At 49.2% G+C, this 141,943-nt stretch overlaps 2 protein-coding genes and 1 long non-coding RNA gene across 7 annotated transcripts; 2 read left to right on the top strand and 1 right to left on the bottom strand.

The window, feature by feature from the left end:
- The first annotated feature begins 455 nt into the window (after positions 1-455).
- Positions 456-25,693, top strand: LOC123288976 (uncharacterized). The gene is made up of 4 exons (XR_006532635.2): positions 456-987; positions 7,145-7,310; positions 18,455-18,532; positions 25,487-25,693. It is a non-coding gene; the product is annotated as an uncharacterized lncRNA (long non-coding RNA).
- A 4,852-nt stretch (positions 25,694-30,545) lies between these two features.
- On the top strand, positions 30,546-84,635 carry CCNJL (cyclin J like). Of its 5 annotated transcripts, none has more exons than XM_070517134.1 (7): positions 30,712-30,865; positions 31,621-31,735; positions 59,536-59,749; positions 63,772-63,996; positions 78,530-78,832; positions 80,379-80,538; positions 82,500-84,635. In XM_070517134.1, the coding sequence occupies exons 2-7, from the start codon at positions 31,673-31,675 to the stop codon at positions 82,921-82,923; spliced, it is 1,389 nt and encodes a 462-aa protein (XP_070373235.1). In that variant the 5' UTR covers positions 30,712-30,865; positions 31,621-31,672; the 3' UTR covers positions 82,924-84,635. The 5 variants fall into 5 exon arrangements, with proteins under 5 accessions (XP_070373237.1, XP_070373235.1, XP_070373236.1 ...); XM_070517133.1 differs by lacking the exon at positions 30,712-30,865 and adding an exon at positions 30,893-31,240; XM_070517136.1 differs by lacking the exon at positions 63,772-63,996 and having other exon boundaries at positions 30,546-30,865.
- Positions 84,636-91,162: 6,527 nt separating this feature from the next.
- On the bottom strand, positions 91,163-96,762 carry FABP6 (fatty acid binding protein 6). Its single transcript, XM_014842733.3, has 4 exons — positions 96,603-96,762; positions 95,076-95,251; positions 93,728-93,817; positions 91,163-91,306 (listed from the first exon to the last, which is right to left on the bottom strand). The coding sequence occupies exons 1-4, from the start codon at positions 96,667-96,669 to the stop codon at positions 91,253-91,255; spliced, it is 387 nt and encodes a 128-aa protein (XP_014698219.1). The 5' UTR covers positions 96,670-96,762; the 3' UTR covers positions 91,163-91,252.
- Positions 96,763-141,943: the final 45,181 nt, after the last annotated feature.

Genomic DNA, 141,943 nt, shown 5'->3' on the forward strand with positions numbered 1-141,943 from the left:
GCTTGGCAGAATTGTGTGGGCAAATCACTCTTGAAAAGCTCCCCATCTGTGGGGTGAGTCCCGTACCAGGCACATACAGCCAGAAACTGTCCCAGGGAGGATGTGGGGCTCTGGAAGAACCGCCTTCTATAAGGACCTCCTGCAGGCTGGTCCTGGGGGCAAGGGCGACAACTGCTTTGAGGAGCCCTAGAGGGCAGAACTTGAACAGCTGGTGAACTTCATCAAGCAGCCAATTTTGGCCAGTTTACTTATTCAACAAATATTTATTGAACCTCAACTACGTGCCAAGCACTGAGTTAGGCGTTGGGGATACTGGGATGAGCAAAATGCAGATACAGTCTCTGTCCTGGAGCTTAGCATCTAGCACAGGCAACAGACATTGGACAAATGACCATCAAAGAAATGTAAAACGTCAGCTGTGAGATGGTGCCATGAGAACGGTAAAGTGAGGATTTGTCTCGGTAAGACTGTGTCAAGGAAAACTCGACCGGCTGAGTAACAGCAGAACTGAGAGCTGACAGGCGAGCTGACCTTGGCAAGCAGGGTGAGGAAAACATTCCAGGGGCAGGAGCATCTCATGCCAAGGCCCTGTGGTGTGACAAAGCGTGGCAGGTTGGGGGAATCAAAGAAGTCCCCTCCCCCAGGTCATGGGGAACAGGCACAAGGTGAGAAGACGAGGGGGCAGAGCCCAGACCTAGCAGGCGGGTAGGACCAACTAAAGACTTCTGTCTTGACCCTGAGAATAACGGAAAACCACAGAACGATGTTAAGTGGGCGGGTGACATAAGCAAACTTGGGTTATGAGAAGATCACTCGTACAGCCATAAGACCATTTCAACTTACCCTAAAGAAGAGCTTTCTAATGGAGTGCTTGCCCTTGGGAAAGTAACAACAGTGAACACGTTTCTTGGGCTTTACCGGGAGCAAAGCACTGTGCCACGTGCTTTTCATGGACTGGTACACTCGGCCTTGAGAACAACATATAAGGTACGTGAACTTCTATGATGTACTTTTTTCAGATGAGGAAATAGAGGCTCAGAGAGGATCAGAGAGTCGGTTGAGGTCACTCAGTTGGAGAAGTAGCAGAGTAAGAGGTCAAATCCAAGTTTGTTTGACCCCAGAGGCCCCGCTCGTAATGACTGCAGCGCCAGAAAGCTGTGCGGGGCCACAGCCCTGGTCCTCGACCTTGGTTGGCACATTGGAATCGCCTGGGTGGGGTGTTAAACATTCAAATCCTCCCTCCAAAGAGCCTCTGATGCAGCCCACGTGGAGTGCAGCCTGGGCAGTGGGAATGTGTGTAAACTCCCCAGTCTGCTGTGCAGCCAGGTTGGGACCCGCTGGCCTCCTGCCTTTGCAAACTCTTGGGAGGGCTTTTGGAGCAGAGAGGCAGCTCTCTGGCTGGACTCCGTGACCTCCGAGCTCCCTTCCAGCTCAGATATTCTGTGATTTTATGATTCACCAGTTCTGCTGCCAGAAGCCTTTCCCCCAAGGTGATTGGGTTTCTGGAACTGACAGATGGAGGCTGAGGGACCTTGCTAACACCACGTCGGCTCCAACGGCTGGGCAGGGAGAGCCAAGTTCTCAAGGCTTTGTCTCAGCCCTGCCAGCCACTGTCCCTCTGGCCCAGACTCAACCCACAGATAAGCTGAGAGGAGGAAGGGAAATGGTCAGCTGACCCCAGGTGGGCCCTGCCAGAGCTGGTTGCTGGCCCCACTAGAGGGACTGATCCGCTCCTTTGAGAACACCTGGAGACTTGGAAGGTGGGAGGACTCCTCCCAAGACGGAGGCCCCCCAGAGGTCTGGGGTGACCATGCCTGAGGGCTAGGTGGTGAAAAGAACCAGGGAACGTCTCTCACCTGCCCCCTTGGGGCCCATTGGCTTCTCAGGCGTTCTGCTGCCTGGGCAGGTCATGTCTGACCTCTTCCCTTCCTCTCTCCAGCCAGGCTGGTCTGCTGCTGCTTGAACTTGCCAAGTTCATTCCTCCTCTAGGTCTTGAAACTGCCAAGTTCATTGCCCCCTCTAGGCCTTGAAACTGCCAAGTTCATTCCCCGCTCTAGGCCTTGTATTTGCCAAGGTCATTCTTGCCTCTAGGCCTTGGACTTGCTGGTCCCTGGGCTTGGGATGCCCTCCCCCAGCCATTTTCTTGGCAACTCTGAGCCTGGAACCCAGGCCTGGCATCTTGGCAGGTGGAGCCCAGACAGAGCTCTGAGTTGAAGGGCCTGGAGGCAGGCTGTGCCCAAGCTCCTGCTCCCCCCAGATGCCTCCTCCCTGGCTTTGGAGGTGAGGCTTCATCTGCACCCAGGGAGACCAGCACTGTCTGATCTGCCATCACTGCTACAGTGCAAAGACTCAGGTCATAAATGCTTCCATGACCCTCTCTGAGACCAGTGACCACACAACCACAGGCAGTTGGAAAGAAATGGGGCCGCAGAGAGTGAAAAACAATACCTCACATCTGTGGACTGCTTTCTGCCTTTTCCAGGCCCTTCTGGAGCTATTTTCTCATTTGTAGCCTCAGAATCTGACAGCCTCATCGTGATCTCATGTGGCCCCCTCATAATATAAATAAGAAACTTGGGAGGCCAGAGATTCTATGGCTGGTACAAAGCCATGTAGCTTGTGAGTGACAAGTCCTAAAGTACAACTCTAGCCAATTTTGATGCACCTTTGAGTCTCAGGATAACTCTCTGCAAGATGCAGAGCAGTGCCATCAACCCATTTTACAGATGAGGAAACAGAGGAACCGAGATGAACCATCTGCCCAAGGTCACCTTGTACCTCACTGGCAAACAGAGACCAGAAATCTGCACCCCTGGCCATTCCCACTGTTACATCGCAGAGTCCTGCTTCTTAGAGGGGCCCAGGGAAGGCGGGGGTTGCAGATAATGCCAGTTAACATGAGTGGAAAAGTTGCTTTTATGACTATGAGTTCTCAACTCCTCAGAAATAGAATTTTGCAGACAAGCTCAATCCCAGCCCAGCTTTTTGCCTTGACCTCTGAGCCTTGGTTTTCTCACTTATTAAATGAGGATAGCAATAGTCCTTACTTCGTGGGATCATCGTGAGGGTTAAATGAGACAAAAAGCCCCAAAATTGCAGGATCTGAACTTGACAGGCAATAAAGAGTAGTTGCTATTTTTATTTGAATTACCATTTTTATAATTTCCGTTATGATCATAACCATCCTGGAAAACGAATGATCAAAACAGCTTCCTCCAGCAATGAGGCCTCATTTCCAGCCTCCTGGGCTCCCAGCTGGTGAAATCAACCCGGAGGAATCTCTCCCTCTTTGTCCTTCCTTTTTTCTTCCTCGAAATATATTTGTGTGCTGGAGCCAAGTTTTACTGGCTTCAGAGGGTCTATTGTTAAATTCTCAGGAATTTTGTGAACTGGTTGTTAAACACAGTCATCATTAAAAATTAAATTATAGGGCCAACCCGGTGGCATGGTAGTTAAGTTCTTCTGCTCTGCTTTAGTGGCCCAGGGTTTGTGAGTTTGGATACCAGGTGTGGACCTATACACTACTCATCAAGCCACACTGTGGCAGCTCTCACACACAAATAGAGGAAGATTGGCACAGATGTTAGCCCAGTGACAATCTTCCTCAAGCAAAATGAGGAAGATTGGCAACACATGTTAGCTCAGGGTCAATCTTCCTCACCAAAAAAAAAAAAAATTATATAAACTGTTGGGAGCCAATTCTCCATGAATGTCTCTCGTTTCAGCTGGTCTCACTGTCTTTGTTCCAGGCTATCTTTTCAAACTTGTTTGTATAGTAGTTCCCTCCAGAAAAAAAGAATAGCTTTGCTCTTTGTCCAGAATAATAAAGATAATGTCTACCCCTGAGCATTATAAAAGGTGATAACTTATCCTTATGAAAGATTCAGGTCCCTAAGCTCAGGAGTTCTCTCCTACATGCAACTCACTGCATGTGCCAGCAATGCCAACTGGTCCACTTTGCATCACCCTATGGGAACTGGGGCTCAGGGAACTGGTGCAAGATAACGCTGACACTGATTACTCCAACTGCTCTAAGCAACAAAGTCCTTTGTCTCTGACCCAGGAGTCTCGTGTCTTCTGCCGGCATCCATGAAACTGATGGGTCAATTTGTTAGCTTGTAAGTAGGGTAAACTCTTAGAACCTCCAAAGTTCCTGACATAAACTTAAAATCAAATAAATGATGTTAAGAACAAAGATAATAAATACTCAAAACTCATCACTTCCTACTAGATTTGATAATTATCTATGCTTCTGAAGTTATTTGCGTCTATCATAAATGTGGAGATGCTACATAATGGTGTGCTTCTGTACATCTCTTCCGACTCAGTGTCCATTGGCATCATATTAGTAGCTTGAAATCAGCTATGAGGGTTGTATTTATACCAGAGAAATTGCCCCTCCCTGCCAAGAGCCAGTTGTGAAACATTTACCATCACATGATTGTCTAAATCCACAAATCCCTTAGCAGTTCTCAGATCTTGATGCTCCCGAGGAGTTTGTTGAAATACAGGCTCCAAATTGGACATCCATAGGTTAAAAAAAAGAATAAATCTCAAGCTAATCTCACACCTTATATAAAAATTAATTCAAAATGGATCATAGATTTAAATGTAAAATATTACCCTATAAAACTTTTAGGAAAAAACAGAAGAGGACATCTTTAAGATCTGGCTAGGCAAAGAGTTCTTAGACTTGACACCAAATGGAAAAGTTGGATTTCCTCAACACTAAAAACTTTTATTCTATGAAAGGCCCTGTTAAGAGGATGAGAAGACAGCCTACAGAGTGAAAGAGAATATTTGCAAACCACATACTTGACAAAGGACTAGTATCTAGAATATATCTTAAAAACTCTCAAAACTCAGTAGTAAAAAAACAAGCAATCCAATTAGACCATGGGCAAAAGACACAAAGAGACATTTCACTGAAGCAGATATACAGATGGCAAATAAGCACAAAAAAAGATGATCAAGATCGTTAGCTATTAGAGAAATGCAAATTAAACCCACAACATCACTATACACCTATTAAAATGGCTAAAATAAAAAATAATGACAATACCAAATGCTGGCAAGGATGCAGAGAAACTGGATCACTCTTACGTTGCTGGTGGAGATGTAAAATGGTACAGTCCCTCTGGAAAACAATTTGGTGGTTTCTTTAAAAAAGTAAATAGGTCACTACCACACAACCCAGCAATTGCATTCATAGGCATTCATCCCAGTGAAATGACTTAATGTTCACACGAAAACCTGTACACGATTGTTTATATCAGCTTTATTCATATTAGCCTCAAACTATAAACAGCCAGATGTCCTTCACCGGGTGAATGGTTAAACACACTGTAGTACGTCTATACTATGAAATACTACTCAGCAACAAAAAGGAACAAACCATTGATACATGCAACAACCGAGGTGAAGAACTGTGAAAAAATACTCATCCTTTTGGCCCAACAGTCCAACCTTGAAGAAGGGACATGATAAATGCGGAAATACTGTTTAAATCAATAATTACTGAACACCTGTGTGTGCCAGGCTCTGTTCTGGACACTGCGGATAAAGCAGCAAACACAATAGAGAAAGATTCCTGCCTTCATGAAGCTTACACTCGAATAGAGAGTTAGGCGATAAACCAGGTAAACAGGTAAAATGGTATGTTGGATGGTCCCATGAACCATGGAGAGAAAATACAGTAGGGGAGAGAATTGGGGGCTGGTTGGGGTGGGTCACAGCTTTAGCGAGGTGTTGAGAAAAGGTGTGACTGCAAAGGTGACACTTGAGTAAGGACCTTTTAGAAGGTGAGATGAGGATATCTGAGGGGGTTGCGGGGGAGGGGGAGCATTTTAGGCAGAGGGAACAACAGTGTGAAGGCCTGAGACACAGTGTGCATGGTGTGCAGAGCCAAGAGGCCACCGTGGCCAGAGAAGACGGTCAGAGAAATGATGGTGGGGGAGATCATGTAAGGTATTATGGACCACTGACCTGACCTGGCGTTTACATGGAGATGGAGAGCCCCTGGAGCATTTTGAACAAAGGCTTTACATAAATGATGTACCTGTAAACAAGAAATCAATGCAGGCTCCAGGTCCGCCCACAGAGGTGGTAACTGGGTCGCTAAATCTGACAGTGTTCTGAAGTAGGTTCCACAGTGAATAACAAAACAAAGGGAGTAGGATAGGAAACAGCTCCAGAGAAATGCACGTCCTTGAACCTAGTTGCAACAAATTATAGGTAAGAAATAACCCCGCAGAACAGGGTAGGGATGTTTTCCCTCTCCTTTTTCTGCCATTTTCTGCCCCGCTTTAGCTCTGATGACCTGACATGGAAACCCGACTGCGAAGCGGGACATCAGCAGACTGGGGCTGCCCCTCCCCCCACCCCACTTCAACCGCAGGTCCGGATGCTCTCCTAATGCCTTACACACAACATCTCATTGCCACTAACTCAATCCTCACGGCAACCTTATGAGCTGGGTCCTAGCTGCTTCATTACATTTTACATCAACACTGAGAAAAAGAATTACCTTCCCTTTCATACTTTTTCTGTTCAAAGATAAGCACTGCGTCTTCAAATAGGTTAATTTTAAGACACATTCTCAATACTAGAAATGTTAAAAATCGAATGATACAACTGAGGAAATTCGGAGTCATCACATCCGTTTCACAGATGAGGAAATTGAGGCTCCTGCAATTAGAAGTGTAAAATCAGAGACTTGGACCCACAACCATTCGTTCCAGCCCCAGCTCCCTCGTTTTAGTAACCGGCAACCCCATTCACCTTGGTGCTTAGCTCAAAAATGTCAGGATCCTTCCCTCTGCCACAGTGTTGACACAGAGGGTTCATCTTCCTCCTAAATTAGCGGGACCTTGCGCTGGCAGATGGACCCTCCTACCAGAACTCCCATCTGTTGATTTTGTGCTCCATGCCCCAGCTCCTGAATGGTGCCGATATGTTTTAATCTTTAAAATATATGTGACTTTGACATTCTACTCATTAACATCTCTATTTGTATGAACAGAGAAATAAAATGTTTTTCTTAGCCAAATCTTTGAATAATATAGAAGCTTGAAGGAAATGAGCCGTGGCCTTGAGCACCCAGAACACACTGATAAAGCTGATGCATTTGGTTGTGTGTTTCCAGTTAGTCAACCCCAGCTTGCCTCTTGGCAGACGACAGTAACAGATGAGAAGGCGCTTTCTGTGTCAGCATTAATGTATCATTGAAAGCAAATCACTGCCAATTTGTAAGATGAGACCACCGTCTAAGAGAAAAACCACCGTATTATCAGGCTGAAATATTTGCAGGGGTAAGTAAGGCTTTATGTATTTAAATCGACGGATGTGTTGGGATGTATTTTTTGCATCTCACTCATTATGAATTCTTAGAGTTGAAAGCAATGATGACTTCTCACTCTGGTGGTGGTGAACTCAAAAATATACTTTTTATTTATTTATACCTAAGATACATATGTAACTGTTAAGTGTTATCTTTGTCTTGGATTTTATTGCTCTGTCTTCAAAGCCATCTCTTATTTATAGGGACAGAGATTTAATCACAAGAGCTGGGAGAGAGTGCAGTTCTGCAGTTAATTTTGCCAGGTCTTTTTTAGGTTTAAGAATACTTTTAGGACACTTAGGGTGAATGCTTGTGGTAATAATAGCTCTTGCTTATTGAGCTTTCACCATGTGCCAGGCCCTGTAGTAAGTGCTTTGTATGCACTACTTAACTTAATTCCTTCTTATCCACTTAGATTTCATGGTCCAACATTATAATCATTCCCTTATACAAATGGCCTTAACATCCTTGCTCTTCTCTTCCCATCATCCTTCCTTAGCTAAACCTTAATCTGGCCAAACCCAACCCTCCTCTTTCCCTAGTCACTCGTTCCAACTGAATGGCAAAGAGAACACACAACTGTGCTAATTGGTCTCACTTTAAACTCACGTCTACCAATCTCAAATAGGACAAAATGTGTCCTGGTAGTCCTACCAGCTCCCCTCCCAAACGGCCAGCATTCTCAGTGAAAAGTTGGGAACCAACATGGTTGGTTCAAGGAGCCAAGTGATGAAAGACAAGAGTAGTGGGAGATGACATCAGAGAGGTTACAAGTGTCCAGATCACAGAGGCCCTTGTAAGACATTGTAAGGTCTTGGCTTTTATGCTGAGTGAGATGAAGAACCACGGAGCGTTTTGAGCAGAGGAGTGTAAAGGTCTGACTTCGATTTTAACAGCATCACTCCAGCTACTATTTTGAGAATAGACTGTAAGGAGCAAGGACAAAATCAAGGAGACAGGAGATGATTGCAATAATCCAAGCAAGAGATGCTGGTGGCTTGGACCCAGGTGGTTACAGGAAGGAGATTAGAAGTGATCTGATTGTGCTGTCTTTGAAGGTAGAGCCAACCAGGTTTGCTGATGGTTTGGATGTGAGGTGTGATAGAAAGTGAAGGGTCAATGAAGACAGCAAGGTTTTGGCCTGAGTGACTTTAAGGCTGAAATTGCTCTTTGCTGAGAAGGGAAAGACGGTGGGAGGAGAGGGTTCCGTGAGTGGGAGCGAGAGGTAAGTAGATGGAGAGTTTGGTTTTGGACGGTTGAGCTGGAGATGTCTGTGAGCCATCTCTGTTAGTTTCCTAGGGCTGCTGTAACAAATTACCACAAACTTCGTGGCGTAAAACAGCAGAAATTGATTCTCTCACAGTTCTGGAGGCTGAAGTCAGAACTCTGAGTGTCGGCAGGGCCAGGCTGCCCTGAAGGCTCCTGGCGAGAATCTGTTCTTCGCCTTTTCTAGCTTCTGGTGGCTCTTGGCATTCTTTGACTTGTGGCCACACTGCTCCAGCCTCTCCTCCTTGGTCACAGTGCCTCTCCCCTACAGAGGTTGAGAGAACCAAGGGACTGTGGTGCTGGACTCCATGTGTCTTAGTCCATTCGGGCTGCTATAATGAAGTACTATAAATTGGGTGTCGTATAAACAACAGAAATTTATTTCTTAGTTCTGGAAGCTGGAAATTCCAAGATCAAGGTGCCGGCAGATTCAGTGTCTGGTGAGAGCCCACTTCCTGGTTCATAGAAGGCCGTCTTCCTGCTGTGTCCTCACATGGTGGAAGGGGCAAAAGCTCTCTGGGGCCTCTGTTATAATCCCGAATCCACGAGGGCTCCACCCTCATGACCTAACCACCTCCCAAAGGTCCCACCTCCTAACACCATCACATTAGGGATTAGCTTTCAACATGAGAGTTTGGGGAGGACAGAAACACTCAGTCTATAGCACCAAGTGAGGACACTGATACAAAAAGGAAGAAATGACCAACCATATCAGATGATGCAGGAACAAAAATAAGATGAAGACTGAAAGGCGACCATTGGCTTTAGGAAGATGGAGCTCAGAGGAGTGTTTGGAAAGAGCAGTTTGGGAATAGGAATGGAGGCAAAACATGGTTGGAGAAGATTCAAGAGACAATAGGAGGATGCAACTTTGCTGAACTTATTTATTAGCTCTAGTTGCTTTCTTGTGGATTCTTTGGGATTTCTTATATACAGAAAAAAATTGGGAAATGGTAGTAATGGTTGCACAACAGTGAGAATGTAACTTTTTTTTTTTTTTTTTGGTGAGGAAGATCTGTTGCCAATTTTCCCCTTCTTACTTGAGGAATATTGTCCCTGAGCTAACATCTGTGCCCATCTTCCTCTATTTTGTATGTGGGCTGCTGCCACAGCGTGGCTTGAGGAGTGATGTAGGTCCACACCAGGGATCCAAACCCACGAACTCTGGGCCAGCGATGCGGAGCGCGTGAACTTAACCAGTACGCCATGGGGCTGGCCCCACTGTGAATGTAACTAATGCCACTGAATTATACACTTAAAAATGGTTGAAAGGGAATATTTTATGTTATACATATTTTATCACAATAAAATGTTTAAAAATAAAAAGAGACACTAGGTGAATAACGGGAGGCAGTGAGCATAGACAACTGTTTTGAGAAGTTTTATTGTAAAGCAGAGAGAGGTAATGAAGAGGGGGTTTTGAAATTATTTTTTCTAAGATGGGAGAAGTTGTAGCATGTTTCTCTACTGATGGAAAGAGCCAGGGGAGAGACAGTTCGCCCATAATGACAGGAGGGATGGCAGCAGGAGAGTGAGGAAAAATGATGAGGGAGCTTGTGGAAGCTCTCTTCTGATGACTCCTGTTTTCTCAGTGAGGTCAGAAGCAAGGTCATCTGTCAAGAGTGAGGATGAGGGGCCGGCCCGGTGGCGCAGTGGTTAAGTTTGCACGTTCCGCTTCAGCAGCCCGGGCTTTGCCAGTTCGGATCCCAGGTGCGGACATGGCACCGCTTGGCAAAAGCCATGCTGTGGTAGGCAGCCCACATATAAAGTAGAGGGAGATGGGCATGGATGGTAGCTCACGGCCAGCCTTCCTCAGCAAAAGAGGAGGATTGGCAGCAGTTAGCTCAGGGCTAATTTTCCTCAAAAAAAAAAAAAAATCTAGAAAAATGATTAAAAGAAAAAAAAGGAGTGAGGATGAGGACAAGGCGTTGGAGGTTGAGAGAAAGTGTGAAATGGTCGCCTATGGGGGGTGGGGTGAATGGACAAGGGCCGTGGTCCTCTGCTCAGGTCCTCAGACCAGCACAGCAGCATCACTTGGGCATTGTTGTCAGGCCCAACATATCACGGATTCAGAAACCCAGGGAGTGGATCCAGCTCTCTGTGCTTAACAAGCCCTCCTGGCAGATCTGAGGCCTGCTCTGGTCTGAGAAGGCTGGCCTACTTAAATGTGGTGTAACTCGTGGGCATTAGAGGCTGCGTGAAGTTAGCGGACCTGAGAGGCTGGTGGAATGTTTCTGAGTGTGGATTCTGGAGCCAAGCTGCTGCCTGGGCTCCGTTCTAATTCTTCCACTTCGTTGTGCGATCTCGACCTTTCTGTGCCTCCGTTTTCTCATCGTGAAAATGAGGATGATAATAATAGTACCTCTTGGGGGTCTTGTGAGGATTAAGAGGGCTATGCAGGTAGCTGTTATCATTCACTTAAAGGGGCGCCTTCAGTATGGTGTCATATTTTTTTTTATTGTGACATCTAGTCGCACAGGGTAAAGGAGATGGAGAGTTGCATTCAACAAGGGCTGGGGTTAGCCAGATGAAGGTCGTGAAGTGAGAAAGGGCAGCAGAGTTGAGGGTGTGGGCAATGGAAGGATTTAAGGATAAGCTGTGGGATCTGTGCTGTGTAAAGAAGCAAGTATGGGCATGACAGCGGTTGGGTGGGACAGTAATAGGCAGAAGGATCAATGGATGAAAGACCCAGTGGGGTGGAATGCTTGTTGGAGCTGGAGGGACAGAGGGGTGAGCTGGAAAGACAGGTGGGTGGTCATAGCGTGTGATCCCGGAAATGGATGGTTTGCAGTTATTAGTAATAGCAAAGTCTGGGTTTGGGCTAAGGTCACGTGGAGGACAAGATTATTATTATTTTTTTTTTTGAGGAAGATCAGCCCTGAGCTAACTGCCAGCAATCCTCCTCTTTTTGCTGGGGAAGACTGGCCCTGAGCTAATATCCGTGCCCATCTTCCTCTACTGTATATGTGGGACGCCTACCACAGCATGGCTTGACAAATGGTGCCATGTCTGCACCCAGGATGCGAACTGGTGAACCCCAGGCCACCGAAGCGGAATGTGCGCACTTAACCGCTGTGCCACCGGGCTGGCACAGAGACAAGATTATTGAGAAGACCTCAAGGAACTGAGAGACCAGGGTCTTGGGTGAGTCATCTACCAAGATAATGAAGTCACCAAGAATTATGATGAGATAATGGTGGCGATAGTGACAGTGAGGCACAGGCTCATCCTCCAGTAATGAGAGGGATGTCCTGGGGGTCCATCTGAGGCTGTAACAAGAGAGTCTAGCCTGATGATGTGCCTTTCTAAAGGGCGAGGGCTTCTGGAGGCAGGAGGGAGAATGGTTGGGGGGTGACAATGAAGAGCAAGGAGGTCACCCACCTCCCCTTCAGGCCCCTTGGTACAAGGGTAGTGGGACAGAAAACAAACCCAACCCAAGACGGCTACAGTGGAAGCTTGCTCTCAGAAAGGAGCCAGGTTTTGGTTAAAGGGAGAATAGGAAAGGAATATTTAAAGAAGCTGATGATATTTACTTTCTATGCCCAGCACTCAGCTGGACACTGAGACAGTGAACAAAAGAGTGAAATATCCTCCCTCCTGGGCCTTATGTTCCACCTGGTGAGACAGAGTAAACAAGATTGAAAAAGTCAAATATATAGTCTACTAGATAGTGCTAAATATTAGGGGAAAAAATAAAGCAGTGAAGAAAGATCGAAGTGTCAGTAATTGGGAGTTAAAACTATAATAGTTAGCTAAGACAGGCTCCCTGAGAAGAAGACATTGAGTAAAGGCCTGAAGGAAATTGGAGAGCTGACCAGAGACCTGGGGGTAAGAAGAACAGCAACTGCAAAGGCCCTGAGGTGACAGCATGCCCACAATGTCTGAGGAAGAGCGAGGAGGTCAGCATGGTGGTAGTGGTGGAGGGAAGGGAGATTGTGGGGGTGAGAGGAGGTCGAAGTGGCAAACAGAGGGGTGGACAGATCATGTAGGGCCCTGTGGGCATAGGAAGGACTTGGCCTGTATACTGAATGAAATGGGGAGCCCCTGAAAGGTTTTGGGCAAAGGAGAAATGTGAATTGCATTTCGATGGATTCATGCTGACTGCTGTGAGGACAAAATAGGGGGCAAAGGCTGATGTAAGGAGACTAGTTAGGAAGCTTTTGCCATAATCCCACTGAGAACTGGTGGTGGCTTGGACCAGGGCAGTAGTGGGGGCATGGCCTTAGGAGCCCGAACGGCTGATGAATGGGTGCATCTTACTAAGGAGAGACCAGGTAGGGTGTGAGGGCAGAGGTGGAGTAAGAAGGGGCATAGTGTGTTGTGGGCAGTTCTTCTGGTTTCTTAGTGAATAAGGAAGCAAGCTGAATGTGAGGTGGGGGGCGGAGGAGACGTATTGGACCTTTGCAGGAAGACGACAACGTTTAGATAGTCACCTAGGAGAGTGAGAGAGGAAATGGGTCTTAAACTTAAGCACGCACAGCAGGCTCACCTGGAGTGCTCGAGAAAGCAGAGTGCTGGGCCCCACGCCCAGAGTTTCTGACTCAGTAAGTCTGGGATGCGGCTTGAAAATTTGCATTTCTGACACATTCCCAGGTGACACTGATGCTAATGCTGCTGGTCGGGGACCAGTTTTGAGAACCACAGGAGAAGTGCATTACAGTCAGTTTGCCCCGCAGAATGGAGCACCCATTTGTGCCTCATGATGGTGAATTCACTGAAGGCCGCCAGCACGGCTGTGTTTTTGTCTCTGTCATGCTCAGCTGCACTGGAACCGGCACAGAGCAGGCAGGTAGGTTTAACTTGGGTTGAATTTTAGCCAAGTGAATGCTACAAATCCTGGGAAAGGCAAGTAGGTTAAGGGGAGAGGCACTGGAATGACTGGGCTGATTGACCTTGGATGTGAATCTGGGCAAGGTGAGAGGAGAGGTGAGTCGTTGGTGGAGACATGTCAGGATCCAGGATGTCCAGGGTTGTTGTGGTCTGGGTCCTTAGAGGGAGTGAGCTAGAATTGAGGTTATGGATGGGGTGAGACCATAGCAAGGAGTGGCCAAGGTTGGGTGGAAGACAGGGTGCTTGTAGGACAGGAGGTCCAGGAATGAGAGGCCAGAGTCTTGGAAGGTGCATCTATCTGTTTGGATATTGAAAACACTAAGAATTGAAGCAGGAGCCACTTAGAGAGAGTGACAGTGAGCCAGGAGCTAAAATCCTCAAGCAATGAGGTGGTGACCTGGTGGCCCAGAGGCGACGGCGACAAGGAGAGGTGGCGGGAGCTGCATTCTAATGACAAGAGGTTCAAAGCCAGAAGGTTTAACAGGAACGACCATGGAGAGAGGTCTGGCAAGACAAGGGGAACAAGGAGGAGCCCACCCCACCTCCAGGCCTGGAGCAGAGAAGCAGGAGTGAGCAGAGCCATCACTTAGGGAGCCGCTGGGAAGCTGAGCTCTCAGGGAGAGCCAGGGTCCGTTCCCTCTGTAGTTCTCCACCCTAGCCTCAAATGAGAAACACCTGGGGAATTTGGAGACCACACGGGAGCCTGGACCCCACTATCTGAGGTTTGAATTTCATAAGTCTGGTGAGGAGCCTGGACTTGGGTGTGTTCTTAAGCCCCGGACGTGATTTGACTGTGCAGCTCGGGAGGGAGAGGAAGACGGTGAAGGGGACACTGACAGGAGTCCAAGGATGTGGGGGACTTTGCCAGTGATTGGCCTGGGGTCCAGAGGGAAAATGGCAGGCTTCAGGACATGGGACCAGACTAGGGGAGGATGGTGGGCGTGAGGATGAAGTCTGGGGGAGTGGGGAGACCTGGCAGACCTGGGCTGAAAGAGGGGTCAAGTGCCTGCCTGTGGTCTCAAGGCACATCGTGGTGGTGAGGCTCGGAGTGTTGAGTGTTGGGGAGAGGGAGGGATGGGGTCTCGCCTGGAGCACAGAGAGGGCAGTGGCCCCTCTTTACCTGGCAGTGGCAGAGGCTGGAAGAGGGGGAGGGGATCCGAGTGGAACACCTTGAATTTGGGGCTCCGCCCTGGCTCCTAGCTTCCTCTTCTCCGCGTCCGATCCGTCAGCAAGTCAGTAGGCTCTAGTGAGGCAGGGTCATGTGGTGGTTAGAGCTGAAACCCTGGAGCCAGATGGACTTGGGTCAAATCTCTGCTCTGGATGACCTTAGGCAAGTTACTCAATCTTCCTGTGCCTTGGTTTCCCTATCTGTAAAATGAGGCTAAGAATTTTACCCACCTCCAGGGGATTTTGTGAAGAGTGAGTGAGTTAATTTACCAAGGGTGCTAGAAGAGCGCCTGGCATGTAGTAGACCCTATTTGAGTTTGCCATTATGCTGTGTAAAACATTTCCCCAATCCTCTGCTTCTCTCTGTCCCTATTATTACGACACTCATCCAAGCCACCACCTTCACTGGCAGGGACCCTGCAGGAGGCTCCTTCATAGGAGTCCTGTTTCCGCTCCCCAGTCTTCCCAACTCTCGCACTGCAGCCAGGGTGATATTTTGAAACTGCAGATCAATCCATCTTACTCCTTTGCTTAAAATTGTCCCACGACCTCTCATCCATGGCATTTAGAATAAAGTCCCAAATCACTATTCCTGGATTACAACATCCCTCACCATTTGGCCTTCCTTTCCACGTCATTTCCTCACCACTAAATTCCAGATTCCCTGACCTTCCTCTTCTTTAACATGCCAAGCACACTCCTGCTGTGGGCCTTTGCACCAGCTGTTCCCTCCGCCTGGATTAATCTTTCCCCTAGTCCATGCGTGACTAGATTCTTCTTGTCCCTCAGGTCTCAGCTGAGGCCACCCAATGTCATGTGGGCTCTGCTCACTCACGTTGTTCATGCCTATTTTAATTCTCTGCATGGTACTCACTACCCTCTTGTATTGTCTTGGTTTTGTTTATATCTGTTCTACTTTGGATTTCCCTAAAAGCAGAGACTGAGACAAAGGTCTGGGTGCAGGTAGCTTATTTGGAAGGTGTTGCCAGAAGGTGGGGGTGAGGAGGCACCGAGAGTGAGATGAGGAGGGCACAAAGTCCATGTAAGGGTGTTGTCAGCCTCACTGCTGTAGGGGAGGGGCTGCATCCCACAGGACCTCTGGGAAGCATTCAGAATACCTGGCGGGGTTGTCCTGCCAAAGATGGGAGGCCGAAGCCTTTATCCACTGGCTCCCATCCCCACTGGTGGCGGCTGCTTCCGGGGTGTCGGTTCCCTGACTACCAGCCTGTGCTTGCCTGAGGGCCAAGGTAGTTCCAGATGCAAGGCTGCACTGGAGAAGGCTCTGGAGCCAGAGGCAAGTCAGCACTTTTCAAGACAGCCGTGGCTAAACTCAGAGGTGGGCGACAGGCTCCATGGTGTCTGCTGCCTGACCCATTGCCCCACTAGAGTGCAAGTTCTTAGCAAGCGGAGACTGTCATTTCTGTTCACAGATGTGTCCCAAGAGCCCAGCACAGGGCCTGACAGACAGCAGGGAGCAATGAATATTAATTGAAGGAAGTTAATCCTTTCATCAATCCAGTAGTAGGTACTACTGTTATCCTCATTTTTAGACGAGGAAATTAAGACTCAGTCTTGCTTACAGGGGTCACCCGGCTCACTGGTGATGCAGCTGGAATATCAACCCAGGCAATCTGACTTTAGACTCCAAGCTTCGACCTACAAGAACTTACTTCATCAGGAGCTAGGGTTACTGAGGAATATTATCAGACCTGATCCTCAAATTTAGTATTGGCAGTGTAATGCTTTTAGGTATTTTTTAGAAGATTGCCTCGCTTCTATGGCATAATGGCTTTCATGTTGTATTAGGCTGTGATTTAGAGGATTCATAAGAATGGAAAATGCAAATGGCTCAAATGCCTTGCAGGGGAAGATAAATACTTGGCAGCTGGCCAGGGTCAATCCAAGAGCAGGTGGGGAGGCTCCTGGCAGAAACTGGAGAGTGCATGCTTCATTTAAAGTGAGCCTCGGTGGTGGCCTATACTTGGTGCCTTACAGCAAGGGTCAGCAAACCTTTCCTGTAAAGGGCTGGATAGTAAACAGGCTTTGTGAGCCATACAGTCTCTGTGGCGGCTGCTCACCTCTCCCATTGCAGCATGAAGGTAGCCACTGAGAATACATAAACAAATGAGTGTGACTGTGTACCAATAAAACTTTATTTGCAAAAATGGGTGACAGGGCAAATTTGGCCCAAGGGCTATAGTTTGTTGACCTCTGCCTTATAGAAATGTAGTCCAGATCTTCTGATTTTTCGAGAGAAGATGAAAGTTGGGATTTTTTGTGAAATTTCCCAATTCTGAAAATATCATATAGGCTGCCAGTTTGCACTCACTAATTTAGTGGCTTGCCATATTGCCTCAGAGGTTGGTATATTTCTGTTCAGGAAACAAGACATAAATATCAACAACCATAATACACGTAGTATGTGAATAATACTGCAGTTCAAAAGAGAACATTTCCTCTGGACTGAGAAATAGTTACCAAAGGCTTTGGGAGGAGGTGGTGCTTAGCTGTGGTTAAAAGTTAGGTAATGTTTTTCCATGTAAAATGTACAGTGTGGGAGCATTCCCAGCAAAGGCAATGGTATGAGCAAAAATATTTGGGGAACCACAAATATTTATTCTGACAGGGAGCAGCAGGCGATAAGGCTGGGAAGGCAAAGAAGATCAAGGACTGCCGAGGGGGCGGGGTCCCGTCTGCAGTCCTTGAGCCCCGTGCTCAGAACTGCCTGTTAGGAAGGTTGATGTTAGCAATGCCCGTTAAAGATTGGAGCATAGAGGGATCAAAATGGGGAGGCCAGTTAAGAGAGCGCAAAAGACTGAATGTTTGTGTTCCCCCCCCAGATTCGTATGTTGAAGTTCTAATCCCCAGCGTGATGGTATTTGGAGGTGGGGCCTTTGGGAAGAAATCTGGTTTGAATGAGGTCATGGGGTGGAGCCCCCATGGTAGGACTGGTGCCCTTACAAGGGGACAAAGGGACTAGAGCTTTCTGTTCCTGCCCTGTGAGGATACTGCAAGAAAGCTGCTGTTTGTAAACCAGCAAAAGGGCTCTCCCCAAGAACCCACGCATGCTGGCTCCCTGATCTCAGACATCCAGGCTCCAGAACTGTGAGAGGGAAATGCGTGTTGTCTAAGTCAGCCAGTTATGGTAATTTGTTATAGCAGCCCGAGCTACCAGGGAGGCTGTTGTAATAGGCGGTAAGAGCTTCTTGAAATGAGCTCTGAGCTTGAAATCAAATTTCTAGCTTTAGAATATAAACATAGGATGCCAGAACTGAGAGGAAGCTCAGAGATCTAACGAGGACTGCACCCCATTGACAGATGGGGAGGCTGTGATCCGAGAAGAGATGTCAAACAGCAAACCAGGGTAGGGGTAGGCCTGCAGCCTGGATTCCCAGGCGCATTTGAGCACGCACGCCAAAGTGCTTTGGAAGCATAGACTCTGGGGAAGGAAAAAGAGTTTTCACTGCATGTATCCTATAGTGAAATGTGGCAGCTGCTCACCTCTGCCACTGTAGCATGAAAGTAGCCACGAAGAATACATAAACAGTGTATTTCACTACATGCAAAGTCCCAGCATAAAATTTAAAAACAGCAGCAAAAACACTTGCAACCAATTCAATAGACGGAGGCTTGTTAGTTTTAGTATATAACTAGTTCTTCCTTTTGCAAAACGCTGATATGCCAACAGAAAGATGGGTGAAGGACAGTTTGTAGAAGAAATATAAACAACAGAGAATCACATTTTTAAAACTTGCTGGAAAGCAAAGAAATGTGAAGTAAAACAATGTATTCAAGTTCATAATCAATTGGGGAGAAATTTTAATATTTTTTCCTTTTTTTTTTTTTTAATAGTGACTTAGCGAAGGTCCAGGGAAGCAGGCGCCTTATTTTTTCCAGCTTTATTGAGATAGAATTGACTTTCGATATTGGGTAAGCATAAGGTGTACAACGTGATGACTTGATACATATATATGTTGTGAAATGTTTATCACAATGAGTTAACACCTCCTTCACCTCACGTAATTGCCATTTTGTTGCTATGGTGAGAATATTAAAAGTCTACTCTGGTAGCAACTTTTCAGTACTGTTAATAGTAGTCCCCAAGTGTACATTAATCCCAAGAACTTATTCATCTTCTAACTGGAAGTTTGTACTCTTTGACCAACATCTCCCATTTCCCCCACTCCTCAGCCCATGGCAACCACCATTCTACTGTTTCTGTGAGTTTGATGTTTTAGATTCCACATGTAAATAAGATCATACAGTATTTGTCTTTCTCTGATTCATTTCCCTTAGCATAATTCCCTCAAGGTCCATCCATGTTGTCACAAATGGCAGGATTTCCTTCTTTTTTATGGCTGAATAATATTCGTGTGTGTGTGTGTGTGTGTGTGTGTTTCTGTTTGTATCTGTTTGTGTGTATCACCTTTTCTTTGCCCATTCATCCATTGATGGCCACTTTCGATGGATTTAGGTTGCTTCCATGTCTTCTTTTTTTTAAGGTTTTATTTTTTCCTTTTTCTCCCCAAAGCCCCCCAGTACATAGTTGTATATTTTAGTTGTGGGTCCTTCTAGTTGTGGCATGTGGGACCCTGCCTCAGCATGGCCTGATAAGCAATGCCATGTCCACGCCCAGGATCTGAACCTGCGAAACCCTGGGCCGCCGAAGCGGAGTGCACGAACTTAACCACTCGGCCACAGGGCTGGCCCCTGGTTGTTTCCATGTCTTGGTTCTCTATTTTGAATGAAGCTACAATGAACATGGGGGTGCAGATATCTCTTCAGTATCTTGTTTTCATTTCCTTTGGATAAATACCCAGAAATGCGATTGCTGGATCATATGGCAGTTCTATTTTTAATTTTTTGAGGAACCTCCATACTGTTTTCCATAGTGGTTGTACCAGTCTACATTCCGACCAACAGTGAACCAGGGTTCCTTTTTCTCCACATCCTCGCCAGCATTTGTTATCTCTTGTCTTTTTTATAATAACCATTCTAACAGGTATGAGGTGATATTTTACTGTGGTTTTGACTTTCATTTCCTTGATGATGAGTGATGTTGAGCACCTTCTCACGTTTTTGTTGTTAGTGCTGTCAAGTCAATTCCGAATCCTAGTGACCCTGCGTACAGCAGAGTGGAATCCGGGCCAGTCTTTGTGCACCATCCTCTCACCTTCCACTGCTCTATCAGACAATGCTCCACTGCTATCCACAGGGTTTTTATGGCCAACTTTTTCAGAAGTGGGTGGCCAGGTCCTTCTTCCTAGTCTGTCATAGTCTGGAAGCTCCACTGAAACCTGTCTACCATGAGTGATCCTGCTAGTATTTGAAATACCAGTGGCATAGCTTTTAGCATCACAGCAACATGCAGCTGCTACAGTATGATAACCGACAGATGAGTAGTGTGCTTCACTGACCAGGAAATGAACCCGGGCTGTGGCAGTGAGACTGCTGAATCATGACTACCAGGGCTGGCTCCTTTTCATGTACTTCTTGGCTATTTGTATGTCTTCTTTGGGGAAAATGTGTTCAAGTCATCTGCTCATTTTAAAATCAGATTTTTTTTTGCTATTAAGTTGTATGAGTTCCTTATATATTTTGGTTATTAACCCCTTATCAGATACATGATTTACAAGTATTTCCTCCTACAGAATAGGCTGCCTTTTCATTGTGTTGAGGGTTTCTTTTGCTTTGCAGAAGCTTTTAGTCTGATGTCGTCCCACTTGTTGATTTTAAAGCAGGCGCCTTCTAACGTTGTGCGGACAGGAATGTGTCTTGGTAGAACCACCTGGAGGTCAATTTCTCATCGATTTCAGAAGCCTTAAAACTGTTCAAACCTTTATCATGGCAATTTCACTTCTAGGAGTGTATCCTCAGGATATAATTGGAGAGGCATGAAGAAAATATGTTTTTAGGATTTTCATCTCAGTGTTCTTTATAACACACAGAGAAAAAACAGAATCAATGTAAATGTTACCAATGGCTCCTAGCGATATTTTAAAATATCCAACAATAAAAGTCTGGTTAAATAAATGATGATTTAGCTATATAATAGAATATCACGCAGCCATTTGAAAGACTTTTTTTTTTTTGATGAGGAAGACTGTCCCTGAGCTAATGTTCATGCCAATCTTCCTCTATCTTGTATGTGGGGTACCTCCACAGCATGACTTGATGAGTGACTGGTAGGTCCACACCTGGGATTCGAACCCCTGAACCCTGGGCCACCGAAACAGAGCATGCGAACTTAACTACTCCGTCATGGGGCCAGGCCCTGAAAGATATTTTTAAGGTACTCATGAAAAAATGCTCATAAGATAATTTTGGGCTTAGAAGCAGCAGGATACAAAACTATGTACATATACGATTATAACTGAACGATGATATAGTAATTTTGGCTCACCCTTATTCAGTGCCCTCTACATACCAGGCATTATATCATTTGATCTTTATATAACTTTCTAAAGGAAGTATTATTATCCTCGTTTTGCAAATGAGGAATCTGGGGTTAAATAACTTGCCTGAGATCATCAACTAGAAAGAAGCAAGGTCAAGCTTGAAGTCGGAGCTCTTAGAGCCCCGATGAACCACTGAGCTGGCGGGAGGTACAGTGGCCAGGGGAGGGGAGGGAAATACATCAAAAATGTCCTGTGTGAGGGCCTGGCCCCATGGCCGAGCGGTTAACTTCACGCGCTCCGCTGCAGGCGGCCCGGTGTATCGTTGGTTCGAATCCTGGGCGCGGACATGACACTGCTCGTCAAACCACGCTGAGGCAGCGTCCCACATGCCACAACTAGAAGGACCCACAACAAAGAATATACAACTACGTACCGGGGGGCTTTGGGGAGAAAAAGGAAAAAATAAAAAAATCTTTAAAAAAAAAAAATGTCCTGGGTGATGGAATTAAGGTCCCCATCTCAGTAAAGGGGAACTTCTGCCTTCAGGTGCTGAGGACTAAAAGCTTGAGGTCATTCTGATTCCCTCTTTCACACCCCACATCTGGTCCATCAGCAGATCCTATCAGCTCCAACTTCAAAAGACAGTCAGAATCCGGTCCCTTCCCACCTCCTCCACCGCTTGCACCTGGAGCCTCCCAGCTGGTCTCCCTTGCCCCTCACCGTCCATGTGTGCAGCCCGGGACACCATCGCATTGGTATTGCATGGTTGCCCGGTGGTGGGAGGAGGGTGGAGTCCTTCAGGATCTTGAACATATTGTAATCATGTTTTAATAGTGTTACAAAGAGAGTGACACTTATATGATCAAAACATTTTAAAACAGAAGATGGAGCAGCACCTCCCCACCCCCCAGCCTCAAGGCCCCCGGCTGAGTGGCTGCCACCCTAATCCTCAGCTCCTCAACCCTGGGTTTCTGAACCCCCTGGGCTCTCTGGAAGCCCCTCAGAGAAGGTGACCTGGTGGCGTCTCGTGGCCTGAGGAAAGCAGTGCCCAGCGGCTAGCAGGCAGGACTGCCTCTGCCTGAGAGTCCCACGGCAGGCCCCGACAGGATTGTCTGGTGGCTTTTTACTGTCCAGTCTCAGTTTCCTTCCTGTTCATTGTCTGTCAGAGGAGGGGGGTCTGGCAGGCTCAGGGGCTTTGAAGTTAATGGCTGCTTTTATTTCCTCCTCCTGGAGTCTGGGGAGTTCCTAGGGTCTCGTTCCATTGTTCCCCACAGAGTCCTAGGCAGACTGGAAGGCTCCTTACCACACACCTATCGCAGAGCTCTGAAACGAGGGCTGATGCTGTGGGTGGCCACATGGCAAAAAAAAAAAAAAAAGAAAAGAAAGAAAGAAAGAAAAAAAGAGAAGCCAGTATTTTAAAAATCAGGAGATATCTCAATTTCTTCTTGCTTTGAAAAATCTTACCATCTGGCAACAATGGGCCCACATCCAGAGCCAGAACAATCCCAGGGCTGCAGAAGGGGCTCCTCGCTTTGGATGCACCGTGAGCTGTCCTGCTCACCACAGTCCTCCCCACTCCCAGTGCTTCCCTGGCCCCTCAACTGGGGTGGCCATTGACCATCAAATTGTGCTGTTGTTTTTCTGAGAAAGAAAAGCACTTCTCTCTCCTCTTGTCTCTTTCAAAGTGGGGGGTGAGGGGTGGGGGAGTTGGGCCAGGAAGGCTGTGAGAATTTTCTTCCACCCAGCGAGCTTCTTTCTCTTATGTTGTCTTCTTGATCCTCTTATCCCCCTGGGTTGTATCCCCCCTGGTCTAATCCCATCCCCTCCTCTTTTTTTCTTTTTTTAAGATTTTATTTTTCCTTTTTCTCCCCAAAGCTCCCCGGTACATAGTTGTGTATTTTCAGTTGTGGGTCTTTCCACTTGTGGCATGTGGGACGCCGCCTCAGCATGGCTTAATGAGTGGTGCCATGTCCGTGCCCAGGATTCAAACTGGTGAAACCCTGGGCTGCCGAAGCGGAGCGTGTGAACTTAACTACTCGGCCACGGGGCCGGCCCCCCATCCCCTTCTTTGACAGAAGGAGAAACTGAGGTCCACGGAAAGAGGGCTACCTGCCAAGTCCCCACAGTGAATTTACACAGTGCTTGCTTCAGGCTGTAAAGAACAATGTCCTAGGAAGGTTCTAGAATGTTTTGTTATTATTACAAGTGGCAAGTATTAGAGAGCAGGATGTACTTCCACTCAAGTTTCTTCTTTTCACAGTCACAACAGTCTTTTAAAGAAAGAGTAGTTCCTCCATTTTACTAATATGAACAATGAGGCCCAAAGAGCATCAGTGTCCAGGGTCACACAACTTTCTGGGTCTCATTTGAAAAATGGGGATTAAAAACCACTTACCAACCTGAAGTCTGGGCCAGTGATTGCTTCAGGCCCCCATGGGCTCTGCTACCCACGTGTCCATCATTTATCAATTCAGTAAACCTATAGTGACCATCTCCTCTACCTCAGGCACTGTACTTGTCTTCAAGGAGCCTAAACTGTGTGAGGGCAAATAGTAATGGCGGGCAGAAATGCAGAAAACCTCATCCCCAAAGTGCCCCTGGAGGGGGATGGGTGAGTTCCCATGAAGAGTGGTGTGGCACACGAGGTCTGTGAAAGGAAACAGAAGTGCATGTCTAGTCTGTTTGGGCTGCTATACCAACATACCACAGGCCGGGTGGCTTATAAACAAGAGGAAATTATTTCTCACAAGTTCTAGGGGCTGGAACTCCCAAGATCAAGGCACCAGCAGGGTCACATTCTGGTGGGGGCCCTGTTCCTGCTTCATAGCCAGCACCTTCTGGCTGCGTCCTCACATGGTGGGCAGGCCAGGGATGTCTATGGGGTCTCTTTTATAAAGCACTAATCTGATTCATGAGGGCTCCACCCCATGACCTAGTCATCTCCCCTGGGCCCCACCTCCTCATACCATCACCTTTAGGGGTTAGGATTTCAACATAGGAATTTGAGAGAAACACAAACATTCAGACCATAGCAATGGGTTTCCTCTGGGGTAGAGTTCAGAGGGGACAGAGGTGGGAGCTGGGCTGGCTACATGATTTTCAGGGCCCAGTACAAAATGAAAACACAGCACTCCTTGTTCAAGAAGCTGGGAAAAGTGTTGTTAAAGTGCTAAAATATAAAGTTCTGTCCTTTCTTCTGCCATCTCTTGACTTGCCATGGGTTTTTTTTTTTTTAATTTGCGATTTAATGTTCTCAGTAAAGAAAAATTAAAAATATTAGCATGAGTTTTATCATTCGTCTTTATATTGTGCAGTAACACTTTTCAATGCAAAAATAAGAGCATTTAACTCACATATAGGATCCCTGAGATTACGCAATTTGTATTTTTTGGCTTGTATGTGCTCATGTATTTAGTTCATACAATAACACTGCATATGCTATACAAAACTAACTCAACTGGTTTTATTTCACTTCTTTTTGTTTTTGTTTGGGGGTGTTTCATTTTTTAAATAAATATTGTGTATTTAAGCTATAAAACATGATGTTTTGCTATATGTATATACATAGTGAAATGATTACTATAGTCAAGCTAACTAACAGCCATCTCCTCACATAGTTACTTTTTTCTGGGGGAGGGGGGTGACGAGAGCACCTGAGATCTACTCTCTTAGCAAATTTCCAGCTTACCATACAGAGTCATTGACTACAGTCCCCAGGCTGTACGTTAGGTCTCCAGAACTCATTCATCCTGCATAATGGCAACTTTATCCCCTTTGACCAACATCTCTTCATTTCCCCACCTCCCTGCCCCTGGTAACCACTGTTTTACTCTGCCACTATGAATTCGACTCCTCTGGATTCCACATGTACATGAGACCATGCAGTCTTTGTCCTTCTGTTACTGGCTTATTTCACTTATCATAGTGCCCTCGATTTATCTCAAATGGCATAATCCCCTTTTTTAGGCTGAATAATATTCTCCTGCGTGTGTGTGTGTGTGTGTGTCTGTGTCTGTGTCTGTGTGTATCCATTCATCCATCGATGGACACTTAGGTTGTTTCCACATCTTGGCTACTGTGAATAATGCTGCAATGAACTTCTTGAGGTATGCACATCTTTTTAATGCTCTCTACCATTGGCTTACTGATGAGTAAGGAAGGGCAGAGAGGAAAAGGAATGATGGGTTGTCCTATCTTTTCCTTTCCTTCTTGTCATAATATGTGGCTGCCTAATACAAAGAAGCAATACCAGTAAGAAAGGATATGATGGGGTTCCTCGGTGTGTATTTCTCAGAACACTATTGCCTTCTATTATGGGTTGAATTATGTCCCCCTAGAAAGATATGTTGAAATCCTAACACCAGCATGTCAGAATGTGCCCTTATTTGGAAATAGGGTCGTTCCAGATGTAATTAGTTAAGATGAGATCATACTCATCTTAATGAGTGGGCCCTTAATCCTGTATCACTGACTGGTATCCTTTTAGGAAAACTGAAGATGGAGGCAGAGACTGCAGTCAGGCAGCTGCAAGGTGAGGAACACCACGGACTGACGGCACCAGCAGAAACGAGGAAGAGGCAAGAAAGGATTCTACCCAGAGCCTCAGAGAGAGCATGGCCCTGCTGACACCTCGATTTCAGACTTGTAGGCTCCAGAACTGGAGATAATAAAGCTCTGTTTTTCTAAGCCACCCAGTGTGTGGTACTGTGTTACAGCAGCCCTGGGAAACTATACACCTTTCTGTGTTCAAAGCAAGTTCTAGTTCAAGCTGAAAGCAGGGCCTCTAGGAGCTGTCAGTTCCTCCTGCCCTCCTCTCCCCACATTGTAGACATAATTCACTTACCTTCTACTTCCTTTGAATCTTGCTGAACTCCCACGCCTTATAGATTCACTGGAATTCGGTGCTCATGGGGCATGGAGAACACTATACGCAAATGGGGCAGCAAGGGACAGCAGACACCTACTGCACAACTCTCTGTTCAGGTGCGTGCTCTGCCGTCCCCCCCGACTTCATTTACAAAATACGGGTTCAAAGATAAAATTCTTTCTTCTTCTTTTTTTTTTTCTTAAATAGATCGAGTTAAGAGTCTTTGTGAACACAGGTCCTGGCCTTTGTCAGTTAACTGAATCCCTAGTTGAACCCTGTACTATAAGGGATGTGGCAGAAACAGGCTCTGTTTCAGGCCCTTTGATTTGTTTTAGGACTTTTGTTTTTTGTTTTTTGTGGTTTTTTTGCTGAGGAAGATTATCCCTGAGCTAATATCTGTGCCAATATTCCTCTATTTTGTAAGTGGGATGTCACCACAGCATGGCTGATAAGTGGTGTAGGTCTGTGCCCGCGAACCAAACCCATGAACCCCAGTCACCGAAGAGGAATGCTCCAAACTTAACCACTGGGCCACAGGGATGGCGCCCAAAGATAAAATTCTTAAGAATTTCAAGTTGGTGATGGTAGAGCATTAAAACAAGCAGGAGGCCCTTCTGAGCACAGGCTGTGCAAGTGCATAGATCACACTCCCATGAATTGGCCCCAATGAGAGGGAGATTTATTTTTTATTTATTTTATACTTTATTATCTCACACCATTTTTTTTTAATTGAAAAGAGTAATCTGGGCCAGCTTTATAAATGTCCTAGGTTTTGAGTTCTGTTTGCAAAATGCCGGGGTTTTATTCTTCCTGCCTGGTTCTCAGACCTAATCTGTAGAGTTACATCTCAAGAATGTCTAGTCAAGGATCATAAAAGACTTGGCCAATGTTCTCTCGACTGCATAGAGCACATCGCGAGAAACAGTTTAGAGCGATTGGCTTGGTTTTTGGTTAAAGACCAAAGTGGTAAACAAGGCTTATGTCTCAAAGTTTATGGCCCAGATGTCTTCCTTCTGTCCCTATAAACAGAGCCAGCCTTCATGCTTTTGGTCCTTAATGGAGCACTGCGGACCATTAAGACCCTAAGGAAACACTACTCGAAGTATACACCTCAACTTCCTCTGAAAACCTGAGTGCTCGAAGAATTTCTATCACTGACCTCCTGCCACCCAGGACATTCACTGCAGTGCAGTCGGGGGGCAAAAGGCTGCAGATAACCTAAAATCCAGCAAAGAAGGCTGGCTACATATATCACGATGGGTCTGTATCGTGGGACTCTGGGATAACTGTGCAGCGCTCGGGCACTGCCCGGAAACAACCAAGAGGAAAAACAAGTTGCAGAAGGATGTGTACCATAAGCTGCCGTTCGTGTAGAAGGAAAAAGGCATGAATGTCGGTGCTGGTAAGTGTACAGATCATTTCTGGAAGGAAACACAAGGTGCTGCTTGTCCTTGAGGGGGAGGACGAGGCCTGGGACCACAGTGAACACATGTACATTTCACCGTATATATTTGTCATGTGAAAACTTGTATCATGTGAAAAAGAAACAGAGAAAGGAAAATTAAAGTGAGTATTTGATAATATTAGATTAATTTGTCCTCTGAGGAAGACTGGGACGGTCAGAGAAAAAAACCTTTTTTTTCTCATTTTCTACACAGGACAGCTGGGGACAGGTAGGACGGTCTTGGTTTAAATCTTTGGTTCCCAACTTGTGAGCTTCAGAGAAAGGGGATAGAAGGATGGTAATTGGCTCACAGTAAGCACCTGACAAAAGTTTAGTTTTTGAATGAATGAATGAATGAACGAATGACTACTTCTTGGCTCGGTCGGGTGGTGGGTGGGAGAAATGACTCCAGTCACTCGTGCCCCTGCCATCCGCCGGAGGAAGCCTCTCCCGCTGAGGGCACTGACACCATTTCTACCTGTGGACAGTGACCAACAGTGCAATGTGTTTTCATTCTTCAGAGATTCTGGGAAAACCAGAGACTGCCGAGAATGATACAGAAAGGACTGAAGACTGTGAATGACATTTAGAATCCGCTTAAAATGGCCCCCGGAGCAAAGCCTGAAGCTTCTGCCTCCTCCTCTTACCTATCAGGACTCCTGATAACTGAGAGCTGAAGTTTAGGAAAAGAGGGCTCCAAAGTTGTGAATAATAAAGGCTTTCCTTCTTTTGATGTGCCCTGTATAGACAGATTATTGAGAAAGAACAATACTGCTACTGAAAAAAAAAACCAAAAATGAAACAATACCATGAGTTGTTATTCAGTGGAAGGCCACTCTAGTAAGTATGTCATGTGAGATTTTAAAATAACATTCACTTTTTTTCTGATTATGAAAGTAATGCACATTTCTTGCAGAAAAATTAGAAAATATAGCTATATTAGAATAAAAAGTAAAATGAAATTTCCCGTAATCCTACCACTCTGATTACACAGTTAATATTTTTATGGATCTGCTTTCATTTCTTTTGCATGTGTGTGTGAATGTAGTACAGTTGGCATCATACTCTAATCTTTTTCACATAATATAATGTGAACATTTTCCCAAGTCAATACTCACTCTCTTAAAAAATATTTTTTAAGAGCCAAATCCTTATTTAACCAGTCTCTGCTCGAACAGTTCAGTGTAATAAAAAAGGATTATGATGAAATCCCCTGTAAATAAAACTTTATACTCATCTGCTTATTTTTTTGAATAAATTTCCAAAAGTGGAATAGTTGGATCAAGTGATAGATTTTTAAACTTTCTGAGTTCATTTATCTTTTAGAAATATGGTGTTAATTTATATTCCCAACAACACTGTATATGTGTCAACGCTGCATGCTACGTTTTTTAAAATCCTTGACAAAGGTGCATGCCTCTGTTTCCAAAAAATTTTCAATGTCTTTGGTGGTGAGTATGAGCACTTTAAAAATGATATTTATCCATCTGAATTTCTTCTTTCACTGCGGGCCTGTTCATCCATTTCTGCATTTTGGGTGTTGGTGTTTGAAGTACTGATTTATAAGAGATCTATACAGTAAGATCAACCTTTTGTCACATTTGCTAAAAACATTTTCTCCAATTTGTCATTTGCCTTTTTTGGTGATATTCGGTATGTTTAAGTCTTGCATATTTATTCAAATATATATCCTCATTCTTGCCTTTGGTTTCTTCCTATGCCTTATTACCTGGGCCTTCTCCTCTGAAATAATTCACTTATGTGTTCCTTTAATTCTCTGGTGATTTCTGGTGGTGGTTTGTAGTTTTGGGGCTTTGAGGAAATTAATTCATATATAGGAACCCACAAAATGGAGGCCACCATAGTGGGCCTGCTCAGGTCACAAATCTAAACCTAAGTCAGCCTGTACCTACTGGAAACATCTGTCAAGGAAACCTAACATACAACAATCACAGATCTCCACCTCAGCTTTAGTTAGCTCACCTTGCCCTAGAAAGTAAGACCCGATAGCCTTCTAGGAAATCCCCAGCCTCCTAGGAGGTCATGCCCTGTTTCCACATTGCCTCCTCCAACGTTCTGTAAAACTCACTCTTGCCCAAAATCCCGGGGGGAAGAGCGCTCCACAGCTCCTGAGGCCCTGTACTCCCCACCCCATGGATTGTTCTCCCTTGAATAAAGGACATCAAACTCATCACTAAATTGTTTTCGTTTTGTCATTAGACAGGTTCTTATATTTATTTTGGTGGTGGTTTAAATAAATACCTAGTTTTACTTTCTTCCCCCAAATTAACTAACTGCCCGAGCCACATTGATCATCTGGTTAATTTTTACGTATATCGTATATGTTTCTAGACTTTCAATTATTCCGGTGATGCTTCTCCATCCATTCGTGTATCGACACCACACTGTTTTAATTATAGCTTTGCAATATGTTTTAAGATTCAGCGATATGTCTATTCCCATTTTCAAAATTAAAAATCTTAGCTTTTTGCACAGATATTCTTCCATTCAAGTGCTAGAAAAAGTGTTAAGTCTCATCCTCTCCCATCTACTCACAACCATTAGAATTTATTAAAAGAGTTAATTTGGGTAAAGTTGCTATTTTCACCTCCTATTTCTTCAAGCCTTTCTTATTACGTTTCAACCTTTATAACTTCTTCATGAAGAGCCTGCACTTTTTAGTAAGTTTATTCCTAGGTTTTTTACAGTTTTACAAGAATTGATAATTTTGGGTTTTTTTCTTTTTTAAGTTAAAACTGCTCTTTAAGCTCCAATTAAAGCTTACCAAAGCTGACTTTACGATTTTTTTCCAGGTGGGTATTTGCTTGCAGGAAACTAGTCAGAAACCAAAGGCTCTTTAGCAGCAGCTAGCTATTATGTTCCTTCTATACTCGGCATGGCGGTTATCCCTTTATGCGAATTATCTTATTTAATGATAGAATATCCCCAGCGGGATGGTGCAACTTTTATTCTCATTTGACACAGGAGGGTTCCCAAGCTTCGAGAGTCTGAGGAACTTGGCACAAACCACCTAGTTGGTAGGTGGATTCGATCCCAGGACTGTGAATCTCCAAATCACAAATACTGTGCCATCAGATTAGCTGACTGAAAAGAGTGCCTTTCCGAAAACAATCAACTGAATTAAAAAGACAATGCTTTCCACCTACTGGACCGTCCCAAAAGATTGCTTTTCCTCCCATGTGAGGCGTAGATCAACATGTACTTTGCAGGAGCACAAGAAATCCTAGTTGACTTACTGAGCCTCCTGTAGAATTAGGGACTCGTGGATAATTAAGAGTGGCTTTTCTGGAGCTTTCGTGGGAACCGTCCGTTTGGAAATCTACCTCCCCAACACAGGACAGGATAAAACAAGAAAGAAAAAACAGGTGGAACGGACGTAAACTCGGCTAGAGCAGCGCACGCGGGAGACAGAACTTTCTGGGTGCTTCCCGCCCGCGCGTTTCACGTGTGCTGCGCGCAGGTGGCGCCGCGGTCCCTGCGCCCCCGAGTGAGCCGGCAGGGTGCCCAGGAGGCCACCGGGAGGCTCGGCAAAGGTGAGAGGAAGCTCTCCACCGGGGCGGGGGAGGACGGCTGGCAGGAAGCGGAGCCAGCGCTGGCGAAAGAAAAACTCCAATTCCCAGCCCCCCGCCCCGCGGGGTGCGGGGCCGGCGGCGCATGCGCGAGGCCCGGCCCCCAATTCCCCCAGCGAGGGAGGGAGGCCCCCGGCGGCCCGGAGGCTGCGAGCCGCGGCGGGACCGAGCGCACGCAGGGGCGCGGCGGCGGCCGGGGCGAGCGGGCTGCGGGGGCGGCCGTCGGGAGCGGGGAGCGCCCCGTGCGGTGCCCGCCGCGTGCAGGCTCTCGAAGGCGCCGCCGGCTCGGCCCTGGGAGGGGCCCGGCGCCCGCAGCCCCCCACGCCCGGAGAGGGATGCGTGAGTTTCGCCCCGGCTCGAGGGCAGGATGTGGGAGCAGGACAAAGGCTGGGCGGCGGGGGAGGAGTTGGGGACGGCGAGCCGGTGGCCGCCGCCGGAGCCCCAGCCTCGGGCGAGCTAGCGGCGACGGCAACTTTCTCTGCAACTTTTGCAAAAGGGAAGATAGAAATTCTGCAAGTTCTCGCACAGCTCCAGGTCGCCCCAGGTCCCGCGAGCAGAGGGGAGGGGGCACCACAACCTCCCCGGGACAGGAGGCGACCGCCAGCTCTGCCGAGCAGGGCAGGAAAGGGTCCCCGGGCGGGGACGAGCGACGATAGGGATGCCGGGGGTCGGAGCCGGGGGGCGCGCTGCGGCCGCTGAAGTTGCCCGTGTCTACGCAGGGTGCGCCCGGAGAGCCCGGTAGCCTCGGATCGCGGCGCTGCGCACGCGGTGATGGATGAGCCGTGGTGGGAAGGGCGCGTCGCCTCGGACGTCCACTGCACCCTGCGCGAGAAGGTCAGTCCCTCCCCGCCCTTGTCACTTGCAGGACTGGGTAGTTAAAGTCCCTTCGCTCTCGATTCCGTGTCCTCAGGTCATCCCGCGTGGGAACTCAGAATCCTTGGTGCCTTGCTTTCTTCCTGCCCTTAGCTTTCTCCCGGAGTGTGTGGGGGGAGAAAGGAAAACGAGATTGGAGAGTTTAAGTTGATTCTTCTGATTAGGAGCCCGGAGCTCCGGCCAATTAAACAGAGATAGTCACTGTACTCTTAAGGCAGTATTTCCCGTCGTATTGGCGCTCGAGATTATTTTAAATGTCACATGAATGGACTTTAAAAAAAATAGTGTATTTTAACGTACAGTTAAAAAAATGTATCTGGCAAATTCTGCGTAGGATAAATGATGCTCATTTTCCATTTATTGTAACGATGTAGCAGATCCTTTTAAATGTAAGTAAAAATAGTGACTCGATAACAAAGAAATATTAGGTAAATGAAATTTAAGAAACACCAATCTAAATGAAAGAGGCTACAAAACTAGGAGGCTGTGGGGAGAAAAACACAAACTCCCCTGCCAGTTTGCCTCTGGTGGCAGAAGGTGGGGGCAGCTGAAATGTGATCGCTCCACTCCCCTCGCCTCAAAGGAGGGGAGCTGATGGCTCCTGGGAAGGTGGAAAAAGTCCCGGTGGGCTGGAGGCATGGCCAGTGTGTCTGGCCTGCTGCCTGTGGGCTGAGACAGGGAAGGGTGGTTTGGGGAACAGGTGAGAAGTAGAAGAGTGTGTATTGGTTTCCTAGGGTTGCCGTGACAAACTACAGTCCCTCGGTATCCGCGGAGGTTTGATTCCAGGACCCCCGCGGATACCAAAACCCGCGGATGCTGAAATCTCTTATATAAAATGGCGTAGTGTTTGCATATAACCTAGGCAACATCCTCCCGTATGCTTTAAATCGCGTCTAGATTACTTATAATACCTAATACAAGGTAAATGCTGTGTATAATGGTTGTTATACTGTATTGTTTAGGGAATAATGACAAGAAAGTAAAGTCTAGCACACCTTCAGTACCGTCGCAACCGTCAGCGGAACCACGTGCGTAGGCCTTTGCATCTGCACTTGGTTGAATCCGCGGATGCGGAACCCGCAGATCCAGAGGGCCCACCGCGCCACAAATCTGGTATGAGGGTCTTAAAACAACAGAAATTTGTTGTCGCAGTTCTGAAGGCCAGAAGTTCGAAATCAACGTGTTGGCAGGGCCATTCTCTCTCTAAAGGAGGGTCCTTCCTTGCCTCCTCTTAGCTTCCGGTGGTTGCACACAATCCTCAGTATTCCTTGGCTTGTAGTTGCACCCCTCCAGTTTCTGACTCCCTTGTCACATGGCTGTCTGTCTGTATGTCTCTGTCTGTTTTCTCTCCTTATAAGGACACCAGTCACTGGAATAGGGTCTACTTTAATCTGGTATGACCTCATCTTAATTGAACTAATTACATCTGAAAAGACCCTTTTTCCAAATAAGGTCACATGCTGAGGTTCAGAGTGGACGTGAATTTGGGGTGGCTGGGGGATGGGATGCTATTCCACCCAGTACAGGGAGGGAGAAGAGGCCTTCCTAGTGGGGCTCCTGGGTCTCTGTACCGACAGGTCCCACATCCAGTGCACTTGCACCCAGTGTCTGTGGAGTTCTGCTTAAAAAGTCACCAGCTATGTGGGATTTTTTCCTCATTAGGGAATAGCTGTCTTCCAGCCGAATTAATTATTTTTTCTTTTTTCCTATATCTACTAGCCTGTCCCTGTCTTGTGCTGCTCGTCCAGGCTTTCCTGGGCTTCCCTGGGGCTTCTTCCTGGAGCAGGATGGCCAAGGTGCAGCACATTCTAGGCATCTGAGAGGAAATCCTGGTCTCGAGGGTTCAGTTAAAAAGCAGGGGTGGTGGGATGGAGCCCAGGCTGCGCGGTCTCCGTCCTTTTCTGGAGGTGGTGGCTGAATGAATTAGTGAGGGCCGCTGTGGAAATGGGGCTTCCTTGTTTATCACAGGCTCGAGTGGCTGTCAGTTCTGCTTATAGCTTGGGAGGAATGACTTTGACCTAATTCGCCCCTTTCTAGCAGGCAGGATTTCTGAGAGCAGTATAAACTCAGCTGGCTCGTTACCTGAGAATCCCCAGCCTTTTATACGTGAGTGAGTGTTCTCATCTCGCCTCCAGCCACTCAAAGGAGCAGGGCAGGCTGCTCCCCAGTAATTGTGCCTCACCCATGCCATGGGGTCATACTCCTTCACTGTTGGGCCACCCACCTCAGAGGGTAGATGGGTTTGTCCAGGTTTTACAGGTTAGAAATAGAAAACTCAGGGGTTGATGCTCAGGGTCACCAGTGACTTGAAGCTGGTCGTACTAGGGCAAACCCCAGGTTCTTTTTTTTTGAGAAAGATTAGCCCTGAGCTAACTGCTGCCAATCCTCCTCTTTTTTGCTGGGGAAGACTGACCCTGAACTGACAATCCATACCCATCTTCCTCTACTTTATATGTGGGACGCCTACCACCGCATGGCATGCCAAGCGGTGCCATGTCCGCATCTGGGATCCGAACCGGCAAACCCCAGGCCGCCGAAGCAGAACATGCGCACTTAACCGCTGTGCCACCGGGCCAGCCCCAAATCCCAGGTTCTTGTAGTTATAATGTCCCGCCTCCCCAGTGTATTAACTATTTTTCTCCTTTATTTCCTTTCCCTCTTGAAAGAAGCAGATGCTTCTGGAGAAGGTTTGGCTTAACAGAGAGTTTGCAGAGAGAAGTAAAGACTAGGGGGAGCCCAGAACCACGCCGGTCTCACCTTTCTTGAGGAATGAGAGCTGGCCATTTCTTTTTTCCCCAGAGTAATTTTTTATTAAACATCTGTCTAATAAAACTTTTCTTATACTGTAGAACAACTTTACAAGTGTCTGGCACACAGGAGACACTCACAGTTTGGTGAACGTTGCCAGATGGACGCAGAGCCTGTTTCTGTGTGTGCCGTTGCGCTGTCGTCCCAGAACCAGGAGCACTTACTCTCGGCAGACTGGTGCAGGAAGCAGGCTGGGGTCGGGGGGATGGCGGGAGCCCCGCTTCATCAGATGTGAGATTCTAGAAGAACATTATACTCCAGCACGTAGGATGTGCCACTGGAAATGAACCTCAATGTGGGATGCAAGCCAGTAATGCCAGTGAAACCCTGAGCTGCTTATTTAACCTTTCTAAACCTCTTTAAACCTGGCCCCCATTGCCCATTCTTTCCACAATAGCCAGAGCTTGGATCATGTCATTCCCTGCTTAAAGATCTCCAGTGTCTTCTCAGTGCACTTAGAATAAAATTCCCAGTCCTTACCACTACTTGTGTTACTTGATACGAGGGCCCCAGCCTGCCTTCCTCCCTTGTCTCACCTGCTCCCGCCTGACCTCCTATCTCCTCCTTGAATAATCAAGCTTGTTTGTGTTTCAGGGCCTTTGCACTATCTGTTCCCTCTATTTGTAGTCGACTTTTCTCATTACTGTTCCTCTGAGTCACTGTGTCAAACCATCCTATTTTGTTTTCTTTGTAGCATTTACCAGTATCTGGCATTGTTTTCTGTGTGTTCATCATCTTTTTTCCCACACTAGAATATATGCTCCACAAGAATAGGCCTGTGTCCATGTTGCTCAGTGCCGGGCCTTTGTGTCTAGAACAGAGCCTCCCGGATCTGTGTGCAATGACGAGAAGAAGAATCTTCTTTACTTTCCTCTCTGTCAATGGGGGTAACTGTGTTATAGGAGTGTTAGGAGTAAGTGAGAGAACCTAAGAGCTGTGTGAGACATGTGCTGGGTACCTCTCGGGTGTCATGCCTTTCCACTTCCGATTGCTGCCTGTGAGCACGACGGCCCTCTCACGTAGTGCATTGTCAGGGTAAGGCCTGGGGTTTGTGACCACCCTCCAAGGGTTTACAAGTGTGACAGATAATCCTCATAAGAAAGGCAGCATTCTGCCCTTGGACTATTGGACAGTGATGGGGTTGAGGCTGGGGATGGCAGCAGTTTGCCAAAAGTTATGTCCTGCTGAGGGCTGGGGCCCACGAGCTAGGCACCATCGGCAAGATCTGACAGCCCAGCTAAGGCGTCCTGACTGGTGAAGGGGAGAATGAGCTCTCCTCCCCCGCCGGTGCTCTGGAGCAATCTCTCTCTCTCAGGTCACCTTTATCCCATGCCCAGCCTTAAATTGCTCCTTTGATCACCCTTCCTGGCCCTACTGCTTCTGCTGGAGCAGACCTAGAGCCCCCCACTTCAGCTACACCCCGTCTACCCCGCATCTCACCTTTCTGCTGGGTCTGGGGGCTGCCAGCCAGGACAGGGGGTCAGGTTTCTTGCTGTTAGACCTGTGCCCTTGAACCTCTTCACTGAACACGAGGGGAGGAGCAGATCAACACCAGGCCGGTGGTGATAATGAGGCTGGTGGTGGTGTTTTTCTGGTAACCAGGTGTATGCCCTGGTGAGTATTCAGATGACAACTGATAGCTACCTTTTTTTTTTTGTGAAAGATGCATCCACCTAAGTTTAAACTTAGCAGGTTCTGGACGCACACGATGGAATTAGGGCATGGTGTGGCTCTCAACTTGAGGGCCAACTTCCTTGTCCTTCAAACCTCTCCCCTCTGCCATGTGTCCCAGCTCCAACCTCATGCATGCTTCTCACTGTCCCTGTCACCCTGTGTAGTCGTGTGTCCTGCCCGCTAGACTTTAAGCTCCTTGCAGCATGAGGTTGTGCCTTGTGTCCCAGCATTCCCAGATGAGTGTACCGTGTGGAGAGGGGCCGAGGGATGTCCACCGCCTCACCTGATGCAGACACAGGCATTGTGAGAGCACAGAAGGGAAGGACCAGGCTCAGATGGATTCTTCTGGGGCCCATGGAATGGGTATGTGGGAAGGCTTCCCAGAGACCCTACGTCGGGGCTCTTAATGTAAGGAGAATTCCTGTAGGCCAGCTTGCAGAGGTGATGTGGGCAGCCCCCAGAGGTGCATGAAGACAGACAAAGGGTGCAAGATGGATTGACCAGTGGGGTTGGGGGGCTGGATGAGATGTCATGCAAGGTGGCATCCAGTTTGGTGACTCCTTGACTCCGGTGTGTCACCTGTCTTCTGTAGGAAGCTGGTGACAAAACAATCAGAACTTGGCGTTTTCTCGAGTCCTTCATGTCTCAGAAGACCGAAGGGCTCAGTGTACCCGTGACACGCAGCTGAGACTTGCTCTCTCTGCACCTTCTCTGTGGAAGAAGCAAATTAGCTTGGAGCCTTCTTTCCATCTGTAAACCAGGAAGTGATCCCTGTCCCACCGGCCTCCCAGGTGACGCTGGAGAAAATGACGGGCATGTTCCGTCAACCTCTGGGGCCTCTGGATTGGGGACGGGCAAGGGGCTTGGCAGGCGCGCTGGTTGGCTGGGGAAGCCTGGGCTCTCTGAGTGAGGGAAGGACACAAGGCTTTGGGCTGGCCCTGTGCCCTTGCCCTTGACTTGTTCTTTGTCTTCCTAAACCCCATGGCCCCTTGGGTAAGAGGAGTGCAGCCAACCGCTCTCTCATGTATCTGAGAACCTGGCAGAAAGAGGTGATGCTATGGGTCTGCTTTTTCTCTCTTCTCATTTTTAAGCAATTAAACACACACACTCAGAGTGGGATCTTTTTTTTTTTTTACTTGTTTGTTTAGGAAACTGCAAAAATAAACACAAGCAAACAGAAGAAGGTAAAACCCACAGTCCCATCGCTTGGGAGTAATCTCTGTTGACATTTTGATGTAGGTTCTGTTCTTTTGTGTGTGCGTTGTCACAGAACATTTTTATTTTTGAATTTCTTATGGTAAAAATGGAAAACCTCTTGTCTCAAAACTCTTTGTTCATTTTGCGTTTTATCATGCACGCATTTCTATATCGTTCTTCCCCACTCAATTCCTGGTTATTGGTCATTAGCAAAAAATGAGAAACAATCAGTTGTGTTTATTTAGAATAGATAATACACGAACATTGTAAAAAAAAGTTCAAGCTGTCTGTGGGGGCTGGCCCTGCGGCATAGTGAAGTCTGGTGCACTCTGCTTTGGTGGCCCAGGTTCACAGGTTCAGATTCCAGGCACAGACCTACACCACTCATCAAGCCATGCTGAGGTGGCAACCCACATACAAAGTGGAGGAGGATTGGCACAGATAACAGCTCAGGGATAATCTTCCTCAAGCAAAAAGAAAAATCTTTGGGACTGGCTTGGTGGTGTAGTGCTTAAGTTTGTGTGCTCCACTTCACTGGCCCAGGGTGCACAGTTTGGGATCCTGAGTGCAGACTTAGACACTGCTCATCAAGCCATGCTGTGGAGGTATCCCACGTACAAAATAGAGGAAGATTGGCAGAGATGTTAGCTCAAGGCCAATCTTCCTCACCAAAACAAAAGAAAAGGAAAAGAAAACAAAACAAAATTAAGCTGTATAAAAGACCAGATAGTGAATAGACTTCCTCTGTCGTGTTCCCCTAGTTTTTTCTTCCTTGGAAGGTACCACTGATCCCAGTATCTCATGAATCCTTCCAGAGTTATTCTGTGCATAAACAAATCAAATGTGTGTATGTTCTAACACAAGTGGTAGTATCATTTACACACTTTCCTGTACCATGTGATTTTTTTTTAATGTTTACATTTTAATAATTTAATATTTTCTGTGAAACCACTGAACACAATCTCCATGACCAGAAGGGACTTTTTTTTGTCTTTTCTGCTCATTGTAACAATAAAGATATATAGTAGATAACTCAATAAATTTGTTTTGAATGAATGAATGGAATATTTCTTTTTGGTCATTTTCTATCCAAATGTACACATTTTATTTTACAAAAATGCCATTAGACTACATTAGTGTTCGCTAACAATTTTTTTCTTAATTGTATATACTAATGACGTAGTCCTATGTCATTAACTATTCTAGAATATCATGCATAATGTTTTATTGTATGGATATACCATGATTGAATGCGATGCTTCAATTAACTTGTCTTGTTGGGTATTTAGACGGAGCTGTTATTCATTTTCTAAATTGAAGTATAATTTATATACAGTACAGTGTACAGATCTTAAGTGTGCATACAGTTTTGAGTCTATAGTGAGTTTTGACAGATGTATACACTCATGTAACTACCACCATAATCAAGATATGGAACATTGCCATCCACCTAGAAAGTTCTCTGTTGCCCCCCTCAGTCACTCACCGCATCCTGCTCCCAGTCAATCACTGATCTGTTTTAGTCTCTGTAGGTTAATTTGTCTTTTCTCGAGTCATATAAATGGAGTTACGCCTGTGTATGCCTTTTTTTGTCTGCCCTTTTTCACGTAGTGTAATGCTTTGAGATTCATCTGTGTTGTATCTATTAGGAGTTTATTTCTTCTTATTGCTGAGTAGTGTTCCTTTGTATGTATATAACATAATTTGCTTACCAATTCCCCTCTTGATGGTCTTTTGGGCCATTTCTAGTGTACCATTTTACACAGCACTGTGGTGGGGAGCCTAGTCTGTGTGGATGCTCATGAGAATAAATTCCTGAAATGGAATTGCTGGTCACAGGGTATGACTCTAAGAACTTTGCACATCAGCAGTTAATATGTTCCCAAAAGGTCGGCCCAGCTTGTGCTTGCCCCAGTGGTGGGGGAGAGTGCCTGCTTCTCAGCAGCTTTGCTAACTCTGGATATTAGCCTTTAAAAAAAAAATAGGTCCCTTTAGATGGTGTCTCTTGCCTGTGCTTAAAAGGAGCAGGAACCCAGAATAGGAAAATCACTGCGGGATGGCGGGGCAGGAGGAGGGAACTCTGAATACTTTCCAGCATCTGGGAGACCTGTCTGCAGCAGGGAACCAGCCTGAGGCCTGTGTCGGGCTGCTTGAGGGCTGTGAAGGTGACCCTCAGCCCTGGCCAGAAAACTCCCATGCTCCCTCTTAGCCCCATCATTGCAGTGTGTGCTGTCCACTGCTCCCAAAGGGCAGTTCCTTGGAAACTGAATCCTTCTGAGGCTGAATTGGAAACTGAATCCTTCTGAGGCTGAATTTGAATTGTCTTGAGGCACTGGGTCCCTTGCAGGTCGCTGGAGCAGATGGTGCCAGAGTCTAGGCTATCTTTGTGATAGGGACGTCCACACTGCTACCACCAGCTACTTAGTCCAGAAATGGTCATCCAGTGACTTGAGAGTCTGAATTGGGGAAGACAAGAGGGGGATGGGAGGATCATCAGAACAGAAGCTTCTGGAATTGGATAGATTCAGTTGTTATAAGGAAAAGTTGGAAAAAACGTGACTGCCCATCAGAAGGGAGTTGGTTTCACTGTGGTTCATCTATCCACTAAAATATGGTGGAGTCATTAGACGTGATGTGGTCGATAACTTTGTATGATGGCAATTGATTTTTCTGATCATTGTAAAAAATCCAAGCTACCGGGAGTGCTTCTGACGCTTTGGAGTAAACCACGGCTTTTTCCTTAACTTGTTATTATAGAAATATTTAAAGATACGCAAAGGTAGAATGAATCCTTCTGTACCTTCCACCCAGCCCGGAACCTGTTTCATCTCCTTGCCAGACAGCATGTCACTTCACCCAGAAATATCTACTAACAGATAAATATCTACTAACAGCTTTTTTTTTTAACATAACAACTGTGCCATTATTACACTAAACAAAATTAACCATAATTCTTTAATATCTTCTATTGCCCAGGCCATATTCAGTTCTCCCCAGCTGTCTCAAAAATGGCTTTTATAGTTAGTTTGTTCAAATCATGATCCAGATCTGTGCATTAATTACATTTTTAAAAGATTATTCTTAAGTGTTTTATTCTCTAATGGTCCCCCGTCCTCCATCCCCTTAAAAGTTTTTTTTTTCATGCCATTGATTTTTGGAGAGAAACAGGTCATTTGTCCTGATGAATGTCCCCTGTTCTTGATTTGACCTATTGCTTCCTCTTGATATCATTTAACTGAGCTCGGTATTAACAGTTTGGTTTATATAGTTCCCCACTCTTGTGGATTATAATTTGCTGTAACCTACTTGTTCTCTAGCTGTTAGCTCAAACATCACTTCCTCTGAGGAGCCTTCCCTGACTCCCAGACAAGGACAGGGCCGGGCCCCTTGTGATGTTCTCAGACCACCCTCGATTATTCCTTCTGCGCTCAGCACAGTTTGTAATTATACGCTTCTTAATGGGATTGTTCCATTTGGATCTGGCTCCATCCCTAGATGGCGGGCGGGGGCTGTGTCTCCTCAGATCTCAGCAGAGCAGCTGCTGCATGAGAGGGCCCACCCCACCCCCCGAGTTGGTATGTGCTCATCATGGACACCTTATCTGGGGTCTGTGCCTTACAGCCCACACACTGCCTTCTGGGAGTTTGCTGTCCACAGTGTTGTGGGGTGGGTAGCACGGCTGCTGCTAACTTCATTCTGCTGGTAGAGAAACAGTCTCCCAGGACTGAAGAGCTCGGCCAGGGTCTCCCTGTTAGATGGAAGAGCTGGGGCCTTAAAACCTGTGATCCACTGTCCAGAGCCTGGCTTTTGACAGGCAGAGGACTCGCAGTCAGTCTTGAAGTCAGTGATGGTAAACTGTGAACTTCCCCTCCGGTGGGCCGACACCCTGGGCGGCCACGGAGCGAGGTGAGAAGGCGGGGGTTCGTGGTACAGAGCTGTTGCCTCTGGAGTTGAACTCTCTCGTTGGTCTCTCCTTTTGTGTTAACTTTCTGTTCCGAAAAAATTTCAAACTTGCAGAAGAGTTGCCGGCAGAGAACACAATTGTGAACATTTTAACACATTTGCCTTATCGTTCTCTTCTTCTATCTTTGTACGTTTTTTTTCTGGAACGAAGTTGCAGACGTAATAACCCATTATCCCTTAATACCTCAGGGTTTATTTCGCATAGTTAATTTTAAGATGGGCCGTGAAGCGGTTTCTGGGGGAATTTATGTCAAGCCACTCGAAACGTCTTCCCGGGTGTCAGGAACCTCCCCGGAAGCCTGTTTTGGGAGGAGGGGAGTCAGCATTCTGGTCAGGAAGGAGGAAGCCAAGTGGCCACAGGTAGTCTTGGTTGACTGTGAGTCTGGGAAGGGCAGTTCTGGCTTATTTCTGTGCTGCACCATCTCCGTGGCTTATTTAGCAGAGAGCCTCTTTATCCAGCAGCTATTAACTGAGCCCCATGTATAGCCTGCGGACCCCTGGGAGGCTCTGCCAGGACATACCCGGACCCAACTCCCACCCTGGGGGCCCTTAGCACAGCTGAGGACATGGTCGTATTAAACCAGTTACGGCCATTCCATTTGTTGGTGGCTGTAATAGCCAGTGAAAGTTGGTAATGACTGCCCACCTTAATGGGTGCTGAGAGCTTGACATACCCCCTTCCAGTATCTAAGTCCTCGGGCCCCCTCTTGTAGTGGGTCCTGTAATTATCCCCATTTTACAGATGGGACATGCTGAAGTTTAGAGACTGAACTAACTTACCCAAGGCCGTACAGCTAGTACTGTAGATGGCAGAGCCAGAATTTGGACCCAGGCAACCTGGCTCCAAGCTCACACTCACACCACTATACCAACAGCTACATCCCGTTCCCTAGGAAAGTGTGAAAAGTTCAAAGAGGAGGTGCTGTTTGAGCTGGGTTCAAAAGGTGAGCACAAGCTGGCTAGACACAGAGAGGTGTGGAGGAAGTCCATCTCCCAAAGCCGGGGGCAGTGGATGATGGTCACACATCAGTGACCTGTGAGGGGCAGCCCGGTGAGTGGGGAAGGAGAGGGAGATGCGCCAGGAACATTGACTCTGGAGATGCAGTCTCCGTAGATGTTTACACTTATCCTGAGAGCACTTGGAGAGCTGTGAAGAGGGTAGGGGCAAGGCAGTGCCAGACCACTGGACAATGGCCTTGGCCTTGGCAACCTGGGTGTTGGCAGTGATTCAAAGAGATGGCATTTGAACCAGGGCAGGAAGTGAGGAGACCTCAGAATTTTAGAAAATAGGATCAAAAGGGCCAATTAAGGGGCCAACCCTGTGGTGCAGTGGTTAAGTTTGCACACTCCACTTCGGCAGCCTGGGGTTCATCAGTTCAGATCCCGGGTGCAGACCTACACACCACTTATCAAGCCATGCTGTGGCAGGCATCCCACATATAAAATACAGGAAGATGGGCATGATGTTAGCTCAGAGCCAATTTTCCTCAGCAAAAAAAGAGGAGGATTGGCAGCAGATTTTAGCTCAGGGCTAATCTTCCTCAAAAAAGAAAAAGGGCCAATTAACAAAAGGACTGAAAGATTTCAAGTTTCTTGCTAGTTAGAACAAAGTAATTTTCCATTGCTGAGCACAATCAGCCTTTTTCACAGTGCATTGTTCTTAGACTGCTCCTTCTAGCAATGACTAGTTTCTCTGTAATCTTTAAGGACCCCCCACTGACCACCACAGTAAGGGAGTTGGTGTTTATTGGGCACCTACTATATGCCGGACCCTGTTGAGTGCCTGATGCACATTATCTCATTTGATTATTAAAGTTGCTTTAAAAAAAAGGATAAGTTAAATGTCCTGACTGAAGCTCAGTGCATGTTCATTCTTGCATTCAACACATATTAGCAGCTGACCGGGTGCCAAGCACTGCTAGCCACTGGGGATGTAAGTGACGAACAAAACAAAGTTCTCTACCTTCATGGAGCTTAGAGTCCAGCATCAGGCTCAAGTGAAATGCTTGTAAAGCACAGATAGGTGCCCAGGACGTCTGATTCAGTAGGTCAGAAATGGGGAGAGTAGTAGGTTTCTAGGGCCGCCTCAGTCTGGCTGGCTTAAAACGACAGTTCATTCTCTCACAGTTCCGGAGGCTGGAAGTTCGAAGTCAAGCTGTCTACAGGGCCGTGCTCCCTCCACAGGCTCTTGGGGAGGATCCTTCCTTGCCTCTTGTAGATCTGGTGGTTTCCAGCATCCTTGGCGGTTCCTTGGCTTGTAGCTGCATCACTCCATTCTCTGCCTCTGTCTTCACATGGCCTTCTTCCTGTGTTCGTCTCCACCTAGTTTTTCCTCTGTGTGTCTGTCTCTGTTTTCTCCTCTTGTAAAGACACCAGTCATTGGGTTAGGACACACCCTAATCCAATACGACCTCATTTTAACTTGGTTGCATCTGTAAAGACCCTGTTTTCAAATAAGGTCACGTTCTGGGTAGACATGAATTTTGGGGGTCACTATCCAACTCAGTACAGGGGGGGTGCCTCCATTTTTCAGGAGATTGCCAGGAGATTCCAATGCCTGTGGTCAACTGACCACAGTTGCAGAAACCCGGGACTAGAGACCAACAGGAGAATGGAGTCCTGGCTGGGGTGACTGGAGGGTAGTGGTGGTGATTACCCTACTGACCCGTTTTGGGCTGCATGGTAGGGTCAAGGTGCCAAGGATGGAAGCCATCAGAAGGAATCTGGAAGTTGGGGACAGGAGCTCCAAGTGTGGAATGGAGAGCTTTTGAGGCCACAGCTTAGTAATGGTGACCTAGGAAGAAAGGGGGAGACATCCAAGGGTGGGACGTGTTACAGAGAACTAGGAAGGGGGCACGTGATGACCCCTGCCCCTAGGTAATGGAGGGTGTGGGAGAAGGAGGGGAACCCCAGTCAAGGGGGTGTGGGACGTGGTCCTATCAGGAAGCTGCTGAAGTGAAGACCTTGGGGGTGTTTTATGAAAAGGCCGTGAGTGTTGTCCATGGGGGTGGTGGGAGGGCTTAGTGGCATTGGTGGGAAGGAGACCACCAAGAGGGGACACACATGACTTTGGCCACAGTTGGATGCCTGGCAGCTGTAGCCGTGCCTGGTGCAGAGTATGCCCGGAATGGCAGTGGCTCTGGCTCCTGGGAATGAGGAGGTGTGTCCTGAGCTGGCCCCCCTGCCCTTTGCTGAGTTCAGGGGGCTGGTGAGAGATGTGGTGGCTGGGGGCACCTTTCTCTCTGCTAGAAGGAAGCTAAGCCGGGTGTCAGCAGGAGGGGATGTCACTGGCATTGTTGGCTTTTTGTGCCGGGGGCCTCCCTCTCGAGAGAATGTTGAAATAGTGTTCCCACAGAGATGTCGATTCTTTACCGAAAGTGCCTCCTTGGGCTTTGTGAAGCAATAGGGCAGAGAGGGGAAGGAGGGTGACCCTCCAGCCTTGCAGGGCCTCCCGGGTCAGTGGTGTGTACTCCTGAGGCCTCTGAGGAACCCCTCCCCTTTCTTTTTCCCTTTCAATTTGCAAGTCTCCGCTTCCTGTTGGTCACCTTGGTTACCCATGGTGTTTCTTCACATCTTGCCACTCTTTGTTCTCAGGCAGACGCAACCCCTGGAGCTGTTTCCCAAGCAGCTGGCCCAGCGCCTGGAGGCCCAGCCTCCCTAGGGAGGCAGCAGTTGGCAGCAGTGAGGAGGAGCTTGGTGGGGAGCACAGAGGAGACCCAACGTGGTTTTCTGTTCAGTGGCTATTGTTGGGGAGCAGCTCAGCCCTGCGCTGCACCTTGGGCTGTTTCTGAAGTGGCTGTCACACCCCAGGCCTGGCCAGTTCCTCTCGTGTCTGAGTCCAGGATTTGCCACTGACGTGAGTGTGGCCTTGGCTCTCACACTTCTGTGCCTCGGTTTCTGGGTACTAATGCTAGTGGTGGTCCGGCTGCCTGGGCCCACCTCAGGAGGCTGGGTGTTGGGATGGAGAGCCTAAAGTGAGTTAGAGTTGTCAGGGGGCCATGGTCTCCTGAGAGAGAGAAGTGGGGGCATGCGTGCGCCAAGAAGCGAGACTGGAAGGCCTGTAGACTGACACATGCACGTCTTTGCAGTTCTTTCCCCGCTGTGGGGTTGCTGGTCATTTTCATTTTCGTTATTCATCTGTATTCTCTGAAATTTCTGTAGTGATGAGATATTTTATAATTGGTTAAATGTAACATTATTTTGGAAGGAAAACACAAACAAACCTAAACTGTCCTGTGGAGCCCCCAAAACATAGTGTTAAGAGCATGGAGTCAGAAAGCCCAGATTCTGTTTCATCATTTATTAACTGGGTGACCTAATCAGGTTATGTCACCTCTCTGAGCCGTCCTTGTCTGGAACACAGCAATGCTCATAATGCTCACCTCGTGGCCTGTTGGAGGATGAGAGGACGAAATGCATGGAACACAGAGTCTAGCCAATGAGAGAGAGAGAGAGATAGATATATAGATAGAAAAGCTTTCAAATTATATATATAATACATATTTATAAAATGGAAGGTTGTATAAGACTATTCATCATAATGAGCAATTCCAAGCACTCGTGAAGACCCGGGGGAGGTGCAAGAAGCTCGGGGGGCTGAATTCCAGGGAAAAGAGAAAACTGTCCTTGCCTTGGAGTGGCATTTGCCTCAGTCTACCCAATAGCGACAGAGAGTTTCCAAGGAGGAACCAGATCTGTGTTTTCGAAGGATTGGGAGCTGCCAAAATTATAAATATAAATATATGTAAAAGATATATATGTAGTCTATATAAGAGATGGGGGCATTTAGCCTTGGGCCAGGTCCCTGCCCACCCCCCCCAAGTCGGCACGTAGCCCTTGGCTGCCTGGGGCTTCCGTGAACTGGCACCTGCAGCCTCTTGTGCCTCTCCTAGGCTCCTAGTCCCACGGCCGTGTAGAAGTTCTCACCAGGGCAGTTCTGCAGGTGGAAGCTGTGGTTTTTAATCTCAGTGAGCTTTTCAGTAAATCTCTCAGCTTAGAGTCATCAAATTATTCGGCATTGAGCCAGGGATTCCCACCAGCCTCGCCTGGCGGATGTGCTGGGGTTGAATTTTCCCCAGTGCCCCAGTGCCCAGCCGCCAGCACCCTAAAGCACCCTTTCCCGGAACAAGCTCTCTGAGGTGTTGTTACTCTGCCCCCGCAAAAGGGGCCGGGGATGGTGGAGGTGGTGGTCTGTGGATAAATAAATTTACCTAGAGTTTCTCAAAACTAGATGTTTTTTCCTCAACAGATGTTTCAGGGCTTCTAATGGGCTAATGTACGATTCCTTTGAGTAAGCAGCAATGTAGTATGCACTGCTTCCCAAACTACTGGCCCACAGAACCCTTTTCTTCAAGGAGTGTATCTTAGGACTGGGGTATTGTGGAACACACACTGGGAAACGTTACCTTTGAAAGGACTGAATGTAGAGTACATAATTTGTAATTCTTGAAGCTCCCAATCCTCTCTAAACAGTGACCTGCTTCGTCCTTGGTAACCCTCTGTTGCTACAAAGTAGACTGAGGCACATGCCACCCGAAGGCAAGGACAGAGCTTTTTCTTTTCCCTAGAATTCAGCATCCCCTGGAATCCTTGTACCTCTTCTCTGGTCTTCATGAGTATTTGGAATTACTCGTTATGATTAATAGTTTTTATTCAACCTAAGATCAAGAGCAAATCTTTTTCTTTTTTTTACCTATTCATTTCAAGTATTTGCCATTCCCCAAATTTGGAGGGTTTGGTAATTATCGAGTGTCCTTTGTGTCAGGTATTAGAGTCACAGAGCTGAACAAGGTGAACCCAGATCCTGCCCTCTTGATGTTTTATAGTGAAGGGTTGAAAGACAGTGAAAATGGATGGATAGATCGATGAATGGATGAAAAGTCCTTGATGCCTGGGGAGTGTCTGACAGGGGCATGACCAGGGGACACTCTTTTCAGAAGAGACTTTTTTTTTTTTTTTAATGTTATGATAGATTACAACCTTGTGAGATTTCAGTTGTACATTTTTGTTAGTCATGTTGTGGGTACACCACTTCCCCCTCTGTGCCCTCCCCCCACCCCCCCTTTTCCCTGGTAACCACCGATCAGATCTCCTTATCAATATACTAATTTCCACCTATGAGTGGAGTCATATAGAGTTCGTCTTTCTCTGACTGGCTTATTTCGCTTAACGTAATACCCTCGAGGTCCATCCACATTGTTGTGAATGGGCCAATTTTGTCTTTTTTTATGGCTGAGTAGTATTCCATTGTGTATATATATCACATCTTCTTTATCCAATCATCAGTTTCTGGGCATGTAGGCTGGTTCCACGTCTTGGCTATTGTAAATAATGTGCGATGAACATAGGGGTGCAACGGACTCTTGAGATTTCTGATATCAGGTTCTTAGGATAGATACCCAGTAATGGGATGGCTGGGTCATAGGGTATTTCTATTTTTAACTTTTTGAGAAATCTCCATACTGTTTTCCATAGTGGCTGTACCAGTTTGCATTCCCACCAACAGTGTATGAGGGTTCCTTTTTCTCCACAACCTCTCCAACATTTGTCACTCTTGGTTTTGGATGTTTTTGCCAATCTAACGGGTGTAAGGTGATATCTTAGTGTAGTTTTTTTTTTTTTTTTTTTTTATTAATGTTATGATGGATTACAAGCTTGTGAGATTTCAGTTGTACATTTTTGTTAGTCATGTTGTGGGTACACCACTTCCCCCTCTGTGCCCTCCCCCCACCCCCCCTTTTCCCTGGTAACCACCGATCAGATCTCCTTCTCAATATACTAATTTCCACCTATGAGTGGAGTCATATAGAGTTCGTCTTTCTCTGACTGACTTATTTCGCTTAACATAATGCCCTCGAGGTCCATCCACATTGTTGTGAATGGGCCAATTTCGTCTTTTTTTATGGCTGAGTAGTATTCCATTGTGTATATATACCACATCTTCTTTATCCAATCATCAGTTTCTGGGCATGTAGGCTGGTTCCACGTCTTGGCTATTGTAAATAATGCTGCGATGAACATAGGGGTGCAACGGACTCTTGAGATATCTGATATCAGGTTCTTAGGATAGATACCCAGTAATGGGATGGCTGGGTCATAGGGTATTTCTATTTTTAACTTTTTGAGAAATCTCCATACTGTTTTCCATAGTGGCTGTACCAGTTTGCATTCCCACCAACAGTGTATGAGGGTTCCTCTTTCTCCACAACCTCTCCAACATTTGTCGTTCTTGGTTTTGGATGTTTTTGCCAATCTAACGGGGGTAAGGTGATATCTTAGTGTAGTTTTGATTTGCATTTCCCTGATGATTAGCGATGATGAACATCTTTTCATTTGTCTATTGGCCATATTCATATCTTCTTTTGAGAAATGTCTGTTCATGTCCTCTGCCCATTTTTTGATCGGGTTGTTTGTTTTTTTGTTGTTAAGCAGTGTGAGTTCTTTGTATATTATGGAGATTAACCCTTTGTCGGATAAGTGGCTTGTAAATATTTTTTCCCAATTAGTGAGCTGGTTTTTTGTTTCAATCCTGTTTTCCCTTGCCTTGAAGAAGCTCTTTAGTCTGATGAAGTCCCATTTGTTTATTCTTTCTATTGTTTCCCTCAACTGAGGAGTTACAGTGTCCGAAAAGATTCTTTTGAAACTGATGTCAAAGAGTGTACTGCCTATATTCTCTTCCAAAAGACTTATTGTCTCAGGCCTAATCTTTAGGTCTTTGATCCATTTTGAGTTTATTTTGGTGTGTGGTGAAAAAGACTGGTCAATTTTCAATCTTTTGCATGTGGCTGTCCAGTTTTCCCAGCACCATTTGTTGAAGAGACTTTCTTTTCTCCATTGTAGGCCCTCTGCTCCTTTGTCGAAGATTAGCTGTCCATAGATGTGTGGTTTTATCTCTGGGCTTTCAATTCTGTTCCATTGATCTGTGGACCTGTTTTTGTACCAGTACCATGCTGTTTTGATCACTGTAGCTTTGTAGTATGTTTTGAAATCGGGGATTGTGATTCCGTCGGCTTTGTTTTTCTTGCTCAGGATTGCTTTAGCAATTCGCAGTCTTTTGTTGCCCCATATGAATTTTAGGATTGTTTGTTCAATTTCTGTGAAGAATGTTCTTGGGATTCTGATTGGGATAGCATTGAATCTGTATATTGCTTTAGGTAGTATGGACATTTTAACTATGTTTATTCTTCCAATCCATGTGCAAGGAATGTCTTTCCATCTCTTTATGTCATTGTCAATTTCTTTCAAGAAAGTCTTGTAGTTTTCATTGTATAGATCCTTCACTTCCTTGGTTAAGTTTATCCCAAGGTATTTTATTCTTTTCGTTGCGATTGTGAATGGGATTGAGTTCTTGAGTTCTTTTTCTGTTAGTTCATTGTTAGTGTATAGAAATGCCACTGATTTATGCACGTTAATTTTATACCCTGCTACTTTGCTGTAGTTGTTGATTATTTCTAATAGTTTTTCTGTGGATTCTTTGGGGTTTTCTATATATAAGATCATGTCGTCTGCAAACAACGAGAGTTTTACTTCTTCGTTACCTATTTGGATTCCTTTTATTTCTTTTTCCTGCTGAATTGCTCTGGCCAGCACCTCCAGTACTATGTTGAATAGGAGTGGTGAAAGTGGGCACCCTTGTCTTGTTCCTGTCCTCAGTGGGATGGCTTTCAGTTTTTGTCCATTGAGTATGATGTTGGCTGTGGGTCTATCATATATGGCCTTTATTATGTTGAGGTACTTTCCTTCTATACCCATTTTACTGAGGGTTTTTATCATAAATGGGTGTTGGATCTTGTCGAATGCTTTCTCTGCATCTATTGAGATGATCATGTGGTTTTTGTTTTTCATTTTGTTGATGTAGTGTATCACGTTGATTGACTTGCAGATGTTGAACCATCCCTGTGTCCCTGGTATAAATCCCACTTGATCATGGTGTATAATCTTTTTGATGTATTGCTGTAATCGGTTTGCCAAAATTTTGGTGAGGATTTTTGCATCTATGTTCATCAGTGATATCGGCCTGTAGTTCTCCTTCTTTGTGTTGTCCTTGTCAGGTTTGGGGATCAGAGTGATGTTGGCTTCATAGAATGTGTTAGGGAGTTCTCCATCTTTCTCAATTTTCTGGAACAGTTTGAGGAGAATAGGTATTAAGTCTTCTTTGAATGTTTGGTAGAATTCTCCAGAGAAGCTGTCTGGTCCTGGACTCTTATTTTTGGGGAGGTTTTTGATTACCGTTTCTATTTCCTTACTTGTGATTGGCCTATTCAGATTCTCCATTTCTTCCTGATTCAGTTTGGGGAGATTGTAGGAGTCTAGGAATTTGTCCATTTCTTCCAGGTTGTTCAATTTGTTGGCATATAGTTTTTCATAGTATTCTCTTATGATCTCTTGTATTTCATTGGTATCTGTTGTGATTTCTCCAGAAGAGACTTTTAAGCTGAGATCTGAAGGAAGAGTGGGTCAATAATGAGAAGTAAAACCAGAGGCAGTAGAAAATAACACAGTGCAGGACACCAAGGGTTAAAATGAAGACTTCCCTTCCTCCCGTAGTATGAGAAACCAAGGGTGACTGGCTGACTTCTGCACTGCACGTGACCTTCAAACGCCTCTGAGGTTAGCCTCAAAATGCCAGCAGAGCCTGTGTGTCAAGAGCACACGCTGAATTTTTTCGTCTATCTGTCCAGCGACCGTGACAGGCCGGGGTCCCTGCCCAGCAGTCCCGGCTGTGGGCTCGGGGTCTGTTTAACTGCACTTTGGGGTGGGCGTTGCCCGTACCCGCAGGCACTTGTGAGCCCAGCACAGGGGTGGGGTGTTTGCCACCTCTGCCAAGGTCAGCGCCTCTTGGGGGGAGGGGGAGAGCAGTGGAGACGAGACACAGCCAGGAATCTTCAGAGGCCTGTGCTGGCCGGCCTGCTGCCTCTGTCCGGAGCTTGGTCGGGGCCTTTGTGTAGGTGTGATTCACTGGTGCTTGGCCTTTCCTGGAGCCCTGTGCCGCTCAGATAATCCTGTTTCTGCTTCAGAACCTCCGGGCAGAGCTCTTGGCAGAGTGGTTGACACCCACCACCTTCCTTCCCCCGAGAATGGCTCTATCTGGTCTCAGAAATGCTGGGGTTTCCCACTCAAGGGGGCAGTCACCCCCCACCCTGTTGGTTACCCCAGAGAAGGAGGCAGGGCCAGGCGGCGGGGGAGGAGGGCAGAGCAGGCCACAGGCGCAGGGACGATCCCCCAGTTGGTGTTTGCTCCAGTCACGGCTGTGTTCATCACATGAAACACTCCATTTATTCATTCGAACGTTCATTCACTCCTTCAGCAGATGCTCATTAGCCCTAACTCTGTGCCAGGTACCAAGGGTACACCCAAGACCTGGAGAGGGAAGTGGTGCCCTCCCTCACGGAGACCACATTCTGGGGGGTGGGGAGGACATTTAATAAACAGGCCAACACTCAGCAGGGATGCGCCCTGCAGAGGTGTGGGGTGCTGCAGCCGAGGAGGGCAGTCAGGGAAGGCCTCAGTGACCGGGCCTGACCAGAGACCAACCGGAAGGAAGGGAAACAGCCCAGATGTCCACACGAGGGTTTGGTGAAGTCACAGCACAACCTTACAATGAAACGAGCTGGGCAGCCATTGAATACATGGCTTCCGGTGCTGTCTGAAGGGGAGGTGGGGCCCGCTTGGAGCTTATGATCCCATTTTGTGAAAGTTTGCAGAGAGAAACATCGGAAGAGTCCGTGTAAAACTTACTAGTACTTCTGTCTTTATGAGGGATTATAAGTGCTTTTTGTTATTCTTTTCTACTTTTGAAAATTTGTAAGTGAACACATAGTTTATCATTAGTAAAAAGAAAAACATTATTTCTGGGTAGGACCTTGGCGGGGCCTTTGCATCGTGTGAGGCTGAAATGGGCTATTGAGTGCAGGGCTGGCCCGCGGATGTTCTTGTTAAAGGGCTGACGTTGTCAAAGCGAGGATGCGGGGTTGCCACGAAATCGTCGGCCATACACTTTGAGCTGGGCTTTAACCCACTGGGTATCTGGGTATCTAGTCCTTCTCTCCATTTTTTTTTTCAAACTCAAAACACAGTTATTGAAATAGTAAAGTGGTTATACTTTGAATTTTTTAAATTTTAGTCTTTTTTGTTGACGTCTTAGTTCCAGGTGTGCAACCTGATTGGCTATCTGTGTATATTGCAAAATGATCACCAGCACAAGTCCAGTTAATGTCCATTACCACACAGTACAATTTTTTTTCCTTCTGATGAGAACTTTGAAGATCTACTCTCTTAGCAACTTTCAGATATGCAGTACAGTATTAACTGTCGTCACCATGCTGTACGTTACATCCCCATGACTTATTTATTTTATAACTGGAAGCTTGTACCTTTTGATCCCCTTCACTCGTTTTGCCCACCCCCCACCTCTGGCAACCACCAGTCTGTTCTCTATCTATGAATTTGGGTTTTTAACATAGAATGTTTTTTTTCAAATTTGCCGGGTTGAAATTCGTGAAAATAAAAATCACATGTGATCCCAGCCTCCAAGATAACCCCTGGTATCATTTTGGTGTATGTCTTCCATTTTCTTCTAGCCCATTGTTATTGTTTTTTAAAAATAAAATAAATTAGGGGCCAGCCCATAGCATAGTGGTTAAGTTTGGGTGCTCTGCTTCAGTGGCCTGGAGATCGTGGGTTTGGATCCCGGGCGCAGACCTACACACCGCTCATCAAGCCGTGCTGTAGTGGTGTCCTACATAGAAAAAAAAAATAGAGGAAGATTGGCACAGATGTTAGCTCAGGGCCAACTTTCCTCACCAAAAAAAATAATAAAATAAACTACTGTGATAACAAAAGCAGGTTTTTGTAAGATGGGCTCCCCACCCCAACTCCATCACAGCCGTCTGTCCTTGTGCCCTGCCTGCTCATCTGCTCATCTCCAGCCGTACCTGAGGCTCACATGCTCTCCTTTCTGGCTCGGCTGCTAAAGGGCCAGCAGCTGGGGAGGAGGAGTTTCAGGAAGCCTTTTGCCGCCCCTCCGCCCCTCTTCGTCTGTCCCTCCCCGCAGCCTTTCTGCTGGCCACACTGGTGCTGCCCCTGGCCCTGCTGAGAGGAAGGTCACCCTGCCTGGCTGGGTTCCTGCCCCCTTTCCGCCCACGCTGGCTGCTGAGTGCCTGCCAAGGGCCCGCCTAATCCGGGAGTGCTTTATAAGCCCCCCCTTGCAGGCTGCTCTTTTGTTTCTGGAATCCAGGCTGCTCAGCAGAGGGGGCAGGCTTCATGCATCCCGGCCGGCTGCTGCGGGCTTCAGGCTGACTTAGGTCAAGATGCTTGGGAGGAATGTGATCTCAGAGCAAAGCTCTCGTAATGACTGCCTTCTCCCCCTCATTGGCTTAGGGAAGTAATCAGCTGGACTCCCAAACTAAACAGGGCGGCATGCTGCGTCCCACAGTATTGTTTGTTTGAGAAAGAATCGCCCTTCTCTGAGTGCCAGAAGCTGAGGCTCAGAGCTCTCGTTCCATTTGGTTTGGGAGCTCTGCCGAGGACACAGGGACACGAGGACACAGGATAGGCTGATATCCTTTCCTGCAGAGGCCCCCAGGCTTAGCTGTAAACCCTCAGGTAGAAAGCCACATTCCACTGTACAAAGCAGGTTCCTTCGAGAGCCCAACAGAGGCAGAGTCACTCAGCTTATCTGCAGCCTGATTCCCCTGCTTGAGGGAAAGGCCGCTAACGCTTGCTGAGTCCTAAGGGGCAAATACTTTACGTTTATGGCAGCTTGACCCCGATTTTTCACATGAGGACATCGGGGTTCAGGATTCACCTGCCCAAGGTTAGTACATAGTGGAGCTGAGATTCCCTCCAGAACTGCCTGGCTTCACAGTCTCTGTGGAGCTCTTCCTCCACGTGGGCGGGGAGTTAGGAGTGTATTTGGTACAGGGAGAGACGTCGCTGTATTTATTCTTTCTTTTTTATTAGACTTTACTTTTTAGAGCAGTTTTAGGTCCACAGTAGTTTTGAGCAGAAAGTGCAGAGAGTTCCCATATACCCCTGACCCCACACATGCATTGTCTCCCTGTTATCAACATCCCCCACCAGAGTGGTCCATTTGTTACAATCGCTGAACCTACACTGACACATCATTGTCACCCAAAGTCCATAGTTGACAGTAGAGTTCACTCTTGGTGTGGTACATTGTACAGGTTTGGACAAATGCAGAATCCCGTGTATCCACAACTACAGTGTCCTACAGGGTAGTTTCAGTGCCCTAAAAATCCTCGGTGCTCGGCCTTTCATCCCTCCCTCTCCCAGCCCTCGGCAACCACTGATCTTTCTACCGTCTTCATAGTGTTGCCTTTTCTAGAAGGTCATGTAGGTAGAATCATACAGGATGCAGCCTTTTCAGGTTGGCTTCTTCCACTTGGTACAGTCATGCACTCCTTAACGACATTGTGGTCGACAACAGACCACATATGCAAGGAAGTCCCGTAAGATTAGTACCATCCAGCCTGGGTGTGTAGTAAGCTGTACCGTCTAGGTTTGTGTAAGTACACTCTATCCTGTTCATACAGTGACAAAGTTGCCTGATGTCACTTTTCTCAAAACATACCTCCGTCATTGTGTGACGCATAGCTATAATATTCATTTAAGTTTCCTCCGTGCCTTCTCATGGTTATTCATTCTTTTTTACTCGTGCAGATGTTTTTTTGAGTACCTCTTCCAGGCACACACTGGGCATTGGGCAAGTGGTAGAGGCAAGGCGGACATGCCCTCTGGAGCTAGAACTTAGCAGGAAGAGACACAAATAGTAAATATTTGGCCGTGGAGAACAGCGTGCTATGAGGGAGAACAAGGGGGCCTGATTTGGAATGATGAGGGGTCAGAGATAGCCTCTCTGAGGAGGTGACATTTAAACCAGTGTCTGAGGGACAAGCAGAAATGAGGAGGAAGAACTCGCAGACAGCCATTCTAGCTTTCAGAATCCTGCCCACCCTTGAGTCTAGCCTTTGCCAGGAAGCCCTGCCTCCTCACTCCTCCTTGTCATGTATGCTTGCCCATTCCAAAGGTCCATATCTTTTATGCACCGATGGCTTCCGGCGAGAATCTGCTTAAGCCAGTGGACCGTTTTCCCAGGAGAATGTACAGAGGAAAGACCTACAAGTGTGTCGCTTTGAGTTCTCTTCTCCCGGTTGGCACAAGGGAAAATCCAGGACTTAAGCTTGGCTGAGTTGAGCAGGGAGGGAAGTCACGATGTTGCATATCTGACCTGTTGTGTTTGGGGCCTTTGAACTGCCTTGATGAGGGCAGCCCCGCCCGGGCCAAAGGTCACTTGGCTAATTTCCGGCAGCTGCCGCCTACAAAACAGCAAGGATCTGTGGCTACTTCTTGTCTGGAACCTTAGAGCCGTCTGCTTAGAGGAAATATACAAGTGGCCTGCAAGCTTGTGGGGGCTGCTGAAGGGTGCAGAGCGGGGCTGCTGTTTGGGGGAGCTGCAGCCCTACATTGGCTGCTGCTACCAGCTGTCTGGCCATAGCTTGGGAGGAGGCTGGCCAAGAGATCTTCATGCGTGTCCACTCTGCCCAGGTTGATGCCCTGCTCTGAATCCTTCAGTGGCTCCCCATTGCCCCCAGGGCAGGCCAGGTATCTTAGCAGGACATGTAAGCTGGGATCCCCCAACTCTCCCAGCCTGCTTTATCCAGCACACCTCCCTGTCTGCCTGTTCCAGGGGCTCTAGGTTCCCTAAATGGGACACCTGTGTGGCTCTGCAGGTGTTGTTCACCCTGCTGAGCTTCCTTTCCTTCCTGCATCTTCAACAGGTTGATTCCTAGACATCCTTCCAAAACTTGGCTAGATTGATCTCTCCTCGTCAAAGAGCTGCCCACTGACCTGCTACTCTCTGCAGACCCACCTTCCTCTGTGGGCCCTGGACGCTCTGCACTCACCACTGAGAGTCAGTCCTTCTTTTTTCCCTCCTTCTCCCCTCCCTCCCTGATTCCTTCAACAGTTAGTTATTGGGCACCTGACCAGGTGCCAAAGCAGACCCGGACCCTGCCCTCAAGGAATTTGAACTCCCGTGGTGGCCGCATAAATTCATGAAACAGTGAAGATGAATGATAGACAAAGTCAAGTCTTTTCCTTAGAGAAGTTAAGCTGGGGATAAAAGATCTCCTCCCTGATTAAAAAAAATAAATACAAGCTTAGAAAAGATACATTAAAAATCTTCTAGCCTCAGATCTGTTGCTAGTTAAGTAAAGCCCCGAGTTATAGGATAGGACTTTTTCAAACTCAGTCTCTTCATATGTAAGCATAAGAGAGAGGAAATAATTTGTTCAGGTTTAGCACCTTCCATGAGCAAAGCTCTAGGGCACCAAGATAGCCGTGTCCCGGCCTCCAGGCTCTCAGGGAACCGGCCAGAAGAGACAAGATCCAAGCGTGAAATTTCAACTCAACTTTCTTTTTGAGGGGAAAGTTTCTCTTACTGGGCCATAAACTCAATGAGAGTGGGTGATGTGTCCATCTTATTTTTTACAGCAGCTTTATTGAGATATAATTCACATACTATAAAATTCAACCCTTTAAAGTACACAATTCAGTTGTCTTTACTGTATTCATAGAGTTGTGCAACTGTTAACACTATCTAATTTTAGAATATTGTCATCATCCCAAATAGAAACCCCATATCCATTAGCAGTCACCCCTCATTAAACTCCACCCCCAGCCCACAGTAACCACTTATCTACTTTCTGTTTATATGGATTTCCTGTACTGGACATTGCACATAAATGGGATCATACAATATACGGCCTTTTATGACTGGCTTTTTTTTCACTTAGCATAATGTTTTTGAGGTTCATCCTGTTGTAACATGTATCAGTTCTTCCTTCTTTTTTATGAACTAGTAATATTCCATTGTATGGATATACTGCATTGTATTTATCCATTCATCAGTTGATGGACATTTGGGTTGTTTTCACTTGGGGCTATTATCAGTAATGCTGCTGTGAACATATCTGCATACGCATTTTTGTGTGGTGGTATATTTTCATTTCTCTTGAGTATATACCAAGGGTTAGAATTGCTGGGTTATGTTGTAACTCTGTGTTTCACATTTTGAGGAACTGCCAAACCATTTTCCACAGTGACTGCACCATTTTACTTTCCAACCAGCGGTATGCAAAGGTTCCAATTTGTCCACATCCTCACGAGCACTTGTTTATTTCTGTTTTTGTTTTTATAATGGCCAACCTAATGGATGGGAGGTGTTATCTCATTGTGGCTTTGATTTTCATTTCCCTGATGATTAGTGATGTTGAGCATCTTTTCATGTTATTTTTCATTTTTCATCTTTTCATTTTATTGGCTACTTGTATATCTTCTTTGGAGAGATATCTCTTCAGTCCTTTGCCCATTTTTAAATTGGATTGTCTTCTTCTTTTCTTTTTTATTTTTGCTGAGGAAGATTCCCCCTGAGCTAACATCTGTACCAATCTTCTTCTATTGTGTATGTGGGTCACCGCCACAGCATGGCCGCCGACAAGTGGTGTAGGTCTGTGCCTGGGAACCCAGGCTGCCGAAGTGGAATGCACTGAACTTAACCACTAGGACACAAGCCCGGCCCCTGGGGTTGCCTTTTCAGTGTTGAGTTATAAGAGTTCTTTATATAATCTGACTACAGCCTTTTATTGATTTATGGTTTCCAAACATTTTCTCCCATTCTGTGTTGTCTTGCACTTTCCTGATGGTGTCTTTTGAAGCATGAAAATTTTTTATTTTGAAGTCCAACTTGGGTATTTTTACTTTTGTTGCTTCTGCTTTTGGTGTCATATTGAAGAAATCATTGCCTGATCTAAAGTCATAAAGATTTGCTCCTGTTTTCTTCTGAGAGTTTTTTAGTTTTAATCTTATGTGTAGGTCTGTGTCCATCTCATTGCAGACTGTATCCCCAGTGCCTGGAATAATGCTTGATCTATAGAAGGATACTTACTGAGGGAAACGATGAATGGATATCTCTTGAATGAATGAACAGCTATTTCCTAGTCCCAGAGCTGTCTGCTTAAGTAAAGCTCCAGGGTTAAGTGAGTGGCCTTATATAGAGAAGGGGCATCACTTTGTTTAATCTCATCTCCCAGTGAACCTGCCACCAGTGAGCTCTCACAATTCCTTTTCTGCCAGCTTCTCCTTTCCTGTTTTTCCTCGGTTTTGCTTCTCTTTAGTCTCCCTATTTGACAAAAAGTTGCCAAGACATTTCCTAAATAAATCATGTCCGGTCTACTTGGGCAAAATTGTAAATATGGTAGATAGATAAGAATATTTTTTCCATTATAAAAATCTTGGTTGGTTTGATATTTCAGATATTTGTTTTTCTTGTATTAGACAGATAAATTCAGATAACACGGCAGTGCATACCTTACAAAGGAAAAGTCGCCTCCTGCGGGGGTGGGGCATATGATGTCTGGAACCTTTAGGAAAAAGTGCATGTGCTTGTAGAGAGAGGAAAGGTACAACATCAACAGCTAATGAATCTGCGAGGCGGCTGTTTGGGAGTTCTTTGTACTATTATTTAAACAACCTTTTTTAGGTTGAATTTTTTTCAGGAAATTGTCCCTTGCAATCCTAGCCCCAGAGGGAATTAAGCCGTGATCCCTGAGAGGTTCCCGTGTGCCAGGTGCTTCCCATTGGTTTTTCATTTACTCCTCAGCTACGGAGGAGGGAACAAAGGTGTGGCAGGTGAGGCAGGTGACCAAGTGGTGTACAGTTGGTTGAGCAGTAGAAGCAGAATCTGGATGCAGGTCTCCCGCCTCAGGGCCTACATTCTTTTATGGCCTTGTGTGTCTGGAATAGTAAACGTTTCACCCGGGAAATGACTGGCTTCTTAGCCGATCTTCTCCTTCACCTGCCTCTGTCATCGTGTCCCTGACACTTGACGAGCCTGCACTCAGAGAGGGCGGATGGGAGACGGTCCAGGAGTTTCTGGAATAGAGGGGCTGCCCTCCTGGGGCTTGAAGGAAAAGAACAGGGTATGGAGGGATCCTTGCCCCCTAACCAGCCGGCAGCTGGGCCCCCATGTCTCACTTCCCGGAGCATCTGAGGCTCTCGGGAGGCAGCCCTGACCTCCCTCTGCCCTGCCTGTCCTCCAGGAGCTGAAGCTGCCGGACTTCCGAGCCCACTCTCCGCTCCTGAAGAGCCGCCGGTTCTTTGTCGACATCTTGACCCTGCTGAGTAGCCACTGCCAGCTCTGCCCCGCAGCCCGGCACCTGGCCGTCTACCTGCTGGACCACTTCCTGGACCACTATAGCATCACCACCTCCAAGCAGCTGTACGCCGTGGCCATCTCCTGCCTCCTGCTCGCAAGTACGTGGAACCCGCTTCCTCCTCTGTGCTGTCTGCTCCTCTCAGTGAGCCTGGGTGCTCCCCAGTCATTTTACATTTCCCTGGTCTTTGCACATCTCCCATGTTCATCTTTAGCTGACTACGAATTATAGTAATAATAATCAACATTTTCTTTAGCGCCTGTGATGTACCAGGCTAAGTGATAAGGGCTTTAGCAGCCTGACTTAATGAATCCACACAATGCCCCTAGGAGATTGGGCTTTAAGTACCCCATTTTACTGAGGCACAGAGAGGGTAATAAATGTGCCTTGGGTCACCCAGCTAGTGTATAGCAGATGAGATTTGAGCTCAGAACTGCATGGTTACAGAATCTGTGCTCTTAACCCATGTCACTGGCTTCCTGGTCTGGGACCCCTGGATGTGCTGGGAGGGGAGCTCTAGCAACCACTGTTCTTAGAGCTGTTTAGAAATCTGACTGCTTGATTGAGGCCCAACTGGGACCCATTATGTAGTCAGTGGGCCTGGGCACAGGCCTCATGGGTTTGCATCTTCCAGTAAGGCCTCACTGGTAACACGGTATAGCTTTGACCATCTATCTGCCTGCCTTAGTAGGGATGCCTACGTGAATGTGCTGCTGCTTGCATCATCTGCTTAAAACAGAACTCTGCACGCCACCTGCCACTTAAAATCGCCCCCTGGTTTACCAGCGACCAGCCATCAAGGTTCTGCCTCCATGACCTCAGGCCTTTCTCCTCCTCACTCCCTGGGTTCCAGCCAAGCCCCGTCCTGTCACAGAACTTTGCACATGCTGTTCTGTCTGCCCGGAGAGCTTCCCGTTCCTCCCGCTGCCCGGCTGGTCCTGGTTAATTGTCACTCAGGCCTGCGTGCCCAAGAAAGCCTTCCCCGTTGCCCTCGGCAGGTGGGGTCTCCCTGATATAAATCCCATGGCATCATGTCTTTTTAATTCACACCCGCCTCCCCCACTAAGCAGTGAGTTTCAGGGAGGGAGAGGAGCCTGGCGCATAGTAAGACCTCAAAAAAATATTCATGTGACAAATGAAATGAGGGCCAGGAGTTCCTTGAGAGCTGGGCATCTATACTTCTCCAAGTTGCCCTTAATGCTCAGGAGCAGAATGCCCCAAAGTGGCCAGCCACAGTTACACATTTCCTCGACATCTAGTATTTTATCCTTAAAACTAATCAGATTTTACGTTCTCCTCTGCTATATGTTATTGTCCTATTTTATTATATGAGCACCCCCACTCCTTGAGTCCCGCTGATGCTTGAGAAGATGGCACCCCTTTCCTCTTGGGGCTCTGTGTGCTCCTGGCACGCTGCCATGAACCCCCATGGGCACAGTCACCCAGTTCCAGAAGCTTTAGACTTTCCAGCAGTCCCTCTTGCTTTCTACCCTGGCATCTTGCACCTGCTGTTATTTAGAGTCCCTTTAGCTGTTTTGGGTTTACAGCCTCCCAGTTTGTGATTTTCTCTGCCTTGGACCAGCTGGATTTCCCGTGTTGCGCAGAGGGGCCCGTCTTGCTAGGCGGCTCCTGTTGGCTGCTTCCAAGCCCCAAATCCACACACAGCTCTCTTTCATCTTGGGAGCCATCCCCATCAGCAGAGGGCAGAGTGGGCATCGCGTTTCAGGAGGCCCCGGAGGAGTCTGTGCTGCGGCCTTTGGCCTGCCACTGTCTGTGATCCGTGGGGTGCATCGAGGTCGCGGGCCTGGGGACTCGGATTTCCATGGGGCGGTGGGGTCCTTCTGGGGAGCTGGGGCGGGAGGCGCACACTGCAGACTCCCTTGTGCTGCTGCCACCGTGCCATGGGGAGTGGGCTTGGCGACACAGAGGCAGCTGCCCCCCTGTGTCTGAGGGCAGCAGCCAGCCGCGGGCAGTAGGGACGGATTTTTCAAGACACCTGCCGTATGCTCAGAGGCCCAAGGAAAGAAAGTTTCCATGACAGCCTGAAATCCTCTCCGCTTCTCCCTCCCCTCTGCCCAGGTCAGCTGTGAGGGGGGCACCTTGCCTCAGGAAGTGTGGAGTTCTAATTCGGTACCAAATCACTTCCACATAGAGAAGAAGAGCGACATTCTTCCTGCTCCTTCCCACACCCCCATCAGTTCTTAGGTTTTTAGAGCTGCTGCAGATAAGGGCCTTTGCACAGGTGGGAGCTTTTCACCTACATGCAGCCCCTTCTGCCTCCATGAAACAGGTGTCCGTCAGGGACCCATGTCTACAGGCCTCCGGAGGGAGTGGGAAAAGCAAGAGCTTCTGTGTTGTCCCATGGTGGACAAGTGGCAAAGCCGCCCCCTGGTCTCTCTGTGACCGAGGTGGGTGGTTGTGTTTCCTACCTGAACACAGGACAGACTGTAAGTACAGTCTAGATAGAAATCTACTATAAATATAGTCAAGCCCCTCTCCTATAATCGTTCATCTTACACAGCACCTGTCCCCCACCCGTCTTGTTGTTGTTGCTTAATTAGGATAATTTGAAAACATGGAAACCCCACCGACTGCCAGGTGCGATGGCTTTGACAGTGCAACATAATAATCCTCATCCTGGCCGCAGCAGCTTCATTACTTACTGGTCTCTTTCTGCCCGCCCAGCTCTGTGCCAAACACTTTACCCACACATCGCATGGAATCCTCACAACCGAGCCTATGTACTCATGCTGTTGTCTGCCCATTCTGTAGGTTCAGAGAGGCTGAGTAACTTGCCCAAGGTCACACAGCTTGGAGTTTTACTTATTCTTTTAGTTGAGGTAAAATTTATACCGTGACGTAAAATTCACCATTTTGACCACTTTAAAGTGTGTGATTCTGTGGCATTTAGTACATTCTCACTGTTGTGCAACTGTTATCTCCATCCAGTTCCAGAACATCTTCATCACCCCAAAAGAAACCCTTGTACCCATTAAGCAGCCACTTCTCATGCCTTCCCACCCCCAGCCCCTGGCAACCAATAACCTGTTTTGGGTCTATATGGATTTGCCTATTCTGGATGTTTCATATAATATAATATGTGGCCCTTTGTGTCTGGCTTCTTTCACTCCATGTTTTCAAGGTTCAGCCGTGTCATGGCGTGTGTCAGTACTTCAGTCCTTGTTGTGGCTGAACAATACTCCATTGTCTGGAGAGACGGCCATTCGTTTATCCGTTCGTCTGTTGATGGACATTGGGTTGCTTTCACCTTTCGGCTGTCGTTGGTTCGTGCTGCTGTGAACGTCCAGGTACCAGTCGTGTTTGAACGCTGTTTTCCATGCTCGTGCGTATATACCTAGGAGTGGAATTGCTGGTCCTATGGTAATTCCGTGTTGAACTTTTTGAGGAACCTTGAAGTTTTGCGTTTGCCTGGTTGTTGCTGCTCAGAGATGTCTGGATGCTGAGTCCTTAGCCCCAGGGCGTGGACCGGCCTGAGGAAGGAGAGAGGGTGAGAAAGAAAGGCAGGAGGCAGGGCCAGGGGCCTTTTTGCTAGGGTAGCATGGCCTCAAGTGTAGGACCTTATTATTCTGAGACAGGAAGTATGAGATACGTTTTTATTGTGAAAAATCTGAAAGATACAGAAGCGCCTAGTGTAAAAAATTGGGTTCCTCCCAAACCCTTAATCTCATTCCTACAGTTTAGTGTATATCTTTCCAGACCTAAATATACTTATGTATTTTCATAATTGGGAAAATAAGCCTATTTTCATTTACAAGAGGAGGATGAATCATAGATTACACCCATATAAATGCCCAGTATACAAAATTGCCAGGTTCCCTCTCTTCCTCCCTTTTCCGTTCTCTTTTTTCCCCTCCATGTAATCCCAATTCCATCATACTTTCCTTTGCAAACTTCTGTTTTCTTTCACTGTGACTTCCGCCCACCCCCCGGCCCCCAGCCCCCGGGAAAACAAGGTTTCTCAGTACCGAGTTGTTTTCCTCTGGACTGTGAGCCCCGTCCTGCCCCTGGCCGACTGCTTCTGGTGTGTGAAAGGCAGTGGAAGCTAAGAGTGGCAAGTCCATGTCTTTCTTGGGGGAAAGTTCTGACTTTGGGTTGTTGTAGGTGAAGCCGAGTCCTGTGGCCTTCATACCTGCCGTCATCCTCCTCCCCAGGAGAGGGGAGCGTCAAGCAGGAGCCTGCTTATGGCCTTTCTGCAAGGGCCCCTCTCTAGACGCTGGCCGTCCTGCAAGGCAGAGTCCTTGAGTCCGGATGGAGTCTGTCGTGCTGTGCTGTGCTTACCTGTGGAAAGGCCCGTCTCCTTACGGCAGATTTCTAAAATTAGAAATGGTATGCTCACAGGTAAAGCGAGAGTCAAAGAATAAAATAAAAATCTGTTGCCCTCCCACTCTTCAGAGATAACTCTGGGAACAGCATTTTTTTTTTTGTCTTCTTCTGAAATTGACCTAGTATATTTTCTAGAAATGGTCTGTGCATGTACAGACATACAGTCGATCCTCATGATTCAAAAACCCCGAACTTGTGAGTTCGCTTGCTCACTAAAATTGGTAACCCCAAAATCAGTACTCACAGAACTTTCGTGGTCGTTGATGGACATGTGCAGAGCAGCAAAAACTGTGAGTCGCCCTGTGTGCCCGTTGCCAGTGGAGGTCGAACCAGGCAACACTCTGCCTTCATGTTTCAGCTCTCATGCTTAAAACAAGCGTCCTTTTCTCTGTCTATTTAGTGCCATGCATTCTCATTTTTCTGCTTCTTGATGATTTTGCTATTTAAAATGGTCCCCAGGGGGCTGGCCCAGTGGCGTAGCCATTAGGTTCGTGCACTCTGCTTCGGCGGCCTGGGGTTCGCCAGTTCATATCCCGGGCACAGAGCCACGCATCACTCATCAAGCCATGCTGGGGTAGGCATCCCGCATATGGAATAGAGGAAGATGGGCACAGATATTAGCTCAGGGCCAGTCTTCCTCAGCAAAAAGAGGAGGATTGATGGCAGATGTTAGCTCTAGGGCTAATCTTCCTCAAAAATAAATAAATAAAATGGCCCCCAACCATAGTGCAGAAGTGCTGTCCAGTGTTCCTCGGTGCAGGACGACTGTGGCATGCGTTATGGAGAAAATATGCATGTCAGATAAAACGTGTGTGTTCAGGCATGACTTATCGTTGGCTGTGAGTTCAACGATAATGAATCAACAATATATTCAGCAGAAATAGGCGAAACAAGGTTATGTATTGATTGATTGATGAACATGTGGTCAGAGGCTCATGGGAACCTAACCCCGTATTTCCTGTAGGAGCAATGGTTCTGTATTCACTAATTCACTGCCGACAGGGCCTTTATAGAGTGTAACTCCACGAATAACCAGAATCGGCTGTATAGTTACACACGTGGGTTAAAACCAAAGGTACTTTCTTTGAAGTACATGAGGGAACGTCTTGCCAGTCTGTCTGGGTAGATTTTCTTGACTCTTTTTCTTGATTGCAGAGTTCCCCATGTTATAAACACTGCCATCTATTCACTGATTCCTCTGTCAATGGACATTTAGATTGCCATCTGTTTTTTTTCGCTGCTATAAACAATATGACAGCAACTCTCCTTTTCCGTGTATCTTTGCACACTTAAGTATGTCTGTGAGAGAAATTCCCAGCGGTGGAATCGCTTTGGTCAGAGGTGTGTGGATTTAAGATTTTGATAGGTAGCCCTAAATCACCTTGCAGAGGTTTCAACCAACAACTGATGAGAGCCCTTCAATTGCACTTAATTTGTGGGCGCCTTTGGAACCGCGCTTCTCCACCTGAACCATTGGAAGAGGTGTGATGTCCCTCCTCCACCCTGGCGCCTCACCGGTGTCCACTTGTGGCTTTTCTTCCGTGCTCCCAGCGGGGCGTGCATTTGCCTTCCGCCTTCCCGCCTTGTCCTGTCCAGGAGGCCCAGGTGAGAAATGAGTTCCCAGACCGATTGCTTTTAAGGCTTCTCAAAGCTAGAAATCAGTATCTTCATCTCTTAGGATAGGGACCAATAAAAGCTGCTGCCTGCCGGGTGCTGGTGCTCAGGAGAGACCTGTCCTTCTCTCTGTAAACCACTTGCTGCCCCTCCCTCATCCCTGCATCCCTCCGCTTCTGTCCTCCTGCTTTCATTACTTAGCAGCTGCTGCTTCTGAGCAGCAGCTTCTTTGACAGCAGGGCAGGGGGTGGGAGGAGGTCGCCCCCAGATCCGGAAACTTGAAAGCAGTCTGAATCCCTCCTGGGAGACAAGGAGGAAGGAGGGCGCTGCCTTCCTCCTGGGGAGGTTAAAACACACCAGCTCTCCACAAAGCTGGGAATGCTTGAGATGCTTCTGGGGCACTGATTCTAGGCAGCACATGCAAAGGGGTTGATTTTTCCAGGTGGCCTTTTTTGGGGGTGTACTTTAGACGAGGCATGAGATTTATTTGAAGGATTAAACCCAAGTCTGCAAGGAAATGTGGCCGTCCCCGTCCAGGAGATAATGTAACAACAGCTCCTTGCATCTCACACGAGAGTGGCCAGGAGGAATACGACATTTCCTCCCTGCCGTGGTTTCACGTTTCAGAAATCAGGATGGGTCTCATAATTGACGTGTGCACTTAATGTGAAGGCCATTTATTATTTCCTCCCCAAAGCTGCTCTAACATCGAGGGTGTGTCTTCTGAACAGTGGCATTTCGGCCGTAGCCACACGGCTCAGGGCGGACTGGAAAAAGTGGTCTGTCATGTGAAGCCACACTGAGCTCATCCGGACTCGGGGCTCCAGTGTTGCAGCCCCGTGAGTGAGGACCTGGTGATTTTCCGTTTCCTGTTCCCATCTCTGCAGACTGGCAGCCTGAGAGCTATTTCGGGGGAGGGATTTTGTGTGAAGTGTCTGTCAGACAGCTGGCTGGGCTGGAAACTCAGAAATTGTGCAGTTTGCCTTAGCAAGTCTAGTGCCCAACCTGTTTGTCCAGGGCCTGGGCTTCTGGTCTCTGAGGTTTTTTTGTGGCGAGGGGGATTCTTAAGCTGCGTGAGTTAATGGATCCCACTCAAGTAAAACATTCAAAAAACATTTATTCGACTTCTGCTGTATGCCTAACACTGTGTCCCGCCCCAGGGAGATGGTGGTGGACAGACGGAGTCTGCAGTCTCTGTCGTTGAAGATGATTCATTCCACACACATCTACCTACTATGCGCTGAGCCAGGGAGAGACAGTGGCACACAAAATAGATCAAGTCCCCATCCTAAAGAAGCAGCGGTGAAGCCAGACATTACCAAGAGGTTTCTGGGCACGTGCCAAGAACAAGCCAGTCTCCCTTCTAAGAAAGTCCACGTGTCCTTACTGCGAGCAGAACAGCCTGGCTCACACAGTTAGCGGGAAGATGACCGGGACGCTGGACATCAGGCATTGTGGCTGCTGGGAGCTAGGCATTCGTCTTTCTTTTGTTTTTATTAACTTTAACCTTGAACCCTCTCTGAGGTGAATACTCGTGTCTTGTGGTACCTTCTCCCCTGGTACAGCCAGCATTGCATTATATCCGTTCTCCTGTTCATGCTGGATTTGGAGAGGGAAGAGCTCTGGAATCCTTATTCTCTACGCTCCTTGTTCCCTGGGAGACCCACCCAGATAGTTTTCCAGATTATAGCTCTTCCTTGCCTTGCCTAAGAGCCTCAGGCTCCGTGTGGTGGAGGGTTCACTCCCCTGGTCACAGCAGCCTGTGCTTTGCTGGGCACTCACCGCCTAGTCAGCATTGGTGGTGGTTGAACCAACAGGGCAGTCTCGGTTGGTTTTAAAACCACTTTCAGCCCGGAGGGAAATATGCCAGCCTGTTACACCCCTGGGCAGTGAGAATAGAGATTATTTTTGTGTAAGGTATGTTTGTGAGAATTTTCACAATTCACTTGAAGGAGCATGCACAGCCTCTCCCTGCTTCCTAAGTCTTCATTTTAATCACACACATTTTGGTGTCTAGACAGCAAAAGTATCCTCTTCATCACTGTCATGTTGGGGTTTCTGGGACTCTCCTAGGAAAGGCTGACACCACCTGACTGATGGATACTTGTACAGCAGGTTCACGCTGGGATAGTCTTGGACTAGGGCAGACTCACTTTCTGGAACCTTCTCTGGCAGTTACTCTTCCAGTTCTGCCCTCTAGGGTCCCATCAGTGGCATCTTGTCTTCCGAGAAGTTTAAACCATTTTTCCTCAGCAGGAGAGTGATATTTATTCCTTGTAGAAAATAGAAAAAATATAAAGAATAAAATAAAAATCACTTGCAAACCCACTACTTTTTTTTTTTTTCTGTAATCACAATTTGGGGTGGAGGGCACATCCTGGCCTTAGTGATCGTGGAATAGCTAGTGTTTTTTGAGTGTTTATCTACCAGGCTGTGTTCTGCGTTCTTTGCGTGGATTATTCATTTAATCCTTAAACAACCTTATGAAACAGGCAGTATATTCTCCCCAATTGACAGAGGAGAAAACAGAGGTCCAGTAGGTTAGGTAGCTTGCCCGTGGGCGCATGGCTAGGAAGGAGCCTGGCTAGGATGGGGACCCAGATAGCCATCCCCCTGAGTCCTTGTTCTCAGCCACTACACAACAGCAGCTCTTGTCCTACAGCTGGATCACCTCCTTCCTTGGTTGCACCAGGAAGACCTGGGCCAGCAAATGGAGAGGTTTCTGGGGGACTCCTGACTGCTCTGCTCTCCAAGCCTGCAGAGCTGAATGTTAACTGCTCTGGATGGAGACTTCAGCCCTCAGGACCAGATCCTGTGTCTGGAAGCAGCTTCCCTTTTAACCTCTAGAGAAGTGGCCAAGATTCCGTCTCCTTCTCCTCCTCCCTGCCCCCAGCAGAGGTTGGAACAAAGGACCCAGCACCCCTAATGTCCACGCCTTAGGCACTGCAGCCAGAAGGACTCGCTGTCTGTTCTTCCTGCAGCCAGCAGCCGCATCAGGCCTGGTCCAGAGCAGCCCCTGGTGAGCTGGGAGTGGGCATCTTGCAAAGCAGTGACCTTCATTACAGGAGAGGACTCCATTCCTCCACACGAAGCATTTGATCGACCCTGGCCTGGATGCCAGCCGTGTACATGACAGGTGGCCCCCACCCCACAGCCCCTGCTTTTAGACAGACAGTAAAATTACTTGGGTCTCTTATGAATGGGAGCACAAAGGAGCCAGGGATTTGCTGGGCCACCATGTGGAGTCATTGCAGCAGTTGCTCTATCCTAAGACAGGGAAGTCCTCGCAGCCAGAAGGGAAGCTGGTGTGTGACCCAGCTGGCCGAATGCCACCTCTGACCTGGAAGACAGTTTGACAATTTCCTTCTGAAGAAAGTAACCACCCATGACCTCACCTCTAGTCTCTATTTCCAAAGTTGGACTCAGGAATTGATTCAGCCTGTCAGAAATGTGCTTTCCTTCGTTCACTCAGTGTTTATTCAGCGCTCCTCTGTGTCGGAGACTGGAGATGCAGCTGTGAACAGAACAGCCTTGCTTTTAAGAGAGAAAGGAGGAGGCCCCTGGAGCACAACGTGGAGATGGGGCTTTTTCTGTTTTGTGCTCCACTGTCTCGCAGGCCCAGCACGTAGTAGGTACGTGTGTGTGGAATGAATCTTCAACGACAAGGACTGGAAACGTTCCTTCTGTTCACCACCATCCCACCAGGCTGTAGGCCACTGTAAGGACCTTTCTTTGTGTCCTAAGGAAGAAAGGGAACTCAGCCAAGGAAGGTCCCAGGTCCACCTTCAGGCCAGGTCTGCCCAGCAGGCCCCTGAAGCACAGGTATGGCTGGGACTGGAGGCCTGTTCCCACTGGACCTTTCCTAACCTCCGGATCCCTGGAGGGGCTAGGGCTCTTGACATGGCTGCAGCAGCTCCCCACCCCTGTGGTCTTCACCTTGCTCCCTTCCCCGAAGACCCCCGAAACCCTGTGGTATAGCTGGAAGGTGTTCTTTCTCTGTCCCTGGCTTTCTCTCTCCCCCACATCAAATCCTGTCCAGAAATTAAACTGTCATTGCACCTGTGACGCTGATTGTGTCGTTGGTCCTGAATCAAGCAGGGCTTTATAAAGCAGAGCGAGTTCCAGTGTTTGTTGAGCACTGGGCACCATTCTCAGCACGCTGAGTCCTCCTGTCACCACAGTTCTCTCTACTTCTGTTACTCCCATTGCACAGACCCAAGAGGTTGAGACTTGCCCCAAACCACACAGCCAGTGAGTGGCTGAGCCTCTGGGGACCCAGGATGGTCAGAGTGCACACTCTGCCCTCCGTGCTGCCTCGCAAGGTAAAACAGCCTTTCAGAGGGTGCTGTCCTCAGAGCAGGCTCCTGGCTTCTCCATCAGATGGCTTAGAATGGTCTCAGAAAGACAATTCTCTGCTGGACGTATGAGCAGTGCCCTCTTTGGGGATGAGTAGAAAGTGACCTTCTGGCTTCCAGTAACTACAAAAAGCCAAAGAGGTTTGTTGGGTTTTTTAAAATTTTTATTTATTTATTTATTTACTTTAGAGGAAGATTAGCCCTGAGCTAACATCTGCGAATCCTCCTCTTTTTGCCGAGGAAGACCGGCCCTGAGCTAACATCCATGCCCATCTTCCTCTACTTTACATGAGGGATGCCTACCACAGCATGGCTTGCCAAGCAGTGCCATGTCCTCACCGCGGATCTGAACCGGCGAACCCCAGGCCGCCAAGAAGTGGAACATGGGAACTTAACTGCTGCGCCACCAGGCCAGCCCCCAAAGGGTTTTTTTAAATAAAAAGACTTGGTGGGGGGGCGCTAGGAGTAGGTCCTTTATTACAGAAAGTATCCTGTTAGAGATTCACTCTTCAACTTCATTTCTGTCATTGGAAGGAAAAACCAAGTCCTGTCGATCATTCCGATCTTTAATGGAAAGGGCTCTGGAATTGTTACTGAATAGCAGAAGCAGAGGGGAGGGTGAAGATGAGGGTATTTGCGGAGAGCAGGGCCATTAGAGGAGGAGGGGCTTCGCCTGGCCTGACCCCCACATCTGTGGGAATTCCTGCCCCCAAACAGGTACACCCATTATGAGGACTTTGCCGGTTGGCAGGGATCCTTGAGGCTGTATCTGAGATTTCCGGCTTGTGGTATAGAAAGCTCTGGACTTTGGAGTCATTTATTCATTCATTAAAAAAAACACAGCTCTTGGGGCCCTGCGGCCGAGTGGTTAAGTTCCTGCGCTCCACTTCAGTGGCCCAGGGTTCACTGGTTCAGATCCTGGACATGGACCTACATACTGCTCATCAAGCCATGCTGTGGTGGCATCCCACAGAGAAGAGCTAGAATGACCTAGAGCTAGGATATACAACTATGTACTGGGGCTTTGGGGAAAAAAAAAAAAGAGGAAGATTGGCAACAGATGTTAGCACAGGGCCAGTCTTCCTCACCAAAAAGCATAAAAATAAATAAAAAATAAAATATTTAGGAAAAAAACAACAACTCTGTCTAAAGCATTGACTTTGTGCCAGATGCCATGCTAGGTGAAGGGTATCTATGATGTTCTACAAGACAGATGTGGTCCCCACCCTCATGAGCAGCCAGCCAGACTTTTCATTTTGCTTTGTCCCTTACCAGCTGGGTGATTGGGGCAACTCACTTAACCCTTCCAAGCTTCTGAGTTCCTGTGGAAAACACTCCCAGCCTCCCAGGGATGTCTCAGAATGAACTGAGAGCGCTTGTGAAGGGCGAGCACAGCCCGTGAGGCTCCCCTCCCTGGGGCTGCCTGCATGCAGTGATGCCTGCTGTGCTGTGCTGGAGCCTGGCCTGCAGCGGGGAGCCACGTGTGGACTCCCTGCCCTCCAGAGCTCACATCCTGATGCTACAGATGCTGCTTCTTGCTCACCGCCTGGGTGACCTGGGGGAGTCCCGCCCCTGTGGGGATGACCCATCTGGGAAAGGCCTTGTACCCCATACTCTCCTTTGCCTCCCTCTCTGTGAACCTTGGAACCACCAGCAGGAGGGTGCGAGTTCAAGGTCACAGCCCAGAGGAAGGAGGCTGGAGCCACTCTGCTGTCCACTTTGGGCGTCCAGCACAGCCTGGCTGGTGGATCAGGTAGGGTTGGGGGAGCCTTTTCTTGGGCTTATTTCCACCCCTTTTCCAGAGCCTGTAAGAAAATGTCTTACAGCATCGGCTACTAACTCTAGTTACCTGTGCCCGACTAACAGGACTTTAGAAGAAAACCCAGGTCTTGAGGGGCTGGCCCCGTGGCCGAGTGGTTAAGTTCGTGCGCTCTGCTGCGGGCGGCCCAGTGTTTCGTTGGTTCGAATCCTGGGCGCGGACATGGCACTGCTCTTCAGGTCACGATGAGGCAGCGTCCCACATGCCACAACTAGAAGGACCCACAACGAAGAGTATACAACTATGTACTGAGGGGCTTTGGGGAGAAAAAGGAAAAAAATCAAATCAAAAAAAAAAAAAAACCCAGGTCTAGGGTGCAAAGAATAAATATCGTGTTCAAGAAATAATACAGCAGCAGCTGCTACCGTTTCTGGAGCCTCCCCTGTGTGTGCAGTCACATGACCTGCGCCCATTGGGCCCTCACCACCCACCCTTTGACACGTGGGTTTCCCAGCGATAGCCCAAAATCACACAAGTTATAACAGGGGGTTGGGGATGGGAGGCTGGCACCTGATCCTGGACTTGAGGCCGTCGGGAGGGGCATTCTCACCTGTTTCCAACTGGCTTCACAGGATCCTGGGCCCTTGGGATCCTGGGTCCTCATTAACTATCCTCAGGACAAGCTGTAAATAAAGCCGTCAGGTTCCGCCCCTCCTGGTGGCCACTTCTCTCCCCTCTGAGGAAGGAAGCATCTGAGACAGAAAGAATTAGCATCAGAAAGGTCTCCATTCAGCCTGGCCTTGCCTGGGAACTATTGGACCATGCTTCCTCCTCTGGAAAAGCCTTTTCACTAGAGCTTCCTCTCTCTTCTTCGGTCCCCACCACCTCTACTGTCCAGCACTTCCCACAGTCGCCCGGGATGATGTCAGGCCCCACCCGGAGAGCCAGGCAAGGCCGCGAAGCCACTGGGGCGGCTCTTCATCCCTCTCACCTGCCTCCCTCCCTTCCCATTGTCGTCAGCACCCTACAGAGTAGGCTGGGGGGGGGGGGCGCTGTTCAGGTCTGTGAGGCAGCCACGGGGTCTCAATTCCTGATCAGATTTTGTTTCTCACTCTCAGATGAAAAGCAGGGGAGAGAATGCTTTAAAAGAGGAGAGTAGTCCTTCATGGGAGGGAGTAAGCTGTGCCTGTTTTCAAAGAAAGGGCATTTCTTTAGCAAAGAAGAGTAGCAGCTGTTGCTTTAAAACCTCGTTCTCTTTAGAAGGAAACTTTGGCCTCTTCTCTGAGCCTCCAGCTCCTGAATGGGCAGCAGGTCGCCCAGCATGAGGCTGTGAACCAGCATCGAGGACTGTTGGGGGGATTAACTGGGAACCGCGGTAAAGCAGCTGGCCAGGGAATAGAGCCGCGCTGGGCCTGGGCGTCAGAAATGGGGCAATGCTGACTTTGTATAGAATCCTGTTCTGTGCTTTAAGAGTTTTTCTAAAGGCAGTGTAAAGGTTGGTGATTATTGGAGCTGGAACATGCATTCGTGGCGGTTCATTGTAATCTTTTCTATTTTTTCTTTTGGTGTATTTAAAAATTTCCAAAATAAAGTGAGTTAGTTTTTTTTTAAGCAATTAAAAGTATTGCTTCTCTTGGCCCTAATTCAGAAAAGTCAGGAATCCTGTTTGGTCTGCTTAAGGCTTGATTGCCGGGACAGTAGGTGGGAGAAGACAAGCCAGTCTGTAGAGTAGTCTGTTCATAGAGACAGAGAGTGGAATGGTAGTTACCAGGGGCTGGGGGCGGGGCAAGAGGGAGTCGTTTAATGGGTGTAGAGTTTCATTTTGCAAGATGAAAGAGTTCTGGAGATTGATTGCATAACAATGAATGTACTTAATGCCATTGAACTGTACAGTGAAAAATAGTTAAAATGGGGCCTGGCACTGTGGCCAAATGGTTAGAGTTCCCCGCTGTCCACATCCGTGGCCTGAGGTCACAGGTTTGGATCCCGGGCACAGACCTACTCCACCACCAACCATGCTGTGGAAGTATCCCACGTACGAAAAAAATAGAGGAAGATTGGCACAGATGTTAGCTCAGGGCTAATCTTCCTCAAGCAAAAAAAAAAAGGAAGACTAGCAACGGATGTTATCTCAGGGCGAATCTTCCTCAGTAAAAAAAAAAAAAGGTTAAAATGATAAAATTTATGTTATGTGCATTTTACCACAATTTAAAAAAAAAAAGGAAAAGCCAGTTTGTGAGTGTCCCTCCTGAGGCTTGCTAGATCGACAGTATCTTGCCACTGTGGTCTAGTCCTGTGGTTAAGAGTTTAGACCTCTTAGCTGGACTCCTTGTCATCAGTCCACTAACTGTCACCTGCCAGGAATCGCCCAGGCGCTCTATGCAGCAGCCCCTGGGAGTGTGGGAGGAATCAGTCACAGGTGTGCAGAGGGTCCTAAAAGGTGTCACTGTGAACATCCAAGAAGAAATATGTGGATGGAATGATAGAACTGTTAACAGTTCTTTTTCAACCCCAATGTAATAATATATTCAGGAAAGGACCATCTGTGGATGCCAAACCATTGAGTTAAAGGTTGGGAAACAGGATATTCAGAGTGTCAGGGTGTCACCTCACAGATTACGTATTAATTTCACAGGAAAATGGTACCCTTAAAATGGAGAGATCTAATGTCACCCCCTTAACTGAGCGATCAAACATAGCATTGCGTTGCGGGGACAAACTGACGTTACGTACGTAACTCCTCAGGGTCCGGTGAGAAGGACAGGCACCACTCTGCAGTTGTCTTGCCCAAACTGTCAGATCCCGAGGAAGCACTCAGCAGTCCAGAAGATGGGGCATTTACAAGACAGCGGGCCCAGATTCATCCGGAGTCGGTGTCATGAAAACAAAGAAAGAACAGGACTAAGGGACCTGACAGACACCATGTGTGAGCCTGGTTGGATGTAGATCCAAAAACACAAAGGTTATCAAAGGCATTCTGGGGGCTTTTGGAGGAAAGTCAAATGTGGCCTGAATATTAGAAGATGGTGCTGCATCAATGCCGATGTTCTTAGGATTGCTAATAGCCTTATGATAATGTAGGAAAATAACCCCAGGGATGGATGAGCAAGTGTCCAGGGGTGGGATGTCACCCTGTAAGTGAGTTAGAAATGGTCCAGTAAAACCAGTTTTTATACCCTCACACACGCACGTGCACACACACAGAGCTAATGTGGCTCAGTGTCAGCAGTTGGTGAATCTGGGTGAAGGGTCATCTGTGTTCATTGTTCTGTTGTTTTCTCTTTTCTGTTGATTTGAAAATTTTACAAATAAAAAGTATATCAAAGGAGTCAAAGAGAGTCTGTGGCTCTTGTCCGACTTGGAAAGACATGGACTTCTGTCCCCCGCCGGTCCCAGGGGACCTGCCTGAAGCCTTCCAGGCATCTGTTGTCTGCACCCTTTGTCGATAAGGAGCAAGCAGCTGAGTGGCGGTGTTGGTGGCTTGTTGGTGGCGGTGCTGGGGACAAAGGGCTGGCCCCACTCACAATCATGGGAGGAGGGGCGGAAACGTCTGCTGGGCACGTGCGACACCAGGAAACTCCTAAAATGTTTTCTGGTTGTGAAATGTATTGTGCTGGGGAATAGTCGCTAAGCTGGGATCTCCGGCCAGCAATTAAAAGCAGGGTCTTTGAGGTCGCTTGTGGGTGTGGAGCTGACCTCACAGGAGCTTTTCCTCTGAGCCTCTGGGGCCGGAACAGAACCTCCCTGGGAGGATCCAGTGAGTGACCGGCACAAAGCCCAGGGCCCAGCCCAGCATGAGGCTCCGTGTGTTTCTGTGTACCGGCCGCTTATTAGGCACTTTCCATTCTGCATGGCTATTTCATCTGCACAGGGGACATATTCCTAGAGAGGAAACAAATGGCCTGTGGAGTCTAGTGCCGTTAGGTCCAGAGCCAACTCGCTGAGGATTCAGACCCAGCTCTGCCAGCCTCTGGCCTGCAGTGTGCTGGGTCCCCAAGAAGCGCAGTGTGGGGAACAGAGGGAGCAGGTGACTTCAGATTCCTCTGTCATCCATGTCTCCTTCCATTTGAGGGTCGTCCTCTTGGGCCTGGTGGCTGGGGAAAAGGCAGAGCTCTGAAAGGTTTGCGAAGCACCATGGTCGGGGGGGACACTAATCTGAGCACATCTGCCGCTCGGAATAGATTGCTGGCTGCTGGCGATCCTGTGGAAGGTCTTATCCGCCACCCCTAGCACAGTGCACGTTTCTGCCGGGCCGGGACCTTCACCTGGCCACCTTCTGGGCCAGGGCAGAAGAGAGCTCGTATCTGTTGAGTGCCTGGGAACCGCGCTGGCCCAGGTCAGCACAAGGTTCAGGGAAACCTTGACAATTTTGCAAAAAAATATTTTTTCTTTCTTTTTAAATAGCACAAAATAATACTCATTGGAGAAAAATGAGGGAATACAGGGAATCAGGGATCATCAGGTAACAGTTGAAATGGCCCAGAATTCCACTATCCAGAGAGCACCATTCGTTCTCTCCACGAATGTTCTTTGCGGACCTACTATGTGCCAGGGACTGTGCTGTGACCTGGGGGCACAGCAGCAAATGGGTCAGAGATGGTTCCGGTCCTCATGGGGCTGAGACCCATTAATAACCTATGAAAGGTCAGGTGCTGGCCATTAATATTAATACTTGATATTAAATGAGTAATGGGAGTCCAAGTGTCTTGATGACATCCAGTGGCCTCTGAACTGAGCTCTGGAGGATGCACGGTAAGGTGAGTGAGGGGTCCAGCACCCCCAGCTGGAGGAGGGGTCAGACTTCCATGAGGCAGGATCCTGTGCTTGGGGACATGGGGTGAGGGGTCATGAGGCTGCGGAGGCTGGTAAGGCCTGGTCAGCCAGGCCCCGCCCCAGGATTTCCAGTGTACGAGAGGCTCTTCCCCCTGGGGCAGCCTGGACCTTGCCTTTACCTGCCTGAGTTGCCCAAGCACGTGACTCAAAGGAAGCTGTGTGCCTTGGAGGCGGCGCCATGCCAGGCTGAGCTCGGATGAATGGGGCTCAGGAAGGAGATAGAGCCTGCGGGTGCCATGAGCTGCTTAGGAACCCATTGTCTCTGGTCCTCACCGTGTTGTACGTTTCCACCCACTCCGCTCCTGCCCATCATGACCGGAGCTTCATGGCACGCCGTTTGCCCCCTTAGTGGACTGTTGCCTGGCTCACCGAGAAGGAGGAGATACCAGCTTCCTGGAGTGGGTGTTTCCTTTCTCAGTGATGTCTTCTGAGGCCTTCCTGAGGAATGTGTTGTATCTGCAGTAGGGCTGCCTGTCGGGGTTACTTCTTTCTCTCTCCTAAAAAGCATGAGTCTCATGAGAACTGGGTCAGAGGCACTCGCGGTTGTGCACAGGTGTGTGGACGCTCTGTGGGCTGCTCCTTTGATCGGCACAGACGTGTGCCTGGAGCTCAGCCCAGCCGCCCCCTGCCTCTGCTGATGCTCGCTCAGCAGCTGCTGTGCATGCTGGGAGGCTGGGCTTTGAGGCCACGGGTGAGCAGACTCAGGCCAGGCCTCTGGGCTGAGCATCTGATGTGGGGGTCGGGCAGTACGTGGGCACTGTGGTCACGGAGGCCTTCCCAGGGGTGGTGACTTTGAAGGTGAAGGACAAGGCTGAGTGAGTGAAGAGGGGCTGGGGAAGACAGACAGAGGGGCTGCGTAGACGAGGCTTGTAGGCAAGGAGGGCACGGTGCCTTCAGAGAACCGCAGTGACGGAGGCCACAGCCAGGTGTGCGTGGTTTCCCCAGAGTGAGGCATGGTGAGGCTGGAAGGGCCCAGCAGCCCCACCTGCAGAACCCCCCTCCCCCCTGACCCCTTTCCCCTTGGAGCCACGACCGCGATGACTGCCAGGGCTTGCTGTGTAGATACCTTGGTCCCCTGGACCCATGCATGGGATAACCCAAGGCTTGTGTTTTATTTTTGTTTGTTTGCATCTAGTTCCGTGTAGTTTTATTTCATGCAGTTTATTTCCAGGACCTTTCAGTATCTATTCGTTGTTCCTTCAGTACTTTCTGAGCTCTGTGACATTTGTGGGGTTTCACGTCTTTTTGCCACTGTCCATTGATATGCATGTATTCCAGCTTTCTATTCCTGCAAAAGGAATGCCCCAAAACTTGATTTAAAACAGCAATGATGTGGGTGGCATGATGGTTCCTCTCCTGGTTTCCCTGGGGCTCATTCACACAATTGCTGGAGGATAAGCTGGGTCGGAAGGTCCAGGATGGCCTCATTCACACGTCTGAGAGTTGGTGCTCCTGTTGTCTGGACACCTTAGTTCTCGTCCTTGTGGCCTTGTCGCCTCCACTAGGCTGGACTGACTTCCCTCCGTGGAGGTCTCTCAGCATGGCACTCCAAGGGCGGAGGCGGAAGTTGCAAAGCCTCACCTTGGAAGTCACATAGTGTCATTTTCCCCCCAGTTTTATTGAGGTATAATCGACATAACATTGTATTAGTTTAGGGTATACAACATAATGATTCGATATATGTATATAGTGAGATGATCACCACAGTGATTTGTTATCTATCATCTCACATAGTTACAGGGTTTTTTCTTGTAACAAGAACTTTGAGGATCTACTCTCTTAGCAACCTTCAAATATGCAATACAGTATTATTAACTGTAGTCACCATGCTGTACATTACATCTCCAGGACTAATTTATCTTATAACTAAAAGTTTATACCTTTTGATCCCTTCACCCATTTCCCCCACCTCCCACCGCGCTCTTCCTGGATGCAGTCAAGTACTGTCTTCCAGTAACCTCTGCTTCTCCCACAGGTAAGTTCGAGGATCGGGAAGACCATGTACCCAAGCTGGAGCAGATAAACAGCACGAGGATCCTGAGCAGCCAGCGCTTCACCCTCACCAAGAAGGAGCTGCTGAGCACGGAGCTGCTGCTCCTGGAGGCCTTTGGCTGGAACCTCTGCCTGCCGACGCCCGCCCACTTCCTGGACTACTACCTCTCGGCCTCCGTCAGCCAGAAGGACCACCACTGCCACAGCTGGCCCACCGCCTGCCCCCGCAAGACCAAAGAGTGCCTCAAGGAGTACGCTCACTACTTCCTAGAGGTCACCCTGCAAGGTGGGGCCCGATGTCAGGAGCTGTCACCCTTCCCCACCCGCATGGGCCAGGATCAGGTGGCACGATGGCATGTCCATAGGAAGTCCGTACTGACAGGGGCCCATCCACCCAAGTCACCAAGTCACTCCCACTTTGCAAGGAAAAAGCAAAGAAGGAGTGAGGATTCCCCCAATACGTAAAAGAGAAATAACAACTTATATGCAGGCAGCTGGTACCCTACAGACTTACGATCATCTGGTAATTTTTCTTATGGTAACCTGGAACATTGCAAATGATCTGAATAGCACAGGTGCACAGGTAGGTTGTTCCTGAAGAGCTGTCATCATACAGATGAGGTGGGGGTGGGGATTATGTTTACATCTGCCTTAGCAATAAAGTTACCCTGTTTGGGGACTTTTATTTGAATCTCACTCTTCCAATGTCTTAAAATCTAGGTATTAGATAAAATACTGGGTCAGAAATACTGTTGAGAGAACCACTCGATTAGCCACCACAAAGCGAAAATGGTCATGAGTAACAGTGTTAATAATTGCGATATAAAGCATTAACTGAGCGCTTACTGTGTACCAGGCACCTTATTTTAGTGCTTTGTGTACATTATCTCATTGAACCTCATGACGACTCCACATGACAATCCTTTCTGTTGTTCTCATTTTACAAATCAGCTTCTTCAATTGATGCTCAAAAGGTGAAGACTTACCCAAGGTCATGGCTACGATTTGAACATGAGGACACTCACTCTGTCTGTGCCTGTAACCATAATACCACCCTGCCTGATTGATTCATGCTTTAACAGGCCAACATTGAAGTCATCAAAAATCATAAACAATTGAAGACAGCATGATAATGCACTGACAACCAAGTGTCATTCGCGAAAACTGGGGGAATTTCAAGTTGGCCTTTGCATATAAGTAGTACCAGCTCTGCGTGTTGCCAGATAGCTCAGCAGGACATTAAGATGTCTCAGATCATTTCTCAATGTGGACATGTACCAAAACATCACATTGTATGCCTTAAATATATACAAATTTTACTTTTCAATCATCCGTCAATAGGGCTGGAGGGGAAAAAAAGATTCCTCAGTAAACCTAAGTCAAGAGCCAATTTTAGTTTGAATATCAAACTCTTATAGCCATTCATTCACTCAACAGATTTTTATTGAGTGCCTACTGTGGGCCAGGCTTCATTACCCTTAGTAAGTAGCCCTCAGTCACACCCCAAAACAGAAGTCTTTGAAATGGTACGTCGTTCACCCCTAACAGCCAGAGAAAGGACAAATGATTGGCGGTTCTGCGTGCAGCCCCCGGGAAGCTATGGACAATATTTTAAAGACAACTTGCTCTAGGTTGCCATCACAAATCCCAGACTGCAAGCCATGGCGTTTAAGATTCAAGAATGGAACTTCACGCTGTTCCAATTTTTCATCATATGTGTGTGGCAGCAGTGGACAGCCTTGAACCTAGTCATCTGTCTGGCACTTCTCAGGGGGACCTCACCCCCAGGGTGATGCTTTGTGATACTGACTCCCTCTGTGATTCCGTTCCAGATCATATTTTCTACAAATTCCAGCCTTCGGTGGTCGCTGCAGCCTGCGTGGGGGCCGCTAGGATCTGCCTTCAGCTTTCTCCCTACTGGACCAGAGACCTGCAGAGGATCTCAGATTACTCCCTGGAGCATCTCAGCACCTGCATCGAAATCCTGCTGGTGTAAGTTCCCGTTGGGATCCTTCCATGTTTCCAAAAGACCCAGGTTCCACCTGCTCTGCAGGCCCACCTCTAACGATTGCCTGAAGTCTGAGGCTTGTGGTGGTTACCCCAGCTGGTGTCTCACTTTAAGTGGGCCGTGTTGACTCCTAATAGAATTGGGATTTGAGGAGCCAGACCCATGGCCGAGCGGTTAAGTTCACGTGCTCTGCTTCGGCAGCCCAGAGTTTCGCTGGTTCGGATCCTGGGCACGGACATGGCACCACTCGTCAGCCCATGCTGAGGCGACATCCCACATGCCACAACTAGAAAGACCCACAACTAAAAAATACACAGCTTTGTACTGGGGGGATTTGGGGAGAAAAAGCAGGAAGAAAAAAAAAGAATTGGGATTTGGGGAGTTGGTCCTTCCTATTTTGGGTAGCTTTGGGTTTGCGATTTTTAGGTCAAAGAGTGAGGGAGAAGAGGAGCTCTGTGCACATCCTTCTAAATGTCCGGGTTCTTTGAGTCCCAGTGTAATCTCTTGGAAGGGACTCTCATTACAGGCTGATTTTCTCAGACATGGCCACAAAGTTGACCTCTTAGCCAGTAAGCCTAAAATGGCTTACCCTAAGAGACCACAGCCTGCTTGCAAGGGTCCCTGGGAATCTTGGGGAGGAGATGTTCAGTGTATCAGAGAGGATGCTTAAAGGCATCATAGACCCAACACCATGAAACTGATAGCAAGGCGAAAGTAGTGACCACACGGAGGAGAGAGGACTGAAAAGTCATACCTGGTGACACCCAACAGGTGGCAGCATTTCCTGGATGCTGGTCCCTCTGGCTGCGTGGGGGGGATTGAGGCAGCGTGGTCACAGCAAAAGCCCACGGGACCCTGAAGAGCTGTCTCTCGGCCTCTGATGTGGGAGCTTTGCCCATGCTGCCCATGTCTCATTCCTCTAAAATGTTTACAGTCTGTACCTTTCAGAAGGTACCTGAGCCAGAGAACGTGATCTGGTCTGAGTGAGGATGGGCGCCCTGGGTAGCTGGCACCAGCCCTGGCTCTTCACCATGCTTGTCACTGCTCTGGGATAGCCCCCTTCTCAGAGCTGCTGCAGCCTCCTTTTGCTCTTTTCTCTCATCAATTTGTTTTCCCAAAATCTCTATGGGGAACCTCTTTATGAGATGATAAAACACCTGTTCCGGGGCTGGCCCCGTGGCCGAGTGGTTAAGTTTGCGCACTCTGCTGCAGGCAGCCCAGTGTTTCGTTGGTTCGAATCCTGGGTGCGGACATGGCATTGCTCATCAAACCACACTGAGGCAGCGTCCCACATGCCACAACTAGAAAGACCCACAATGAAGAATATACTGCTATGTACTGGGGGCTTTGGGGAGAAAAAGGAAAAAATAAAAACCTTTTAAAAAAAAACACCTGTTCCATCCCCCATTTCAGATGGAAAAACTTAAGATCTGCTAGCTCAGGAGCAACCTAGCTGGGGATGGAGCCACCAGAAGGGCCTGGAAGGCAGAGGTTGTGCTCACCTGAGCAGCAGGAGCTCTGCCTTCTCAGTACCGGGCGCTGTGCCAGGCGTGGGGATGCAGTGATGTGCAAAAGCAGATGGGGTCCTCCCTCTCAGAGCCTGCACTCAGCACGAGGGGCCAGGTAGTATCCCGAAGTTACTGTCTGGGGTGTTGACTGCTGAGATGGGACAGTGCAGAGGCTGCGGAGAAAGCTGGGCTGGTCTTAAGGAGTCAGCAGAGGTTTTTTTGTAGAAAGGAGATTCCAGCTGAGATCTGAGGCCTGAGTTTAGTTAAAGAACAGCTGAGGCGAGGCTGTAGGCAGTGAGCGCAGGGTGGGCAAAGCCAGGCAGTAAGAACACACAGATCCCCTCGGATCGCACTTAGCAAGGCAGGTGGAGGTGCACTCAGGAGTCTGATGTTGTGGCCTTTGACCTCCAGGTCTCACCCACGTCCTTTCCTTCCAGAGCTTATGATAATGTCCTCAAGGACGCCGTTGCGGTCAAGAGCCAGGCCTTGGCCATGGTGCCCGGCACACCCCCAGCCTCCACTCAAGTGCTGTTCCAGCCGCCCACCTACCCAGCCCTCGGCCAGCCGACGCCGCCCACCCTGGTGCAGTTCCAGACCCCCGTGCAGGACCTGTGCCTGGCCTATCGGGACTCCCTGCAGGCCCACCGTGCGGGGAGCCTGCTCTCGGGAGGCACTGGCTCATCCCTCCATGCCCCGTACCCTCCCCTCCAGCCCCTGGATGTGTGCCCCGTGCCCCTCCCCGCGTCCCTCAGCATGCAGATGGCCCTCGCAGCCGAGCCCAGGCACTGCCTCACCGCCACTTACGGAAACAGCTTCTTCAGCGGGAGCCACGCATTCCCCACAGGCTGCTTTGACAGATAGGGCCCCTTTGGGCCACACAGGGAGGCCTTGGAGACCGAGGCAGAGGAAGAGGACACCGACGGGGAGAACTCAGCAGAGCGAGGCGACTGGGAGGCTGTCCCCACAGAGCCTGGTCGCCCTTGAATGGAGAGGTCCGTGCTCCTTTTAAATAAAACTGACCCAGAGCAAAACAGTGAATGACATAACTCACCCAAGAGCATTCCTCTGGAGGACGTCTTCCGCATGTGGCCGGGATGCACGGGGATGGCTCAGTGGCCGTCCCCTGGAGCAGGGCCCAGTGAATCATGAAAGCCTGGCTAAGAGGCCAGGAGACTGGGAATGGGGTGCAGACCACCAGTCCATGAGCATGTCTGCTTTTTAGTATCAAAGACTCCTTTTTTCTTTGCCGACGGCAGCTACACCACTAGAAAGAAGGGGCAGCCTGCTGTGTTCTCAGGACCCTGGTCAATGCTGTATTGGGTGCTTTTCTTTTCCTGGCCCCACACAGGGGTCCCTGTGTGTGTTGACGCCTGACCGGCTGCCTTCCAAGGCATGGGGTGGGGCGGCTGTCTTGCCTTTGTTGTCGAACCTAAACCTTCTTGGGCCTTTTAGATATTTCACATGCTGCTGCTTCCCGAAGTGACCTAGCTTTCTGTTCCGTAAGATATCTTGTTTACATACTGCATCAGGGATTTTGTGATACTTGAAAATTCCTTAGGAGAAAAGCAATGTTGATCGCCACACTGCCTGTCCCGCACGAGGCCTGGAGGTTGGAACCCGGCTTGTAGCTGACCCGTGGGTGACAACAGAGCTCCCTTTTCAAAAGCGTATGGTTGGGGAGAACCACTTTCTAGGCTCTCAGTTCCAGGAAATTCCACGTCGTCTTGGATGCTGTGTTCACTTGTAGAACTTTGATAACCACCCAGAGGAAGAAGGTTGTTGAAATGTAGGCAGAGGTTTGAAACCAGCCCCCGACGCACACACATGCTTATGTATGTGGGCTTAAGCCCAGCCTCAGCTTCGAGTCTGGCTGAGAGCGGAGGATAATAATGTGGAATGTGTGCTTAATGCCACTGGATCTGGGGCGTGGGGGTGTACGAGGGAAATGACACCACCACCGACGACAGGCCAGTGACTGGATGGAAGGCCAGTATTTGGGTGTCTGCAACGAGAGGGCTCTCAGGAAGACCCTTGTAACCATGTGCAATATGTTTTTATTTTGACTGGCAGCTGGTGCTCAGCGTGTTTTTTGTTTGGTCCAGGGTCTGGGGACACATTGTTCACTCATCACAACTGGGAGGTGCCAAGAACCACGGAAGCATTTTTTTTGGTTTGTTTTTTAAGAACCCACATTGGTTTTGTTGACTCGTTGGCCAGTCCAGGAGACCGTGGCAGGGGGACTGCCCCAAAGTGGCTGCAGCCTGCTGTGTCAGATCCGAAGGTGGTGTTCAGGGCAGGGGAAGCCTCAGTGTGGAAGCGGAATGAGAAGAGAGACTGGACGTGGAGACGGTGCTGCCACTTTGCCACACTAGCGTAGGAAACTGCACGTTCGTTTGTTGTTTTTCTCTTTTGCCTTTGCCAACCTCCTTTTATTTATGTGCGACTGGTTTGGATTCCAAGTTATTGTGTCTGTCTTTTTGGGGGCTGGGGGCTTGTGAGGGGCCCCCCAGTAGAGCCTCACAGCCAGCCGGCCCCCAGGAAAAGATGCCCTGCAATAAACACGTCACCTGCTCCTGGTCTCTCAGTTCTCTTCCTGGCCGGCTCTTAGCCCGCCCCCTGGCCCCCGCCCCCTTTCGTATCAGCCCCCGTGGGAGTGTCTGCTCCTCCTGAGAGGTTGTGGGGGTGGGTAACAGCAAGGCTGGCTCCTGTGGAGCTGGGTCCTTTCATTTGGGTTGGAACTGGGGCTCCCTGGGGACACGGGCAGCAGGTAAGTTAAGGCTTGACATCCCAGCTGGACCACTGTATCAGTCAGGCTTCTCTAGAGAAAGAGAACCTGTTACATATAGAACGAGAGAGATTTATTTTAAGGAATTGGCTCAGCATTGCAAATGCCTGGGTTAAGGTCAGGGTCAGGGTTCCGTTTCCTCATGCCCTCTGGGTTCAGAGTCCGGCTCTCCAGAGCCATCAGATCTCTCCTCTGAGTGCTCTTCTCCCTTGAGCCTTTATATCAGTGATGCTCAGCAGGGCTCATTTTTGTCTGCCAGGGGACACTTGGCAGTGTCTGCAGACATTTGTGGTTGTCACCATTGGGAGATGGGTATGGCTGGTACTGAGTGGGTGGAGGCCAGGAATGCTGCTCAGTATCCTACAGTACGCAGGACGGCCCCCACAATAAAGAGTGATCTGGCCCCAAATGACAACAGTGCCAAGGTTGAGAAACCTCAACTCACCTGTCACCTCCTAGAGAGGTCTCTGTGATAGCCCTGGTCACTCTCATTATCCCTTTTATTTTCTTCATAGCTGTTAACCATCTGAAATGATCTCAATTTGTTTACTGGATTTGAGGGCTGTGCCCTAAGCTTCCTCCCCCAACAGGATATATAGAATGTCGTCATCACCTGATGCTGGTGGCACTAAGGATGGCAGCTGGCCTGTGTTGAGCATCTACTGTGTGTGATGTACAAACTAAGGAATTTGTTCGTATTATTCCAGTCATCCTGGTAACCTGCAAGGTAGGAACTGTTACTAGTTGTGTTTTACAGATCAGAGAACGGGGGCATGGAGAAGTGGTTTGCCTGAAGACAGCAGTGGTGAAAGAAGGAGCCACAGTTCGAACCCAAGCAGGCTGAGTGCCTGCCGCCCTGTGCTATCTCCATCAAGGGTTTCAGGTGAAAGGCTCTGTGACTGTCCCAGCTGGCTGTCCCGCTCACCTGGTGGGGAGGACATGACATCAATGGATTTGGGTTCCTAAAAGCAAAGAGTTGCCTGGCGTTCATGCTCTGGATTTGCGGAGTGGCAGGCGTTCTCAGAGCATGCTGGCCAGCAGACAGATACAGAAACACAGCTCCTGGCACATCTGCCACGGACTAATGTGATTTATGGTCCATCTGTCTGCTCACATTAGGCTCTGATCTGGGAGGGGTCCCCCAGGCCCACTGGTGAAGGCAAAGATCTGGGACCAGGCTTGAGGCTTCCTTGGAGCGTGTCCCGGAGGGACGCTGCCTCTGGCTGCCTCTGGCAATCCCTGGCACCAAGCGTCTGGGAAAGAATCGTACCTGCCCTCATAGACCTCATTCTCTGTTCCTCAGGGAAGACCTTTGTGACTTGAATTTCAGCAGAAAGGCCATAGCATTTGGCAGGAGTCTCAAGTCTAAGTGCCCACCAGGACCAGGCAGGTAACATGGTGAGTGAGTCTAGCTTGGTGACTGAGACATCGTGACATCGTAGGGACTGTGTTGAAGCCAGTGTCCCCCTAGAGGGTATGGCTTCTACTCAGCTCTGGCCAATTAATACTTTTCAGGTATTTGCTCTGGGTTAGCGAACTGTCAGATGTCCAGAGAAACTGGAAACCTGCACCTTCTAGGAGATGTACTAATTTTTCATTTAATTTAGAAATTATATTTTAAAAGATTTTTAACGCGATTGAAGACCAGTAAGATACATTGTAAGTTAGAGTGGTTCTTGGGCTGGAAGCTCGGAACTTCTCGTATGTAGACAAGAACATTGGGCCTGAGAGGGGAAAGTCTGAGTTTGTCTGCTCTCAACTGGATGACCTTGAGAAAAGCAACCTCTTCACTCTGAACCTGTCTCATTTGTAAGCAGGAAGGCCATCTGCCTTCGCTTCAGGTCGATGGTAGGAAAGCACAGAGTGCTTGGTATCGTTACTGAGCAGTGCGTTCTATGAAGGTGTTGTATGTAGTGGGCCCTCCCTTCTGTGGGGGCCCAGGGAGCCTCTGAGCTTCACCTGCCTCCAGCCCAGCTGCAGCCTTAGAAGAGGATGTCCTTGAGTGGTCAGGCTTCTGCCGGGCCAGCTTGGACCAGGGTTTCAGGCCCTGCCCCTGCCTGAGACACGACAGGCAGGATAGACAGGGAGTCAGGCTTTCTGCTGCTCCCTGGGTCTGGGCAGGTCATTTCTCTTTTCTGGATGTCAGTTTTTTTATCTGCAAAATGCGAGGGTTGGGGGGGCCAGACCCGTGCCCGAGTAGTTAAGTTCATGTTCTCCACTTCAGTGGCCCAGGGTTTCACCAGTTCGGATCCTAGGCACGGACCTGGCACCGTTCATCAGGCCATGCGGAGGCAGCATCCCACATAGCACAACCAGAAGGACCCACAACTAAAATATACAACCATGTACTGGAGGGCTTTGGGAAGAAGAAGGAAAAATTTTTTTTAAGTTTAAAAAAAAATGTGAGGGTTGGGACTGGAATAATCTCCCAGGTCATGCCTGGCGGGGAGCACTTCACAGTGACAGCTCCCTGATCTTCAGACCTAAGGAATATGGTTCAGCAGGTCCGGGGGGCGCCCGGGCTATCCTTCTAACAGGACCCCCAGGTCGTGCTGTGCACAGCTGGTTTGGGACACTTCTCCCTGCTTTAAGAGCTCTGACCCTGTGTGTGCCCATTCTCACCAGCTGAACCACCAGGAAGGGCCCTTAATAGCTGTTTAGTGAGACTGACTATGTGCCAGGCCCTGTATTTCACACTTTCCTCGTGCTCTCTTAGCCCCGCTACTCTTTTGTCCTCAGAAACAACACTGTGAGCTAGTAGTATTATCACTATCTTCCAGATGAGGATACTGAGGTTCAGGGAGGCTCAGGGTCTCACTGTGGGCAAGTGGTAGACTGGGTTTCACACTTAGATATGCTTGACTGAGGAGCAGTGTGGCCTCCACGTTGTCACCCATAGATCTCTCATACACACCAGCACCAAGGCCCAATCTCTCAGGATTTCTCTGCCCACCGTCTTCCCTCTGCTCCCCCAATTTACTCTCTCATCTTGGTGTCCACAGGGTGGCGGAGCGCCACCTAGTGATGGTCTGTAAAGATGCTTTGGGACGCTCTTGTTTCACCAGATAAGCTTGGCAGGAGGGAGGCGGTTTCCCTGGCAGAAGGGGGAGAGATGACTCCCGAAGATCAGGGTGAAGGCCGTGAAGAGCCCGGGGTAAAGGGCGCCCGACTGGGGTCTGTGGTGTAGCCAGTCACTACAGCGTCTTGAGCAGCACAGCAAAATGATGAAGCTCCTCTAACTTTTTGGAAGCCATGAGAGTGGATTTTTATCCTTTACCCTTGCAACTCCCCTGGTTCCCAGGAAGGAAAGGTCTTATTAGCCCATTTTACATGTGGGTAAGGTGAGACTGAGAATCCAGCACCTGCCCACGGCCTTACAGCTTCCCGGAGGAGGAACCCCTAACCCTTCGTCACACTGGTTGATAACAATGGTGGCGATGGTGGTGGTGATAGTGGGCGTGATGGCGGTAGCTAACATCTAGTGAGTCTGTAGCATGACGCCTCTATTAGGTAAGGGAAGTTGTTATCCCCATTCACAGGGGAGGAAACTGAGACTCAGAAAAGTGGCTGAACTTACCCCAAGTCACAGCTTCTAGTTGGTAAGAGAGGGATTCGAACCCTAGCAATGTGACTCCAGAGTTGAATCTCTGAACCACTGTCCCTTCTCCTGGCCAAGGAAGCCTCCTTGCCATTTGCCAGCAAAATGGACACTTTTCTCTAGCTCACCTTAGTCCCTTTACCCTCATAAGCTGAACTGAGAAACTGAAGCTTCCATCAGCCAAAGAGGCCCAACCCCACATTACTCTCAGAGACTCATTCACTGCTGTGTGACCTTGAATGAATTTCTTCCTCTCTCTGAGCCATGGTTTCCATATCTGTGAAATACAGAGTTTAAAGTGCTGAGCTGCAAGGTCCTGCTATTCCATGAGTCTGAGAATCCGTTACAACACTGGCTTAAGAATTTCTCCCCTGCCGGTGATTTGAATTTGTCCTTGAATCAGTTACCAAAGTAAGAATTTCTCTCTCTCCTCTCCCCTTCCCCACTCTCTTTCTTTCTCAATTTTCAGCCTAATTATGGTTAACTCTGTTATTTAGAGACTTATTATCCAAGCTCATTATGAGTAATTATTCAGTCTGGAGGGGAAACAGCAACACTGCTAGTTTAATTTAATGCTTACCTAGTTCACTTAATTAGCAATAAGTCTTGGCCCAACGATGGGATTCGTGGGGTCCTGGCTTGGTGGGAGGCGGGGCGGGGGTGTGGGGGTAGGGAGGGCAGTGAGTGCTGTTCTTGGAAAGATAAACAAGCTTCAGGGCAGGATGTGGGAGGAGGCGAAGAGCGAGCTGCCAGTGAGCTGGGCCCTGCTGTCTGTCTTGTCTCTCCCGGTCGGCTGAGGCTGGCCCCCAAAGGGAAGGCCGTGGATTACATGGGCTGGAAGGATCTTATGTCAGGTCGCACTTATTAAGCGCCTGCTGTGTGCCAAACCCCATGCAAGGCATTGAGTCAACCTTATTTCTTATGTCCCATGTGCCGGACTTGTATATTCAAGGTAATTTAGATACTTCAACTTCCAGTCTGTGTGTTCCTCTCTTTTCGGCAGGCCTACAGGTGTGATTAGTCAAAGAGAATGTCCCCCTTCTGACGCGGCTGTCTCTTACATCTCTCTCCCCTCTTCACAAAGGGGGGCCTCAGGCTCAGGGCTCTGCACGGGCAACAGAACCTAGCTAGAAGTCAACACCTTTCAGCTTTGATTTTTTTAGTAGTTTTCATCTATTTGTGGCAAAGGATGTTAGCTTTCCATGTGTAGAAGTGATGGTGGGCTGGGCCAGCCGGGTGGCTCAGCGGTTAAGTTTGCACGTTCTGCTTCGGCAGCCCAGGGTTTGCTGGTTCAGATCCCGGGTGCAGACATGGCACCGCTTGGCAAGCCGTGCTGTGGTAGGCGTCCCACATATAAAGTAGAGGAAGATGGGCACGGATGTCAGCTCAGGGCCAGTCTTCCTCAGCAAAAAGAGGAGTAATGGCAGCAGATGTTAGCTCAGGGCTAATCTTCCTCAAAAAAAAAAGAAGTGATGTAAAGTTTGCATTGTAGTAAAAATAAGTGAATTTAAAATAAAAATTTAGAAAGTTTCTTTTTTGCTTTTTTTTTAAAGATTTTATTTTTCCTTTTTCTCCCCAAAGCCCCCCGATACATAGTTGTATATTTTTAGTTGTAGGTCCTTCTGCCTGTGGCACGTGGGTTGCCACCTCAGCATGGTTTGATGAGTGGCGCCATGTCCTCGCCCAGGGTCCAAACCTGTGAAACCCTGGGCCGCCAAAGCGGAGCGCGTGAACTTAACCACTTGGCCACAGGGCCGGCCCCCTTAAGTAAGTAAATTTCAAAATAAGTGCATTTAAAATAAAAACAGTCATACAGAGAAGTATAGGGTCAAAAGAAGTCAAGGTGGTATCCAGATGGGGAACGCTCCCAGGAGAGAGATTCGGGGCTCTGGGTTGGGGGTTATGTAGCCAGGAGCCAGCAGGCCACCGCCTCTACCCCATGCCCCGGAGAGATGCAGTAATCAGGTAGGGACATCTGCTAAATCCAAATGCCGCCTCCCTTGGAAGCCTTCCGGACTCAGGGCTCCCAGCACCTACCAGGGCATCAGGGCAACCCTTCTGACCACCTTCCCCAGCCCACTGCAGCCTCTCGAAGTTTCTCCCAGGCCCCCCTGTCCAGACCATGACATTCCTGTCTGTTCTGTTCCTCCTGTCACTCCCATTGCCCCTTTGCCCCCTCATAGACTCATTTCTCCTCAGTTCCTTATTGGTCCTCCTGGCCCCTCTTTACACCAGTAGGTAAACTGAGGCCCAAAGGAACGACTCCACAGCAAATTAAGAGCAGAGCCACGACTAGGCTGAAACAGCTTCCCTGGCGAAGCCCTGGGGCCTGCATCCCAGTGTCCTTACAGCCAGAAGAGCCACACCTGCCCCCACCCACGAATTCTGATGTATTTGTCCTCCTGGCCCATGTGAGAGTCAATGTGTCACCCCTCCCAGGTGACATTTGTCTCTTGAAAGGATTGTCTAACCACAGAGTGGTGGGTGGCAGGTGGGCAGGGGGTCCACAGAGGCGTGCCACCATGCTGCTGGAGCACCGCCTTAGGCTTCTTCGAGGTCAGGTGGACTCAGTCCACGTTCAGGCAGGTCTTCCTCTGCCGTGACAAAGACCCCACAGGGACCTCAAGGCCACGGTTTGGCCCGTGTAGCCATCCTCAGGGGTTTCCCGCCCCCAGCCAGCCAGAAACTGTCCCCAGACACCAGAAAACAAAACCAAAGACAAAGAAGTTCTGGGGCGAGCAGAACGTCTGTTCTGATCCCAGCTTTATTGGTGGCTCTGTAGCCCCCTCGGAGCCCCGCCTGCTTGCTCAGGCCAGCCTCTTGCTCACGCGCTCGTAGGTCACGCCCCTGACCGTGGATGTCTGAAAGAAGCAGCCAGAACAGAGGAAGTCAGTACCGGGGCCCCAGGTGACCATGGGCACCGCTGGAGGAAGAGTGGCCTCCGGTCCCAGCCCTGAGGAGAAGCGAGTCAGCTGCACCACTTCTCTGGGCCTCAGTTTCCCCTTTTATTACATGAGTCACTGTGCGGTCTCAGTGTGGCAAAAGTGCTAAACAGATGTTGAGGGTGATGTGGCTCTTCGCATGATAAGCTTCCAGCTCCTGTTCATTTCCCTTCACCTATGCCAGGCACTTCCCTTGAATTATCCCATTTGACCCTCCCAACAACACTCCAGGGTTGTACCCATTGTACAGGTGAGAAAACTAAAGTCTAGAGAAGTCAAGTGACCCTTCTGAGGTCGAGAGGCCACACTCAACCACGCCACCGTACAGCGTTCATGGGCACCTGTGCTCGGTGAGGGGAAGATGGTCCCTGCCCTCCGGAAGTGTAAGGTTCTGTGGGAGAGGCAGGCAAGAGGATGCTGTTCAGTGAAGGCCCACTGTGTGCAGTGCCCTGGGCTCAAGGCTATCAGGACACGCTGTCGTGAGATGGACAGGCGTTGTCAGTTGGTCCTGATACCCAGCGAAGGAAAGCAGCATTCTCACGGGAAGGGGGTGAGTGGCAGAGGGGGTTTTATGGAAGCGGGTTTGTCAAAGGGCAGTGGTGTGAGGTGATGTGTGATTTGCCTGTGGGATGAATGGAAGTTGGAGTGGGGTGGGGGGGAGCTGAAAGCAGCAGGGAGGCTGGGCTCAGTCCAGAGGAGAGGTGCTGAAACACGGCAGGGGAGCTGCTGGTGAACTGGAGGCCAGAGGAGAGACGCCCACCAAATGTACTCCCTGTTGGCAGAAGGAGGGTGGTGGCCAGGATGACTCTGAGCCTCTAGAGGTGGGAGATTTGGAACCCAGACGGTGCACGTGCATTTGTATGCATGCATTCCTATGCCCTTGTGCATGCGTGCATCGGTGTGTGCATGCATACGTGTGTGTGTGACAACCCTGGACTCTGGGCACTGCTCACACGACACAGGCTCCCTGCTCAGGACCCTCTAGGTATCGAGAAACAGGTTCATTCCATTTGGGAAGATCAGTTCTCTTGTCGGGCACAAACCTGCTTCAGTTCTCCTGCCTGTCCTCGCTGCACACCTCGCAGGCTGGGGAGCCTGCCTCTGGGAGTCAGAACCCACTGCTGACTTCATGTAAAAACATGTCCAAAACTTTCGTCAGAATCTCCAAGAGGTCAATTTCCATCAGGAAAAAGTATGGTCACTTTTGTCCTTTTTATATATTTTTTTAAAACATACATCTATTTATTTCTAGATTTTTTAAAAAATTAAAATGAAGGGAGGAAGAACAGGCAGAGAGCCTAGTCTAGAAATCAGCTGATGGGATCTGCCTCCACCATGAACTAGCTGTGTGACCTTGGGAAAGTTACTTGCTGTCTCTGAGCCTCTATGGCTTCTCTGTAAAATGGGAATAATAGGAGTGCACTGAGCCTGTTGGGCCGTGTGCTCCGTTCCTCTAGACTGGGTTTGAGATGAGGAAAGGAGGAAACAAGAGAGAAATGGATAGAGAGCGAGCAAGAGAAGAGAAGGAGAAGATGAGGAGGTGGCAAACCCTGCCTCCCTCATTTCCCTTCTGCAGAACCTTAGGGAGAGTAGACTGGACCCCAGGGGGCTCTGGCCTGGTATATGTGTTGGCCTTGCCAGCATTTTAAAAAAATGTTTAGAGGGCCGGCCCGGTGTTGCAGTGGTTAAGTGCACACGATCTGCTTCGGCGGCCCGGGGTTCGCCTTTTCGGATCCCAGGTGCGGACATGGCACTGCTTGGCAAAAAGCCATGCTGTGGTAGGTGGCCCACACATAAAGTAGAGGAAGATGGGCTGTTAGCTCAGGGCCAATCTTCCTCAGCAAAAAGAGGAGGATTGGCAGCAGATGTTAGCTCAGGGCTAATCTTCCTCAGAAAAAAAAAAAAAAGTTTAATTAGTTGCCAACATTTAATAGTCTGGAGATTTCACATAGAAGTGCAAATTTCCAGCTTCTCTTGAAAAATCAGAAGATCTAGCAGGAAGAGTCTGCAGTCCCTTGTAGAAGTGGAGTGGGGTGGCAGCTGCCCTTGCAGGGCCCACCCGGACCCTCCATTTACGCTCTGGGAAGAGTCCGTAAAAGCTCTGGCTAATCAGTGAGGCTTCCTGTGCCTCGGTCTCCTCGCCTGTTAAATGGAGGTTAGAACTCCTGACAGGGTTATTGTGAAGAGCCGATGAGATGACATGCCCCAGTGCTCAGCATGGAGCCTGGCGCATGGGAGGTGCTCACAGAGCCAGCTGCCCAGAGGCCCACCTCTCAGGGACCAGGGCTGGGGCCAGAAAAGCGTCTGATCCATCATCCCAGGAGCCAGCAGGACACTCACCTCCACCAGCTTGTCTCCCACAATCTCCGAGGAAAAGTGAAAGTTGGGGGAGTCCACCGTCAGCTTCCCACCCTCCATCTGCACGGTGGCCTGGAAGAGAAGCGAGACCCAGCCTGAATTGGCAGAGGCCCCCGAACCCAGGCCAGCCCCTCAGGGAGGAAGGGCCTGCCACAGCCCCAGCAATGCCCCTCTGGGAGTCACTTGGCCTTATAGACAGACAGTTACATACTGTTTATCCAGAGAGAGAACTTGTGCGAGTCACTCAGCCTCGCTGTGCCTCAGTTTCCTCTTCTCTGAAATGGGGGTAGGACCTGTACCTACTTCATAGAGTGACTGTGAGGATGAAATGATTTAATGTGATGTGTGTAAAGTGCTCAGAACAATGCCTGGCACATGCTGAGCGCCCCTCGTTAACTACGGAGTTGGTTGTGATCATCATCATCAGGGTGACAATGCTGTCGTCCAAGGACGTCAATTGCGGCATTGTTTGTAAGAGTGAACAACCTAAATATCCAGCCTAGATTCCCCACCCGTAAATAGCCTAACTGTCCGCCAGTGAGGGAGTGTTAAATAAACGACAGCGTTTCCGTACAATAGGATACTGTGCAGCCATTAAAAAGAATACGGCAAATCACTGTGTGCTGGCCCAGAAAGACAGCTTGAGAGATTGTTAATGTTAAAATACCCAAGTGACAGAATATGAACATTATGACTAATTCTCTGCCTTGGTGGCCTGAGGAGCAAAGTACTGATGGCCATAGTTGGGGCTGGAGGGGACCCAGAATGGGTGGAAGACCTGAGAGACCAGTCTGGATAGGATGACGACAAACAGTTACCTTTTACTTCTTTGCTACCCAAGACTGCAATTTCAAACCCGGATGGGTCTGATTCTGGGATTATTCATCTCTAGGCTACGCTGGGAAGCAACATAAAAAGTGATTCTGCTCTCTGAAGCCAGACTGGCTGGGTGTGAAGCCGTGCCCCTATTGTGTGACCGGGCAACCTCTCCCGATGGCTCAGCCCGACTCCCTATCTGTAAGATGGGATAGTAATTGTAGTGACCTCGTGGGATGAACCACGTGAATGTGTGTGAGGTGTTCAGCAAGTGTCTGGGTTGGATTAACTGCTCAGCAAATGTTAACAATTTTTACTGTCGTTGGAGTGTCCATTATTGATGGTAGCACTAAAAACCAGGAGTGGTTAAATCGCCAAGTAACTCAAGCTCCTAATGCTGGAGGCTAGACTCGAGAAAGAAGGCTGCGCTGTGGAGCAGCCCCAGGGGATGTGTTTGAGGAGAAGTTAGCCAGAAACCTGGGGAAGGAGGGAGGGGCGGCCAGCGGCCTCTCACCTTGAACTTCTTGCCCCCCACAGTCTCCATGTCACACTCCTTGCCGATGGTGAACTTGTTGGTGATGGAGTGGCCCCCGGGGTAGTGCTGGGACCAGGTGAAGTTCTGCCCGTCCTGCTGCACCTCCGAGATGATCTTGAAGTTTCGGCCCTTTTCGATAGTCTCGCTGGGGATCCCTGGGCCCGGGAACAAGCAGAGTGGCCGTGTCGGAGCGGCTCACAACCTGTGGCTTTGGGGAAGAACCTTTCTCCCCTGCGGCAGGCTAGCACGATGATGAGGGGCACCAATCCCAGACCTACCACAAGCCATGTGGCTTGGGCAGGTCACCACCTCTCGGCGCCTCAGTGTTTCCATCCACACAATGGAGCTAATAAGGCCCATTTCACAGGGCTGTTGCAAGGATTAAAGTGATTGTGTCTTGTAAAGCCTCTGGCATATAATTGACAATAAATAATAGCTGCTCTTCTGATAGGACTGTAACATAAATATAACAGAAATCTGCCAAGCTCACAGAGTTCTAAAATGAATGGGACCATCAAGACAGTCTCCTAACGCTCTGATTCCACAGTTCGGAAATGAAGACCCAGAACGGGAATGGGGCTTCCAGCATCTGGATGGGGGCTCCAGGCAGAACTGGGTCTCGAACTGAGTCTGGCTCACTTCCACTTCCACACTAGAGTGTCGCAGGTGAAGCCAAGTCCCGGCTCCTTCAGGGCCACCCCCAATCACTGACTCTGAGGGGCTCTTTCCTCCCCAAGGCTCCAGAGCACGTGGACTGTGCTCTCAGGGCCTTCCTGGCCACTAGGGGGTAGGGCACAGGTAGGTCCCGTGGCACTGTCCTCTGAAGCTTGACAGTGGCACTGCCTCAGACTGAGACAGCGCACCAGGATTGCTGCAGGATTATCAAGTCCATGGCCCCATTGGTTCCTCACAACCAGTGTTGCAAATCGAGCAGTGAGAGGAGTAGGATCTTTGATCTCTGCCCACAGTGCCTAGCACGGTAAGAGGCCCTTGTTTGGTGAATGACTGAGTGAATGAGTGACTTGTCAAACCTGGTCTCTATATTGACCCTTTGGTCACCACTCCCCAGGCAGGTTGTCGTGACAGCACTCATCATCTCCTCATAGGGTCCTGGGTTCTAATGACCTCTGCCACTGATTTACAAGTCTTGCTGAGACACCCTTTCAGTAACATTGGGTTGGCCCTTGCATACAGCAGGGGTTCAGTAAATGTTTGAATGAATAAACCAATCAAGTCTCCGCTTCACCAATTACTAGCTGCGTTACCTTGGACTAGTAACTCAACTTCTCTGGGCCTCAGTTTTCCACCAGAAAGTGGAGATAGTAATATTCCCTAACTGCTTTAAAGTGTTATGGTTCTTATTAGTCCCAGAGCCTGGAACAAAGTAGTTGCTCAACAAATGCGGGAGTGAATGAATGAATAAGCGAAGTCCAAGAGTTTGGGTTGCTGGCCCCGAGCTGGCTGGGACAGAGCAGCCAGGGAAGGTATATTCAGGAGCTCACTCACCAATGTGCTTCATGAACTCATCGTAGTTCTTCTCACTCTCGATCTCGTACTTGCCGGTGAAGGCCATGCTGCCGGGAGAGCTGGAGGCCAGAGAGCAGGCGGGGGCAGGAGAAAGCTTGTGCTCCTGAGCCGTCTAGTGCCCCAGCTTATAAATGCCTCCGGATGCTGAGCTCAGCCCCCAGGTCAGCCCACTTCTCCCCTGAAGAGGAAGCACTTGCCGTTTTATGATGTGGGCAGGACCGAGCCCTGAGGTTATTCACCCTGGGGAAGGGCTGGCTGTGAGCCCATCGTGCTCCCAGGGCCGGAGCTGCCACCGGGTTTGAGGTGTCATCCACCTCTGCCCATCCCTCCCTGTGTGCTCTCCTCATCCGTCATTGACTCGTTCAGCCCCTCATTCATCGACCAAAGTGCATTGAGCACCTGGCACTGTGGATGCACTGAGCGAGACACGCCCTTCCCAAAAGAGCTTCCTGCGAGTCCAGAGACCAACACACTGCTGCGAGAACTCTCCTGCAAGCAGGATGTGCTGCGTCCTGAGAGAGAGGCAGATGTGCAGCCCGGGGCATGGGGAAGAGCCATGGTGTCCAGCTGGGGGCTGGTGCATCCTTGCATGGAGATGGCGTTTGATGCAGGTCTTGAGGGAACAAGAGGATTTGGATGTTTAGAGACACAGTAGGGTTGGAGGAGGCTGAGCCTGTAAGGAGACAGCATTCTCAGATGAGGGAACAGCGTGATGAAGGTGGGAGGGCCACAATGGAAGGAAACAATGTTTGGCTGCAGCAAAGAGCACTTGAAGGAGAACAGACACAAGGAGGGTGCAGATAATGCCAGCGGAGTGGAGCAGCAGCCCACGGCCCCAGGGAGCCCACTTAAAGGAGGAGGTGCCAGCATGCATTGAAGACCCTCTGTGCGCCAGGCATGGGCTAGGAGCTTAATGAATTGTACTTTGTTGGAACTTCACTGCGGGGAGGGCTGGGAGTTCAGACCCTTGATTCCAGCCCCTATTCTGTCATCTGGCGCCACTCCACACCCAGGACCCTCTCCTCAGCATCACTCCTGCCCTACCTGTCTTGTGGGACTGCTCTCTGGAGCAAACAGACTGATGATGAAAGGATGAGGCACTCTGCAAGGCTCTCCTTCTTATTATTAATTAAGGAAAATTCTGCAAGTCTGTCTCCTTACCAGAGTCAGCTCTCCATGAACCCCTGTCATTTCCATCCAAAGCAGAATTCACTTCAGCCGCTGACCCCCAGACCTGGGCCCGAGCTATTTCTGAACGGGTGAAACCAACTTTGCCACATTTTGCCCGTCTTCAGTCTCCAGTCTTGGAATTCCTTACCCCAGCTGCGGGTCCTATTTTTTAAAAACCGTAAAGACACATATTAAAAAGGAAACAACCACATACACATATCATCGTGGATTTTCTGATGATAAATTATATATAGTGATGCACAGCAATGGCAGAGAGGGTCCTTGATAACAGCGTGATATCTATCCTTCTGAACTTTTAAGTGTGTACATATACTGTCTTATGTAAATGAGATTCTATTGTTCTGTACCCTCTTTTTGATGTTATGATATAGGTACGTGTCTATATCATTACATAGAGGTATATCATATCCTTTTTAATAACTTCAGAGTATTCTATTGTATGTATGTTTCATAATTTACATAACTATTGCTGGATCTTTAGGTTGTTTCCAATCTTTTTCTATTATAAATAATTCACACCTCTGGGTGTACATGTCAAATTGTTTACTAAGATTATTTGCTAAGGATGAGTTCCTAGACATGAAATTCCTGGAACAAAGGGTTTTTGTACCTCAAATGTTTGTATCTATTACTCTCCTGCCTTTCTGAAAGGCTTGAGCAGTTTATGCTCCCACCTGGAGCATATGAGAATTTCCCCTCATTGACAGCATTGATGAAATAACGACAATAATAGCTAATGTTTATTGAGTGTTTATTATGCACTGGGTACAATACTGAGTATTTTACATGGATTATCTCATTTAATCTTTAAAACAGCTCCGTGAAGTAGGTACCATTATTGTCCCCATTTTGCCAAGAAGGAGACGAAGGTTCAGAGAATTTAAGTAACTTGCCCAAAGTCGCAGAGCCCCTGTGTATAGTTCATATTTACTACCAAAACAACTGTCAGCATTGTTTGAGGATATTTCCAAAAATCCTCCATAATCCCATTACCCTAACACTGTAACTGTTTATATTTTTTCAGTTGTCTTCCTCCCTCTTCGCTATTTTCTCCCTCCTTCTCTCTCATCTTCGCTTTCTTTCTCACTGACTCTAATTATAGCAGATATATAATAGCCGTAATCACCATGTAAATGCAATATTCCATTCGACTTTTCTTTACTTAGCATTAGTTTATATAAAGACAGTCCCGTGTTTCTATAAAGCTGACATGTTTATTGTCAGAAATGGCTGCATAGGGGCCAGCCCCGTGGCCGAGTGGTTGAGTTCTTGTGCCCCGCTTCGGCAGCCCAGGGTTCTGCCAGTTCGGATCCTGGGTGCGGACGTGGCACTGCTCATCAGGCCGTGCTGAGGCGACGTCCCACATGCCACAACTAGATGGACCCGCAACTAGAATACACAACTATGTACTGGGGGGCTCTGGGGAGAAGAGGAACAACGTTTGGCTGCATAGGAGGCTGGCCTGGTGGCGTAGGGGTTAAGTTCAGTCACTCTGCTTCACCAAGTTGGGACTGAACTGGTTTACACAAAGCTTGCCTAGGTGCTGAATTTCTCAGGACTCAGAGTTTAGAATATCTTCAGAACTTCCTCCAAACATCCTGCCCCCAGCATCACAAATTGTGCCATCTAGCAAATCTATTTCTTTTCTTTTTAGCAACCTTTATGGAGGATTTTTAATTTTCAAAGTAACGGATGTTCACAGTAGAAAATTTGGGAGCAAGAAAGCACAAATAAACTGAAAGCTCCTATAATCCCACCATAGTGTCTTATGTTTCAATTGTAAAGTTAATACATGCTCAGTGTTTAACAGGACAGAAGCTCAAAACTGGCAAAGTAAAGGTGAAAGCCCCACATCTCTCTACATTTCATTTTCCAGAACCAGCTGCGACTAAATTCAGCATATAAACTTCTGGACGTTTCTCACATGCGCACAAACATATTTGTGCTTGTCCTTTCTTCCTTCTGTTCTTTTAGCAAAAATGAAATCCAAAGATACTGTTTTGTCTTGCTTTTTTTCCACTTAGCGGTATATCCTAGACGGTAATCTTATTTCTTCATGGAAGCTGAAAACTGTCCCATTCGCTATTGAAAGGGACTTTTCAAGTGAAGAAATCCACTAGTATAATGCATTATGTCACTCTGGTGCAGGCGTGGGAAGACAATGGAGCATTTGCGTCTCTCTGTAAACCTTGGAGGAAAACAGTTGAACCGCAGTAACTGGGATGGAAGTTAGATATAAGATGACAATCGGTGGGTAAGCTAGAGAAGTGTGAGGGTGGGTCTCTGGTCTTGCAGGAAGTGTGTACTGTGTAGAATCCCACCTGCATGCCCTGGCCTACCTGGAATGACGGCTCACCTTTCATCTGTCTTTCCAAATTCGAATTGTCTTTCCAACTCTACCTCCTCCAGGAAGCCTTCTCTGATTACTCCAACCTATAGATTGCCCCTTACGGGAATCTCCCTAGTGTGTACCATCTGCTTGTAATGGCTCAGGGGGAAACCTAGGCTTTAGAGTCATGCGTATTAGTCTTCATCTATTAGCTCTGAGACTTCAGACACGCAGCCTTCATTCATTCAACAAACATGACATGAGCACCTACTGTGTGCTAGACTCTGGAACTACCAAGTATCTGTCCCCAAGTCTTGTGGGAGACCCAGCCTAGTAACAGGCGATTACAACACAGTGTGACAAATGAAATGTAGGCCGTAACACTGGGATATTGTGGGAAAACAGAGACAGCCCCCAACCACCTAAGCGTCAGGGAAGGCTGGTTTGAGAGCCATTGACAAATAAGCAAAGCTTTATTTACTCATTATTAAGTGGGGATAAAAATACCTGTCTTTAGAGTTTTTATGAGATGAAACGAGAGTATGTAAATACAGCGCTTAGCACAGGATCTAGTGTTTTGTAGGTGCTCAGTGAATGATGCTGTTGTTCCCACTCAGTGGCAATTTGTCTGGCCTGCTGGCCTATGGTTGTTTTTTTTAAAGGATTTTATTTTATTTTATTTTTGAGGAAGATTAGCCCTGAGCTAACTGCTGCCAGTCCTCTTTTTGCTGAGGAAGACTGTCCCTGAGCTAACATCCATGACCATCTTCCTCTACTTTATACGTGGGACGCCTGCCACAGCATGGCGTGCCAGGCGGTGCCGTGTCCGCACCCGGGATCCAAACAGGTGAACCCCAGGCCACGGGAGCGGAACGTGCGAACTTAACCGCTGCTCCACCAGGCCGGCCCAGGCCTTTGGTTTTGAAGGACTATCTATTGTAGCATTGATTTAACTCTACAAAATGTGCCTTTTATTCCCAATTAGAATTTCATCCCTTGAGGAGAGAGGCTGCATTTCTCCTTCCTCGTGGATGTGTACCTGGCAGGCCCTGGGATACTGTGGCTTGCATTTTACTTGTTCAGCTCCTTCTGGAATAGGCTGTGAGGCTGTTCTTCAGTGTGGTCTTCAGCATACACTGCCGAGGCGCAGTGCCTTGGGGCCAGGAGGGGAGCGCTTGTGGAAAATGGAAATCCCTGGGCCCTGACCCCCAGAGGGTCTGATTTGGGATGTCTGGGGGGGGGACCCTGGGATCTGCATTTGACCAGTCCCAGTGGTTGTGATGCACAGTTACTCTGAGAAGCCCCAGGCCAGGGGACATGGGCAGGAGCTGGGAGGATGGACCAGAGGGCCTCCCCAGGCCCCCACTTACCGCCCTTTCCTATGACTTCCTTCTGCACAATCAGAATCATTCTCCTTAGCAGCTGCTCATCCAAGGTCAGCGGCAGGCTGGGAGTGCTGGGGGTGTGGCAAAGACGCCTGACTCAGCTGCACTCCTCTCCCCTGCCCTGGAGTCTGGGTGCCTCTGACCCTCCAGCCCTCCTCCCACCCACGCCCTACCTCTTTCCCTCTTCACCGGGGTTCACCTCTTTGTTCAGACAATCATTGAGAACCTTCCACGAGGGGTAAATGACCTCCAACTGCCTCCATATCACAGTGAGGTTTTTATGGGGCAATTGAACCAAGAGAGCAACTATACCCCCGATAGAGATAAAGGATGGCCCCGAGGCTAATCCCCTGGGCCACCCCAACTTCCCACCTGAACTCCGGCTCCTGCCTCCAATAAGCCACCGTCATCCTGAGAGTAACCGGGGCAGGGAGCGGAGGTCCAGGTGCTGAGTCCCTGGTTGGAGGAGAAGCCCTAGGCCTCCTCATAACCTCCCCACCCCAGAACCTTCCAGGGCCTTGAATGGAGTAAGTGATCCATCAGGGTTATAGATGGTTAACCCCCTTTCCTCTTCTTGCCTCAGCCAAGAATCTGAAATGCTAATTGGGGTTGGTCCTAGAATGTCAGGGCTAAAGGAGACCTCTGAGGGCAGTTTATTCCATGATGCTTCTCCTAGCTCTGCTCTCAAGAGCCAGAGGCTAACAACTTCAGCATTCCCTTGGAAAGTCCAGTCGGCACTTGGTTTATCCGGAATTGGAAATTAGAAGAGAGAGACTCTGCGGCCAGGCTGCCTGGGTTTGAATCCCAGCTCTGCCCCTTGCTGGCTGTGTGACCTTGGGCTGGTTATTTATCTTCCTCTGTCTCAGTTTTCTCATCTGCAAAATGGGGATAATAATTGTGCCTACTTTAAAGGGTTGTTATGAGTAGTAAATGAGTTAATTTTTGTAAGTGCTTTTTCAGAGTCCGGCACAGAGCATATAAGAGGGTGCTAAGTAAGTTGGGGCTGGCCCGGTGGCGCAGTGGTTAAGTTTGCACGTTCTGCTTCGGCAGCCCAGGGTTCACCGGTTCAGATCCCGGGTGTGGACATGGCACCGCTTGGCAAGCCATGCTGTGGTAGGCGTCCCACGTGTAAAGTGGAGAAAGATGGACACGGATGTCAGCTCAGGGCCAGTCTTCCTCAGCAAAAAGAGGGGGATTGGCAGCAGACCAATCCTCAGGGCTAATCTTCCCCAAAACAAACACACACAAAAAAAGAGGGTGCTAAGTAAATGCTTCTGGGCAGGCTGGCTGTGCACCCTCAACACCGCTGTGTCTGGTCACCAGCTTTGCAGTGACAAGTATCTCCATCATTGCTAAGTGTCACGCCCCAGAGTTCAGTCCTCATTCTTGTCTTTTCTCTGAGCACTCACTCCCCTGGCGCTCTCATCCAGTCCCTGGCTTTAAATACCATCTATGTGCTGATGACTCCCCATTTTTTTCCCTATCTCAGACCTCTTCGCTCTGGACTTAAATCCTACTGCCTACTAACAGCTCCACTCTGTGTCTTGTGCCATCTCAAACTTAGCATGTCCAGAGCTCCCGTCCTTCCACCCTCAACAAAGCCTGCTCCTCCCGGCGCCTTCTCCGTCTCAGCTGATGGGGAATTCTAGAAGCCAGCATCGTCGTGCACCTGCAGTGTGCTAAATGCTCTACAGGAATCATCACCCAATTCTTGCAGCCAGTCTGCCAGGGAGGTCCTGATAGCATCCCCACTGTGTAAATGAAGAAACTGAGGCTCAGAAGTGTCACAGTCAGTTGGTAAGTGCAGGAGGCAGTCTAGCTTCAGATCCTGCGCTCATGTCCTCTAACTAAACGCAGCAATTTGATTTGGCTGCAGCTTCCAGAACCAACAAGGCTCACAGAAACCATTATTGCTCCTGCAGTACTTAGCAAGTGATCCCAAAGTGCCAGCCACTGTCCTGAAGCGCTATATATGGCATCTCATTTAATCCATGCAACAAACTTCCAAGAGAGCTGTTATTATCACTGCTTACAGAAAAAAGTCTAGGCTCAGAAAGGTTAGGTGACTTGTCCAAGGTCACACAGCTTGTGGTTGATGAAGCTTGGATTTGAACTCAATTGTCTCTGGCCTGAAGTGGTACTTGCCACCGCTATGGATACTGCTGGCTCTCGGATGAAAAGCAGAATGACAGTTTCTGGCTCTAATGCCAGAGTTATAACGGATGCATTCATTGATTCATTCATTCAAAATATATTTACTGAGCACTAGGCTTTGTGTTAGGGAATGGAGATACACAGTAGAAGAGAAGACAGTGCCCACCCCACTGAATGAGCTCCCAGCCTCGCAGCTCATCCGCTTTCCCCAGTCCATGCCCTGCTCTTAGCCTCACCTCCTTTCCTCTCCAGCCTGTGGATGCATCACTTGCTCTGCCAGGACCCTCAATGTTTTTTGGCCACCTTGGCTTCCCAGGTCCCATCTTTGGACCCCCAGTTTTTGTCTTTCCACCTCCCATCTCCAGGACTGCTGACTACAACCAGAAGAAAAGGTACAACAGGGGCCGACACCACCACAAATTCGTGATGCTCCCTCAGCTGGGTTTTGAACAGCTCAGTAGTCACTCCCCTCATCACTGGGTGGTTCCCAGCCCCATTCCCCATGGCAACTGGTCTTATCAAGTCTCCTATATCACTCCCACCACCCCAGTGCCATCCCAGCCCCAGCTATTACTTTAATGGCCATATAGTAATCCATTGCATGGATATACCACAACTTACTCAGCCAGTCCCTCACTGGTGGACAGTTAGGTTAGGTAGGAAAAAGTGTACACAGGAATAGGAGACACCACAATGTGGAGAAAACAAAACCAAAGCATTATTCAAGACTGTGTATTAACATGATAGTGTTGAGATGAGCGAGGTGGGGCTAAAGTTCCTCTGGGTGTTCATGGGTGATAAACCAGCAGAGGACAGTGACCTCAGAGACAGTGCCCAGAGACAAGATGGGAAGTCCTGTAGCCACTGGTCTGCAGAGCAGCCTCCTCACTGGAGACAGTCTCCGCCAGACAGGAAAAACCCTTGCTTTCTGGTTCTGCTCTGTGTCTCTGCCTGTTCCACTCCCTCCTTTTGAGCTGATAGAATGTGTGACTGCTGTAGACAGAGCCCATTGTGTTGTAAGTAAAGAAACCCACTTGAGCCAGTTTAGGCCAAAAGATGGAACTTACTACGTTTCACCATACGTAATTGCTGATATTGATCTTTTTGACCTATAAAAAAAACAATTTCATATAGTTCAACCTAATATTTTTAGGGATGCAGGGGGAATCCAAGGGGGTGGAAACAGAGGGCTTCCTGAGAAACTAGAGGAACCAGTCTCTCTCTCTCTCTCTCCCTCTCTCTCTTTGTCCATGTGCAGCTTCTCACTTTGTCCACTTGATTCTCCAGTCCTTCTCTGCTGCCCATGTGCACCACACACTAGGGTTTTCAGAGCATCCAACAGAAGCTAAGTCAGGAGAGAGTTAATCTGATTGGTCTATAGTGCGACAAGTGTCCGCCTTTGGTCCAACCAGCTGTGGGCAGGGAGGCGGAGCTCTTCACTGCAAGCAATGAAAACTGATTTGAGCGGAAAAGAAATTTACTGTAAGGATATCAATTAGATCACAGAATTTTTCAGCCTGGAAAACAAGCAGAGATGAGAGTGGATAAGCAGCTAGAACCACAGCCACAATCACGTCACAGAAAGGGTTTCGTGAGGGTCCTGCTGACAGTAGCATCAAGAGCTGGACTGGGCAGTTTGCCCCTCTTATCAGTGGTGGCACTGCAGCCACTATTCCCCTGCACACTGGACGTACCCCTCCAGCCCCCAGCACCAGAATGGATTCTCTTGTCCCTGCTTCTTTGCATCTTTGCAAGCTGCAGAGGAAACGTGTTAGTGGGAACGTCTGATGGGTGGAGCCCAAGTCATGGGCACACACCTCATTGCCATGGGTGATGGGAACACAAATATCTGGCCTTTTCTGCTTTGCACTGGGAGGTGGACCCCACCTTCCACCAGGACGCATGCAGTGGGGAGTTCCCTAAAGACAGACAGAGGTGCAGATGCTCCGCCCCACCAATGGGGTCATGAGGTACCACCCCGGCCATCAGGGCCAATTGCCTTGGCTAGAGAGGGACAGTTTTTGACAAAGTGACTGTGGGATGGGCAGATGCCTAAAAGGCATCCACCACAGTGACGTCTCCCCAAGATCATGGGCTGTGCCCTCCATGAAGCCTTTTTCTCCTTCTGATCTAGCCCACTCAGGCCGGGCTCTCTTCCACTTAGAACCTGCATAGGAGGGCAGGATTCAATTGTTACCATTGCTTTTCTGTCTGAGATGTAACCAGCTGGAGGGCAAGAAGTCTGCCTTGTGCTTCTGTTTGACCCGTCCAGCGGCTGACCTAGGGCGGGCCCGTGGTAGGGGCTTTACTTGTTAGTAACAGACACTGATTCCTGGTGACGAGCAAAATTTTAAAAAATAATACGGGAATTTTGGAGGAAGGTATGGGGTAGCTCAGGTAGGCATAGGAAAAGCTAAACCACCAGACCTCAAGGTGGCCATAGCACCGGAGCAGGAAGGAAGGGAGAGACAGACCCCATGGGCCACTGCCGTCCAGTGTCTCTCCTTCAGCCATCCTCCATCCTTACAGCCCTCCACTCAAGACTCAAATTCCCTGCTTGGCCAATTCCTGGCTGTATCACTTGGATGGGTCATTTAACCTCTTTGCTTGGGATTCCTCGTTGACAGTGTGGGGCTGACAATTAAACCCGTCTCTCAAGGACTTGGAGGATTGGATAACTCAATACGTGAGGGTACTTAGAAAGGGGCCTGGCACCTACGAATACTTAATAAAAGTTAGCTAATAAAAAGGTACCAGGGGAGGGGCCAGCCTGGTGGCACAGTGGTTAAGTTTACGTGTTCCATTTCAGCCGCCCCGGGTTCACCGGTTGAGATCCTGGGTGCAGACCTACACACCACTCATCAATGTATGCTGTGGCAGGCGTTCCACATATAAAGTAGAGGAAGATGGGCACGGATGTTAGCTCAGGGCCAGTCTTCCTCAGCAAAAAAGAGGAGGATTGGCGGCAGATGTTAGCTCAGGGCTAATCTTCCTCAAAAAAAAAAAAAGGTACCAGGAGAGAAAGTCCAATTGGCCGAGCTAGGGACACATATCCACTCCTGGGGGTGACTGCAAGGTCTTGATTGACAGTCCCACAAAGACCCATGTGCCCCAGGGGGAGGAACAAGGACACGGAGAGAACATGAAGTGCTTTTACAGAGGAAGGGGGAATGGATGCCAGGCAGGCAAGCTCCCTAGGACTGAAAAAGAAGATTGCCCACCCTCGTGTCTACTGGTCTCATCCTGCCTGGGGCCAGAGCCAGGAAGGAGGAGGAGGCAGGAGATAGAGATCCAACAACATCCAAGCAACTGCACCTGCAAACTTCTGACCAAAGCAGCCCACAACCTTTGAAAAGTATCGCTGCGGGCCAGAGTCAGATGCCAAAGGTCTCCGTCCAGCTCCCTGCGCACTTATTCATCGCCCCCTCTCCTGCCGCTGGCTAAGCATGAGGAATTCCTGTGGCTGGCACAGAATCACTCCTAATGAATTTCTAATGAACTCATTTGGTGCTAATGCGGTGTGTAATGCCGCAGGACACTCGTTATAATTTAGCCTTATTAAGTCTCTGGTTATTGGGAACTACTGTTGCCCTAAGCTCATAGGCAGGAGAAAAGTGATTACCTGGAGCAGGCAGTTAAGTTATGGAAAGACTGGACATTCAGAGAAGGCCCGGAGGCGGCTGCTCCTGTTGTTTTCTCCTTGGGCTGTGCTGCTCTCCAGAGGGGAACTGGCTGTGCAGGGCTTTGAGCTGGGGCAGAGAGCCTCCCTGACCTCCTATTCTGTAACGTCAGAGCTGTGCGGGCTGCTGCCTGCGGGTGGGGTCTTCAAGACCCATCCAAAGGTGGCCCTGTTCCCAAACAGTCTTCTCCACCTGCCTACTGCTTGGGTCTGAATTTCCGCCATATGTTTGGCTGCCTTTGTGTTGGAGGCACTGCTGCGGGTTGAAAGGTGACCATTACATGCCTCTGAGTTCACAAAGCAGTCACAGATAGATTATCTCGTCTGATCATCACAGCATCCCAATTATCGTCATTATACCCCTTTGACAGATAAGGAGATTGGGGCTCACAGAGGTGAAGCAATTACCCAAGGTCGCTGGGTTCCCGGACTGGGACTGCAACCCATATCTCCTGACCCCCAGGTCAGTTCCCTCTCCTGCTCACCTCTCATTTATTGCCTGGCATGCTTTTCCTGCACACGTGACTCACATCTCCACCTGGACCAGACTTCCTGGAGGGCGGAGGCATTTCTATGATCCTCTCTTCACCTGCTTGACTGGCCTTGGCTTGGAGGATGGGCCGCAAGCCTCCCTCGGTGAGGGCGGGCTGAGACCCCTGGAAGATTCTGTCATGCACAAGTTGATGTTGTGTCTTCTTTTACCACTTCTCCCTGAAATTTTCTCCTTATTCTCACTTTCTTACAACCAACTTCACACTTTTGGCTAAAATGTAGATCAAACCTTTTTCTTCCATTTGAAATCGTTTTCTCCTAGTGATAAAAGTAACACATGCTTTTTTCATAAAATTGAGAAAAATACAGAAAAATCTAAAGAACATAAGGATCATCTGTAATCCCATCACTCAGATATATAACTATTGTTCAACAGTTGGTCCATATATCCTTCTAGATCTTTTATGTCTGCATATAAATATATGTACAAACATTTTATCCAAAATGGGATTGTACCTTATATGCTATTTTGGAACTTGCTTTTTATTAAACTTAGAAACGTGAAATTTCTGAAAGATGAATTTACATTGTCAAATAATAAGCAAAAACTAATTTATCAAGAATATCCCGGGGCTAGTCCGGTGGCGCAGCAGTTAAGTTCGCCTGTTCCGCTTCCCGGCGGCCCAAGGTTCGCCGGTTCAGATCCCAGGGGTGGACATGGCACCACTTGGCAAAAGCCATACTGTGGTAGGCTTCCCATATATAAAATAGAGGAAGATGGGCACAGATGTTAGCTCAGGGCCAGTCTTCCTCAGCAAAAAGAGGAGGATTGGCAGTAGATGTTAGCTCAGGGCTAATCTTCCTCAAAAATAGAATATCCTTGGTAACTCCTCTGGGTTATGGGAAGATATGAAAGAAGGAGAATTTAGTGAATAAAGCCCAAGTAACCTCATATATAAGCCAGAAAGGAAATTTGTTTTCTGCTACTTTATCTCCCCAAACGCCTTGTTTATCAGTTTGATTTAGGGGTTTGGCATGAGAAGACCAACGGAGCGGAGATGAGGGCCTAGCTGCAGGGTCACATGGCACAGGGGCAGGAAGGGTGGGTGGGGCCATGGGAGTTTACAGGTAAAGCCAGGGGCCCGACGTGGCCCTTGCTACCTCCTCAGCCTCCTTCTCTGCTGAAAACTCATTTTCACTCGAATCCCCCACACTCACTGCTCCATTTTGTACCTCCTTGACTTTGCACATACTTCTCTCTCTACCTAGAATGCCCAGTGGCATAAGTGGTGAAATTCGCTTTGATGCAATGTCTGATCAGTCGTTTGCCTACAAGGAAAACAAAAAGAGCTCCTTGGAGGGCAAGGTAGGTTTGGGGTCAGTATGGAAGGGGGTGCTGAGCGGGCAGGGGGAAGGTTTCTTTCCCCTTTGAGGGGGGAACAAGCTTCTCACGGCCTTCCTGGGTGCTGTGTTTAGTTCAGCCTCTGTGACCACAGGGCTGCTGTGCACGTCCAAGCCACTTGGAATTGATCTCCTGCCTCCTAAGCCGTGTTCTGGTCTGCAAGTCCTTCTTTCCTCACTCTCTCCAGAACTTTCTGTCAGTTCGGGGTGAGGGGCTGCTGGCCTCTGCCGATGGCTTCTCACCCTGCTTGCAGCCAAGCAGTTCCTCAGAGCTGCGAGAATGTTTACTGTAATTGTTCAGACGTGGGCAGGAATGGGTAATTCATGTTGATATCGATGTGAGCAGTATGTGTGTCTGTGCCTCTCTGTGCAAAAATGCACACCGCCCAGGTGCATCTGTGTCTGTGGTATTGTTCGTAGGAACCGTGTGTGGGAGAAAGTATGCTATGTGTCCCTGTATCTGTGTATGTAGAAGGCTGTAGCGTTCTCCGTGTAGGCGTGTATCCCTGCGTATACCTGTGGAGTATCATGTGCTCCTGTGCTCAGCTGTGACCTGTGTGTGGCTCTGGAGCTGTTTGTGTATAGCTTCCTGGAAATGTTTGTTTCCTGAAGGGAGGGGAGCTATTAGTTGGATGGCTTAGACTTCAAGTAAAAACAAACAAACAAACCGACAAAAAATGCCTGAAACAATCAATAAAGTGATTACCTCACATAACAGGAATTCCAGAGGGGGGAGGGAGAACTCACAAGCTGACTGGTTGCATTGATCCATGATGTCTTTAAAGGCCTGCCTTCTTTCCACCTCTCCACTCTGCTTAATGCTGCGTCTTCATGGTCACAAAATGGCTGCAGCATTTCCGTATCCCACATTCAGACATTAAGAATCCAGCGAAAGATAAACGCATCTTTACTTCTGGGGTGACTTTCCTAAGAATGAGGAAGTTTTCTCAGGAGCCCCAAGCCTACTTCCCCCCAATGTCTCATTTGCTAGAACTTGTGTGTGAGAGAGCCAAAGCTAAACTGATCTCTGTTAAGGGGACTGAGACACCAAGTCTGGTTTAAACTAATCAGCATCCCCCTCCTGGAGCTGAGGATGGAATCAGCCTTTCCAAGCACAAGGCAGCTTGGAGGAATGACAGTCCTCTGACAGTTCTATCAGGAAGGAAGACAAGTGGGAATGGATGTTGGGTAGACAGTCCCTAGTGTCTAGTGCAAAGGTGTATGCATATACGCAAGCATGTGTGTTTATAAGTGCACATGAGTTTGTGTACATATGAACATCAGTGAGTGCATAATATGTACAGGTGTTTCAATGACCCATCATTGCATAACAAACCATCCCAGGGCCGGCCCAGGGGCGCAGCAGTTAAGTTCGCACATTCTACACTTCACGGCCCGGGGTTCGCCAGTTCGGATCCTGGGTGCAGACATGGCTCCACTTGGCAAGCCATGCTGTGGTAGGCGTCCCACATATAAAGTAGAGGAAGATGGGCACGGATGATAGCTCAGGGCCAGTCTTCCTCAGCAAAAAGAGGAGGATTGGCAGCAGATGTTAGCTCAGGTCTAATCTTCCTCAAAAAAACAAAAAAAATTCCAAAACATAATGGCTTAAAGATTTTATTTTTCCTTTTTCTCCCCAAAGCCCCCTGGTACATACTTGTATATTTTTAGTTATGGGTCCTTCTAGTTGTGGTATGTGGGATGCTGCCTCAGCATGGCCTGATGAGCAGTGCCATGTCCGCGCCCAGGATCCAAACCAGCGAAACCCTGGGCCGTTGAAGTGGAGCGTGCGAACTTAACCGCTCAGCCACGGGGCCAGCCCCAACATAGTAGCTTAAAACAACAAAGTTTTATCATTTCCCATGATTCTGTGGCTCAGGAATTTGGGCAGCATGTGGCTGGGTGGTCATCTGCTCCACGTGGCATCATCTGGGTCCCTCACAAAGCTCCATTCCCCTGGTGGCTAGGCTGAGCTGGCAGGTCTAGGAAGGCTTCCCTCCCGAGTGTGCGTGTTAGTGCTCCTGCTGTGGCTCTTCTCTCCTACATGACCAGCTCAGGCTCCCTCGCAGCATGCAGCTCTAAGGGTGGTTGGGCTTCATACATGGCAGCTGACTTCCACCAAGGAGGAGGCAAGAGCCGATTCAGAAATCTCAGAACGTTCCTTCTACCACAAATATTCAACAGGTGGGAAATAGAATCTCCCTTTTGGAGGTGTGTACCGGGGGGTCCCCCTGAGCTAGGGGCTTGCCTTGTGTGCCCGCATCATGGGAAAGTTGATGGAGTTGACCTGCCCTGGCTGTGGCCTTCCGAGGTGGGTACATTGAGACTGCACATCCCGGCCAAGGCAACAATCTAATCACTCCTGGGATCTTGTCCTTGACTGGGAAGCCTTGGGTCCTGAGCCAGGAAGAAGGCTCAGCCCTTATCATAACCCCACTAAAAGCTTGCTGCTGGCAATGCAAGAGGAGATGCTCCACATTATTTTTTTTGATTCCGTGAGAGCCTGGGGTTTTCTACCTGGGGCAGCACTGACCTCAAACAGCCAATGGGAACACTTAGCTGTTATAGCCCCTCCCTCCACCATCCCCACCCTAGCCTCACCCACAGGGCTGTAAACAGGGCCAGCCCATGATTTTTTTTTATTTAATATAGCATGAAGAACGTTCCGTGTTAGGGCCGGTCTGGTGGTGCATCGGTTAAGTGTGCATGTTCCGCTTCAGTGGCCCAGGGTTCACCAGTTTGGATCCCAGGTGCGGACCTATGCACTGCCTATCAAGCCATGCTGTGGCAGGTGTCTCACATATAAAGTAGAGGAAGATGGGCACGGATGTTAGCTCAGGGCCAGTCTTCCTCAGCAAAAAAAAGAGGAAGGTTGGCAGCAAAAAAACAAAAAAAGAAGAATGTTCCATGTTGGTACTGAAGAGATCCTCATTCTTTTCTGCAACTACCTAGTCTTTCATTCTATGACTGTACTTTAAGGTGTTTGACCAGTCACCTACTGAAGGAGCGTTTAGGTTACTCCTAACCTTTTGTTATAGCAAAGAAAGCTGCAGAGGAGAATGTTGTGCATTATTTTATTTCGCATCTGTAAGATCACTGCTATAGGATTAGGTCCCCTGAATAGAGTAGCTGAGTCAGAGTATGTGCTAGATACTGGCAGATGGTCCTCCGTGAGGGTTCGTCCCCCACCCCCCAGCATATTTGAGACCACCTCCCCCTGCCCTGACCCTGGGGCTGGGTTTGAAAGGAGACCAGGTGTGGCCAGCCCAGGAGGAAGGATAGAGCCATCCCCAGGGAAGCCCATGGCAGGAAAACACAGATGAGGCACCTGGGGACAGTCCTATGACATACATCAGCTGGTAACACAGACCACTCCTCAAAATAAGAGCACAACCACAGTGCAGGGAGAGCTAGGGCCACGAGCTGGGAGATGGGGCTTCTGGGCTCAGGTCTGCTGCTTCAGCTTGACATATGGCTTTGGGCAGACCACTTTCAGAATGACAATGGTTAGTTAACTCCAGGCTAGTGCTAAGCACGTGGCATACATCATCTCCCATAAACTTAAGAGGCTGGTACTTCTGCAGCCTGAGCTCAGAGAGGTTAGGGAACCTGCCCACAGTGGTCCAGCTCTTAAACGAAGAGTCTGGATTTGAACCCAGGCTTAACACTGTGTTTCACTGCCTCGGCCTATCGCTCAATGAGGTGAGGCAGCTAGACTCTGCCTTAGCCTTGTCCATCTCAGAAAGTCACGTGGCCTGTGACGTCACGGTGAGAGGCTCAGTCAGAGAGGAACCGGCTGGGGGCAGGGCAGGTGGGGTGTGGAGCCCCCTCCTCGCAGAAGGCCATGTCAAGCTCTAGCTTACTGCAGGAAGGGTTCACTCCCCAGCAGTCTTCTCTGCTTCCAGGCTGGTTTCGGGTTTCAGGCTAGATCGTGAGCTCCCTGGTGAGCAGAGACCCAGGCGACAGTGGGATACGTCTGTGTCCCTGCCTGTGCCTGACGCTGGAGCTTGCCACAGGGTGGAGCACACAGCAGGTTTAGAGGTGAGGAAGAGGAGCTGAGGTCAAGGCGGGGGAGAAGCTGGCTAGGGGCAGAGAGAGACGGGCCCCAGCAGGTAGGACGCCGGCCAAGCTGAGCCCCACCCTCCTCCCGCTGCCACAGATGCTGCGAGCTGGAGCGCTCTCTAGTGGCACACTCTGCGACCTGGCCTGGGGAGGTGCTGGAGGGCCTGGCCGGGGGAGGGGAGGCGGGATATGGGGCGGCCCCCTTGGCCCCACTATCATCCTGGGGGCCCGCCATTACTCCAGGGAGTGTCCTTCCTCGGAGGGAAGCCAGCTGAATAATAGTAACAATGAGGCGCTCACAAAAAGAGTCACAAAGAGACTGGAAGAGGAAGAGGACTCTTGAGGCCATGATGGTCCATTATTAGAGTCACAGGAAAGGTGTAAGAAATTCCCCAAGTGTCCTCCCCTCTGTGAACTGGGACATCCTTGTATTTGCCCCAGGTGACCTCTTTCACCCTCCCAGGGCTGCCCAGGTCAGCCCCTGCTGCCCCACCACCGGGGGCAGGGCCGGCCTCTGCCTCTGAGCCTCCTGGAGCCAGGGAAGCCTGCAAGGAGACCCAGAGCCACAGTGTGGAAAGGGGCTCTTGAGGCCACCTAGTCATTCCTTCATTTCTCTATTCAATAAACGTTTATGGAGCCCCTACTATGTGCCAGACACTTGGACTCCGGGGATATGGAAATGAATGATGGGCAAGGTCCCTGACTTCCAGGAACTGAGGTTCCCGGCAGGAGAGGCATACAACAAAGAAACAAGGTCATTCTCATGGTCAAAGTGCTGTGAAGGCTCCACAACAGGATGACGCGCCATGTGTGAGGAGGTGATCCTCAGACCCAGTGGGCGGGGAAGGCTGAGAGGGGCATCTGTGCAGACACCTCCATGCTTAGGACACAGGACTGGGGCTGCGAGCCTGGGGGCTCAGGCAAATGTTCGCCTCTCGTACAAACCTGGGGGCAGTGAGCTCAGCATACTGCAGGAACGGAAGGAAGGCCGGTGTGGTGGGGAGAAAGAGTAAGAACAGCTTTGGTCAGGGAGGGGACCGGGGCCACGCGTGCCTGAAGACGAGCCAGGGGTTTGGATGTGATTCCAAGGGCCCAGGTCGTCAGTGGGGGGCTCTCATGAGGAAGGCATGATCCGATGGGCGTTGTTAGTAGGTCATGGCTTCTGCTTTGTGCAGAATAACGGATAGGGAGAGCGAGGTGGAAGCACAGAGGCCAGCCAGGAGGCGACTCCACATCTCCAGATAGAAAGAGAAGGCAGCTGAACCAGGGTGGGGAGGAGTCAGGTTCCGATGCATCTTAGGGGCACAGTGGACAGGACCCACTGGTGGGTTGTCCGGGGGAGAGAGGGAGAGCCCAGACTGGGGTGGGTGGACAGGGTGCCTTCCCCCTCCCACGCCACACCCCTTTCAGCCTGGGTGTGGGCCCACTGAGTGGTCTCCCTCAGATCACTTAGAGGAGGGGCAAGGGACCCTAGACTCCACTGCCAGAGCCCCAGGGGCCAGAGGTGCTGTCAGCCTCCTGTAGCTCTTTTCCCACTCCTTCCCTCCCTTCATCTGCAGTCTCTCTCTCTCTCTCTCTGTCGTAGACACACACACACAGACACACACAGACACACACACACACACACACACACACGCGCGCGCGCAGTTGACTGCAGCCTTATCAGCAGGCAGCCTCCAGGGACAGAGCAGGAGGCTGACTGTGGAGTGTTCCGAGGAGGCGGCCCCTGCTGCTCCCCACTCCCTCTGCCACTCCTGCCGCCTGCACATCACCCTAGTGGCTCCTGCAGCTTTGAGCTAAGCCCCCCAGACCTGTGGTTCTCAACTGGAGGCCATTCTGTCTCTTTGCGGCATTTTTGGTTGTCATCACTGGGGAGGCAGCGTGACCGGCATCTGGTGGCTGGAGGCCAGGGATGCTGCTCCACATCCTGCGAGGCACAGGACAGCTCCCACAGCGAAGAATGATCTGGCCCCAAATGTAACAGTGCTAAGACTGTGACCCTGCCCTGGGCTCCACCATCAGAGCTGGAAGGGACTGTCCTCTTCCTCGAGGTCCCACTGTCACCACACTGCCATTTATCAGGTGGACGCTATGTGGCCCACTGTGCCTGCATTTTCTCTCCCTCCGTCTTCTCTGCCACACCGTGAGGTAGGTAAGATTTGCCCAAGGTCACAGGGGCAGTGAGAGGCTGAGCTGGGATTCAGACTCTAAGCCCGTGGTTTCACCGCCCCCTCTCTAGTAAAGGGATTTCACAGGGTGTGGCATTGTTATTAGCAGTGGGACACTTTGTTTCAAGTGAAATCTTACTGGGAAGTCCAAGGTGTAAGAGATAAAGTGGGACTGCCTAGGTTGAAGCAGGGTGGGAGCATATCAAAGACCTCCCATCCCCACCCCACTTCCCATGGTCCCCATGGTGCCTCCAAGGCCATCTCTCCAACCTAGGAGGGCCACCATGGAGGGCTACACAGGTTGTGCACTGCAGAACTCCAGGGGGCGCCATTCCTAGGGCTAGCAAGGCTAAGGGAGAGATTCCTGTAGCCGGGGTGGCAAATAGGTTTCATCCTGAGTGGGAAGTGATGTGGATCAAGGCTGCCCCAGGGAGAGAAGCCCAAGGCGTCCTGCCCTACATACCAATCTATATGACCCGATTCATATCTAGAGTTACACGACCACACAACAACCAGACCCCACCTGCACTGATATCATTTAATAACTTTTTACATCACCTTTCCTTTGTCTAGTAAAAATAAGTCACGTACCCATGCCTTATAAATTTAGCCCTACCCTCAACACATTGCAGCCCTACACTGCCCATGGGTCCTGTCCCCATGCTTGCAGCCCTTCACTGCCCATGGGTCCTGTCCCCATGCTTGCAACCCTTCACTGCCCATGGGTCCTGTCCCCATGCTTGCAGCTCTTCACTGCCCGTGGTTATCTCTGAATAAAAGAGCACTACCTGTAGATCTTGAGAGTCCAAGAAATCTTTCTTTCGACTCCTCTGTTCACTGAGCCCACGTCAGGAAGGTATTGCTTAGCAGACACCGTGATTAATTAATGAGTTCTGGAGCAGGAAGGCAGTATGGGAGGGGCTGTGAATGCCGTGTCCGCCTCCCCTGTCCTTAGATGGGAAACAGGAAATTGAATCTGACTAGGCGATATCTTGCCCCCTCCCCCACTCCTTGCAACTCACTGGTGACTCAGAAATGGAACTGTCGACCCTACATTGAAAAAAAAACACAAGGGCCAGCCCCGGTGGCCTACTGGTTAAGTTTGACATGCTCTGCTTTGACGGCCCAGGTTCAGTTCCTGGGTGCAGACCTACACCACTCGTCTGTCAGTGGCCATGCTGTGCAGTGGCTCACATACAAAAAGAGGAAGATTGGCAACAGCTGTTAGCTCAGGGCAAATCTTCCTCAGCAGAAAAAAAGAAAGAAAAAGAAAAGAAAAGGAAAAAACCACAAGACTTGAGGTTCATACACAGGCCAGTCCCCCAGGAAAGCCCCCTGGGATTATGGGACCAGCGGTGCCTCTTTCCCAGAGCAGTCATGTTTCCCTTTTGGGTCCTCCTGACGCTCATCTTAACCTAATACTACCTGGATTCATGTGTTTGCGCAGAGAGGCACTGTCGTTGAGATTTTTACATCCCTGTTGGGGAAGGTTTGGAGCTAGAACTGGCAGAATGAGCCAGAATGGGGCTGTCCCTTCTCCAGGCCCCACCCTGGAGTGAGCTCCTTCCCCAAGGGCCTGGGCCTCTCCAGACCATTCGTCAAGCTGTGTGACATTTTGGGTGGCTGGGCCAGGAGGACCAGCAGAAACCCTGTTAGGGGGACAGCAGGCACTGTCTGTTCTCTCTGCAGGGGGTTCCCCAGCCACCCTGGAGCCTGGGAATCTTCCAGCCGGGGATGAATCATCCTGGCCCATGTCCCCTCTGCCTTCACCCCCTCCATTGCTTCTGCCTTGACACAGCTACAGAGCAAGGCCATATTCCAGAGCTGACGCTCTCCCTGCTCTGGAAACACAGGCTGCAGGCCTCCCTCGGGGCACGTACCACAAAGAAGGGGGCTGCACAGGGAAGTGGTAATGGCACACCCCTGGGGGACGGAGGGAGACCATCAGTGTATACCCTTTGTACCTCCTGAAATGAGTACCATCATGGACCTATGTAAGAAAAAAAAACTGAAAAGAGAAAGAATCCGGGCTGGCCCAGTGGTGTAGTGGTTAAGTTTGCACGCTCCATGTCGGTGGCCCAGGGTTGGCTAGTTTGGATCCCAGGCACGGACATATGCACCGTTCATCAAGCCATGCTGTGGCAGGCATCCCACATATAAAGTAGAGGAAGACGGGCACGGATGTTAGCTCAAGGCCAGTCTTCCTCAGCAAAAGGAGGAGGATTGGCAGTGGATGTTAGCTCAGGGCTAATTTTCCTCCAAAAAAAAAAAAAAGGGGCCAGCCCCATGGCCGAGTGGTTAAGTTTGCTCACTCCACTTCGGCAGCCCAGGGTTTGGATCCTGGGCAAGGACATGGCACTGCTCATCAGGCCATGTTGAGGCGGCGTCCCACGTGCCACAACTAGAAGGACCCACAACTAAAATATGCAGCTATGTACTGGGGGGCTTTGGGGAGAAAAAGCAGAAAAAAAAAAAAGATTGGCAACAGTTGTTACTTCAGGTGCCAATCTTTAAAAACAGAGAGAAAGAATCACTTTGGGGCTTGGTACTAGAGCCCCCAGATAGGGAGAGGGCCAGGCCAGCTGCAAACACAGAGAACGGGCTATGCTATGAGGGCTCTTGTCCTGGCCTCTGAGAGATGAAACTCTGCCTCCCAGGAAATCCACCATCCATCTGTTTGCTCATTCAGGCAGCAACTACTGCTTGAGCTCCTACTTTGTGCCTAGCACTGGAATGGGTGCTGGTCGAGGTCCCTGCTTCCCTGGAAGAAACAGCCCTGTGGGTGGGGAGTGGGGACGGGGATGCAGAAGGACAGAAAGAAACAGGCCAACAATGCAAACTGATAAGTGCCAGGACTGGGACCAACTAAAGCGATTACCACTAAGGTGGACATGAGGGATCAGGCAAGGCTTCCTGGAGGAGGTGATGTGGAAAGGAGTTTGAAGAGTGACTCAAAGCCAGGGAGGGTTGAGAGTGCAGAGGAGGAGGGTATTCCAGGAAGGAGTCCCTGGTGAGAGCCCAGCTCAGGGACAGACAGAGTGAGGGGACTTCTTATCAGATGCAGGAGCCCTGTGGTGTTGTCTCCAGCTGCCGTTGAACCCAGATGTCTTTCAGCAGAACTCGGGCACACCTGCCTCGTCTGGCCCTAGTGTGCACATGTCTCTGCCCTGGGCGTCAGGGAGTTCCTCAGCCCAGGACCGGGCATGTCTCTGTGGCTGCCCTGCTGGCTGGTACAGGGCCAGGCACGCGGTCAGGCTCAACATCTGTCGGATGGTTGTGTTGCAAGTTCATGATCTTCCACAGAGAGGATAGAGATCCATGCACAAGGAGTCACCAGCTCATCAGACATTTGTTGAGGACCTACTGGGTGTTGGCCATGGGCTCCATACGGGGGACTTAGGAGAGAACAAGCAAACAAGGTTCCTGCTGAGGTGTTTCCACTCCACTGGGGGAGACACAGCATGTGCAGAATATCAGATGGCAAAGACTTCTGGAAAGAGAAGGAAACAGGGCTTGTGCTAAGAGGGTGGGTGGGGGTGGCCAGGGAAGCCTGGCTAGGGAGGTGTCATGGGGCCATCGCTTACATGAAGACCTGCAGGAAATACAAGAGGGCAGGGCAGGGCAGGAGACGTGGTACCTGCAGAGCCAGAGGAACAGAAAGGAAGCCACTGAGGCTGGAGCACAGGGAATGAGGACATGGCAGGGGGCACAGGGGAGAGATGGGCAGGGGCCAGGCACGCAGCATGCTGTGGGCAAGGTAAGGTTTGGGATTTTATTCCAAGTAAAGTAAAAGTTCTAAGCAGGGGTATGGCAGGATCTCATCTGCAGTTTTAAAAGATCTCCTCTCCCCCTCAATGGATAGATTCGGGACATATCCTCAAGGATGAATCAAAACAACTTGCCAATATACTGGGCATGAGTGAAGGGGACAGAGGAATCCTAGAGGCTCCTAGGTTTGGGGCCTGTGCAACCAGCTACTCTGGATCAGTTCTCAGTAGAAAGAGCTCAGATTAGGGGTCAGACAGGCCCAGATTTCGATCCTTACTTAACCTCTTCAAGCTTTGATTTTCACTTCTGAAACATGGGGACAAAATTGCACATAGAAGGTGTTAATTCTTGTCCCTTGACCAGAGAGGTTACAGACGCCCAGAAAAATAAAGTGTTCTGTCCAAGGTCACATAGCCAGACTAAGCAACTCCAAGTTTGTTCAAACCGAGGGAAACAAGGAGGGTGAGTAGGGGGTCTGGAGGCCGACCTAACACGCAGTTCAAATCTTGGCTCTGTGCCTCAGTCTCCTTGCCTGTAAAGCGGGACTATGACGTTTCTATCTCCCAGGCCTGAGATGACTAAATGAGGTATTGCATGGTGAGCACCTAGCCCAGTGCCTGTCAGGTAGCAAGCACCCAGAAAACGAGCACAGAGCCCAAAGAGGCTCCCTCCTAACCTTCAGGGCCCCATCTTCTGCTGGGGACACATACCAGCTGGGGACACATACACGTGAAGAATAATATCACTCAGGCAGTAGCTTCATCTACTGTCTGACTTCATCCGCACACCCAGGCTGAAGCAGGTCAGTATTTTCACAGATGAGGAAACAGCTCCAGAAGGGCAAGGGACCAGCCCCAAAGCCCCCATTACCAAGCCTGGACTCTAAACTAGGAGTGGCACGCAGCTGCCCGTGGTCAAGCCGCCTGTTTTAGTGCAGCCTGGTAGCTAGTGTGGGGACCTGGAATTGGCCACCCCAAGATATGTCTCTTTGGCATCAGGATTATTTGAGGCTGATTGCTTTTGATAAACTGGGACAGGGAAGGAGGCTCTGAGGAATGGAACTTGCCCTTTGTTAGGACACATTTACGTTTGTAAGGTAAATCTCTATCTGTAAAGGTGCCTCCCTCTCTGTACCAGGAAGAAGAAAGGAGATGACCTTCTCTCTAGAAACTCTTAATACCAAAGGCAAGGACTTAAATCTGCATTTTATTGTGCTAGTCTGGTAACCTCCTGTAACTGACTTCCCTCTCCCTCCCAACATTGGCATTTCTTTAAGGATTAAGCATCTTTCCTTAGGCTAGGAACTGATTGCTGCACTCACCTGTGACCATCCAGCTCCAGACAATCGACTAGCCTCCTGCTATGCCCACCCAGACAGCAGACCACTACCTGCTGTGTCCATCAAGCACTGTGCCGACAGGGCAATCTTGTGACTATTGTGGGAGGGACATTTCAAGCACATGTGAAACACCCTGTTTGGGGGTATATAACCACTATGTGCACCCCACTTCTTGGGTGTCCTTTCTTCCTTCGGGAAGAAAGGCCCCGGGCCATGGTTCCTCATAAAGCTTTGTTTAATTTTCTCTTGCTATTCTGTCTCATGTGAATTTAATTCGTTCTCCAGCCAGATGAACCCCCGTTTGGGAAGAGGAAATGTCCTCCTCCCCTACACTAGAAATGGTTGCTACGTCTTTAAAGGACTGAAAAGTAAATGAAGAAAATTTCTTGACATATGAGAATTATAAGAAATTCTAATTTCAGCTGCCGTAGACAAGATCTTTTGGGAACACAGCCCTGCTCCTTTGTTTACTATCTCCATGGCTTTTGCTGCAAGGGCGGGGTTGAGTAGTTGTGACAGAGAGCATACAGCCCAGAAAGCCTAAAGGGCAAGGAGGCAGGATGGACAATGCCATGGGAGATAACCCAGGGTCCACCGGAAGGCTGTGGGGGAGGGGAGAGGTTCAAATCCGGAGAAGGCAGGTCAGTGCAGAGACCTCTCCAAGCGGGAGGCACCTTGGGGAAACGGAGTCCAGCTTCCTCTTTTTAGATGAGAAAAACTGAGGCCCAGAGACTGGAGGCAGCCTGCCTGAGGCCACCCAGCGCGTGGCTAACAGATCCCCAGGGCTGCCTCCCTCTCCGTGGGGAGACGCGGCCAGCGCCCCGCTGGGCGGCGCATCGAGCCCCTGGGGCCTCTTTGGTTCAGTTGGGCCGCGGGGGGAGCGGGGCGCGTTGCAGGGCGCAGGGGCTGGAGAGCCAGCGGGACGGCCCCGGAGGATGGTGGCGGCCTCTCCCCGGCGGGGAAGGGGAGGTGCCTGTGTCGCGGCCTCCGCCTCTTTCCCGCCCCCCGCTCGGCGCTGCAGCCAGCTTTGCCTCCACCCCACCGCCTAGTTCTAAGGCGAGTCCCGCGTGCAGCCAGCTGGTTACCTGGGCCGGGGGATTTGCCCCGCTTGGTTTTTTTCCTTCCTATTTTGCAAAGCACGGAAGACACACCCAGCTCCCTGGAGCTCTGAAAGCAGCATTTGATCCGCGCGCGGTTGGGGAGCTCTGGGCTGATAAGCAATCGGGAGGAGCTGCCGGCGGGCAGCCCTGGGGTGCGCACGGCTCCAGCCGCCGAGCTGCAACCCGAGCCCCGCCCCCGCCGGTTTCCCTCCGGGGTGAACTGGGAGGGCCGCCTGGGAGGAATCCAGAAGCCTCCTTTGTCTGCAGCCTGGAGAAATAAAAGAAATAGCAAACATTTATTAAAGGTGTGGCTTAGAATAGGTGCTCAGACAGTAACTGGAACTGTTAGGTCCTTCACCACCTGAAGCCCGGGCTTCCCATGGCGTCCATTCTGGAGGACGTCCATTCTCCAACACCTGGAAAGTGCCGGCACGACTCCTAGTCTGAGCCAAGTTTCTCCTCTTCTGCGACCACCTCTCCATGGTGCCCTCAGGAGCCCAGTCATTGGAAAACTTCTGGATCCTCAGCCTCTTATCTACACGTTCCCTTAACCTTCCTGCCCGGCAACACGCCCCGCCCCCGCCCCAGGGCCCTGGGCCCTTACGGGCCCCTTAAGGGAAGCTGTTAATTCCCCACACCGCCCTATAGATCAGGGTCTCCGGGTAAGGTCAGTGTCTTCCTCCTTGTGGAGGCTGGCAACCCATTTCTCCTCCCTTCTCCGTCTGAACACACTTCTTCCTGTGGACTTAATACCGCCAGTCGTGACAGTCCACAGCCCCTGTTGTAACTCTCTCCTACAGGAGGTCAGACATCTCCTTTAATCCTGTCACCATCACTTCTCTCTCCACCCACCTGAGCCACTTCCTCCCAGGATCCTGACCCCTACTGCCAGCATCACACCTCCTCTGAAATCCCAGTTCCAGGGGTCCTTGCTCTCTTTGACCAGCACCTCCTCTCCCTCCTGTTCACTCACTGCTCCCTCCAGCATCTCTTCAACTTCACCTGGAACTCCAACCCATTGTCCCTAATTGGTCACTGTCCCCCTTCCTTCCAGCCCGGTCCCCAAACACCGAGTTCCCCTTCCCAGACTCACCACTAGTATTAGTTTTCTGTATTATTACTTCCCCTTGCATGGAAGGCTCTCTTGAAAAGCTTTGGTTCTTCTACAGAAATGTCCTGGTTTTTCTCCTCCCTCCCTGGCTGCTCCTAAACAGGTTCCTCCTCCATTTGGCGTGCAAATGTACTGCGCTCCTCCACGTGTGGCCCTTGAACTCCTTTTTCCTGTGAACGCTCTTCTACGTGATCTCTTCAGTGCTGTGACTTTAAATAGCAGGCATAAGCCAGTCGCACCAAGTTTATTCCTTCAGTTCTGACTTCTCCGGTGTCCAACAGCTAACTGACGTAGACAGCTAGTAGTCATCTCCAAGGCAGATCGTGGTAATGCCGCCATTTTGTGAACTTGCGTCCTCTGAAGAGCCATGAAGCTTAACTAGGCTTGTGCTTGTGCGGATCATCAACTACCTCACCTCTCCTAACCTCCAATCATCTATCTCCACACTTCAGACCACCCTGCCCTTCATAAGTTGTGCCCCAAGCCCTGGATGGGGAGACAGATCTAAGAGCATATGCCCCCATCTCCTTGCAGATTGATCTCACAAAATAAGCTACATTTCTTCTCCCAAAAGTTCATGCTGTAATAATTGGCTTTTTTTTTTTAAAGATTTTATTTTTTCCTTTTTCTCCCCAAAGCCCCCCGGTACATAGTTGTGTATTCTTCGTTGTGGGTTCTTCTAGTTGTGGCATGTGGGACGCTGCCTCAGCGTGGTCTGATGAGCAGTGCCATGTCGGCGCCCAGGACTCGAACCAAGGAAACACTGGGCCGCCTGCAGCGGAGCGGGCGAACTTAACCACTCCGCGACGGGGCCAGCCCATAATTGGCTTTTTTTTTTAATGCACGTCGGGTAGGAGAACCCCATTTGTGTGGTAGCACCAATCCTGCTTCCCCTGGTCGTCCCCGTTGCAGTGAATGACATTCCAACCACAGGTGCTCAAGCCCAAACAAGATGCCATCTTTGATTCCTCTTTTCACTCCTACGGCTGGGGAGGAGAGGAATCGACCTCTCAGGAGTCCTTGTCAACTCCAAAACGTGTCCCTAAAGCAGGCGTTTCCCTTGGTCTCCCCCACATAAGTCTGAGCCCTGAACACTTGTCCCCTAGATTATCACAATCTCTTCATCACTGGTCTCCCCAGGTCTTCCTTGAGCCTCTGCTGTCTGTTCTCACACAGCAGCCAGAGTGACCATCAGGTCAGGTCATGCCTCTGCTCAAAACCCTGCTGTGGCTCCCATTTCCTTCTGAGCGAAAGTCCCTACAATGGCCTGCAAGGCCCAATGATCTGGGCCCCACGACACTCCTGTCTTAGTCCGTTCGGGCTGCTGTAACAAAATACTACTGACTGGGTGGCTTATCAACAACAGACATTTATTCTCACAACTCTAGAGGCTGGAAGTCTCAAAGCAGGGTGGCAGCGTGGTCAGGTGAGGGCCCTCTTCAGGGTCACAGACTTCTTGCTGTATCTTCACATGGCAGAGGGGGACCAGGGAGCTCTCTGGAGCCTCCTTTATTAGGGCATTAATCCCATTCATCACCTCCCAAAGGCCTCATCTCCTGATACCATCACCTTGTGGGTTATGATTTCAACACATAAATTTTCGGGGACACGAATGTTCAGATCACAGCCCCTCTCTGACTCATCGCCTGCAGTCCACTCAGTCACACTGGCCTCCCCCCGTTCCTGCGGCAGGGCCATTGCACTGGTGGTCCCCTCTGCCTGAGAAGCTCGCTCCCTCACTTGCCATGTTTGGTTCAATGTCATCATCTTTTTTTTTTTTTTTTGAGGAAGCTTTGCCCTGAGCTAACATGCACCACCAGTCCTCCTGTCTTTGCTGAGGAAGACTGGCCCTGAGCTAACATCCGTGCCCATCTTCCTCTTATTTTATATGTGGGAGTCCTGCTGTAGGGGAGGAGGACATTTCCTCTCCCCAAATGGGGGTTCGTCTGGCTGGAGAATGAATTAAATTCACATGAGACAGAATAGCAAGAGAAAATTAAACAAAGCTTTATGAGGAACCATGGGCCGGGGCCTTTCTTCCCGAAGGAAGAAAGGGCACCGAAGAAGTGGGGTGCACAGAGTGGTTATATAGCCCCCAAACGGGGTGTTTCACATGTGATTGAGACGTCCCTCCCACAATAGTCACAAGATTGCCCTGTCCGGCACAGTGCTTGATGGACACAGCAGGTAATGGTCTGCTATCTCGGTGGGCATAGCAGGAGGCAAGTCTATGTCTGGAGCTGGATGGTCACAGGTGAGTGCAGCAATCAGTTCCTAGCCTAAGGAAAGATGCTTAATCCTTAAGGAATGCCAAAGTTGGGAGGGGGAGGGAAGTCAGTTACAGGAGGTTACCAGACTAGCACAATAAAATGCAGATTTTAAGTCATTGTCTTTGGTATTGATTAAGAGTTTCTAGAGAGAAGGTCATCTCCTTTCTTCTTCCTGGTACAGAGAGGGAGGCACCTTTACAGATAGAGATTTACCTTACAAACGTAAATGTGTCCTAACAAAGGGCAAGTTCCATTCCTCAGAGCCTCCTTCCCTGTCCCAGTTTATCAAAAGCAATCAGCCTCAAATAATCCTGATGCCAAAGAGACATATCTTGGGGTGGCCAATTCCAGGTCCCCACACTGCCACAGCATGGCTTGATAAGCAGTGTGTAGGTCCACACCTGGGATCCAAACTGGCGAACCCCGGGCCACCAAAGAGGAGGAACATGTGAACTTAACTGCTGCACCACTGGGCCCACCTGATAATGTCATTTTCTCAGGGCCCAGAGAAGACATTTTCTTCATTGTTATAGTCTCCTTAGGGACCAGAGGCGGCACTGTCACCAAGGGCAGGAATCATGTCTGTATTGCCTTCTGATGTATACTCTGCCCCTGGAACAGTGCCTGGCACACAGGAGGCCCTTTGAAAGTATTTTCAGAATAAATGAAACCAAATTCCTGAAGGCTTTAGGGCCTTGGCCCCAGCAGGTCCTCCTTCAGCTTTTGCGGTTGAGAAGTCAGGGCCCCTTCCCTGGGCTGCAGCCGCCAGCTTCTCTCACATTTTCCAGATAGCACTTATCATCACGTGATATGTGTAGTGTGTGTCTCTCCCACCTGGTAGGGAAAGTTGGTCATCTCCTTTCCCTTCGGCATCTCCCTGTAGGCACACAGTAGGTTCTCAGTAAACACCAGCTAGATCAGGATTGCTCATCTCCACAGGACTGACATTTGGGGCTGAAGCCTTCTTTTTTTTTTTAAAGATTTTGTCTTTCCTTTTTCTCCCCAAAGCCCCCCGGTACATAGTTGTGTATTTTTAGTTGTGGATCCTTCCAGTTGTGGCATGTGGGATGCTGCCTCAGCATGGCTTGACGAGCAGTGCCACGTCCGTGCCCAGGATTCGAACTAGTGAAACCCTGGGCTGCTGAAGCAGAGCGTGGGAACAAACGACTCGGCCACGGGGCCAGTCCTGAAGGCTTCTTTGTTTCAGGGACTATCTTGGGCATTGTGGGATGTCTGGCAGCATCCCTGGTCTCTACCCCCTCCAGTTGTGACACCCAAAAATGCCTCCAGGTGTTGAAAAATGGGCAAAACTGCCCGGTTGAGAGCCACTGTGTTAGTCGAATAACTGGTGAATGAATGAGGGAACTCAGTTCTGAGTCCTACCTTGAGCTCTGTCCTCTGCTCCCTAAGTCAAGTCCATTCCTGTGGGAAGCTCCCCAGCCCCACTGAGACAGAGCACAGAAAAGCCTTGGCCATTCCTCTCCTCCCAAAACACTGTCTCCAAGCCCCACCCCAGAGAACAAACATTCTCTAAAACCTCTGAAAGCCCTTCAGTCACATGAAGTTTAGAGTTGTTTAATACCTAACAAAGGTTTTACCTCCCAGGTGTAGGTGTGTGTCTCCAGGGTGGAGGTTGGGATGGAAACTGGCACCATCCCCTCTGCCATTCAATCCTTCCCAGGTAATATTTGCATTCCTATACTTCTCCCTTACCCTCCAACCCAGCCCTGACTATTGAAAGGGAGGAAAATGTCCTTGGGTTTTTAAATGAACTCTTTCTTCCCAAATAACTTCTTTAGCAGCCACAGCTGGAAGAAACATTGATTCATGCATTTTTTTCAACTAAACTTTATTAAGCATCCCCATGTGCCTGGGACTGTGTTAGTGCCTTATACATTAACTATATATTTTATATCCATTTAATCTTCACAACAATTCTATGAGATAATGTTATTACCCATTTCACAGATGAGGAAACTGAGGCACCCAGAAGGAAGTTCTGGAGTCAGTTCTCTGCAGAACCTTAAGCCCAGTAAGGCCTGATATCCAGGCCAGTAAGTCCAGCCACACAAGACAGAGCCCCTTGGACACTCTATCAGGGAAAGCGTCTCACACTCAACAGATCCACGGAATTTGTCTCTCTTCCCCAGACATATTTCTCTTCTTGGTTCCTCAAACCCCCAATCCCCCACCCCTCCATCTCCTGTCATCCCTGTCAGAAGCCAGGCCTCTGCTCTGTCCCACTCCTAGATCTAATTAATCACAGAAAATCTTCTTATCTTTGGAAACCCCACCAAACAAGCCCCAGGCAACCCCCACCCCCTGCATCCTTCCTTCAGCCCCAAGCTTTCTAAATGCAAATCTTCATGACCTGCATAATATCCTGCAGTGGTTCCCCATTGTCTTGGGGATAAAGTCCACAGTCCAGCTCATTTTGAATCTCCAGGTCCACCTTGCTCCTCCCCACCCTAGTGGAGCTAAAGCTCCGGCCCCTGCTGTTGCTGGAATTGGAGCCTCTGCATGGGCTGCTCCCAGCTCCTCTCTTTGCCTGGACAACACTTAATTGCCCTATCAGACTCAGCTCAGCCTTCTCTGTCCCCTAAGACTAAGTGATGCCATGACACCCAGTGCTCATCCCTACCCTATTGGAATTGCTTGCCTGTCCCATCCCCCAAGGAGAATGTAAGCTGTAGAGTGCTGGGGTCCCATTGGTCTGGTAAGCAAGGGCCTGGCAGACACAGCAGGTGCTCAGTCTATTTGTTGAAGGAGTGAATGATAGACGAACAAGGAGATGGGTCAGCCTGGATGCCAAGCACAGAGGCCGGCGTGTTTACACAGTTGTCCTAGGGTGGGGGGCATCACACTCTTGTAGGGGGGTGGCCCAGTGCCTGGCTTTGGAGTGAGGTAAACAGGTCTGCATCCTATTGCTGATAGTATTTGTGGATGTGACATTAGGTGCACTCCTTGGCCTCACTGTGCCTTGGGTTTTCCTCCTGCAAAATAGGATGATATGGGGCCAGCCCCGTGGCTGAGTGGTTAAGTTCATGCGCTCGGCTTTGGTGGCCCAGGGTTTCGCCAGGTTGGATCCTGGGCGAAGACACGGCACCACTTGTCAGGCCATGCTGAGGCGGCATCCCATATAGCACAGACAGAAGGACCCACAACTAAAAATATATGGCTATGTACAGAGGGGCTTTGAGGAGAAAAAGGAAAAATAAAATCTTTAAAAAAAAATAGGATGATAAGATTGTCTTCCAGTGGGTAAAACGAACAACATGACCTGTGAAAGGGCTCTGCAGACAGTATTTGTCAAATGCTGGTTCTGTTTCTGCTGCTCAGCAGGATGGCATGATGACAAAGATGAGGATTTGGGAATCAGGCTGCCTGGGTCCAAGTCTTGACTCTTCCGCTCTTCCATGCATCAGCTGTGTGACTTTGGGCAAATTACTCAACCACTCTGAGCCTCAGCTTCACAGTGTAAATTGGGATAATAGTACCTACCTCCCAGGGTTGCTGTGAGAATAAAGTAAGATAACATATGTAAAGCAGTTAGCACGGTGCCCCAATAAATGTCGACTGTATTTTTAGCTATAATTCCTGTAGCACACCGAGGTCCCATGATATAGTGTGATGGGAGAACCCTCGGTTCTCCATGAGTCCTTGTCTCTGCTGTTCAGTTTTCACGTCTATACAAAGTCAGCTCAATGGGCTCCTGCAACTTCTTCCTCTTCTTCTTTTTTTTTTTTGAGGAAGATTAGCCCTGAGCTAACTACTGCCAATCCTCTTCTTTTTGCTGAGGAAGACTAGCCCTGAGCTATCATCCGTGCCCATCTTCCTCTACTTTTATATCTACTTTTATATGTGGGATGCCCACCACAGAATGGCGTGCCAAGTGGTGCCACGTCTGTACCGGAGATCCGAACCGGCAAACCCTGGGCTACCGAGAAGCGGAACATGCGAACTTCACTGCTGCGCCACCGGGCCAGCCCCCCTCCTGTGACTTCTGAAATGCCGTGATTCTGAGTCCTGCAGGCCTTTGTCAGCCCTCACGCTACGTGCTACCCCTCCCCAAGGAACCCCGCTTTCCAAGGAAAGAAGAAAGACTCCTTTTCCGTCTCTCCGTCTCCGCTCCCTCAGCCTCATCAAAGCTGACTTACTGGTGGCTCATCCCTTTTGGGGTTCCTTCCTGCTTCCAGTGGGTGCTAATGGGTTAATCAGAGGCACTAATGGAACCGAGGGGAACTCGGTGTCAGCTAACGCATGGGTGGCTCCATCTGCCCTCCCTGTAACACAGTGCCTCCACCCTGGTAAAGGGCACTCCGGGATTTCCTGTCGGGGCTCGATCTGCTGGTTTCTGACACCTTGAGAGTCAAAAGGCTGGAGTGGGAAGGAGAGGGACTGACAGAAGTGGGGACAGAGGGGAGAGGCTCTGAACCAGCTGTTCCATCCCAATTCTGTCGCTGACTTGCTGTGTGAGCTTGCACAAATCCATTCCCCTCTCTGGGCCTCAGTTTCCTCATATGTAACATGAACTAGGTTGGGGTGTAAAGGCTTTGCTGGAGCTAACATTCTAGAACTTTCTTCTTTTTTTTTTTTTTTAAGATTGGCACCTGGGCTAACAACTGTTGCCAATCTTTTTTTTTTCCTGCTTTTTCTCCCCAAGTCCCCCGACTTCATAGTTGTATATTTTAGTTGTGGGTCCTTCTAGTTGTGGCACGTGGGACACTGCCTCAATGTGGCCTGATGAGCAGTGCGATGTCTGCGCCCAGGATCCGAACCAGTGAAACCCTGGGCCGCAAAGCGGAGTGTGCAAACTCGACCACTTGGCCACAGGGCCGGCCCCTAGAACTTTCAAATCCTGTCACTTTTGCAGCTGAAGAGTGAATGTCCTTGCAACTTCAGTCAACATCCAAAAACTATTAAGTATCTATGGTGTGCCAGCCTATGCCAGGCTCTGTGGACCATGGGGAAGTGTGCGTGTGTGAATGAGACACAGACCCGACCCCGGGAGCTCCCAGGCTCTGTGCCATCCTGCTACAGCTCTTCTATTTACAACATGGAGTGGAACGAGGAGGCCTCCACCCTTACTGAGGGCCTCTGTGTGCTGGCCTGAAGGCACAGAGGAAATACAGATAGCTGAGGATCTTTCAGTCCTTTTAGTTCTCTGACTAAACCATGCTCTCTTGCCTCCTGGCCTTTGCACAAGCCATTCCCTGTTCCTGGAACAGCCTCACCTCCCCTGCTCTTGGCCTGTCTAACTCAACTTATTTGCCAGGCCTCACCTTCATTCATTCCTTCAACCCATATTTACAGAGCACTTGCTGTATGCCAGGCTGTGCCAAGGGTTTAGGATCTAGACGAGAACAAGACCCACGCTGTCCCTGTCCCCTGGGAGCTTAAGATTCCTGTGGGGGGAGACAATCTATTAAACAATTTCACCAAAAAAAAAAAAAAAATGTAAAGTCGAGATGAACATAGATGGGACAGAAACAAGAGCTGAGACAGAAGGTGGGGTGGGGCATCCTGGAAGAGGCAGCAGCGTGTGCACAGCTCAGAGGCAGGAAAGAAATGGCTTGTGAACAGCACGGAAAGACCCATGTGGCTGCAGAATGGGGAGAGAGGAGGGTAAGGGAGGCTGGAGCGGCCGGAGCAGATCAGTCCAGAGGTCCTTCTTGGGATGCCAGGCCCCCATGTTTGGGTAGGTGCTCCCCAGTGCTTCTGTGTCATGGCAGCTGTGGCTCTGCATCCTCAGTGCCTGCTCACATCTCTGACTCCTCAATTAGACCCCAAGTCCCTGAGGACAGAGATCACCTCCTGTAAGTGCTGTACCCTCTATTCCTGACTCGCTGCACACAGCAAAATACGCATCCTCCGTAAGAGCTGCCAAACACCGTCTCTCCAGTCTTCCCATCTCTATACGTGGAACCACCACTCATCCAGCCACTCCAGCACAAACCCAGGAGTTGTCACCAATGCCTGGATTTCCGTTTCTCTCCTCCCGAGAACCGCAGAAAAAGACCTGTCCCCTCTATCTCTCGAACCACCTGAATCTGCCACGGCCACCACCCTGGCCCAAGGCCCCACAGGAGCTGCTCAGCGGCTCCCTCCTCTACTCCTCCATCCTACCACTCCCCTACTTAACATGCCGGCAGCCAATTCTTTTCCACCGTGCAGGCTGAAAAGCAAAACAAAAACACAAGCACAGTCACTTCCCACTGTGCCTAGAACAAAATCTTTATCCCAGCCTCCAAATTCCTGCTCACCTGGCCCGTCTAGGTCTCCAAGTTCCCCTCCTACACTCTCCCCTCTGCTCCTCTAGCCACACTGGCCTCTCTCTCTTTCTTCTTCTTTTTTTTTTTTCTTTTAGGAATTAGCCCTGAGCTAACATCTGCTGCCAATCCTCCTCTTTTGGCTGAGGAAGACTGGCCCTGAGCTACCATCCTTGCCCGTCTTCCTCTATTTTGTATGTGGGAAGCCCACCACAGCATGGCTTGCCAACTGGTGCCACGTCTGCACCCGGGATCCCAACCGGCGAACCCTGGGCCGTGGAAGCGGAATGTGTGAACTTAACTGCTGCGCCACTAGGCCGGCCCCTGTTCTTTTTCTGATTCTTACATATTCTAAGGTTTATTCCTGCCTCGGGATCTTTACATGTGCCATTCCCTCTACCTAGGATGCTACTGTCATATGCCACATAACGACAGGGATACGTTCTGAGAAATGCGTCATTGGACTGTTCTGTTGTGAGAACATCATACAGTGTACTTATGCAAACCTGATGGTCTAGCCTACTACACACTTGGGCTGTACGGTACTAATCTTATGGGACCACCATCGTATATGTGATCTGTGGTTGACTGTACGTCATTATGCGGCGTATGCCTGTATTTGCCCAGATTTTCACCTGGATGTTTCTTCCTAGTCCGAACTCAACTCCAGTGTCAGCTCCTTGGAGGCTACCTGCCCTCACCATCACTACTTCCCATTACCCGCCACTGTATGCCCTGTTGGATCTACCTAGTGTTTCCTTGTTTATTCATTGAGTGTTTGTGTATCGTCAGTGTTCCCTCTCTCGAAGGTCAACTGCATGACAGCAGGGGCCTTCCTTGCCTCACTTGTAGTGATGAGGATTTTAGGCTGGTTACTTTTAAAACTGCAGATGAGAAGCAGGCTCCGAGGAACGGAGTTTGCTTGCCCTTTGTTGGGAAACATTTACATTTGTAAGGGAAACCTCCATCTGTAAAGATGCCTCCCTCTCTGTGACAGGAACAAGGCAGGATGGCCTTATCTCTGGAAACTCTTAATGGGGAAGGCAAGGACTTAAGTTGGTTACTGTCTGGCAACCTCATGTAACTGATTTAGGGTGGTGGCTTCTGGCCTTTACTTAATCCGATTTGATTCTTATCTAAAAGTTGTGGGACCACCCAATGGCCAGACCCCACCTGCACTGATACCATTTTAACTTTTTTACATGTTCTTTCCTTTGTCTTGTAAAGAGATGGCTCACATACCTATGCCTTAAATTTAGCCTTACTCTCCACCCATGTTTGCAGCAGTAGTGGGGGCAGCAGCAGCAGCAGCTCCTCTTGCCCGTGGGTCCTGTCCCCATGCAGCAGCAGCTCTGACTGCCCATGGGTCCTGTCCCCACGCTATTCCACACTATTCTCTAAATAAAAGAGCACTACTGCCAGATCTGGAGAGTCCAAGAAATCTTTCTTTCGACTCCTCGGCTCACCGACCCCGCATCAGTAGCTGTAACCCCAGAACCTGATGCATCATAGGCCCTCGGTTATTGGTTGTTGAATGAGAGCATTGATGGGTCTCTTTTATACAGCTGGCTCTGTTCTAAGCACTCTACATGTGTTATCCGACTGCATCTCAGACAGCAACCTCGAGAGAGAAGCTGCTTAGACAGGTGAGGTGACCGGCCCAAGTTCATGCAGCTAGGCAGCAATGGAGCCTGACTTCAAACCCACCTGCCCCTCAAGACTGCACTAGCAATCATAACAAAGTGCTGATCCCCATAGTTAACCCTGGTGTTGCACCAATGAATGAATGAATGGACGAATTATAAACACCTGGAGTGAGTGGCGTGGCTGAAAGAATGACATTCCCAGCTTTGAGAAGCTCACGGGGGCCTAGCCCGGTGGCACAGCGTTTAAGTTTGTATGTTCCGCTTCAGCGGCCCAGGGGTTTGCCAGTTCGGATCTCAGGTGCGGATATGTCACTGCTTGGCAAGCCGTGCTGTGGTAGGTGTCCCACATATAAAGTAGAGGAAGATGGGCACGGATGTTAGCTCAGGGCCAGTCTTCCTCAGCAAAAAGAAGAGGATTGGCAGATGTTAGCTCAGGGCTAATCTTCCTCAAAAAAAAAAAAAAAAAAAGCAGCTCACTGCCTTTCTCTCCTTGGGTCTCTGTTTTAGAGTGGGGAAAGAAGGGCGCATTCTCACTGACTGAGAGACTGTTGTGTGCTGGGTACTGTACCCATGGCCCTTGTGGTTATCTGCTTTGCCCAGACTGGCTGCCGTGTCAGTCCAGCCAGTGAGGGGACTCCGGGGAGCATCCCGTAGCTGTGGGCTCTCCCTTGGGCAGCTCTGCTATCTTGTGAGAGCTGTGTCTCTGGCTGGCTGCCCACCTGCCTGCCAGCCACAGCTTCTTAGCTCATCAATCATGCGCCGCGCTCTGCCAGGCTGTATCTCAGAGGAAGACAAGTCAAGTCAGCTGAAGATGGAATGGGCCGCAGGCTCAGGAGGCAATCGAAGACACTGGCGGGGGGAGGGGGGGGGCACCAGAAAGACAGCTGAGGACTGGATCGATCCCCCGCTAGGGAGGGAGGAGGGGTCGATTAGGGAAGGAGGCAGGGGCAGGACTCCCATTGGAAAAGCAGTGGGGTGAGCGGGCGAGATGGAGAAGATGGCTGGTGTGGGCGGGGGTGGTTTCCCATTGCAACAGAAATTCAGTCTCCTGGGGTGCCCTGGCCGCACCCGCAGCCCCGGGGGGGGGGGAGCCGGACAGCGCTCGGAGGACTGGCGCTTATGGCGGCTGGTTGATCGCAGGCTCAGCTGCCCTCCCGCACCGCTGGGCTCCCTGTGGCCTGGTTTCCGGCAGGCACCCTGCCTGCCAACACCGCGGGGAAGGGAGTGGAGGGAGAGGCCGGGCATCTCCATCTTCACCACTCCCTCTGCTTTCTCGGCTCTGAGCCTCTGGGGATTGGAATTTGCACTATCTCCCCAGGGAGGTTCTGCGGAAAGTCAGGATGTCTGAGCCTTAGCCTCCTTGGAGATCTTCTAGGCTAGAGAAGCAAACCGGCAGGCTCTTGTTTTTGTTTTGCTTTTCAGTCTGCACAGTTAAAAAAAAAAAAGAAAAATGAATTAGTTGCCAACCTTAAAACAAGATTAGATTGCACATCAAAATCTGATTTCTGGCTTCTCTTAAAAAATCCAACGATCTGGCAACTCTGGGCTGGCTTTCCCAGAGCTGGGTCGAGGCTGCTCCAGATGGAGCCCACCACGCCCTCTTCACCCTCTGTGTTGCTGACCAGGTCCTGGGGATCTTTGAGTGTCCCACCCCTCGCCTCTTCCAGACCCCTCGCTGGGGAAAGCGAGGCCCCCAGTGGGCAAGACATGAGAGCAGGGTCCACGGGTGACAGCTAGCCCTGGGACTGAGAGGCCTCTGGTTTCAGAGCTCAGGGCTGCTCTAGGAACTGTGTGATCTCCGGAAAGTAACCAAAGGGCCCCTCAGAGGTCCAGTTTTCTCATCTGCGAAATGGAGACAGTGGTAGTACCTTATGAAGAATCAGTTAGATGCTGCACGTTTAACATTTAGCACCATCCCTTGTATGTTTACAAGGAAGATACACGTAGTTTTGAACAGGTAATACATGTGATAATATATATGTTCCAGTTAATAGTCACACACACACAAAGTATCTCAAAACTTAGTGGCTTGAAACAACAAGGTATTATTGTCTCTTGCAGTTCTGTGTGCTGACTGCATTCATATGTTCACATGGGTGGTTCTTACCTGGGGTCTTTTGTATTGTTCTGGTTACGTGGCAGCTGAGGGTGCCATCATCTGAATGCTTGACTGGGGCTGAACTTCCAAGACGGCTCATGACTGGCATATGATGTTAGCGGTCAGCTGGAGCTCAGATGGGACTGTGGACCTCAGTGTCTACATGAGGCCATTCCGTATGGCTTGGCCTTCTCCCATCGTGGTGGCTGGGGTCTGAGAGAGTGTAGCAGAGTAAGCAATCCAAGAGAACCAGATGTAGCTGTATGACCTTTCATGACCTATCCTTGAACATCACACAGTGTCACTTCCACTATTCTTTATTGGACTAAGCAGGTGCAAACCCACTCAGATCAAACAGGAGGGGACATAGACCCTACCTCTCAAAGAATTTGGGGGCTGTTTTTTAAAACCACCACAGCTTATATGTAAACTGAAGCATAAGTCCCCCTTCCACCCCATTCCCCCAGGGCTGAATTACCCTCCCTAACAGCAACCCCTACTAATGAATTTCCTGTGTTTCTTCCCATAAAGAGTCCACACATACGTGCACGTGAGAGTTATATGTATACAGATGTGCCTAGCACCTGCATATTCTGGTTATCCAAACACTATTCCAGCTCAGGAACCAAATGGACTCTGATAGCCTCTGGGATGAACTGTTTGCTATCGAACTCTTGCTATTTGCTATCTGAAATGAAATGCAGGAGGCAAAGATTCCGATAACATAGCATCCCTTGCTTTCCAAACCCTCACTTTCTGAATTCAGAAACCAAATAGATTTGGAGAGCAAGAGATGCTTGTGTAAATATACATAAAAACACCTTTTCCTGGGCGCCCTCCCCCCATTGAGCATACCAGGCACACTCACTGGTCTATCCCTTGCACTTTTCACTTAGCAATTTATCTCAAAGATCAAACTGTTTTAGCACATATAGTTGGGTCTCATTCCTTCTCCGAGCACAGAGCATTCCATTGTTCAAATGCCCCGTAATTTGTTTAATCAAATCACCTCCTATTGGCCACTTGCTTTTTTCTTTTTTCCAGTCTTCTGCTAATCATATTCCACAACACAGTGAATAGCCTGGTCTGGAGTCTTCCTGCCCTTGTGTGAGATTGTCTGTGTGATGAATTCCTAGAGGCAGAATTCTGGGTCAAAGGGAAGGGTTCCCATGACCATCTCGACGCCACATCTTCTCTTGTGTTCTGGCCTTGATCTTTTGCCCTTGCTCCTGCTGTCACCTTGTGAGATCCTGCCTGTTTCCAGGGCAGCAGGTGGCAGCTGCTTCCCAGCTACTCGCTGAGGTCACATAGAGGCCTGCAGTGGGGAGAGAACCCTGCAGGGACAGAGATGATGGCCTTTGCAAAAGGAGGATGGGGGGAACTGAGGGGGGGACCCCACTCCTCTTATTTGCCTTTTGGTTTTCAGCAGCAGCTGCATCTGTTTCTCTCAGACCCCAAGCCGTTGCTGGGGAAATTCAAGCTGCTCTCATTCCCTTTAAAGGGAAAAAGGGAGCTTGCTTCTTGTGGCAGGTCTGCACCCAGCTGTGCAGAGCCCTCTGTAGGAGCTTCCAGATGTGCAAAGACCATGAGGAGGAAACACCATCAGGAGCCGCAGTTGCTCCTTCCCCTGTTTTCAGTGTCACGGGATGCCCACGACTGCTCGGTTCTACTCCTGTGCTGGACACAACATCGAAACAGAAGTCAGGGGTCTGAATTGTTGCCCCCATGGTGTGTGTCTTCAATTCCCATTTCAGGCACAATTGCCCTTGTGTGCCCTGCACTGTGGTGAGGAGGCTGCATGGCACTGAGGTATGCAGGCCATTTACTGTGTGCTCTCAGATCCATTCCCTGCCCTTCCCCTGCTGGGCTCAGCTTCTAGGGGGCTGAAGTGCATTTCCCAGGCTCCCCTGCCAACTGGTTTCCTAGTAAGTTTGGCCACTGGGAGGTACTGGTAGATTAGAGAGCAGAGGGTGGGGAGAAGTCGAGATGTATGCCCTGACACTGACACTTCTGCAGTCTCTGTCAGTGATTCCAGAGGATGGCCCCTTCCTCCAATGTCCTAGCTCCTACCAGGCGGCCTGGCTCATAGGCTGCAGTGACACTGACCCCTCCCTGTGTTCCTTCAGCCCTGAATAGAGATTTCCTACAGTGGTTAATCTCTAGATAGCCCCGCATATCCTTGGTTTTCTTCTCTTCTAGCCCTCTCTAACTAGATGCCCATGTTAAATTCCTTCTCTTGCACTCTCTGGCGTGAGTTTTGACTTCCTGCCTGGACCACATCTGATATGGTGTGTGAGCATGTGGATTCAGGTTGGAATGTCTGGATTCATATCCCAACTCTATCCCTTACTGGTTGTGAGACCCTGGGCTCTCAGTTACACTGTTTGTAACCACGCAAGTTGCTAAGCTCTCGGCGCCGCCTCTGTTCCTTTATCTGTAAAGTGAGAATAATAACAGTACCTATCTCTTTGGCTCACTGTGAAGGCTAATTGGACGAATAGTTTGTAAAGTGCTTAGAACAATGCCTGGTATATATTAAGCACAATATATATATATATTTTTTGAGGAAGTTTAGCTCTGAGCTAACATCCACCACCAATCCTCCTCTTTTTGCTGGAGAAGACTGACCCTGAGCTCACATCCATGCCCGTCTTCCTCTACTTTATATGTGGGATGCCTGCCACAGCATGGCTTGATAAGCAGTGAGCAGGTCCGCACCTGGCATCCGAACTGGCAAACCCCACACTGCTGAAGCAGAATGTGCGAATTTAACTGCTGCACCACCAGGCTGGCCCCTGCGCAAAATATTAATACTAGTTTTATTATTTTTTTCCCCATTTAATCCTCACAACTTCCACAAGAGACAGGGGCTGTTACTGTCCTGGTTTTACAGACAAGGAAACAGAAGCCCAGAGAGATAAAGTGACAGAGGTCATGCAGCTGTAGTAAAGGGATTCATGAGGTCAGTTGGACTCCAGTTTACGCCGCTCTACCATACCGCCAATCCAAACCACATTCAGTGGGCAGGCTGGGGACCTCAGCGGGGCTGCTGCAGCTCCCATACTGACTGGCGGGCACTGGGTGGTTTGGCCTGTTTGGCACTGTCTCTCTCACACCCTGCCCATCTTTGCAAATGGGAAGCCAACACAGCCATCAGCCCGTTCCCCGGGCCAGAAGGAAAGGGGTGAGTCTGTGATCTGGGAGGGAAAGAGGCAGTGGTGAAGGAACATAAGACCATTTTCACCCCCTTCATTGTAGTGACCATTCATTGAGCTCTTCTTATGGCGGCAGATAATGTGGTCAGGTACACGCTAAATTATTTAAGATTTTTGAGGCTGCATGTAAAGGAAACCCAACTAAATTGGCTTAAGGGAAATGCTAATGAATTGACTCATGGAACTGAGAAGTCCAGGAGTGGATCTGGCATCAAGCAATATATGGTGATGTTTACATCATCATCATCGTCCTGGTCACCTTGGTTCTATTTCCTTCTAAGAAGTGACTTCATCCACAGATAGGTGGGCTCTCTCCAGACTTATAGTTCCTAGCTCAATAATTCCAGGGAAGAGAGATCCTTTCCCAAAGCAGACTCTGGTTGGACTGCTTGAGTCTTAAGCCCACCCCAGGGACCAATTGCTGCTGCCAAGAAGACATTACGATTGGCTGGGCATGGTCAGTGTCCCATCCCTGTGGCCAGGAAGAGGCTGGGCCTCTTCCTGTGAGGCTGTGACTGAAAGTCTCAACAGAGCATGCAGAATGGTGTGGATCCCAAAGAAAAGGAGATGATGCAGACAATATAAAAAGAAAACGTGGATGAAGGAGTTCATGAGTGTCACCATAAATGCATCACTCTTTAATCTGTTCTATTATTAGCTTCATTTTGCAGAGGAGGAGTCAGGCACAGAGAGATTGAGTCAGAAGGTCACACTTAGTGGCCCAGCCAGGATTGGAACCTGGGATTGCCTGACTCCAGAAGTACCAACTTTACCCATGGTAGTTCCCAGGAAGGGGAGGAATCAAAAATGGGAGGGAAGATGGAAGACTTTGCCCAGTACATCTGGGCCCTGCCTTCCGTGGCCTATGGTCATTTCCAGTAGGAAGGTCCAAGCTCTTTCTGTGGGCAAGGAGCTCACCAATACTTGTGCTCAAGGCTCTGTTGCAACCCCTCAACCCAGGACCCTGTCTGGGGATCCACCAGCTTGTTTTCATCTCAGTGGGCATGAGTCAGGCTCTGCCCTGGTCAAGTTTGGGGCTGAGCTGTGTGGCTTTCTGTCTGTGCGTTTGTACACTCAGGAAGCAGTCCTCTTCAAAGCCAGCTTGGCCAACAGCAGCCCAGCTGCCCTGTTCCCTCACAGGAATCCCCTGCCCCTCTCCCCACTCCGACTCGACCCCAGCCAGTTCCTCCGACAGGCCACTTCCAGCCCCTGGAGTTTGTATCTCATGATGCCCCTTTTGCCTGCCTGAAAGTATTTCCTCTACCCTCTATCTGGTTGACTCCTCATCCTGTTGAATTCAGGTCAGGGGTCACTTCCTTCAGGAAGCTTCTGTGACATGCTTGCTGTTCTCCCTTGGTCTTAAGTTCCCCGCATCTGTGCTTATTTCTAACATAGTGCTAATCACATTCTAATGAAATTCTTTTTGCTAGTCTATTTTCCTCACCAAGTCCTAAGATCTCTGAGGATAAGAACTTCATCTCTGAACACAGTTGGTGCTCCGTAAATGTGTGTTGAATTAACAAACGAATGAATGAGTGGCACCACTGGGACCTGACATGTTCCCTTTGCAGGTCCAGGCACTGACCAGGGCTGCCTAGGGTGTATGTTGGGGGCATGGGCCGTGCAGAAAGGCAGCCAAGGTTCTTGTGGCTTCATGGATAAACTCCTCTGATTCGGACAACAAGGGCAGGTCTTCAGAGGCCGTTCATTGCTGGCTTCTCTCTGCCCTGAAAAAATAAAGTAGAATTTAGTCCTTAGGTAAATTATAGAGTAAATCATAGAATTGTGTGGAATGTTGGTGCCGTGGAAGCTGATGTCAGAGAGGGATTTTTTGCTTTTATAACTGTTATTAGGGAGGAAAAACTTTTCTTCCACTCTCTTAGATTAAGTTTTCAGGGGCTTGCAAATCAGACTGACAAAAGACAGATTAGCAAGAAAAAGACAGATTTAATCACATACATACAGGAATTCACAGAAAAATGTGGCTCAAGGAAGTAATTAGAATTTGGGGCTTGTATACCATTTTAATATGGGGAGGGAAGGGGGAGAAAAGGCACTTACACAAAACAAATAACTTTTAGGAAACATAAATGGGCCCCTAGAAGAATAGATGGGAGGTATGATAGTTGTGACAATGTCTATTTAGGTGTGGTGATTCGAATCTCTAGTCAATCTTCTCTGGTTGCTCCCTGACAAAGGGATTTATGACAATTGAGTTCTTTTAGGAGGCTATGCTTTTAGGTGGAAAAGAGATTCCAGGAACTCAAATGCCTCCTGCTCAAATATTTTATGCCACAGTGGTATATTCTTGATCCTTTCACTGAAAAGTCCGCAGATTGAGACTGCATCAGTTAAAGCTGAATCCAGGAGTGCAAACCATTTCATCAAGTCCCTGGTCTCTATCTCTCTCTTCTGCACATCAATTAATGCATCAATCTATTCCCCCCCCCCCTTCATTTCTCTCCCACTCTTTTCATGCTGTCTTCTTCTGTGATGGCTTCATTCTCAAGCACGCTCTTCCCCGTGTCACGTCCAGATGGTCTCCAGCACCTCCATATGTGCACCAAGCCAATTGCTGGCAATTCTCTTTTCCCGAGTGTTCCAGCAAAACTCCTTGGATGGGGTCTCATTGGATCCAGCAGGGAAAGAAACCAGCTGACCAGCCAGGCCATGCCTGGCACACATGCCCAGCCTGGAGCCAGGAGGATAGAAAGGCCAGGTCAGCCTCACCCAAACCCCATGGACTGAGAGTAGAAGAGGGGTGGTTTCCGGAAGGACAACTAGGGTGCTGCTAACAGAAGGAGCAGAGTGGATTCCAGGCAAAGGAAAACCACAGATGTCCTCTATACACAAAGAAGTTTATCATGTGAGAAGAGCTGAATCATAGAATTGTGGAATCACAGTGTCAGGAGGTTGGAGCTGAAAAACCTTTTAAAAGTGGGCTCCTGCAGCCCGTTATGTGACAGCTGTTTGCCTTGTGCCCGGGGGAGCTGCATCCTGTCCCTGGCTGATGCCTGAGTCCTGGGCAGCCTGGGGGATTGGAGAGGGTTCCCCTGGTGTTCCTCTCCGTCCTCACTGCTTTTCCACTGGAAGATTCTGGGTCACAGCTGCCCACCAAGACCTTGTTTATGCTCCTTCCCAGTGAGTTCTGGGCTCTGGCCATCTGCCAGGCTGGCAGGCAGCCACGCCGACCGTGGGCTATACACTCCCTCCCTGATGCAGAGAACCAATCAGAGAGACAGCCAGGACTCCTCTGGAGCTAGAAGCAGGCCAGGGAGCAGGGAGCAGTTCAGCCTGAGACTGAGGCCCAGGGCCCTCCTCTAGCCTAGGATGCTGAGGCTCCCCTCCTCTGCCCCTCCTCCAGCCTTGGGAGCCAGGGCCCCGCCTCTCTAACCACAAACCAAACGGGAGCATCCTGTTCAGACCTGCCCAGACACTCCTGGGACCTGGGGCCATTATGTTTCTCCCAAGTGAGAGCTGAAAGCCAGAGGAAAGGACAGTTAGCCTAAACAAAGCCTTACAGAGTGGAAAGGCCAGGCCTTCTCCTTCCTCTGCTCCCCCCCCTGCTGAACGCTCAGAGGTTCGGAGGCTCCAGAGAGGCTGACCCAGGTCTCAGAGAGATTCCCCAGATAAAGCCATCCTT

Source organism: Equus asinus, chromosome 9 (genome assembly GCF_041296235.1).
Source record: "Equus asinus isolate D_3611 breed Donkey chromosome 9, EquAss-T2T_v2, whole genome shotgun sequence".
NCBI classification, from domain to species: Eukaryota; Metazoa; Chordata; class Mammalia; order Perissodactyla; family Equidae; genus Equus; species Equus asinus.

Excerpts from the sequence above, each read along its gene's own strand:
- CCNJL (XM_070517133.1), top strand. The coding sequence starts at position 30,987 with ATGCGCGAGGCCCGGCCCCCAATTCCCCCAGCGAGGGAGGGAGGCCCC. Across the intron at positions 63,997-78,529 it reads GATTTCTAAAATTAGAAATG|GTAAGTTCGAGGATCGGGAA; the intron begins GTATGCTCACAG and ends CTTCTCCCACAG. Across the intron at positions 80,539-82,499 it reads TGCATCGAAATCCTGCTGGT|AGCTTATGATAATGTCCTCA; the intron begins GTAAGTTCCCGT and ends CTTTCCTTCCAG.
- FABP6 (XM_014842733.3), bottom strand. The coding sequence starts at position 96,669 with ATGGCCTTCACCGGCAAGTACGAGATCGAGAGTGAGAAGAACTACGAT. Across the intron at positions 95,252-96,602 it reads TGAGTTCATGAAGCACATTG|GGATCCCCAGCGAGACTATC; the intron begins GTGAGTGAGCTC and ends TCCCGGGCCCAG. Across the intron at positions 93,818-95,075 it reads TGGGGGGCAAGAAGTTCAAG|GCCACCGTGCAGATGGAGGG; the intron begins GTGAGAGGCCGC and ends CTTCTCTTCCAG.